Raw genomic sequence first — 144,179 nt, forward strand, 5'->3', positions numbered from 1 at the left:
ATCCTAAGAAATGGGTACCTTTTTTGTAAAATACTGGACTTTAATGCGCACCCAAAAAACTTTTGGGTGTTCTTCAGATCTTTGTATTGGAAACTTGCTCATGGGTTTTCTTCATTTTTGAAGGTTGAGAAGCAAAAAAGAATTAAAATTTAGAAATCTTGAAGAGAAAAAAGCTTTTGGGTGTTCTTCATTTCTTTGAAGGTGATTTCATACGTTCTATAGATTTATTTTTTTTAAAATTTTATATGTTTGTTTGAAGGCTTATACAATCTCAAGTCTACAAGAAGTGCTTATGATCATTTCTCTTCAATTTACTTTGTTCTGTTCTTTTGAGTTCGATTAAAATGGTTTGCAAACTTGGGCAAATAGGAAAGATTGCTACTGTTTTGAAGATTATGACTGTATGGTAAAGAAGAATAAAAAATATAGGGTTTTTGTGGTAAGATCATACCCTTTTTCAGAATCAAGTAGAAACTGTTTTGGAAGTGAATTGTTCTAAGATCAATGGATATTGATGTTGGGGGTTCGGTTATTTCAATCATGGATGGATTAGGTCGAGCACTCAAACTATGTGGTCTTTAATTCTTATATGAAATTATTCCTATTAAAAATTTATGCTCTAATCCTGAAATTACTATCTTCTGCGATTTTTTTCTAGACGAATTACAGTTGAATTTGTCCATGTTAAAGTATAAAAGATAAATACTGCCTTTCTCTAACAGCTTAAGCTTTTAGAGAAGTTGGTAAGTTAACATGGTATCAGAGCCAAAGGTCTCAAGTTCAAACCTCCCGGATAGCAAAAATCCACATGCAATGGTCGGCCCAAAGTGGGACCACATGTGCCACGTGTTTGCCAAGTGGGCCACACGTGCGGGGGAGTGTTAAAGTATAAAAGATAAATACTGCCTTTCTCTAACAGCTTAAGCTTTTAGAGAAGTTGGTAAGTTAACAGTCCACTCTTTCTATCTCTCTGTGAGTTCATACGAGTAATCTGATAAGGAAATAATTTGATAATTTCATGTTGGGATGCTATTGGGCCTAACTTTTTTTTGGATTGATATTTTTTGGTTTCTTTCACCCTTTCTTTTATTTTGATTTTTTTGCATTGGTTTAGGATAAGATAGAATGGAAGAAAATGATCCATGTAGATGAACCCAACTAGTGTCAGGATTAGACTTAGTCAATTTGAGCCGGGTAGATCCTTTCACCTTCTGCATGAAAATTTTTTAAAGGATTCATTATCCGCCCCCAACTAGTTTGGGACAAAGGCTTAGTTGAGTTGAGTTGAGTTGCACTGGTGAGAGACATGTGAACAATGAGTTGTTTCAAGCAGACAAAAAGATTCAGTATAAAAGGAGGAGTGGAAGTTAGTGAAACAAGTGGGTGACTATGCTACTCTCTTTCATGTTTTATTTTTTTTATTGACTAATTGTGGATATTCATGTTGTTGCCATTGATCTTTTCTTGCATTTTCTTTGTGATTTGCTCCATTTATTGATTTCATTAGCAAGTGAAAATGAAATTGTGACTTGTCTTGCATTTGTTCTCCTCCAAAGTCAGAGAATCAAAGTGTTGTTCATGGATATGAAGAAATGCATTAGAAACCCAGCTATTTTTTTTAATGTTTGTTTCAGTTTCTCATTTTTTTATCACATGAAAGCGACTATCTGTTATTGTTTATTTTTTGAGTACAAAATGAAGATAAATTATGTTTGAAAACACACTAAGTACAAGAATCAGTTAGTTCTGATGGAATGAAAGTACAGGTTGTCTGCTCCCTCTTTATGTTTTTAATCTGTCTTTTCATTCTAAGCGTGTTTAAAAGTTCTTAACTAAACCTGGGCTTGATTAGGTCAAGTGAGAGTTGACCTGGGTACTGAATTGAGTTCTTCAAGTCTAGAAAGCTTGCATGATCTGTTTTCTGAGTTCTCGAAGGATTTGATCAAATTTTCCAAGGACGGAATTGTGTTTTTCTGGGTTTTAAGAAGAAAAAAAATGAGAAATGCTAGACTCGTAGGAGCCCTTGCAAAAAAGGGAGAAAGGGCTAGGGGGGCTCCTTTGAGTCTAGCATTCCCCAAAAAACATTATTGCTCCGCTCACTCGATGCACATTCCCAGTTTTGATGGGTTGAGTGGAGTCGATCTGGGGAGTTCTTAAACACTGATTCTAATTGTATCAAAGTTTGTTACCCATTCCAATTTTTGTTGCAGATCTGAGAAGCACCTTCCCTTTTTAAGAGCTTTCTAATTGATGCTGATCTAACACTGTAAATCTGATCCAGACAAATTTAATGTGTAGCAGAGATGGAAACTATGGAAATGGCTAGACGCACCTGAGATTAAGATCTTTATCTTTTCTTGTATAACTCTCCATTGGAGCTCACTTTTACTTTATTTTTGTTATAATACAAAAACGTGACTACTGTCAAAAATTAACTGTAGCCTTTTGAGCTTGCTGTTTATGTCTAGGTGCCAATTCATTTGTGGTGAAGAGCCAAAGATAACAATGGTGTCTGAATTAAAGCATCATTGGCGATTATGTTATTCTAACAACTCTTGGGAAGCTTCTAGAAAAAGATAATATACTTAGGAATTTTAACCATATTAAACCCATGTATGTATTATGTTACATTATCTCTTTTTTGATTGGAGATCCTCATCCTTGTTTCTAGGACCTGATACTGAAGTTTCATTAGTGCTGGAAATATCTTTATGGCATACATCCCTCCACATAAGAGGCATTTAAAAGATGAGGAGAGGCCATCACCCTCTCCAGCTTCGCTTGTTCGTCAAATTAAGAAAAACTTGAATTTGGGGCCGAAGTCTAGTTCCCAGAAAAGGAAAGACCAACATGCTTTGGCAGGTGGAAAATATATTTACGCAAGGGATTCTATTTCTAGATGGTGGATAGTTGGTTTGACAGATGATGGTCAATGCCCCAATTATGTTCAATTGGAGGCAATTTCATGTGAACCTATTGAACAAAGAAGGGGTGAAAAACCTCTGGCTTTAGTTCGTGCCTATCCTTCGGAAGGTTTCTACTTCTGATCCATTAGATATCTCTTATTATCTGGTTGATTTATCTTCCTTTTACTGAGAAGAATGTAATTGGATGATACTTTCTATCTTTCTTTTTGCAGAGGTGAACGAAATCGTGCATGGTTTTGGGAAGAGCCCATGGCTGTCCATAACAGAGAAGATACTCCCAGACCTGCATACTGGTTTTCAAAATGTTTCGAGTGAGATGCAACTCAATAAGTCTGAGAAAGTAAAGGCTTCTTTTGTAGCTCGTTTTGGTAAACTTTTCCTTTTCGGGTAAGAATTCCTATGCGTTTGATTTTCTTTGTTATACTTCTTTTAAATCGGATCATTATTAATGTATAGATTTTGTTTTCTAGGACATTTCTTTGTTTAGTTGCTGGCTAAGTATATCAGACACAAAATGACAATTTTTTTTAATGAGTGAATTGCCTTTGATAGGGATCAGACACCCCTTAGTACACCCCGAAGAACATTCAAAGGATCCTCCTTCAGAGTCTGAACAGTAAGTGACATGGAGATGAAGGAGAATGAACTACACGGGTAAATGGGTGTCAATATCACAAAAGGGTGGTGATGATATCATTTGATGGTGCCATGTTGATAATGTCATTATAATTAATTATTGATCGTATCCGTATTGGTAATAGTGTCATTATAATTATTGACAACAACCCTTTTGACACTCGTGACGAAAGCTGGTCTAATGTGATTTAAGTTGGAAGTCAGGCCCGCTTGAAATTTTTGTTGGCTTTGGTTCATTCAATGAGTTCTAGATTAGGAAACTTACTTGTTTGGTTGTAGTAGGATGTAAATGAGTCCATGTAATGTGAGGATAGATGTTTTATGTAGAAATTTTGAAGAAGTCAAGTGACAAGTCTCACAAGGCTATTGGTAGATATTAGGAATTTTTAATTCAAAGATCTAGTAGTATGAGTCCTAGGTCTAGGATGTTTTACTAGCATGCAACCAAAGCCATTGATTCCCAACCTTCCGTCCATGCCAGCCACCATCACCCCTGCAACCTTCGACTAGCCCCTCACATCTTTCCTTTAATTGCCCATTAAATCCACAAAACCCTTCACCCACGATTGCCCAGAAACTTAAACCTAACCTTTCAGTTTCATCCTTTAAAATCATATGGCCCAGATCCTAAACTTTTAACCTTGCGAATTGCCCTCTCATCCTATATTATATCATTTTCCTAACGGATCAATTCTTAGCCTTGTACCCTTGCATAACCGACCATTCCTGTACCTTAAACCTAATCTGTTTCTGTTTACCTAAACCTGTAAACCCTAATACCTGTCCCTACTATAATCTGTTTTACCTTAAACCTACTACTACCTTTTATCTACTATTACAGATCTAATACTGCCTTAAATTCCAACTGCTACAGCTATAAATACACCCCTGATCTCACAGATTACCTTTCTGTTAATATTCTTTAACTGTTACAGATTTTTTTTCCAGATCTCGCATATGTCTGTTACAAGAATTCTGTTCAGATTACAGATACACCACAGTTCACCTACAGATTTATTTAGGTCTGTTCAGTTCTTTAGAGAATTATGTTTAGTTTGTTTCAGTTCTATTATTCTTTACATGTTTATTACAGATCATTACCTAGCCTATATCTATCTTGAAATTTCAGACCTTTATAACGTTAGCCTATTGCCTTAACAACCCTGTCCTGAACCTGTTAAACCTTTTTGTTAAGCTGTAGATTAAGTTATTGTTTCCGAATGTAAGCTTGAATAAAAGTAATAACTAATAACCAAAATGCTTCTTTTTTGAAGTTTAGACATCACTTCACGAGGGTCCATGACTCTGTTTGGAAAGGATGTTATTACCAGTTGCATTCAAATTTTTTTTTTTTGGAATGAGTCTTTCCATTTATTTTTCCCTGTTGATGATCAAGCTGGAGAGAGCTACAGCATTCTTGAAATATTCAATTTCAGTCGGAATGCTTGAGGTTGGAAGTACATGAATCCAACCTTTGGATTCTCACAGTCATAGGCCAAAAAACCTCTTTTTAAGAGCAAAAATATATGGAAATATTTGGAATCAGGTGATAAAGTTATCTTTAATTAAATATATTCAGTATGTTTTGCAACTTTTAAGGTTAAGGCCAACCTAAATTGGACAAGAGATGCATTCATCGAAGCAAAACTCAGAAGATTCAGTCAGAAATTTGAATAAAATGTAGCACTAGAGGGGTGCTCCTTTTATGGTTAAGGCCAACCCAAATTGTACATTGTTGTGTTTATTGTGAAAAAACCTAAAAAATTCAATCATAACTAACTTGAATAAAACGTTGCAATAGAGGGGTGTGACAAATAAGTAGTCCATGGAACTTGGAAGGAAAGTTGTGATTTGAGGCAAGACGTCAGGATCAAAGAACAAGGATCTACGCTTTCTCATGTTGCTCTGATTCTGTAAAAGCTGGAGGACTTGAATTGAGGAAAACCTACAAAGTGATTAAATTATATTCTTAATACTTTTAATTGGCATCATAACAAATTTACCAAATAACAAATAAATAAGCAAGGAGGGCAAGGTTAGAAGATGCTAATGCTGATAGAAGTGAATTGACTTTCAGCATAGCTTTTAAATTCTTCAATATAGTGGTTGTTGTGAAGTGAGCATCCATTTATTGTGAAACACCTTGTATTACAGAAATGCAAAGTACTTGTTTATGGCTTACAGTGTCACTGTTCGATGGGAGAATAATGGAAGTTATATTGTAACTTCTGGATTAAGAATAGATTAAATACCATAATTGAAAATGGAATAGTAGCCAATCATCTATTGCGCTTCTAATTTAAGTTTCATTTTCTGTGATGCAGAGGGCCTTCTATTAGTGTAGATACTATCTGCAGGAGTGCGGCTTCTGAATCCACTTACATGAATCAAGTGAAGAGATCATTCTACACAAATGTTCCCGAAGCATTTGTTCAAGATGTTCAACGTGTCATTGTCCCGAATATCGAACTTAGTTTTGAGGCAGAGAGGGAGCATTATCTTGTGAAGGTATAATATTTGCTTTCTACCTCTATGATCTTTGTTACTTTTTTTTTGAACAAGTAGATTTTATTAATCTAAGAAAGAAGCAAAGTACAAAGGCTGGAAAAAGCCATTAGAACAGGGAAAAGAATCCCTTGCAAAGTGGGTCGAAACCCTCAAAACTGAACAAGAGCCATTTAATTGTTGAAGGAAAAGGGAAGAGAGAATAGGGTGTAAAACAAACGAATGGGAGTTCAAATCTTGCCTCACGACTTGTATTTCACATTGAGTTCCAGAGGTGTATCGACAATCTTATCATCGGTAAGGTGGGCAAGTGATATCAGGTCTTTGGTACACAGTCTGGCTGACCATGATACCTCGATCTGATCATAATATCTCTATGCCCATAAAATAAGTCAACGGTCCCAAGTTCTTCATCCTGAAGGTATACTGAAGGAATCATTTTAGTTTATCAATACCTCACACCTGCCACATCATCTCTTGAAATGATAATGCCTCCCATGTGGTTAAGAATTATAGTGATGCCCTCCTGTCTACATAGAGAAAAGGAGTAATATGAAGCACCTTTGCCAACTAACATTGTTCTGAATTTCTCAAACCACACTCTAGGCACTTTCTTTGGACCATAACGAGACTTCCACTACTTACATACTACTGGTTGATGAGAAGGAAGAGAGAGACAAGGAGGTGTCATGTATACGTCTTCAATAGATCCCATGCAAGAATTAATTCTTAACACCCAACTGAAAAAAGAGGCCACCGTTGTGTAGGAGCATGGCAATGAGGGCATGAACATGGTTTTAAATTTCCACTGAAACATACTCGAAATGACCGAAATGTTTTCGTTTAATGACTGATATGCGTAAACCAAAATCTAAGTGTAATAGTGGTATACTACATTAGTACGTATTGCATAATTATATTTATATGAAAAAAATATAGCGTGTGATTTATGTATAAATATTTATACGGATTGCATGTGAAATTTGGTATGGAGGGCAAGCCTTGGCGCAACGGTAAGGTTGCTCCATTGTGACCTGGTGGTCACGGGTACGAGTCACGAAAACAGCCTCCCTGCAAAGTAGGGGTAAGGCTACGTACATCTAGCCCTCCCTAGACGCCTCAATCGTGGGAGCCTTGTGCATTGGGCCGCCTTTTTTTACATGTGAAATTTGGTATGTACTAAATTATCAGACATGTGTGACAATTCATGTCATTAGGTGTTTATTGTTTTTAAACCATTATGGATGATTGTGCCTACATGATGGTTTCTAAGTATGTATTTGTTCTTATTCTAGCATTTCTTGAAGTTTCATCTTTACATTTTGTCATTTACATCTCTTTGAATTCTACATTTACATATGTTTCCTTGATTTTACTGGATTTCTATCAAAATTGCCAACTGAAACCGAAATGTTTCTTTTTTGGTGTTTCCATGGCAACCGAAAGCAATACTGAAATCGAAATTTAAAACCTTAGGTAGTCGTCTTCACCACATGGCCAAAGGACTCATCATAACTGATCCCATACTCCTGTTTGTACCCTTGTGCCACGAAATGAGCCTTGTATCTATCAATGCTACCATCAGATTTTAGCTTAATGGAATAGACTCACTTGCTCCCAATCATTGAGGCATGCAAAGGACACGGAACCTGATTCCATGTATTGCTTTCATGGATAACTTAAAGCTCCTCCCCCATTGCCTTTCTCCAACCCTCCGGCTTAACAACTTGTAGAAGGAATAGTTTGAGCATCAGAGGGAAAACCAAAATGTTTTGGTGGGTTAGAAAGATGCTTAAAACAATGTAAGGAGCACAGATTATTAGGATCAAAGTCTAAAGAGTAAGTAGTAGCATTGGGCAAGACTTATTCTTTCTCTTTCTTTGATCAGTGTTCAAATGCTTTTGAAGAGAAGCAACAACAAAATTAATGTCATGAAATGAAGGCAAGTAAGAAAGAGTAGGAGGATAGAAAGGGTACAAAAACAAATATTTTCCAAGAAAACAACTTGAAGCAATACATGCTTATGCTCTTTTCTAGGATCATAACATATAAAACCCTTTTGTACATCGCCATAATCAACAAAGACGCACTTAGCGGAATCGAGCAACGAGTTTATCTCTTTCATGGCGAGGAAGGTGAATAAAACAAACAGAACAAAAAAATGTGATATAAAGAATAATCCGGAGCTTTCCCAAATAAACGATGATATTTACAAAATAGTGGCTTTCGCCACTATTTTCTTGATTAGGAACTTTCCCATGCCCGGACGATCGACTATGGAAGCTATCTTCTTGATTAGGCGGTTGATTGAGAGATTTAGAGAAAATAAAAATGACCTTCATATGGTTTTCATTTACTTGGAGAAAGCGTATGCTAGGGTTCCCAGGAGTGTTATGTGGTGGGTCCTTGAAAGGAAAAAAGTACCTACTAAATATGTTGATATGATTAAGGATATGTACGATGGAGCAGTAACTAGTGTCAGAACTATGGATGGCACGTCTAGTGAGTTTCCAATTACAATAGGATTGCACCAAGGAACCATTCAAAAAAAAAAAAAAAAGGACTGCACCAAGGATCAACTCTAAGCCCTTATCTCTTTACTCTAGTTATGGATGAACTTAGGGAGGGTATCCAGGACGAGGTGCCATGGTGGATGTTATTTGCAGATGACATAGTATTAATTGACGAAACCAAAGCAGGATGCTAAGTTAGAGTTATGGAGAACTACTTTGGAATCCAAAGGTTTTAGACTGAGCAGGACTAAGACAGAGTATATGGAGTGCAACTTTAGTAATGTAAGGAGGCAGGGCGAGGATGTAGTAAATATGACTGGACAGGAGGTATCTTAGAGGGATATCTTTCGCTATCTTGGTTGAATCCTACAGAAGGAATGAGAGATTGAAGAGGATTTTAACTGCTCTTGGTTGAAGTGGAAGCATGCTTCAAGAGTTCTATGCGATCAGAAAATACCTATCAAGTTGAAGGGAAAGTTTTATAAGACAATTGTTAGGCCAGCCATGTTGTACGGCTCAGAATGTTGGGCCACCAAGAAGCAACATGTGCATAAGATGAGTGTAGCGGAGATGCGAATGCTTAGATGGATGTGCGGCCACTCAAGGTTAGATCGAATTAAAATAAAGTCATCCGTAAAAAGGTGGGGATGGCACCAATTGAGGACAAGATGAGAGAGCACCGCTTTAGATGGTTTGGACATATCCAGCGTAGGCCTTTGGATGCTCCAGTGAGAAGAAATGACACGTGCCAAGTTGATGGAGTAAAAAGAGGTTGGGGCAGACCGAAAACAACTAGGGTAGGAACAATGAGGAAACACTTGATGGCTAGGAATATAACAGAGAACATGACCTTGGATAGGATGGAGTGGAAGAAAATGATCCATGTAGACGAACCCAACTAGTGTCAGGATTAGACTTAGTCAATTTGAGCCGGGTGGATCCTTTCACCTTCTTCATGAAAATTTTCTAAAGGATTCATTAGCCGACGCCAACTAGTTTGGGACAAAGGCTTAGTTGAGTTGAGTTGACTTGTTGGGTTTCGCCACTTGGGTTTGCATATGCAAACAATACCTACCATTAGCATCCATAATAGTACCCCCAAGCCCAAAATTCTGGGACTCAACAGTGTTCGTTAGAGCGATCTTGCAGATTACGAACCAATCAGTCACTATTTCTACAAAGAAACACTGACAAAATGACCAGTTTTAGTATTTCTTTCAGATACCTCAATGATAATTGTTTTAATTATTAGCACTAAACTATGACTATTTTTAGGGACCACATTTTGCTGCAATATCTGAGACAAAAACTTTATTTTCTTTACTAGATATCATGGCATCAGACTGAGACGGGCATTACCAACCTCCCTTGAGGGGGAAGGATCCCTTTGCTGATTAACTCAAGTGGAGAAATACTTCTCAAACTTTTTCTTATTCCATGCAGGTACAGGACAAATCCCGGCCAGATTCGACTATTTCATGCAGATGTGCTATAATAAAAGATGGTGGGAAACTTAAAATTCATAAGGTAGGTGTCATGCCTCTCGGTACTTAATAGTTGTGTGTGTGCGCCTGTTTATCTATCTATCCTATAATCATGGCAACAATCTGTGCTATAATATCACTACAATTAGTTTGAGATTGCATCCAGTTTTGAGCTTCTAGTTCCATTCTTTAAAGGCTCTTTTGGAACAATAATAAGGTTCCAACATAGTATGTTCACTCTCTGCCTTTTCTGTGTAAGAGACAAAGTAATTACAATTGGAATCACAGCTTTAGGAATCAGTTTGAGATTGTATTCAGTTTTGAGCTTTTAATTCCATTCTTTAAAGGCTCTTTTGGAACAACAGTAAGGTTCCAACATAGTCTGTTCACTCTCAGTCTTTTCTGTGCAAGAGAAACTAATTAACAATTGGAATCACAGCTTAAAAAATCATGAGAATGAGACACAGTCCAGTTCCTTTGAGTAAGCCAAGATTACTGACTGCAACTGAACAACTCAAACTCAGCAATTTCTTGGAAAATGTCAGTGAGGAATTTGAAAGGAGATCCACACAGGTTGGATGTACTAATTGCAACCGCAACACCTGCTGATGAAATGATCTCTTAAGCATCACAAAACAAGATTCAATGCCAGTTTTGAACACAAATCGTGATGATGAAACTGTTTCAAACAACAGCCGTTTTACTTGTGTGAATTTAACATTCAAAGCTGGATGTCTTTGGGCGATCTAGCTCGAAACAGAAGTAACATTATCCGGACAATTTGAAGATTCAGTTTCACACCCAGATCTGGAAGAAAGGACTAGAAAAGTTCTAGTTCTGGCTCTTTTGATCAGCAATAGAGCAGAAGTTCTCAATTTCTGTTAATGGCATGGATCTGCCTTAGGAGTTTCTAGTTGATCAAAACTATAAAATTCAACAAGCATCTGGACGAGAATTCATCCCTTGCAAAAATCCTGGTAAAGGGCTCCTCCATTGGTCAAAATCCATTAGGATGGCACGGAAAATTACAATCATAACTGCCATGAAGGGGAAACTGTTCGTGAGCTTGAGCTCATATTAGCTTATATGAGCTAGAGTGGCCAAACACATGGGTCCCACATTTTTTGTGGTGATCCGAACCATTCATTTGCAAGGCCACGTCATAGATAGGGTGTGTACGAAAAATCAAGTTCATTGGATCATCCTAACCCCTCCAAAAGTGGAGGGCAAAATAGGCAGATTTGTCGACTAACAGTGTCTGTCCATTTTCCCCTCCACTTTTGGATGGGTTAGGATGATCCTATGGACCCGATTTTTGGTACACACTCTATCTATATAAAGTCCTTCCAAATAAACGCTATGGATCACCCCAAAAAATGTGGGACCTATGTTTTTGTGGCACTCTAGCTCATATAAGCTATATGAGCTCAAGCTCACGAACAGTTTTCCCAACAGGGGGGTACATATAACATTGTTTAATTTTATAAATAAAGATGTTGCCCATACTGAGCCACACTGTTCCTCTCTATTCTCTAGTTTTGTGAATTGTTTACCATATAGATAGAATCAAAAGAATAAAATATAAATATTACAGTAGCTTCCAGCCAGTCAATATTGTTCTATGAAAATGCCAGTATACACTTTATCTCTCTCCCTCTCTCTCTCTCTCTGCAACTTCTTTCCTGTATACATATGTGAACCTACACATGTATATGGGATATTGCCTAGAAATGGATCAACTGTTCGTACGATGGTTGGTTTTAGATAATTATTAGATGTTGTGATGAAATAAATCGTATCTTTCACGAACTGCTATCCTTAGTCTGGGTGCTCATCTCCTTTACCACCCACATGTTGTCTTTCATAGGATCTGAAAAAAGAGAAAACAAATAAATTTTTTTTTTGGAAGTTTTCATTGAAACATTTTCTTTTTATATTTAATAGATCGAATTAAACCAAGTGCGGCACTTAGTAGCAGACATATCATGTATCAGTAAAGATCTGGACCTGAGGCTGATGCTGTCGACAAAGAGAATCTTGACGGAACTGACGGTGAGTTCTCTCCTACAATATAAAGCAAGGAGGACTTCATAATTGAGAATTTCATTGATTATATCATATAGTTTCCTTCTGTGAACCGGTTTTATGTGTTGCTTTTAGGATGAGGAGGAGCACGGCATGACAGAACTAATTAAGTCTGCAGTTATAGATCCAGATGTGAAGGGGGGGCTGAGGTGGCCTCGCGGAAAGGATTTTTTTGGAGATAGGTTCTGCGTAGTTGGAATTTGGCACACCAAATATAAAGCTTTTAAAGGTCCCAATATGAAGCTTAAGATAAGACATGCGGATCGATTTGATTTCGGAACTTCAAAAGGGGAAGTTACAAGGGAAGTAACTATGAAGATGACAGGACTAGTGAAGCAATTGAGGGTGAGGTTTTTATTTTTTCAGACATCATGATAAAATCACATATTCACCTTATTCTTGTGGAACTACATAAAAATCTGATTGTCACTGTTCCATGATATTTTGATCGTTCTAATGGTGTTTCCATCAGCTTTTGAAAGTCAGGGTGTTATCTGTCAATTTTCCTGATAGCTTCTTGTAGTTTGCCTCTTTTTTTTTCCAAGGTTAAATGATGGGACCTTCTCCCTAGCTACCACACAACTAACAATTACCACCCTGAATTCAAAATGTAGGGTTGCTTTCTTGTATCAGAAGCAATCTTGTAATTCTGGAGCTTTCTAAGCTTCCTTGAATAATTTCAAGGTTATTTTTGTCATGTAAGGGCCCCTCTATCAATGTTTGAAATTTAGGGTGGTTTGTGGCACTAGCTAGACCTGGGAGATTTCTTAAATTCACTCTTGTTTATTTCATGCTTGATGCTTGATGACAGAAAAGTTATAAAGTTCTGAATTTTTTGTTTTGCAACAGATGAATTAAGGATTCCCTAAGTGTGTAATAAATACCTCACTCCCTTGGGGTTTGTGCAGAAAATTGCTTTATATTGGGACAGAGGGATTTGTCTTGTTTGTTGCAAGCATCTGCTGTTTTTTCTCAAATGTGTATAACTATTGCAAATTATGCATTGAAGGTCTGGATATGCCTTTTTTTTTTTGAAATGTAGAACCACCATTCATGTGGGTGGGCTACTCCAGCCAGTTTTGAAGAATTCATCCACCCATCCATAGGAGATACCACTTGACCTTCTGTGCCAAAATAGCCATGAAGTTACTCCCCATTCTATGTACATTGTTTAACCCTTTGAAAAAAATGTCTTTTTCGTTGAATGGTATAAGTTTTGATGTGCCATGAAGAACATGGAGGTTAGTTCAGTGAAATCTTCCTCTTATCTAGTAATATCTGACATTGATGTATCAGCTCTTGCTTATTTCTGTGTTCTCTTTATAATTGTTAAAATACTCATCTTTGAAAGTATTTAGCATTTTCCTAATAATCTATGTGTTTTTTTGTAAACGAGTTGTGAATCTTCAGGATGGAATTGTTGAAACTGGGCCTATTACTGAAATGCTTCAGGAAGAGTTGGAATTGATCTGGAACAACTTCTTAAGCTGCAAATGTTCGTTTACTTGAATTCTCGCTGTGAGTTTCATCTTCTCTTTTGTTTCTCTGTTATAAATTTGCTGAAACTGTGTATGAAAAGGCGGCAGTGCAAGAAACATGATATGTGCCCACCAATGTCCCAACTGTGGAATTATATTTTTTCTTAAGCTCATATTATAGTGTGCATGAAAAGGTGGCAGTGCAAGAAATATGAGATGTGGTTGTAGACTTGTAGTAGTAGCCTACCAATGTCCCAATTGTGAAATTCTATTTTTTCTTAAGCTCAAATGAAGGAAGGATCAGTTTTTTTCTGATATGATTTTATTTCGAAAGAGGAAGAGGGAGAAAATTGAGTGGAAGGAAGTGGAGATGGCATTGAAAATCCCTAAAAAGGAATGAAAAGATATCTATTTAAAATTGGTTTTTTGTTTTCCTTGCTTTTAGGATCTTTTCATGCTCCCACCCTCTCTCTCTCTCTCTCTCTCTCTCTCTCTCGGCCCCACAAATATTCCATGGAATATTTTTTCCTGGTGACCAAACATGGCCTTAATGGAAAAAATTCCAAGGGAAAAGTATAGGGCCACAATATCTTACCCATTTCCTTGGGAAAGATATCATGGAAGAATTTGTTTACGGTAAGTCCAAACAATCATTTAAATTTCCATGAAAAATTGCACCTAATTAGCAAATAATTTAGAAATGCAGGCTATGAATTCGGTGATTTTTTTAAAAAAATTTAACACTAATTTTGCAATTATGGGTGCTATCTGATATCTCGAATAGGTCAAAGCGGTATTTGATAGATGATCCTAACCATCCAATCAATCTATTTCAGCCGTTGAATGTAGATTGTTATCTCTATATATAGTTCTTTCCGCCATCCTTCTATAGAAATGGCTCTTGATCACAGAGGTGCATGTTTGGCAACCGTGAAAAATTATTCCATGGAATATTTGTGGGCCCAACTGTAAAAGATGAGCTGATGAGGAGAGCTAAGAGAATTGAGAAAGCACAAGTGTTGGTGGATAGAGAATGGAGCCACCATAAGAAATCCCTAAAACACTGAAAAAAAAAATATGCTTCTTCAAATTGTGTATTTTTTTTTCAACGTTTTTTTAGGGGCCAGCATTTCAGCTGCCTATAATATTTCCTGCCCGTCCGTCTGCAGAATCTTAATCTAACAGTCTAGATTTTACAATAATACCCCCAATTATGGGCCCCATCAGAATTTCGGCCCAGATACTAAAGATGACCCTATTTTTTATAGACGCAGTTGTAATGATCACACATAAGTACATAACTGTATCATTCATCCCTTACCTTTTCGGCTTTTCCTCCCTTTCTTTAACACACGTGTTCTTCGAACCCCCAATCTTCCGGTTGAAATTATGAAAATGCCACTCTCTCTCTCTCTCTCTCTCTCTCTCTCTCTCTCTCTCATCTCTACAAATTCCCCTTTCCTCACCTCAAATCTCTCCCCCAAATTCCGTTCTTCTCATCCAAACAGACAAAACCCACTTCATTTTTCCCTATGCTATGTTTGGTTGGCTATTTTTAAGGAGATTGAGGGGAGAACATCTTCTTGAGATTGTTTGGTTGCCTTTTAAGGTCTTTGACCATTAGCACTGTCGGGTGACGGTCGGGTGATGTGGCGCGCTCAAGATCTTCTCTTCAAATTTCTTCAAATCAAAGAAGTTTGTGGAGAAGATCTTGAGGAGATCTTTTTGCCCTTATCCCAAACCCCTCCAATATTTGCAAGACAAACCAAACAATGTTTCTTTCTTCCATCCTTAATCTCCCCGTTGACTGATCTGCTTTAGATCTCCCCTTTGACCGCTGGGATATAGATCTCCCAAAGAATTAATGGCATCCAAACATAGCACTAGGGTTTCTTAGATTTTCCACTTCTGATCAAAAATTTTCCCGAGGAATTCTTAGGTCAACTCGTTTGATTGGATTCTGCTTGAAAGAAACGGCAAAACAATCAGATTCAGAGTCAACGAATCGAGACTCGGAAGCTGACGTGGCAGGATGTTACATGCCTAATCGGCCGTAACACAAATAAACAAAATAAAAAGGAGGAAAAGGAAAGATGATGGTTGATTCGAGGCAACCGGGACCTCCTAACGGCTCGGTTTGAGATGAGCCATTACTCTCCTAGAAACATAGTCTCTATTTTACTGTAAATTCTCCTCCTTTATTAATGATAAACATGCCATTTAAATACACCACCTTCACCCAGACGTGAGAATATTTGCATAACTAAAAGATAAGAAGCAATGAGAGAAATAAGGAACTAACATATAAATAAAATAATTAGAATCCTAAAAATTAGAGATCATTCGAACTCCGCCTTCAAAATCTGATGTGATCCATGTTGGAAAGATATATCTTGCACTTTTCTCGGACCTGAACATCAATTTTTTCAAGATTCTGCTTTTCTTCATCTTTGTGTATTTCCTCGATTAGCTCGCTGATTTTGTCCAAGCTTTCTTCAAAACGCCGTTGCTCTTCCATCCTTCTCAAAAAAGACGCCTTGATTTTTGAAAAAGACTCCTTGGGCTTCTGAAAATCATCGTGCAAGGAATACAAAATCTCCAAGGATGTATTAATGGAGCAGGACCGACTGCTTTGATATCACTTGTTACGTGCCTAATCGGCCGTAACACAAATAAACAAAATAAAAAGGAAGAATAGGAAAGATGATGGTTGATTCGAGGCAACCGGGACCTCCTAACGGCTCGGTTCGAGAGGAGCCATTATGCTCCTAGAAACATAGTCTCTATTTTACTGTAAAATCTCTTCTCCTTCATTAATGATAAACATGCCATTTAAATACATCACCTTCACCCATACGTGGGAATATTTGCATAACTAAAAATAAGAAGCAATGAGCGAAGTAAGGAACTAACAAATAAATAAAATAATTAGAATCCTAAAAAATAGGGATTTATTTGTGCAAGCATCACAGGAGGGTTTTGCTATGAAGAGGGGGGAGTTGCTAGATTGAATGTGGAGATTGGGAACCCTAGAATTCCAGTGTATTTTCAAGCATCGAAAATGAGCTTGGGTGATAAAGCGTTCTTTCTATTGGCTTTTATTGCATGCATAGTATGATTATTTTTCTTTTCCTCAATTTTTATTTTGTTTTGGATGCGAATAAAATTGTTATTACTTATTATGATCTCAAATTAGCACAATTTAGTGTCAATTTTCACTTATCCGTTTCTTTCGCGTAAAATGGGTGAAAAAAATAATTTTGGTATCAAATAAAATATTATTTTTTAATTGTGTACCCGATTTATGCTGAAAATTTGAAATTTTGGCCAAAATCTCAGTTTCGGTGAGGGCCGAAACACATATCGAAACCGAAATTTAAAACCATGACATCAAAACTAGCACAATTCAATGTTCATTCAAAATTCCAATTGCTTAGGTCAATTTTCATTGCATAGGCCTTTGGATGCGATTGTACAATATGTACCAAGTTGAAGGGAAAGTTTTATAAGACAGCTGTGAGGCCAGCCATGCTGTATGGCTTAGAATGTTAGGCCACCAAGAAGCAGCATGTGCATAAGATGAGTATAGCGGAGATGCGAATGCTTAGATGGATGTGAGACCACATAAGTAATTTGGACTAGTTAACTTATTTTCATCTAGGATCTTAACTAATATGTTGAATGAAGTCATGGTATCTATGCACAAAGGAAAGAGGCATAATTAGCAAAACTACTATTTTAGTTAATTTCATGACAACTCCATCGGATCTGAAGTTTTGATTTACAATGGAACCACCCACTGCACGTCTCATTCACGGCCCCTCAACCACGTGAATCAAGAGAAATGTAATTTCTCCAATGGGCATCAGAAACTTTTTCAACAACTTTGAATAAGTGGATTCATCTAATCCTATGAGATCCAATTTATGTTCGGCTTCCAAGCATTGCAGTATGTATATCCTTTGGGCGTCAATATTCTTTGCTTGGTTAAGTTATACCAACCGCCTGAGAAAATTATGCAATCTACAATGGCTTCTGCTTTGGCATGTGACCAATGTATCATGCACATTCTTCTTAACATAGTAGGAATCTAAGGGTTTACTCTAGTCAAGAAACAAGATCGGCTTCTGCTTTGGCATTTGACCGTCTTATTTCCTAGATTAGCTAACGGTTAGATGGCTATGAAAGGCCACAAGGTCTTGCCCTTTCAAATTAACCCAGTTTATCAACTTAATATTAGTAAGAGGGTTATTTAATGTGGGAGTAATAATATCATTGTGTATGTTTGATTTGGCATCCATTGCATAAAAGAAAAACATACATAGCAAACCAAAGCATGCCATCCATCACATGAAAAGCAAACAAACAAACCATGAAAAAAAAAAAAAACACACCACCATACAAGTAATAAAACCTAGACGGTTGGGCAGTTCTCAACAGTTCCTTTTTTGTTGTACTTATTTCTAAGCCCAATCGGTCAATTGAGACTGAGTTGCCAAGAAGCTATTCGATTGGAACAGGTCAGAGAAGTGACATTATAACTGCCAATAGTTGGGAGGTGGAAGATAACCACTTGAAAGAATGGAGGGCATGCAAATAAGGGAGCCTGAATTGGTAGTTACCAAAATGTTCCCTCCCAAGAGAACGTGGAGTAATGTGCAGAGGTTACGCGAGTAAAGCTATATAAAGAGTCATTTGTCTACAAGAAAGAGGTTCTACAACCAAATCCAAAATGTACCTTTTGCTTTTCGTAGCTGTAGCATTTATTCGGATTAAGAAAGCAATGAATTTATCTTTCCAGTTGAGACTTTCTCTTTAATTCAACTATCCATCACAAACGTGCTTGTCTGTGTCGTTTAGTTAGAATCAAACTGTCTGTCAATCCTGAGAGTCGTTTAAATTTTGCGTGCATCAACGACGTTGTTTGCGTTTTGTGCACATTGATGTTCCATGACCAACCATGGGTCGTTCACATTTTGCGCGTGTTGACCTGCCGTTCATATTATGCGTTTATCGACAATCCCACATTTGGCGTCGCGTCTGTGCTGAAAAATTCCTTTCCATCTGTGTAAAGGGAGAGGAGCCCAAGAAATAGTGTCGTTCTCCTCTTCTTCTCAATCGCCAGAAATTCAATCTCAGGAGATAGAAATGTTTCGATCGTCAGACCCATCGAATTGAGTTTCCGATTTCTTACCTCCAAGGAGGCTGTCACGTCCGCGCATCACTCGTACACCCACCCACACACACGGTGCATTCACGACTGCACCGGGGCATTTTAGACCCAACAAGTTCTAACCAGATAAAAGTAGGCCCAACTAGTTGAAGGATTGGGTGACCAATAAAGCGTGTGACTTTATAGCTAAACGGAGAAGAGAATCTGGTCAAAAATTACAAGCTCTGGGAAGCTCTAGGAGCTTTCAAATGTGGGTGACAGGTGGTAGAGTAGACCGGCGACTTTTTAACAACAGTTGACCGGTCGTCGATCTGGCGTAAGTGGTGAAAGAAAAAGAAATCCACCCTCCAAATATAAAAATTGTGGGCCCCGCTCCTGATCCTCTCCTACTTCCCCCGTCGCCAGAAACAACTGAAAAAATTTCCCAATCCCCAACCTTCCCCCCAAATTCCCCTTCATCTCAGATAAATACCCCCGTCGCCTTCTCTCTCTCTCTCTCTCTCTCTCTCTCTCTCTCATGATGTCTCCTCGCGATCTGGGTTCACATGTACGTACGGAATTCTCTTGTCTGTTGATTATGTTTCCTCTATCTTTGTTCTGGTTTTTGTGTTGTTAATTAGGGCTTATACATCGCTGTTATATACTTCTTTGCTGGAACGGGAATTATGCATTCTGAATTGACGCTTTTCGCAATTTTGAGCATGTTCGATCGTAATTAAAGCATTTTATCGATATGATTCATGACATTTCCAGTTGAAATTGCAATTGAAAATAGTTGTTTGATATGTTAATACGTCAAACACTGAATAATGTGTTGAATTTTATGAAATTGTCATAGATAAATTGTCAACAATGAATACTGCGTTGAATTTTTGGATATTGTCGTCATAAATTGACTAGTTAATACACACATTGCTACGGTCAAGAACTTTGAGAAATTGTTTTTTTAATGTTTTTGCTGTGGATTCTTGATCTATAACTTAGTGTTTGGATAGTTGATGAATCAGTGGACTATGTACGGTTCAAACAATTCGATACGTGGGTTTGTTGGGTTGCCACGAATGCAGGGAGTTATGCAAGACGTGTAGTAGTTGTAGTTATGGTAGTAGTTGTTCTCTGTTATCTTTTGTTGAGTCCTAGTCATTTAGGATAGTGAGTAGTTATATTGAGCAGTTTATCTTTTACTGTTGGAATCATGTATTTAATTTTCTTGGACAACAAATGAAAGAGAGCACTCTCATCTTTTCCAATTCTGTTTCTGTGTTATCTTTTTTGTATTTCCTTCTTGTGAACCTCTTTGAGCAGTGTTTCAAAGAACACCATAGCTCGGGGCGGCAAGAAAAAGACGGACCAACGATCCGATCTAAGAGATTTGATTTCAGAACATACCACAATTTGCCAATTCAAGTGGACAAGAACACCTTAAACTTCAACTGTTCTAATAATAATATGATAAGAAGAAACGTAAAGAAATATAAAAGACAATTTTAGTTCAACCATGGAATCAAATTGAATTATTAAGACAATTTCAGTTCAACCATGGAATTAAATTGAATTATTATATGGAATAGAGATATCTCAACCAGAATATTGCTTGCATTTCAATTACTGCTTTGCATGCCATCTTGTGTACAAGTGACTCAGACCACCTTTTGTGCAGACAGAGTCCTAATCCTAGGCCCAATTAATATTAATAGAAGTGTTTCCAATCTTAAGTTTCACTTTCATAGTACAAAATCCCTAAAAACCCTTTCATAAAGGAGAGATGCACTGAATGTACCCACCATTACAACTAACGCTTAGAATTAGGAACTGCTGTAAAAACTGATGTGTCATAGGATTGAAGTTTATGCAATTGATGAGTTGCATAATTATTTTAAAAACTGATGTGTCATACTTATAGGATTGAAGTTTATATAATTGATGAGTAGTATAATTATTTTAAAAACTGATGGGTCATACTTTTATGATTGAAGTTTATCTACCATTGATGAGTTGCATAATTATTTTTGTTAGTATCATGCCCTTTTCTCACCAAAGCTTTTTCATGAAAGTAGGTGTCTTCTGGAAATGGGAATTCCACTGTAACATGCACGCAGCCAGAGGAGAATGGTTTTGCGGATTCACCCTATTCCTTGGATTCAGAAAGTGTAGTGCAGAAATTCCTTGAAGAGCCACCTATCAAAGCAGTTGATGATCATCTTGTTGAGTTCTCAGAGGCTTTGAGAAGTAAGATGGTATCTTATTCGTTCTTGCCTTTCCTGAACATTTAAGCTACTAAAGATGACTCCTTACTTAAAAAAATGTGTGGATTAGGGAAGTATGATAGGCTCAAAGCACAACCATTTAAACTTTTCCTTCATTTTCTGTTATTGAATAATACTGGATCAGTTCTAAAAGTAACTTCACGTGAAATGATTTTGGACTTGTTAATTATAACCTGAGTTTGATTGTTCTGCATCTTTAGCTTCTACGTTGATTTATGATAATATTGAGCTCGAATCTTTACTTTTCATTGAGTTTTATGTCATTGTATTTGACAAGACTGTCTGTTCGGCCGAAGTTGGGTTCCGTTACCAACAGGATCACTATGTGGATTTATAAGAAAGTAAACTTCCCCACAGATATCACTTTTGTTAACATTTAGGTGTTCTTTCACAAATATTGATGTATATTCGCTCTTAACCTCTAGGTGTTTTTACACACATATTGATGTATATTCTGTCTAGACATTATGCTCTGATTTAGTTCTTGAAACTTGGGGTTCCATAGAATTCAATAGCCAAGAAAGTACTATTCGAAGCCGAGTCACTGTACTTGGGGTCTTCCAACTGTGGCTCCTCGATAGACCCAATGATATAACCCAATATCTATTTTCCACTGATGGAGTGATGGACACTCCATCGTCCGTGACCACTACAGAAGATTTATTCCATTCAACTGCATAGTGGTGATTTGGAGTATGGAATTTCAAAGATGATTAGAGTTTGAGATTCCCACGTCTTCAACCCACATTTGAGGATTGTTTTTCTGCAATTATAGTTTGAGTTCAAACCCAGACCCCACTAACAATGAAACACACACGAGCTTATTGGAATAATGCTGTAGCTCTTACCCTCAAATAAGATTCAAACTTCATGGAATCAGATCTCTTTGATTCCTAAACATGAAATGATTATACTGGGGAAGATTATATTCAATACTTCACGTCGAGGAGGCGTAGATCGAAAATTAGATTGATACTGTTTATTTTTTAAATAAAAACATGAGATCTACCAATCAATTCCTCAAACAGTAAGATCTATCCAATCAGATAATATTTTTAGAGAATCCCTCAAGGGCTGGTAGCATTTGACTGAGATAATCAGGCGTACAACCATACATGCACAAGGAGCAGGTTCTCTATCAGTTTATATCAGAGTTAACCCTACGACTCTCATAAAAGACTTTATTTATAGATAGAAAAGATGCAAATATTACAAGTATGCCACTTCTAATGTAAGATAGGCCCCATCCCAATTTCATGAAAAGTAAAAGAGTACACACCATATCTAGCACATAATGCCATTGAGATGCACATACTCAAACACGTTCATCCCTTATGTATCATCTCCACCCAGGATGTCATCGTCAACCTACACAATCAACATTGTAGTCCCTTCTGGTCTTCTCTTAATAAATAGTTAGACGAAGCGGTGTAATTACATAACCGATTAGGCGTATTTTAGACATTGTACATGAACCCTAGTTACCCATATATAATACGTGTTATGAGAGGGAGAGACATTTTACACTCTCCTCTTTCTCTATCTCTTCTCTTTTCTCTCTTCTTCTTCTTTGCTTGACTGAAGAATTGAGAGAAGAGAAAAGTGAAATAGGGCTGTCTCCCCCTCACTAGTTTATTTATATACTGAAGAGAATAGTACAATTACTGAAATACCCATAGGCTTATTCTAACACTCCCCCCTCAAGCTGGAATGTATAAGTTATACATTCCTAGCTTGTTACAAATGTCACTCAACTTTGCTTTACTCAATGGTTTTGTGAACAAATCGGCTAACTGTTCTGCGGAACGAGTGAATACAGTACATATCTCCCCTTTCTGAATTCTCTGACGAATGAAATGGCAGTCGACCTCGATATGTTTTGTCCGCTCATGAAAGGCTGGATTTGTCGCAATATAGATGGCAGCCATGTTATCACAACACAACTGTGAAGGCGAAGGGAACCTAATACCGATCTCAGATAGGAGTGATTTCAACCAAATGATCTCTGTACTAGTATGAGCCATTGCTCTGTATTTTGCCTCAACACTTGACTTTGCAATGACGTCCTGCTTTTTACTTTTCTATGAGACTAGATTGCCTCCTACGAAGGTACAATACCCGGTAATTGATCTCCTATCAACAGGAGATCCAGCCCAATCAGCATCAGAGAACCCCTCAATGCGCATATGACCATGCCGTTTGAATAGTAAACCCTTTTCTGGTGTACCATTCAGATACTTGAGGATTTGAACTACTGCACTCCAATATGAAGTACGAGGAGAGGTCATGTACTGACTAACCACTTCAACAGCGTAGGATATATCAGGACGAGTAACAGTAAGGTATATGAGCTTACTTACCAGCTTCCTATGGCTACCAGGATCCTGCAACAATTCACCCTCGTTTGAGACGTCCCAAGTCTTTTGTAGTGAACTCTCTTTGTAAGAATGTCTTTAGCTTCTGAATCCCTCTTGAGTTACTACCCGTAATGATGATGTCATCGACATATACAATCAACATAATGCATCCTCCTGAGGACTGATGGCTGAATACGGAATGATCCACGGCACACTATTTGAGACCAAACCTCATGATCGCCTCACTGAATCTGCCAAACCATGCACGTGGAGATTGTTTCAACCCATATAACGATTTCCTGAGGTGACAGACAGAAGAGGACAACTCCCCCTGAGCAACATATCCTGGAGGTTGCTCCATATACACCTCTTCAAGGAGGTTGCCATGTAGAAATGCATTCTTCACATCTAACTGGTGAAGATGCCAGCCATTATTGACGGCCAGGGACAACAGAACCCTCCCTGAAGGTATCTTCGCAGCTGGGGAAAAAGTCTCATTGTAGTCAATGCCGAAAGTCTTAGTGTAGCCCTTTGCCACTAGACGAGCCCTAAGTCGCTCAACAGTGCCATAAGGTTGATATTTAATGGAGAAAACCCAGCGGCAACCAACAGGTCGAGCCCCAGCAGGTAGAGAAACTAGATCCCACGTCTGATTAGAATGTAGAGCACCCATCTTAAGGTCCGTGGTAGCTCGCCATCCTGGGTGATTAAGAGCCTCATCCAAAGACTGTGGTAACACAACAGAAGACATAGAGAGCACAAAGCTTTTGAAAGTAGGAGTTAGACGATCATAACAAACAAAATTAGAGATATGATGAACAGTAGTATGAGAACGAGTCCGTGAAGCAATAGGTGGCTCAGATACAACGACACAAGAGAGGAGGTTACCTGATTAGAGGGTAAGGGAATCTCTGACTGTGACGACGATCTCTTGGAGTGAGGGTGCTGTGCTTGCCTACCTTGCTGTTGACGACGTTGATACTGAAACTTAATAGGTGGATGAACGACGTTGGGAATAAATGATTCGACCTGACCAGGAGGGCAAGCAGAAAAAGATGGTAAAGGAATAGAAGAACTGTCTTGAAGGTCAGGAAGAGAAATGGACACCTCAGATTCCAAACTGGAGGTTGTATAAATAGTTCGTACTTGTCTTTTTGTTAAAAACAGCCCCTAACATGATTTTTGCCCAAGTACATATATATATATATATATATATATATTATATGATGCAAATAATCAAGAATCTAATCAGTATATGAATTACACATAGGTATTAATACCCATGAGTGTATCTTTTGGATGTATGACACTGAAATATTTGGGAATAGAATTTAAAGAACAAAACCTAAAAAGTTATGACTCTCCAAGTATCCTAAGGTCAAAGTTAAAGTATAATTTAACGGGAAACTTAGTGTGTGTACATGATTTTTGTTTCAGATTTAGTAGCACATTCGACTCTGACATTAAGGATTTCTCACTCTCTCACTCCACAAGTACTTAAGGTAGGTGACGGTTCCCTAAACTTGAACTCTTAAGCAATGATTGATTTATATGCATGCAAATGAAAATTCTTAGTAGACATAGAATTGTTCATGCTAATGATGTAGTTAAGATGATTGTTTTTTTATTAATATGCATCTCGCTCTCGTGCTTGGTCATATTAGTAGCATGCAGCAAATAATGGAAAATGATACTATGCCAGTAGCTTACAAAAGATGAATGCTATGATTCCTTATTAAAGGAAAAAGAAAAATGTGGGAAGCAAGAAAATCGCTAAGAATATCTTTAAGATATTGAAAAAAAAAATATGGATGATATGCCAGAAAAACAGGTAAGAAACAAAGGCATTGAGAAAATAATTTGGTGGATTGGGCGGAGGTATGAGTCGTCCAGGAATAATGAAATTCCAAGCCGGCCTTGGGTTTTAGCGCACCCCTTTGGCGGTAAATGCATCCTCTTAGACCATGATGTCAAGAGACGGAGTGGCTATTAAGCACGTCGTAAAAAGTCCTTCATGCCCACGACCTGTAGACGAGGGTAGTGGAACGTATTGGAGGCAAGGTAACAAGCTATGAGGGGCTGGACTGCCTTTGGGAGTCGTCTCATGCATTAAATTAATAATAAATATAAACCTCTTAAAGGTAAAATGTTATATGTTTTATGAGATCAGTAGATTCACATTTAATGGATATTATGGCGTGTTATTTTATTAATATTTTATGTTTCAATTTGAAATAATTGTTATCACATGTTCACTATTGAATTAATTTGTATGCTTTTAAATTCAAGAGTTGTTTAATTGTATTTGTTTAGGTACCGAATGAATCTACATAGTTCTTTGAACTAACACCAAAAATCCCTCACAGGTTTTGATACAATTGATGACATTGAGACAAATGCTAATGAAGAAATCGAGAATAAAAAGGGGTGTGCAAGAGGGATGATAGAGTAATTGGTGTGGCCGTTTGGCCTTGGCTGCTATTCGTCTTATTCTTAGTTTGTTTCTGTCTTTGGTAATTATGTCAAATACTCTTTAGTAAGCTTTTAAATGAGTTTTCAAATTTGTAAAAAAAAAAATTGTTGTCTTTTGTTAACGGTCTGGGTTTAGAATTCTCTAAAAATCCGGGTCGTTACAGGTAGGGACTGAGCCAGAACCAAAGAAGGCTTCAGATTCAAAGAACATAACATCGGCTGATACAAACCATCGGCGAAGACGGGGTCTGTAGCAGCGATAGCCTTTCTTGGTACAAGAGTATCCCAGAAAGATACATCGTTCTGAATGAGGATCTAGTTTATCCCGACCAGGATCCAGATGGTGAACAAAGCACACACAGCTAAAGACACGAGGCGTAAGTAGAAATGGGTCCTGTCGTGGGTATAACGTGTGATATGGAGAATCACCATTCAGCACAGAAGACGGAAGATGATTGCCAGAAAACAAGCAGTGAGAATGGTGTCAGACCAATAGGTTTTAGGAACTTGCATCTGAAAGAGTAGGGTACGAGCCACCTTAAGAGGTAGTGCAGTTTCCTTTCAGCGACACCATTCTGTTGCGAGGTGTATGCACAGGATGATTGATGTGTAATGCCATGAGAGGAAATGTAGTCCTGAGAACCATCAGTAGAAGAGAAAAATTCACGAGCATTATCAATGCGAAGCATTTAAGACTGCAACCAAATTGATTCCTTATTTCAGCGTGGAAATTTTTGAAAGCAGAGAAGACTTGAGATCGGTCTTTCAGTAAATATACCCATGTCAAACGTGAATAATCATCAATAAAGACTATAAAATATTTGAATCCATTATTTGACACGACCCTCGAAGGTCCTCATACATCGGAATGAACTAGCTGAAATGGACTATCAACTCGACTAACGACTCGGGAAGGGAAAGACACTCTGTGATGCTTCCGGAGTTCACAAGACTAACACTGAAAAGCAGAAACGGAAGCAGGAACTAAAGATGTCTGCCGGAGGCGCTGAAGTGATAGGTGACCAAGTCGACAGTGCCACTAAAAGACATCCACTGAACTATGTAAAGCTGTAGAAGAAGGGCTGCAGTCAAGGCGGTAAAGGCCATCCACCTCACGTTCCGATCCAGTCGTTCTCCCAGTCGAAAGATCCTGAAAAACACAGTAAGAAGGATAAAATGAGATAGAGCAAGCAAGGTTCTTCGTAAGTTGACTTACAGACAATAAACTAAAGGGCGACTTAGGGACACACAGGACAGATGATAGTGTAAGGTGAGGTGAATGACAAGTGGTGCCGATACCAGTAATGGGTGTAGTGGAACCATTAGCTAAAGTAATGGACTGAAAATCAGATGGAAATGATTGAAAAGAGGAGAGCTGAGACGAGTTACCAGTTATATGATTTAAGGCTCCTGAGTCAATGATCCAGGATCCTGAGCTAGAGAGTAAGGTCGTAGGTGAACTACCCGGCTGGGCGAAGCTTGTAGTGGCCTGGGAGGCACTCTGTCGAAGACCCTGTAATTCCTCATAATCCGCCCTTGTAAAGGTGAATGGATCATCAGCAGAAGTAGTGCCAGGAGCAGGAGGCACTGTGTCAGACTGGCCAGCAGTTGGGAGATGAGTTGAACGGGGCTGTCGAAGCTCTGGATGTAGTGTGTACCAAGTCTCAATCATGTGGCCATCACGTTGGTAGTGGGTACAATAAGGATGGCCACATCCACTCCCAACACGACCACCGCCATGGCCACCACGACCACAGCCTCGCGAAAAGGAGCCACCTCCCCTGGGAGGACGAGGACCACCACCACTATCATATGCCGTAAGGGCAGAACTGTCAGAGGGAAGTCTGGAGGGAGTCTCTCCAAGACACTACTGAGCGCGAGAGTAGGCCTCGCGCAACGACGGGATGTTGCCAGACCCGAGAATCTGATGACGCAGGTGACTAAACTCAGGGCCAAGGCTCTCAAGGTATTGCACAACGCGAACTTGTTCTCGTTGACGGTGGAGAACATTAACATCAGAAGTAAGGGGCAAGAAAACGTCAAGCTGCTGACATAAAGGAATGAACTGCCCATAGTGAGCCTCAAGAGACATGCCCCCACGACGCAGGCGCATCCACTCAGAGTCAGTGGAGCAGATACGGGTGAGGTTCTTAACTCCAGAGTAAGTCAAGGCAGTGTGGTCCCAGATCTCCTTCGTAGTCGGGAGGAGTATCATGATAGAGTAAATGACAGGTGCCATACTTTGCCATAGAAGACTCCGAATCAACGCATCTTCCTGTTCCCAGCGAGTATACGTAGGGTCCTTTGGTGAAGGGGGATCTTGACGAAGAAAACTGACTTTACCCCGTCCAAGGAGGTATGTCTCAACTGCAACTTTCCAGGGTAAATAGTTGGTGCCATCGAACTTGGCAATGTTCAACTGTGGATAAGAACTCTCCACAGTTGCCAAAGGAGAATTAGAAGAGGAAGAGGTAGCCGAGGGTGGTGGAGTCACACCGGCATCTGTGGTAATGCCAAGCGAAGGATCGACAATGACAAGGGGTTCCATAAGGACTACAAGAGACTGGAAAAATGAAATACCAACAACCAACGGCTTCAACGAGAGGAAGAAGAGATGGACGGACCACCAACTAATCAAGGAGAGGGCTCATATCACGGCCTCACGAGCTAAGGGCAAAGATGGGCCATAGAGAAGATGAGAAGAGACCGCGAACCGGGAAATGAAGAACAAAGAAGCTAATTTAGCACATGAAAGGAAAATGAAAAATAGGGTTAGGGTTTAAGTTGTTTTGTAAAAAAAACATGCGAGGGGGGGGGGGAATCCAAGCTAAGATTGGGGGATTATAGGGGGAAATGGCTGGACGGAAAGGTGGGACGGGGGGGGGGGTGTTGGGGAAGATGGGGCTGGGGAGGCGAGGTATCTGGACGGAGGTCGTGGGTGGTGTCGGGGAAGGGGGGGAAAGAGGGGCAGGGGGGGGGGGGGTCTGGACGGAGATGGGGAGCTGGTGTACGATAGAGGCGGGGGTGTTGGGGAAGATAGCCCATCTTTTCTTAGGGTATAACCTAGTCGCACATAGGATGTAGGGCCCACCTGCATTAGTCCAGGATCGAAATTGCATTTAGTTAAGGCATATAGGGTGTCCTAAAACTTACAATTAGCTTCAACTTAACTAAATATCTTCAATAAGCTTTAATCAGAAGTCAAGTCAAGTCTAGTTGGTCAAGTCTAGTTTAGTGGTTCTAGGCACAATAGGCATCATAGCTTAGAATAGCGCCACCGAACTACGTTGATCTTGATTCTAAAAAGAGGCTTGGATATGTAGGCAGCTTGGACGACCATCCAGGTCCAGATCACCCGTGACACATTTTTTTAAAGTTTTTAGGGTTTTAAGGCGTGTGGTCTGTTACTTGTTATGACTTCTTATATAGGGGCATGCTAGTGTGTTTTCTTCCTTTGTCTTGAGTGTTTATTCTCTTCAGATATATCTCTTGTGTAGTTTTACTAGTCCATTCACATGCTTAGCTGTAGTATTTACATGCCTATCTTATCTTGTTTACTTGCTTGTTCACATGCTTAGCTGTAGCATATACTTCATTGTCTTGGTTATCTGCTTAGATGTAGCTCTTAATCGTTTATCTGTCTATCTTATCTCGTTATTTGCTTATATTTGTCATTATCTGTTCAACTATAGTTCTTTACTGCTTATTTGTTGATTATTTCTTGCTTATCTGTTTAGGATATCTGCTAGTTTTATCTTATCTTATCTCATTATATCTGATTATCTGCTTAGCTGTAGCTGTGCATGTGGTTGTTTACTGCTTTCGTAGATGTGATGAGTTAGGATATAGTGGAGACATGTATCAAGGTTATCTAATATTGGATTGTCTTCTTCGCCTCCCTGAGAGATGTTGGATTCTAGTGTTCTTTCTAATGTCAAGTGATACTGATATCAACCCTCTGTAGGACATGGATGTTTTTCTTTTCTTTGCCCATCCCCGGGTCATGCATACTTAGATAGGTCGTCTTTTCTCGGGGATGCTTGTTCCCATTTCACATGATTTTTGCCCAAAATTCTTCGAAAATAATAAAAATGGCATAAGTGACCGAGTTCGCTCGGGCGAGCGGAGTACCTAACACCTTGCCCACTCGTAACCAGGCACGAACCTTTTTCATCTCTGGTTATCAGTTGCAACAGAGCACTTTATGGGTTCCAGGTAGGGGTGGCAATCCAACCGAAACCAAACCGATACCGAACCAAAAATTCGGTTTCGGTTTGGTAAAACCAAACCGATTCAAATTTTGGTTTGGTTTCGATTTGGTAGAACCAAACCGATTCAAATTTCAAACCGAACCGAAACCGAACCGTTGCCCCCGATTTCCAATGATTATGAGTAAGGGGTGGCAAAATTGGCCGAACCGAATCGAAAATTCAAATTTCGGTTCGGTTTCGGTTCGGTAGAACCAAACCGATTCAAATTTCTGTTTGGTTCGGTTTGGAGGTCAAACCGAACCGTTGCCACCCCTAGTTCCAGGGCGTGGATGACGACTTTTCTTTTCATTTAGGTACGTCTTGGTTCCGAGTTTTACTCTGAATCAAGAGGTATCGCACACGTCATGACTCATGCTGTGAGGGCCCTATATTTGAGAGAGCCACATCGGAGCTCTCCTTCTCATGTGGAGATCGAGGATGGGGGGATTTATCCCCGCATTCGAGATCGCGGGTCCACAACAAGACAGAGATCCTCCTGTCTATATCCTGGTTGAGCACTGTACTTACCAGTCAAAGTAACACGAGCAAGAAACATATGAATAACTCTATGTTGTCCAGAAAATTCAGTTCTTTTATGAGTATGAGTACATAATCAAGATTATACAATGCGAAGTGTGATACAATGAAATGGATGCAAATCCCCATTTGGTGCGATGTTTAAGAAATGGAATACCTTCTGTTGGGAAAGTTGCCTTATTTCCCAAGGCACATGTGGGAAAGCAAGAAGGAAAAATGGGAAAGTATCTTATTTTCCTTGTTTTGTTCTTTTTTGGTTGATATGCCAAAATTACAAGTGTTACTTTTAGGTTTCTTAGAAAACCTAAGTGTAAAAGTGAAGACGTGAGTGTCTCTTGTGTGGCTAGAGAACGAGAGTGAAAAAGAGAGAAAGAGAGAGGAAAAGAGGAAGAGTGGAGAGAGAAAAAGAATCTCAAAAGTGGACTTTTTTTTTGGGTTTTTCTTTTGGGGTTTTATTCTTGGGTTTTTCTCTTGGGATTTTCTCTTGGGTTTTCTCTTGTACGGTCTTGGTTTGAGAAGCAAGGAAAGGGTTGTGGGTTTGTGATTAATCCAATGTAATCCTTGTATTTTGTTTTTCTCATAGTGGAAGATCGTGTTTCTCGCCCGTGGAGTAGGCTTGGCCGAACCACATAAAATCTTGGTGTTCATCTTGTGGCTTAATTTGTTTATTTTACTTTTCCGTTTAATTTGTGCACGATCGAGTTGTTTTGCCCGGCGGATTTTCTCAACAAGTGGTATCAGAGCCGTGGTCGGAGCGATCATCGAGGCCAGGCGGAATGATCGTGGCTGTTGTGGTTGGATCGCCGCTAGTGTGATCTTTAGGAGTACAAAGATTGTCCAAGAAAGAATCTTGTTCGAGGTGGAGCGCTACACCGTGAAGTGCGGAGTAATATGAGATGGTGGTAAAATCAAGTTCTACTCAGTTCAACATCGACAGATTTGACGGAAAGGGTGGTTTCACCCTAAGGACATCCTAATTCAATAGGGCTTGGCTAAGGCGTTGAAGGGAAAGGATGGGAAGTCGGAGAAGATGACGGGTGCCGAGTGGGAAGGCATAGAGTCGAAGGCGATCATTCGACAATGTCTGGCAGATAGCGTTATGTTTAACGTTATGGAAGAAGAAGATGCGCCTAAATTATGGGAGAAGTTGGAAAAGCTTTACAAGTCAAAAAGCTTGGCCGACCGGTTGCGTCTGAAGTGGCAATTGTACGGGCAGAAGATCCAGGAAGGCGGGGATCTTCTTGAACACATTACAGTATTCAACGGGCTTGTGGATCAACTCCACAAAGTTGACGAAAAGTTGAAGGACGAAGACAATGCCGTTTTACTTCTTACTTCGCTTCCTGATTCGTACGACAACTCGGTGACGACTTTATTGTATGGTAAGGATACAATAAAGTTGGAGGAAGTCACGGCGTCACTCTTATCGAATGAGATGAGAAAGAAATCTGTTCTTGGTGGAAGTGAAGAGCACGGGTTGGTTATTCATGGTGGGAATCAAAGAGGAATGTCGTCTGACCGGGGACCTGGAAAAGGGAGGTCAAGATCCAGGGTCGGCGGAAAAGGCATTCAATGTTACCATTGCAAGGAATATGGCCACATTAAATGGGATTGTCCGAAGCGAGCTGACTAGGCAGACAATGGTTCTATGAATACTGTGGTGGCGGTAATGGATGAACAAAGTGAAGAGTTTGGAGATGTTCTCACAGTCTCTACAGATAATCACACTTCTCCTCATGATGAGTGGATTTTGATTCAGGGTATTCTGTTTATGTGTGCTCCAGGAGGGAGTATTTTGATACGTTCCAAGAGACAAGGGGGTGGGGTGTAGTGTCCTTGGGTGATGAGTCTAATTGTGACGTCGCAGGAGTTGGAACGGTAAGGATCAAAATGTTTGATGGAGTGGTCCGTACTTTGGGTGGGGTGGCATATGTCCCAAAGCTACGGAAGAATCTAGTATCTATTGGCCGGTTAGACACAGGGGTTGCAGGCTTTCATCTGCAGGTGGAGCCATGAAAATCGCACGCGGCTGTATGGTTCTGATGAAAGGAGAAGAGTGGGGTGGATTATATCGTCTGGTCAGGGACACGATGACTAGTGTTCCTAAGATCTCGATGGCTAGTTTGAAACAGGGTAATTATGTGCGCACATGTAAGGTCTCTTTCACAGTTGGTGCAGAGACATGTTTCCAAGTTGCAGACAATTGTGAGAGGGTGACAGTACCTGCGCTAGGGAGGATGGATCGAGATCCCTCTCCAAGGTTGACTAGGTGAGTCAACAGGTTGGCAGCTACACATGTGCATTCGCGGTGTTGATCGAATTGGAAGGTGTCAAAACCAAGGTGATTCGAGGGTGTGTTGCTGGTTCTTCAGAAGGCAAATGGCGGTTTGCGGTGATAGCGGATTGGTGGCGATATCAATGGAAAATCTTCAAGTGGCTTGGAAATAAGCCAAGGTGGAGATTGTTGGGAAAGTTGCCTTATTTCCCAAGGCGCATGTAAGGTCTCTTTCACAGTTGGTGCAGAGACAGGTTTCCAGGTTGCAGACAATTGTGAGAGGGTGACAGTACCTGCGCTGGGGAGGATTGATCGAGATCCTTCTCCAAGGTTGACTAGGTGAGTCAACGGGTTGGCAGCTACACATGTGCATTGGCCGTGTTGATCGAATCGGGAGGTGTCAGAACCAAGGTGATTCGATGGTGTGTAGCTGGTTCTTCAGAAGGCCAATGGCGGTTTGCGGTGATAGCGGACCGGTGGCGATATCAACGAAAAATCTTCAAGTGGCTTGGAAATAAGCCAAGGTGGAGATTTTTGGGAAAATTGCTTTATTTCTTAAGGCACATGTGGGAAAGCAAGAAGGCAAAATGGGAAAGTATCTTATTTCCCTTGTTTTGTTCCTTTTTGGTTGATATGCCAAACTTGCAAGTGTTATTACTTTTAGGGTTCTTAGAAAACCTAAGTATAAAAGTGAAGACGTGAGTGTCTCTTGTGTGGCTAGAGAAAGAGAGTGAAAAAGAGAGAAAGAGAGTGAAAAAGAGAAAGAGAAGAGAGAGAAAAAGAAGAGAGTGGACTTTTCTTCTTGGGTTTTTCTCTTGGGGTTTTCTTCTCTTGGGGTTTTCTATTAGGCTTTCTCTTGTACGGTCTTGGTTTGAGAAGCAAGGAAAGGGTTGCGGGTTTGTGGGTTTGTGATTAATCCATTGTAATCCTTGTATTTTGTTTTTCTCATAGTGGAAGATCGTGTTTCTCGCCCGTGGAGTAGGCTTGGCCAAACCACGTAAAATCTTGGTGTTCATCTTGTGGCTTGATTTGTTTATTTTACTTTTCCGTTTAATTTGTGCATGATCTGATTGTTTTGCCTGTCGGATTTTCTCAACACCTTCCAAGTAGGCCAACTATACATGGAAACTCAATTCAATTCGAACAAGTTGATTGAAAAATTATAATATTGCTATTGTTTTCCAATGAGCACACAAAAAGAAAGATTTTTTTTTTGAATGGTTTGCTCAGAATAACGATGTAAACCCTACCAATTCTCATTCTTTCTTAATTTGTGTTCAATTCAACATTAATATTATACATTCTTTTTTGTATTACTGTCTTTTGCAGTTATTTGGGTGCAAGCAATCTGCTAGGAAGTAGGAACAACCTAAACTAAAACTTGCTAGATAATTTCAGTCACACAGCCTACAATTGAATTGTGCAAAATAGAACTAGAGATAGGAAATACGGCTGAATTCAGGCCAAAGAACAAGAAATTTCCAGAGCTTCAAAATAAAGTATTTGTTATTCACTAACTTGTCCAAAGGTCCACCTGTGAAAAACCTACATATGCATTAGCCCAACACCTAGAAAAGCCCTAGTAGACCTAAGTGTTAGCAGAGGATCAATTTCATCCCTTAAAATCAACTTAAATTGTAATTAAACAACCAAAAATAAAATAGAATGACAATTACATGTTGTCCCAGCATAATCGACTTCCATATCTCTATTTATAAATATTTTTGAAGCTGCTAAAATCTTAAAATTAACTTTCTAATTTTTCCGAAACATAATTAAAAATAGAAAGATATATGAGCTATGTGTTAATTCAAGTAGGAACCTGATGTATAAGGGGGAAAAAAATTCACAGAAAGGACTATTATACCTCCAAACAAAGATTTTATACTTGCCTACAAAAAATTTATATATTACTATGCACATTAAACATCATTAGATGGTAACAGAAATAAAGATTTGAGAAAGTTCTCTTCTTTGACATGAAAATTGGGAAAAGGTGGTGGATTTGGTAGCTGTGATAGACTGAGCTTTTGTGTTTCTGAGTTTTGGTACGCTATTCTTTGGGAAGTTTTCGGGAAGTTCCAATGTTTTACTTTTACTGTTGTTATTACAGTTACTAAGCTTTTGACATTGCAAACGGAATTAAAAATTACCCTTTATCAATTTTTACATTCCCAATTTGGTGATATGGTATATTTATCTTTTCTTAGTTTGTGTGTTCTAAACTGTAGCTGGAAACCTGTTTTGACATTTGATTTAATGGTTCCTTCTTTCTCTAATTGTTAGCTGTCGCAAAGGCATTGAGACGAGTAGCAGAAGGGAAGGCATCTGCTCAAGCAGAGGCAGCTGAATGGAAGCGTAAATATGAACTAGAGAGGGCACACAATCTTCGTAAGTATAAAGGTTAGCTAATGGTTTAAAGAAATGGATTCCTGAATAACATTACTAATTTTTATAGGCACCACAATATTTAAATAATATTTATGTTTTTATTAAAATAATATTTATGTGCTTGAGTTTGTGCTAGCTTTCTGAACTTCATTTATTTTTCTTAGAAAATGAGGGAGAATTTTATCAGATGCTTAAATAAATTAGTGGACAGCACGTCAGTGTAGACTGGGGTGGCAAACGTCACAAAGATGCCTCATATGCTAACATGTCTCTCCAAGCATCTTAAAATAACCGGGAAATGTGTCTATGCATAATCTTATCTGCCTATCTGTCTATATGTGTATGTATAATGCGTCTATGTACAATCGTATCTGCCTAATTTGCGATTATTATTTTACTGGAGTTAAACGTTTCTACATCGTATATGCAATTAAATGTGTGTGACATATATTGTAGTCTACCATCCAATATTAATAACAATTAAAATCAAGTCCTACTCTCACCCATCTATAATTGAATGTAAAATTAAAAACGATAACAATGTTGTCTTGTAATTCAAAATACTCACACTACTAAAAGTAAAATAAAAATTCCTCAATTCTGATAAGCCAAAAGTTCCAAAACTCCCGCCACAGGCCTCCACGAGAGTCAATTCTCAGTATCTGAAATTTTGTTAACCACATATGACCGAAAGCCTAGAAAGTAATAAAGCAAACTGCAATTAAGCAGGCCAAGAAATGAAAGTAAGCAAATGACTGTAAAACTGATATTTCAAAGTTTGATACCATTCACACTTCTGAAAAGAGATTCTATATTCAAGGGGGACTTTTTCCGAAGACGGCAAAGGTCAAAATTCGAAGGTTTTAGTACACAGGTCGATCGATCAATAATTCCAATGGTCACATGCACAAGTCACAAATCAATAGCTTTAGGAGAATGGAAACTAAGTTCACATAGTCACAATCTGACGGAGTTCAAAGAGGATCATTCACGGATCACATATCGAATATCGAAATTTACACAATTACAAGTTGATGGGATTCAAAATGAGTCATTTCACATTCCCATTCCGAAGGGTTCAAAGAGGGTCACATATCTCATTCATAATCTGAATAATTCAAAGAGTCTCAAATCGCATTATCGAGCTGAAGGATTCAAAGAGAGTCACATATCACATTCTCGAGCTGAAGGATTCAAAGAGAGCCACATATCACATTCATATGTCAATAATTTTATGAGAATAAAGACCAAGTCCACAGTTCACTTAGGGTCACAAGGTCCTGCAGAACTCTGAGGTTCACATAGACACACTGCATTAGTAGCCAGTAGCCAGTAGCCAGTGGCTCCACATAATTCTTGTCGACAAGGCCAACATTTATCCCCCATTGGCACGTTCACATAAATAGTCTCATCTCCATTTCAAAGTTCTGAAGTTCACATGTTGAAAAGTATAGAAGGATATGAACAATGATGGAGGTGTCAAATGCACTTGCCAATACATTCACAAACAGAATTTCTCAATCAGATGAGGTAATTCAATAGAGTGTGAAATCACAGGGGTCACAATATCCATAGGTATACAATATGTGAAGATATTAAATTAAAAAACGTTACTGAATTCAATCGGGATCACATGATACGATAGTCAAGTAGATCACAAAACAGAAACTCATCTCGCAGGTTCAATGCTGATACAAATAAAGTACAAGTGAAGGAAACCAAGTAATGCAATATTACTTACCTAAGAAATGCAAACTCCAAATTTCTTCGAAATTCAGACCCAATCACCTGGCATCAATAAATCATTCAAATAATCCATCAATAAATCATTCAAATAATCGTAAGAGTAGCTAAAATTAGTATACAGGGTATCGTAGAGGCACGAAGCACTCATTTGTGGCCGATTAGGAAGAATACGACATACTTTCCGGGGCTTTCCAGGGGTCCCACATACTAATATACAATTAATATAATTTGGAAGGGCTCAAATATATTTGAAACTATTTTATTTGAAAAGTACGTGCCTTAAGCTTTCCGGAATTTGAATTGCATATCTTATTTGATTCTTGCTGGAATTGTGCGTGGTTGGGCTTGTTGGAAAGATCGCGACATGAGGTTTCCAAAGAGCCCAATATTCGCACCCACAATCTTGCCGGAGATCTGCCGAAAAAATTAAAGGACAAAACCCCTTTTTTTAAAACCCTACTCAAATTAGAACTGAAGGAAATCAATATCAAATCACGTTTCTTACCTTGGATTTGTTTCTTGGTGTTTGGAATGATTCCCGGTGATCGGATCTCCCACGACCAACAACTTTTCCTTCTCTTTTCCCTCTTTCTTTCTTCTCTTTTCCCTCTTTCTTCTCTTTCTCTGGACGAAAATATGGAGTTTTATGACTACAATGTAAAATTGTTTTACATTGTGGTATCACTATAATTTCTCCAGAACTCTCTCTCTCTCTCTCTCTCTCTCTCACTTTAACGAATTTGAGAGGGAAATAAAATCTCTCCAATCCCATAAATCCTCCAAGTATATCTTGAATCAATAATAAATTTGTTAAATTTCCAACCCAAAACGTCAAACCCAAAACATTTTGGAGTACTTTCTATTTTAGAAACACTAAAAGGCAATCCCTCTCATATAGGAACTCTTCTCCCATTGGATAATATTCAAAGGGGAAAATTTATTTCCACCCTATTCAATCTTGCAAAACCGTACAACATCAACTTTAAAAAATTTATTATTATTTATTTATTTTCATTACCTTTAAATCTTCCCAATGTTAGAGGGAAACTTCCTAAAACAAGGCCCACCCATCCAAACTTCCTAAAACCGTTTGGATGAGGATCTCCTCCTACAAATGTTTAGATGGAGATCTCCTAAAATTCCTCCATCTCACAATTCGTTTTACCCAAAGCCATATCGATATTCAATAGAAAATGCTAATTTGGAGGAAATTTCTCAAAGCTTAAATCCATCCTCTAGATACTCTTTTTTCCATTGGTTGAATTTCAAAAGAAAGAATATCCAATTTAGGCTAATAAACCTCTGGAGCCATTTTAATAACAACAGCCCTTCCAAGTTTTCTAAACAAAACTCAAAATCAGTTTTGATGATGGCACACCATACAAGTTTTAATTAAATACTTGTTTTCATTTTTGATATAGACACCCCTTTCACAAATTCTCATGGTGGGGCCAGGTATTACATTATGGTTGAATGAAAAGTGAAGCCATCACATAAGCAAAAAAGGCCACTCATAATGGTTTAACAACAATGAATACCTAGTGACATGTGTTGTCACATATGCCTGATAGTTCAGTACATAACAGATTTCACATGTAATTCATATAGTTCATTACATAACAGATTTCACATGTAATTCATATAAATATTTATATATAATAGTACAACACATTGCATATGTAATTCTTATAAATATGATTATGTACTATGTATTGTTATAATATATCTCTAATGCTTTTTTGGTTTCGATATGCATTTTGGTTTCAGTATGAGTTTCAGCGGGGATGGAAACGGAAACATTCGGTCATTTCTGGTCGTTTCATATCGATTTCATTGGAAATTTAAAACTATGCACTGTCATTTCCCTCTTATCTTTCGCCAATGCCCCATCAAGCATCAAACAACTAATCCCATTTATCTTTCTCAGGTACGGCTTGCCGAGCTTGGTTCCCAAACGACATTATAGCACTACCAGTAACGGCAATTGAGCCAAATAGTACCGAAATTGCTAAGCAACTATTTCCTGACAACTTCATCGATTGTGTAGAAGGCGTACAAAGCCTAGAGGGAACAACCGTGTTGGCCCATTTATGGGAAAAGTAGTGTTTTATCTCCTTTTAACCAAAGTGCTCTTTATTTTGCCTCCAACATGTCCTTCATTCTCAGATTGATCTTATATACTCTTTTGATTTCCACTTTTCTTTTCCTCTCCGTCGTTAATTCTATTTTCTTCCTTCATATCTGTTTCTTCCTAAGTTGTTGATTCCGTTTAGTTCGCTGCTTTATTTTGGTCAGTGGAACGGAATGTTTCAGTGTTTTGGCTGGTTTGACGTTTTGTTCCGGAAAAAACGCTACGAACGGAGAAATTTTTTTAATAGTTAGAAATTTATAAAAATCTCAAAAATACAAAATTGCTAGAACAATATAGGTGGTAGAAGTGAAAAAAGAGGGCTTATATGGGTTTTTTATATAAGGTTTTTTCTTGTCCGGGGAGGAAAAAGGACGGAAAATAGCTTTCAAATGGCTATACAATGGTCAAAATGACTAAAAAAATAAGAGGAATAGTTAAAAGTAGAAATATAGCTGTTACAGGGCATTTCTCTAATTTTTTTTAAAAAAAAAGTGTTTCGGCCGAAATAGGGTCCTGTTTCAACCGGAGCATACCGGAATGCACTGAAACTGACCGGAATGACCGAAATGGAATGAAATCCTAGACGAAACGGTACATGGGTGATTCTGTTATGTTTTTCGGGTCAACGAAACGTTTCGGTCATTCCATCCGAAACGGAACGGAATCAACATCTTAGGTTTCTTCTAACCCCTTCAGTAAGTTATCTTTTTCAGCCGACCAGGCCCAAAATTGTCCTTTCTTCCACACATTAGTTTTCTTCAATTCCTTCCACCATTCCTCCAATTTCTTGTTACATCCTAAATACTTTGACCTCATGGTCATCTTCATCCTCAATTTAGGGATTAGGATTATGAAAAAACCTCAGATGTGGCTTTTGGTGGGGGTGGGGGGTATGGATTTTATTCCTGTAGCATCACATTTTGGTTGGTTTCAGAAAAAAATTGAAAAACCCTTTTCCGGTTGGATTTTCCAATTTTTTTGTAATTCCAAATGGATTTTTTTTGGGAAATCTGATTCCGATTCCTTTGTAGACTGTATTTTCCTGCAAATTCTGTCTGGAACGAAACACATTGACAATGAAGTACTGACTCTGAACCACATAATTGATGAATGATCAGTTGTTGTTGTAGGCAATGCTCTCTAGCTATTTTTTATATATTTTTCTTTAGTCACACGACACAAAAAATCTGTCCAAGCGAGCCATTATTGTATATTCCTATTTATTAGACTAAGTGAATCTTGCTTCTCCCACATTCGATTAACTCATTCTATTTTGTAAAACCAAACCATCGAATTTCCACATACTTGCCGTATGCTTCTTTGGCTATTTTTCTCGTGTAAATCTTATGGTATTCAAGTCCCCTCGAATGCACCTCTGTAGATTCCCTATTCCTTCATCTGTCCATTTCTTTCCAAAGATCCCTTCTATTCATATTTTTATACAGTACAATTTTAAGACCATTTGAAGGTGTCTTCCACTAAATAATCTTCAATAACAATGTATAACAGTCATACTTTAATCTAGTGTCTTCGACAGCCGCATTCCCCCCTCTTGCTAGAATAACACCTAATTGCAGACCTTTTTGAAAAATCTTCCAGCTTAGATTCTTGTAGAAGAATAATCTCAGGCTTTGAGAAGAATAATCTCAGGCTTTGTTTTTGCAATTAACTCCTTTACAACACTTTTCTTCTCCGCTGCTCCCAACCAGCTTACATTCCATGATATTATTGTAATTGACACCATTTGTACCCTTGTCACTCCCTCCCCCCAATCTTTATATTCCCCTTATCATAGTTTATTGATGAACTCAAGCTCTACATTCTCTTTCTCAACCCTTTTTTCTTTCCAGATCCCAGATCTCCCCCCTTTTTTCATCTTTCTTCCCTCCCTTCCTTAGAAAAAACTTTGTTTGCTTCCTCTACCTTCTCATCAGTAGCATCCAAAACGAGAATACTATTTATGTGAATTAAATTTGGAGAAAATTCTTCACTTTTGCATGAATGTGATTGTTGAAACAAGGATAAAAAAAGGATTGAATTGCTTTAATAATGCCAAACATTGAAAATAAATCTCGAATTTGAGTTATTTAGACAATAATTCATGCACTCAAGTGTCTTGCATAGATCTTTTATGTGAGCTTTTCTATGTGCATCTTTCACACCTCTTCCTTTGTGAGCTTTTTTACATAAGGGTGCAACTTGGGTCGGGTTGAAGCCGAAAAGAAGTTGGGTTGGGTATCTTTCGGGTCAGGTCCGGATTGAGTTTTACTAACCTGGGTAGAGCTTGGGTTCGGGTTCGGGTTGAGGGCTTGGGCAACCCGACCCGAGTGAAACCCAACATTTTTTTATCATTTTGTTTTAGTTTTTAGTTTGTTCATTTAAATTTTAAAAAACCTGGGTTGGGGGGTTGGAACTCGGGTCAGGTTGGGTTCGGGTTGAGTAAATGGTTCCTCGGGTTGGGTCGGGTTTGCCTCAACCCGACCCAACCCGACCTGAGTTGCACTCCTATTTCTACGTGCACTCAATTCTTTTTGTTATCTGTGGATAATGATGGGATCTTGTTAACAAAGAGATACGATGGCTTGTATTGCAGAGCTGTTGCATGAAGGTGATTATCCTGACTCCAAAGTTGAATGTTTAAAGATGTTATCCAATAAATCTGTGCTAGATGACGCAAATAGTGAGAAAAATGAGAGGTGTTGTGGCAAGCATGGAATTTGTTCGCATGAGGTTCTTCGGGATAAAGCAACAAATTCTGATTCCAAAGTGGTTGGCTGTTCGGGTATGGGAAAGGTAAGCATTTTGTCATATCTGTGGCCCTTCCTCTTTATGTTTACTATTCTATTGTAATTACTTTTTGTAGCCCAAGTGCTATTTCCTCTATTTGCTAGTTGTTTGTTTAATCACTTAAATCAATCTGAACAATGGCGTTTCACTTATATAAAATCATCTCTATATGTTCCTTGTTTTATTTGTTGTATACATTTTCATATTATGCCATGATCCACATAGACTAGCAATTTTTTCGATGATAAAAGCATTTTTTAGGTCTTTCAATGTTCTACAAATGGGACGATGGGTGCATATTTTTTCATGTGAAGCCTTGATGTTAAAGAGTATTCTATTCTTTCTTTCATGTAGATGTCACTGACTAGTATAAGGTATGTAAACTGTGTTAAGTGTCTTTGTTGTAACTGGGTTGTCAAAGAAGATGTTAAAGTATAAAAGATTAAATAACGCCTTCTCCAACAGCTTAAGCTTTTGGAGTTCATGGTCGTTTGACATGGTATTAGAGCAAAAGGTCCTGAGATCAAATCTCCTTGAGAGTAAAAATCCACATGCAATGGCCAACCCAAAAGTGGGGCCACATGTGCCAAGTGTAGGCCAACCCAAAAAAAAGAGGGGCCACGCGTGAAGAGGAAGGGGGGAAGGTGGGGGTGTTAAACTATAAAAGATTAAATAATGGCTTCTCCAACAGCTAAAGCTTTTGGAGTTACTTGTCATTTCACAGAAGAGAATACCACCATAGGGAAAAACGTCTGCTTCCACATTGGGATCTCGAAAGATACCGGTATTCTAGAGATTTGAGACAGATGGCCGAGTGGTCAAACACCAACCATTATTTTAGGATCCACTCCCATCATTGGTGACATATGATATCAAGAGATAATAGGTCTTCATCAACCATTACCTGTGCTGTCTAAGAATAAAGAAAGTCTTTATATGTGTATCAAGAGATAATAGGTCGTCATCAAACCTTACCTGGTGCTGTCTAAGAAAGAAAGTCTGTATGTGTTACTGTAATCAAGAAATACACTAGGGGTTCTCCGAACATAGAGAAATAAAATTTCATATAACGGTGATACTTTCTCTTCTAGGTTATTCCATTGATTTTTTTTTTTTTTGGCGAGAGGGGGGGGGGGGGGGTCTGATGTTGATTGTGATTTAGATCTAAATAAACATTATCTTCCAGTCTTAATCATCATCAACAATTATTTTTGACCAAGGCGCCGCAGTTTTTGTAGAGGACGTAAAGGCATTTCAAAACAACAATAGTTGGCAATGGGTTGTAATAGAGTGCTTCAGATTACTCTTTATGCTATGAAGAAAGACATGCATCACTATCTTTTTTATCTACACACAGATGATATTATTATTTTAGGAGATGATATGGAAGGAATTGATGACCTGAAATCATTCCTTCAGTCTACCTTCAAGATGGACTTAGAACCATTAACATATTTTCTGGGCATAGAGGGATTACGATCTGATCGGGGTATCTTGGTTAGCCAGACTAAATAGGCCAAAACTTTTGCTATCTCTTGCACCCCTTACAGATGATAATACTTGATATACCTCTAGGTCATGTGAAATGCAGGTAGTCTAATGGTTCATGTATCGAGGATCCCACAACATCTCAATGACTCGTGGGGAGTCTGATCTACTTGATGATGCCGAGACCAAATATTTCTTATGCTGTCCAGCTTGTGAGGCAGTTTCTTTAATCTCCTTATGCATCACATCTTGCATCAGTAAATATTTACACGGGATGATTGGCAGAGGTCTCTCTCCATCGTCAACATCATTGGATTTGGCTACATATGTAGATGCTGATTGAGTAGGGTGTCTGGCACTTGGTGCTCTACTTTGGGATGGTGCATGTCTCTTGGAGTATTTTTCTTGATTTGTAAGTCAAATTGGGTAGGGTTCCTTGATTTTCTTGAATTCAAGAAATGAGATGGGGTCTCTGAGTCATCTTCTAACGTAGAGTATTAGTCTGTGTTTTCATCCTCTAGTATGGTCATGTGGATTTAGGATCTCCTTTTAGATTATTGCATAATTGCTTTTCCATCCATCCCAGTTTATGATCCAGGAGCTAGGGCTAATGAGAAGACAGGTAGAGGAACTACCTAGCTGGGCAAAACCCGCACTAAGAGGGTGACTGCTCAAGCGTAATCGCTGAAACTCCTCATAGTCTGCTCGAGAGAGATAGAAACCATCAGAAGGAGTTGCGGGGCTGACGATGGAAGCAAACGTCGATGCATCAGGGGGCAGGAACAAAAAGATGTGTCGAGTGGCCTGAACGAGGCTCCGGAGGAGGACAAAGCTCGGGATTTAGAGCATAGCAAGTGTCAACATGATGACCGTCTCTCCGACAATGAGTGCAATAGGGTTGGGGACGCCCACCAGAGCCACACTCTCCACCAAAATTGTGGCCACATCCGCGAGTGCCACGTCCCCGACCACGGCCAAAGGTACCGCCACTGTGGATAGAACGATCAAAAGGCTCATAAGTAGCAAAGCAGAGCCATCACTAGAAACATGCTAAGTAGAATCACCGGCTAGGCACTGCTAGGTGCGCGAGTATACCTCCATGAGAGAGGGCAGGAGCCGAAGATCTGCCGGCGGAGATGCAGAAAGTCAGGGTCTAATCCCTCTACGAAGTGAATAGCTCGAAGCTGGTCGCTATGTGTTAGACATGAGGGGCATAAAAACGTCAAGCTGCTGACTGAGGGAGACAAACTGGCTGTAATATGCAGAGAGAGAGAGAGAGAGAGAGAGAGAGAGAGAGAGAGAGAGAGAGAGAGAGGTGTCACTACGCCGGATGTGCATCCACTGTGAATAGGAGGTACATATGCGGGAGAGGATTTCAACCCCAGAATAGAGGATAGCTGTGTGGTTCCAGACCTGCTTGGATGTCGGAAGGCACATTATTGTGCGAGCAATATGAGGGGCCATGCTCTACCACAATAGGGTGTGACTCAGAGCATCATCCTGCTGCCATCTCTCATAATTGGATCAGTGGAGGGAGGATCTCGACGAATGAAACTGACCTTACGCCTAGCGAGGAGGTAGATCTCCACGACCATCTTCCAATTTAGGTAATTGGAACCGTCTAGCTTAACTGTAGTCATCGGTGAGAACAAACCCTCCATCGATGGAGAATGGGTATATTAAGGAGCCGAAGGTGATCGAGTGTCACAGACCTCAGGAGTCGGGCCCAGAGAGGGATCCTCAATAATGGGAGGATCCATGGAGATAAGGTGAGAAAAAGACTCTCAATCACAATAAGGACGAGAGAAATAGGAGGAAAGAACCACTAGGCGAGCCCAAAGACGAAACCGTATCCCCAAAGAAGACTTGCTGTAAGAAGAGACATAATAGGGCTCCCAAGAGGGTACCATCAAGAGGAATGGAGCCGCGGGAGGACTAAGGGAGACAAAAGAAAAGAAATTTAGGTCATTTGGGAGAGGGGTATGGACTAGGGTTTAAGGAAGGAGAGAGATGATGGGGATTTAGAAGGGATTTGAAGGGGTGTTAAGGAGAAATGGAAGGGAGAGGGGTCGGACAGATTTGCAGGGAGGGGAGGGGTGGGAGGGAGGGGAGGAGTGGGAGCACTGCTGGATGTTAGGTGGGGGGTGTGGGGTTTTGCCGGAAGAGGGAAGAGGGTGACGGAGGTGAGGCCGGGGGCGTGGGGTCTTGCCGGAAGAGGGAAAGGGGCTGCCGGGGGTGAGGTGGGGGCGCAGGGGGTTGCCGTTAGGGGAAAGGTGGCTGCGGAAGTGGGGAGGTGAGGGGGGGGGACACGGGGGGTGAAAAAGAGAGGTGGGAGGGGACGCGGGTGTCTCGGGAGGCATGCAGGTGGGCTAGGAGAAGGATAAGAAGAAGAAGAAGAAGGAGAAGAAGAAGGAGGAGGAGAAGAAGAGGGTGGTCCCTAGGGCACCACAACCCTATGGCTCTGATACCATGTTGTAGGGAAGAGAGAGGAGAAGAGAATAGAAGAAAAGAGTAAGTTAGGGTGTTCAGCCCCTCACTTATGTATTTATATAAAAGAGAAGAGTACATGGACAAAAGTACCATTAGGCACATATACACCTTCTAACAATAGTACAAGTGGTAAAGACAATATTAAATAATAAAACAATTGACATTGAACAAAAATGCGTCCACATGCCCACGTTAAGTCTGCCACCTCTAGCAGTACATTTAAAAGTGTCGATATGTGTGGATAGGCATGTCGTGTCAGTCACGACACGTGTGCCAACAATAAATTTGAAGTGTTGGCTAAATCATAGAAATCTTCATATCTAACGTTTTCGGCAATTTCTTTTATATGTACTCCTATAACGTTGTGTTAGATATTATGGTGATCTTAAATCAATTTTGTAGGATTTGTAGATGCATGTGTTGGACATTCACATTTTCACCTTTTGGATAGTGTTTCAAAATTAGTAATTAGTATCTTAAATATAGTAGGGGACTGTTATTGGCGCAACCATGTTTTGATAATGGGGCGAACTCGCATTGTTTTACATATTTTAACCAGCTGTAAAAGGCTCTTACAATTCCCAAAAAGCTCTTAGCTGCCAATCACAGAAGTGTAAAGCAAATTGAGTGATCCCGTTATCAAAACATGGCCATGCTGATATTAGTAGCCTATTATTATTATCATTATTACTATTACTTTCATTTTATTATTATTATTTTTTTACGAAAATTTAAATGCAAATTTCATAATAGCTTGCAAGAAATCGCTGGTTCAGTCTCTCAGTTTGATCAATTTTTTTTGAGGCAGGCATCTTTCAAACTCTCATGGGGTTGTAATGGCGAAAAAAGTGGCCAGCACAAGCATGATATTGTCTCTTTTGAAAGAGGCAACATTACAACTGCAGAGCGCAGCAGTAAGCAGGTAATACTACTTAATGACAGCATGGAGCTTTGGTTCTCTTTACAACTTACATGATATCATTTTTAACACCCTAAAGTTATTGTTTCTTGTTTGTGAATTTTTTGCACTCCAGTTAATGTGGGAAGGATTGTTATTTTCAGATTTCATTGCGATGGGAATCACACCCACAGACTGTACTTATTTTGACCAAGCCAAATTCAATTTCTGTTCGTGTCTTATGTGCAGAAATGGTCAGGTATGCTTGTTAAAGTAGGCACACTTACCACATTTTGCATTTCCCACAGCTTGACTCTGATTTGTTTTCATGCTAAGGATAGGTTCTGGCAGAGGTTTACATAATAATAATCATTTAAAGCTTCCGATTTTAACTTTTTTAAGGCACTTCCTACTTCATAGCTGTACTAAGCATATACCGTTTCTGTTATTTTAACTATTCAACATGACAATTCAATGCAAATATGTGAATAACAGTGGTCTTGTGGTTTGTTAACAATGGTAATCATGACGAATAAATATAATGCTGCTATGATGGTAAACTCAATTCTCGAGCACTAAGTGACAGGAGTCATAGGACAAGTTCCTGTAAAGGTTTATTTTTTATTTTGAACTTTGTCACACTGTTATCATTTACCCCTGCGCCCTGATATAATTGTACATATAACTTGGGGCATTTTTTTTTTTTGAATGGTAACTTGGGGCATTCTTTTTGTATCAAATTTAGTAATTAGTGATATATTATTTCAATACTATTTAAATAAGTTTGTGAGAGAATCCTTTAGAATTTGTCATGGTGTCAGAGCACGGGATGTGTAAAAGTTACCATGTATCTTCCTCAAATATCCATCTCTCTCTCTCTCTCTCTCTCTCTCTCTATCTATATATATATATATATATATATATATATATATATATATATATATATATATATATATATATATATATATATATCTCATCATGCGTTTTGGATTAAGTCAGTTTCCCTATTCTCTCTCTTCAATCACCCCTTCTCCCTCTCTAACTCTGGGGAAGCATGTATCCCTCCCTCTACCTTTTCAACATTTGTCGCATATCAATGTTCCGAGTTACTCAGTGGCATTATTGCTCTTGCCATCTAGTGGTTTCAAGTTACCAGCCTACAGATCACACTATGCCTTTTTTTTATACAGGAGACTGTTGAAAATGTCTACTTCTTGTATATATACCAAATATGTATTTAATTTATGTAAATCTGCCGAAAATCGTAACAGACCCACTTTTTAGAAGGACAAGAGAAAGCAAAGAGGGTACCTACTTGTATATGGTTGAAAATTTTCCGAGAGACGCTCAACGAGACCAAAAACAAGTTGTACACGAGATTTCTTCTTCCCTTTCTTCCTCTTTTCCCTTCTTTTCTATTTCTTTTTTTCTATTTTTGGTTCTCCTCCACTCTCTCTCTCTCTCTCTCTCTCTCAGTTCACGATTTGGGCGTTAATGGGTGGAGTTCACGCTACTTTTTATTTTATTTTTCCTTGCTTTCTATTTGGTAATTAATGTGAGTCACAAAAGGGATATGGTAAGTTGCCAAAATCTTAGAACTTCTTGATCCTATCTATAAAACAAGGTTGCTATTAAATAGGGATTTAAATTTCAAACAAAACTAAGTGGGCCCACCAAAAAGAGGTGCGCATGACTCAAATTTTGAGTTGTGCGCAAGATCTCCCCCATTAGTGGAGATCGTATATCCTCCCCCTAATTTATCTGGTTTTGATTGTTTCTTTAAATATCTAGATATTTTTAGTAAGTTTCAATTCACACCTTTTATTAAATACAAGGCAACCATATATGTGTGTGTGTGTGTGTGTCTATAATGATGAGGGTGGGCCCACACTGCACGTTTTCTCATGAGAGGGAAAACGTGGATATCTCCACTAAATAAGATATTTTCCCTTTATTTAATAATAATTTTTCAATGATTTATCTTTCTGCGGAAAACTTAATCCCCAAGCTACTAGAGTAATTAATTAGATTAAACAAGGGCCATTGATTCTTAGACCGATTGATCTAAGTTAATGAAGGACGAATAAGAGATGCAAATTCGGGATCAAGAATTGATCTAAAGTGGATCGATGATCTCGATCATCGAATTACGATCCAATGGTCTAAAATTTATAATTCCCACCAATGAATGAAGGGATAAAAAAAGGGTGGTCGTTACACTTCGGCTCCATTTGCCACTCCCTCTTCTTATTGATTCTGGTAACTATGTTTGGACTGTGCCTGCAAATTCAAGGCAATTTGTATGTTTTTGTTGTAAAGGTTGGAATGCATAGGAAATGTAGAAGTACTTTCAGACAAGTCCAGCTCAAATTGGATTTTCTTGTTTTCTGTAAATGTTAATGGAGACTAATTTCTTTTTTATACTTGTATTTCCACAGATGGTTGATAGACCATAAGAAAATAGATGTTTTTGTCGAACCCAGAGTCAGAACTGAACTTCTAACTGAAAGTTCTTATTTCAACTTTGTACAAACTTGGGAAGATGGTGAGCACTAAAATTTTTATTTTATTCTTGTCATACCATTATTTCCTTGGGCAATGTTGTTGTATTTTATTGAATCTTTATTTCTGTGTACACCTAACTTTATTTCTTGTTTTCTTTATGCAAAATTGCAAACTAATTGTGTATGCTCTACTATATGTTTCTCTTAATGTTGCGTATCTTCTTTTGTTCTTTTTTTTTTAAATTTTTGTGCTGGTGTCTTTCTTTGAAAAGTAGTGGCATAATATTCTTCTTATTTCATTCTTGGTAACGTCTGTTGGATAAGATTTGTATGCAGGAAATCATTCCTTACAACTGGAAATAATTATGTCTATCGAATTATTAAAAATGTGGTAGAACTGAAATAGTTATTCTGAAAATCAAAATATAGTGCATTGCTGTCATGTCTGTCTCAGTGCTCATTTATCGCGCTATAGGATACATTAATAACAAAGAATACCTGTTTAGAGCCCTAACCTTTGAGGAATGGGCCCATCACACTGTGCAGGGGTGTGGCAGGCAAATTTCCTCTTACACTTAAAAACAGTTTTTCTGTGCAAAAAGTTTTCATTCAGTGTGGTGTTGGGTATCAGACCTTTCATGTTAGCAATTACAATATGTAGTGGGTGCTCCTGTTTCTCGCCATGTGGGGCATATAGAAAAAAAGAGCGACAAAGTCTTGTGGGTTGAGGTAGGGTCATAACTGAATTGTGGAACAAGCCAAAGTGTTCATATTCCTTTGGGCATTAGTGAGGAGGGAATTCTGGGTATTGATGGTAAAACTACGAACAAGATCATCACGTCTTTAACTTTAACGATCATCACGTCTTTAACTTTAACTGAAGTTCAAGAGAAAATCCATGGTTGTCTTGAACTTTTGCTGTCTATGAAATGACAGATTAGACGTTATATGGGCATATTAGGGTTCCATTGGGGCTAAAGATTCAGTTGAAGTGGATGCAAGAACCATTTGCAAAAAGATCTCCCCAAGTTGGGAACGATTATGGAATGGGTTCTCTATGAAGTCATCCAACTCAGAAACTTCTTCATGATTTAGGTTCTCCAGTTGTGCCAAACGTTCGTTTGATAAAAAAAACTCAGATTGCCTCCTCATCTTCTCCATCTCATCTCTTTTGTCAGGTGTAGGATCAATTGATGTTGGTGCTGCCCGGTATCCCCTTTGTCTAGGAGGCATGGCCACAAAGTCACGAACTAAATAAAAAACCTAATTGAACTTGCTCTGATACCATCCTGGTGTTGGCTATTGGAGAGATGCTTGATCTTGAATTCTATCAATCAGATCTCTAAACACTTAAATTTGAATGTTGTATAATAAATAAATGAAATTAAACAAAGGCGATGAGATGGGTCTTGTTCAACGGTCGTGGAGTAATTATGAAAATGGTGATGCACCAAATTATAAACCCCAATGCCCTATGTTAAATTTCACATTGAAGATGAAGAAGATGAAGAAGAAAATGAGAAGGGAAAAGTTAGTTACTTTATTAAGTACACAATGGTGTATTTATATACACAAAGATGTGGACCCCACCTATGGTGGGTGGTCAGCCATTGTAGACTTTGAGTGGGGTTGTTAGCCACCACTCTTGACTTTGGTAGTCACCAAGGATGACCAGCCACCATTGTTGACTACTAACAACTAAAGTGCCCTGTGGGATCAGCGCCTATATCAGCATGACATCCTCGTACCCGTAGATAGGGGTGTGTGCACAGTATTCAACACTCCCCCTCAACCTGGAGTATTTATATCTTACATTCCCAGCTTGCTACGCAAATCGTTCAATGTAGCTCTACTCAGAGGTTTAGTAAACATGTCCGCTATTTGATCATTTGACCTCGTAAACACGGTGCTAATCTCGCCGTTTTGAGTTTGATGACGGATGAAGTGCCAGTCCACGTCTATATGTTTTGTCCTCTCGTGAAAGACTGGATTCATGGCTATATGAATGGCAGACTTGTTGTCACAGTGAAGTGACGTTGGTGACGAATAGGGCAGTCCAAGCTCCGACATGAACGACCTCAACCAGATAAGCTCACAACCTGTATATGCCATGGCTCTGTACTCAGCTTCTGCACTCGACCCTTATACAACTTCCTGTTTCTTACTTTTCCAAGATACTAAGTTCCCTCCAATAAAGGTACAATAGCCATTTGTAGATCTTCTGTCGGTCTGCAGAAGATCCTGCCCAATCTGCATCTGAATGTCCCTCAATCCTCATGTGCTTATGTTTTCTGAAGATAAGTTCTTTACCAGGAGCTTTCTTCAGATATTCCACTATCTGGATAATTGCTGACCAATGTGATGTCCGTGGTGTACTCATATACTGACTAACTACACCAACTGCGTAAGCGATATCCGGACGAGTGACAGTGAGATAGGTCAACCTCCCAACTAACCGTTGGTATTTGCCTAGGTCCTTTAGTAGCTCCCTTGATCAAGTGAAAGTTTGACATTTGGGTCCATGGGAATCTCTGCAGGGTTTGCTCCTAGAAGACCGGTCTCTTCCAATATATCTAGAGCATACTTCCTCTGTGATAGAGATAGTCCTCTTCGTGAATATGCTACCTCTATTCCTAAGAAGTATCTTAGGTGACCAAGATCTTTAGTACAGAATTCTTTATGAAGAAATACTTTTAACCTCTGTATACCTGCACTATCACTGCCCGTAATAACAATATCATCAACACAGACGATAAGGAAGATCATACCATCTTTGACTTGGGAGCTAAAACACTGAATGATCTACAACACACTGTTTCATTCCAAACCGTATTACAACCTCACTGAATCTTCCAAACCAAACACGAGGTGACTGCTTAAGGCCGTATATCGCCTTCCGCAACTTGCATACTGCACTCTTCTTCTCCCCCTAAGCAAGGAGGTTGCTCCATGTATACCTCCTCCTCCAAGTCACCATGTAGGAAGGCATTCTTGACATCCAACTGATAAAGAGGACATGTCATGTTAACCGCTAATGAAATGAACACGTGGATGGATTGAATCCTAGCCACTAGAGAAAAAGTCTGTGTAATCAATACCATATGTCTGTGTATAACCTTTTGCAACCAGCCGAACCTTCAACCTTTCGACTGTGCCATCTGGTACATATTTCACTATGAATACCCACTTACAACCAACCACCTGAGCCCCTTGTGGAAGAGGGACAAACTGCCATGTTCGATTCTCCTTCATAGCCCCCATCTCTGCCTCCATGGCTGTTCGCCAACCTGAATCAGCCAAAGCCTCGACATTAGAGTGAGGGATAGAAATAGACGATAAAGAGGATACGAAAGCACTGTAAGAGGATGATAAGCGAACATAGGAGACCACATCCAAGACAAGATGATGTGTCGTACGAGATCGGGTACGGGTCGCAATAGGAGCATCAACAGGAGGATCAATAGGAGCATCACTTACCTCAGAGTGTGTGGATGGACCATCGAGCTGGGAGGGGACTGGGAGGCATGAGATAGTATTTGGACACGCAGTCTGCTGGCAATGGCGAGAATAAACCTGCAGTGGTTGGGGTGTTGGGACGGGTGATGAAATAGGAACAATAATAGGCAATGGCATGGCAGGCCCAGGTGTAGGAACCTGGGTCGGAGAAGGATAAGCAAAATAGGGCGTATCCTCAAAGAATGAGACATCTGCACAGACATAGGTACGACGAAGCTGAGGATTGTAACATTTGTAGCCCTTTTGGGCGCGAGAGTAACCAAGAAATACACACTTGACCGCTCTAGGATCCCATTTAGACCTGAGGCGAGGTTCTGAACAAAGCACATGCAACCAAATACTCGAGGAGGTAATGAAAACGGATTCCCTTAAGGATGTAAAACCGAGAAAGGTGATCATTTGTCGAGAACCGACGAGGGAAGTCGATTCGCCAGAAAACAAGAAGTGAGCATGGCTTCAGCCCAATACGTTTTGGGAACATGCATCTGATAAAGAAGAGTTCTAGCAATGTCTACCTTTATGGGCAAGCTGCTCCCGACCGAATCGACGGGAGCAAGCAAGATCACGGGAGTGAGAGGAGATGGTCGTTTAGGCATTCCTATTACTATATTTGTAGCCTTCATTAGCAGATTTATTTTCAGTGGTTTCCCTGATCAAACTAGAGGTTACCAAGGAACCATGCATAGCACTAAATAGGGAGCCGCCGAATACACCAGCTACTCCTTACATGTGAAATGGATGCATAAGGATGCAATGTCTACAAGGTATCTGATTTTCCTCTAGGCAACACCATTATGTTGAGAGGTGTGGGCACAAGACGACTAATGAATAATGCCACGCCTAGAGAGAAACTTCTGAAAACCATGGGATATAGAAAAATATTCACGGGCATTATCAGTGCGTAAATATTTGAGGGAATATGAGTACTGATTAGAGATGTTAGCATAAAAGGAACAAAATGTGTAAAAATTTCAGAACGATCTTTTATTATATAGAGCGAAGTCATTTTGGAATAATCATCCACAAAAATAATAAAGTACCAACCACCAAATATAGATGGAGTCCGACAAGGACCCCACACATCAGAATGTACTAGCACAAAAGGACTGAGAACACGACTGACTGAATGAGACTTGTAGGAAACAAAATGGTGTTTTCCATACTGACAGGACTCACAATGAAACTGACTAACTCGACTAGACACAACTGAAGAATGCTTCATGCGATCAACTGATGGGTGACCAAGGCGGCAGTGCCCCATGAAAGAATCTGTTGAAGTACTCAGTGCCGTAGGTGAAACATCGCCATCAAGGTAATAGAGCCCATTTGTCTTATGACCCGAACCAATCCTCCTGCCAGTCACAAGGTCCTGAAAAGAACAATAAGACGGAAAAGATGTTACTGAACAGTTAAGGCGACGGGTAAGTTGACTAACAAAAAGAAGGTTACAATGGAAGCTAGGTACACATAACACAGATGATAGAGATAACTGAGAACTAGTAGAGATATCCTCTGTACCAGAAATGGAGCACTTTGCCCCATTGGCCAAAGTAACTAATTTAGAAGGATGGATAAGCTTAAAAGAACTGAGGATGCTATTGTTACCAGTCATATGATGGGTGGCTCCAGAACCAATGAGCCATGAACTGGTGTGGCTGAGGGAGCAGGATGGGGTGCTACCTTCTGTCGCAAGAGTGGCAGCTGGCTGTTTCCCTTTCTCTTGAAGGCGAAGAAGGAACTCACACTCAGTGTGCGAGACTAACAGTGTACCGGACGGAGTAGTGGAGGCGGTTGTGGGAGTCTCAGACACATAATGCGCAGCTCGAGTAGGGCACAACTCGGGATGTAGATAATAACAGAAATCAATAGTGTGACCCTTCATATCACAATGAGAGCAGTAATGGGCGCCACGACCACCGATGCTACGTCCTCCCCTTGAATCTCGGCCAGAACCACGACCCTGGCCTCTGTGACCACGACCATGATCACGGCTTCGTGTGCCTCGACTATATCCAGATTGAACAGCTAGGGCAGACTGCTCACCAACAGTGTCAACAGGAATATCGACATGCAATGCTCGCTGAACCCGAGAGAACACTTCAACCAACTCTGGTAATGTGCCCAGGCCTAAGATCTATTGACGAATAGGTAAAAACTCACAGCTCTGGCCATCCAAAAAATGAGTAACTCAAAGCTCATTCCTTTGTCATGCTAATATTGTCAGATCGGTGGATGGAGGATGATAGATATCTAGCTGCTCACAAAGGCCAACAAAATCGGAGTAGTATTCAGAATCTGACTTCTCGCCTCGTTTCACACCGAAGAAATTATTGTAAACGTCACAAATCCTAGTGAGATTGTTAGTCCCAGAATAAAGAGTCTCGGCACGCAACCATACGTCATGAGAGGTATCCAGGAATAACATGTGACTAGCAATCTTGGGATCCATACTCTGACATAGAAGAGATTGGAGTGGGGCATCCTCATGACTCCACTTGTCATAACCGTCATCCTTCGGATTAGGGGGATCCAACGTAATGAACTTCAACTTGCCTTGCCTTGCCTTTGGAGGTAAAGTTGAATAGATCGACTTCGCACCATCAAGCTTGATGGATGTCATAGACGTTACAGGGAACGGACCAGATATAGCAGAAGATGTAGAAGGCAGGGCCATAGCTATCTCTAAAGTGAATCACAATATGCTGAATCTGCGAGGAAGCGCACACACACAACCACAACTACGAATAATAATCAACACATAACCATCAATCCACAGAAACAACAAACTACTCACGGAAAACGCAATCACTGATTAGCAGACAACTACGATAAAGTCACCAACAACACAAGCATCGACAACCACTGCCATAGATAAGTAAGACAAGATAACTCTAATATTTGAAAAAAGACAAAAAACAATCATCTGGAACCATCCACTACATGAAAAAAAAGTTCGAAAATAAGGATTTAGATCATGAGAGAAAGGATAAAATAAAGGTTTTAGGGCTGATTTGTTCGAACTTAAAGGGATTAGGGTTAGGGTTAGGGAAGATTGGAGAAAGTGGTTCTTGCTCTTATTGATCTGAAGAAAGCTCTGATACCATGTTAAGTTTCATTCTAAAGATGAAGAAGAAAATGAGAAGGGAAATTTTTTGTTACTATATTAAGTACACAATCGTGTGGACCCCAACTATGGTAGATGGGCAGCCATTGTAGACTTTGAGTGGGGTTGTTAGACACCACTCTTGACTTTGTTAGCCACCAAGGATGACCAGCCACCATTGTTGACTACTAACAACTAAAGTGCCCTGTGACATTATCACCTATATCAGCATGACATCCTCGTACCCCTAGATAGGGGTGTATGTATACTCCAGATGCAAACTCCCTCAAATCTTAATAGGGTAGGTGGGTGTTCGAACCTTCCCTCCTTCCACCTTACCCTCCTCCCCTTGTTGTCCCTCTTCATAGCCCTATAGTAGTTTGACTAAGCTATGTGAGGTGAAAAGTTAATAAGAAAAATATCTGTAAGCCCAATGGTTCCCACCTTGGCATTCCCTTCTTGTTTTGATGATTCCATACACAAGTGATTTTGTATCACTAATGTGTTTTTGGTTGTCTAAGTTGTAGATCTCATTAGTGTGCAATCAAGGAAGCTTGGATCAAGGCATTGAATCTAACTTGGAGTGATTTTGGTGTGCCACAAAGCTAGGAGATCGAAGAAGCATGGTGGACTTGAAGTCTTGAAGATAAAGTGAAGATCAAGTAGTGTTCAAGTCAAAATTAGATTGTAATTGTCCATTCTTATTTGATGTTGTTTGAGGCACTAAACATAGATAAACTAAGTGGGACAAGACCTAGAGAACACACCCATAGATTGAAGATCATTTAGCTTGAGATGTGCAAAATTGGCAGGGCTAGCCGACTCAACCCCTCCAGCCGACTATCGATAGGATATGTTCGAAAAACAGAATGTGGCCCAGGTTTGGGCCAGTCGACTGGACCCCCCAGTCGACTATAGCGGCTAGTATAAATTTTTTATATAAAGCCACCAGACCCTTTGGCTAGCCAACTGATCGAGCCCATTCGACTGCCACGGTCAAAAAAATCTATCCGTTGGAGTTGTAACGGCTAGTTTTGGGAACTTCGCTGGAATTACCGTTTTGCCCCTAAAACGGCTAGTTTTGGGTTTACAATATATATATGTGTTTCCCCTTCATTCCAAATGACCTAAGACACTCTAAGAATTATTTGGAACATCTTAAGGAGTGATTAAACCTTGATTAGTGCCTCACATATCTTGACCAAAGAATTGGGCATAGGCTTGATTTGTACATCTTTCCCACATTGTAACCCTCTTTGAAGGATTTGTTTTCTTCATTTGAGAGCATTGTATTTGGCGAGTGTGTTGGAGACGCAATAGTCGTCTCCACAGGGCGAGTGTGAAGAGATGAGTGTAGCCATCTAAAGAGCAAGTGTTGGAGACACGTAGCTTTCTCTGGGTTGGCGAGTCTTGCGAGGCGGAGCCACACCTTTGTAATTGGGTTGATTCCCCTCCATTAAGGGTCCGTTCACTTGTTTTCTTGGGAAAGGAAAGGAAAAGAAAGGAAAGGAATCTGACGTGGCAAAAAGGAAAGGAAAGGAAAGGAAAAGAAATTGTGCTGGAAAAGGAATCCTGCGGCTGTTCACTTGCGCAGGAAAACCTAAGAAATCCATAGAAAAAGTTTCTTGCGCCTGTTCACAGCATAAATAAAGAGGCATATAAATGTACACCTAGATTGGCAAAATCTCCATATAAATCCCAGGAAATAAATCTCAGAACATAGATCCATGAATATTGCTTATAAAAAAAATAAACCAGATCTCAAACCCTAATGTAAGAAAAAAAAACTAAAATAAACCCAACATCAGTAGCAGATTCGATAGACCTAGCTTGGCAAAATCTCCATACAAATCCCAGGAAATAAATCTCAGAACATAGATCCATGAATGTTACTTATAAAAATAAAATAAAACTAGATCTCAAACCCTATTGTAAGAAAAAAAAAACTACAAAAAACCCAACAAAGTGACCTAAAATCCAAATATCAGTAGCAGAAGAGAGCTAAAACCCAAATATCAGCAGCATATTCTTCACTATTTTGCAAATAGCAGAATGGGAGATAAAATGGTGATAAAAAACAGAGCCATAAAAATCTGACCCAGAAGATCTAAGATTATTTCTCGGAAACCCATTTATGAAACCCATATCTCAAACCATTTCTGCAAACCCATTTCTCAAACCCTTTTCTGCAAACCCATTTCCGAAGATGGAGACCCGTTTCTTAAACCCCATTAGAAGATGGAGTGACTAGAAACCCAAAAATCAGAAGATGGAGACCCATTTCCGAAACCCCATGTTGTAGAAAACAAACAAAAAATGATGAAAATCCAACATCCAGAGTGAGAGAGAGAGAGAGAGAGAGAGAGAGAGAGAGAGAGAGAGAGAGAGAGAGAGGTACCTCGCTTGGCGTAGTGTCGTCGTCGGAGTATTCTCGCCGGAGAAGACAAATTGTTGGCGGAGAAGATGAAGATCCAGGCAGTGAGAGAGGCTAGGGTTTTGTCTTTGCGTGGGTGAAGAAAAAAAGAAGCCCGACTTTTTTTCCCGTCCCGAGAGAAAAGAAACGAAATCTCACCTATTCCGTAGGAAATGAAATCCCTCGTTTGCGAGAAAGTATGACTTTCCACGTCATTTTTTAAATTTCCACGTCTGATATTTTGGGTTTCAAGTGAAACCAAGCGAACATCGCAAAATCGCTTTCTCGGGAAAAAAAACGGCATTTTCCTTTCTTTTCACGCGCCGAGAAAGCGATTGAACACAGCCTAAGGGAATCTGTAGTGAAATCACCAAGATGCCTTGGTGGCGTGGAGTAGGTCCTTGGTCGTGACCAAACCACTATAAATCTCGGGTGCACTCTTTCTATCTCTCTCTATCTCTTTTGTGCATTTGTCGTTTGTTTTCATTTGTGCTTTTAAAGTTTATTTTGCCAAATAGTTTTAATTCCGCAATATTTTTGGTAAAGTTTTTGGACCCAATTCACCCTCCCTCTTGGGTTGCCATACATACTTGGGATCACAATTGGTATCAGAGTAAGGCTCTTAATTAGAGATTTTTGAAAATGTTATTTTATTTGAAAATTTATTAGAGTAAAAGATCATGGCAACCTCATCCGGTCATGCCGAAGGCCAATCCGTAACTAGACCTCCATTTTCAATGAATCTAATTACGGTTATTGGAAAACCTGGATGACTTTCTTTCTTCAATCTCATGATTATGAGATGTGGGAGCTAATGGAAGATGGACATACTCCTCCCACAAAAGAAAGAAGTGAGTGGTCGGCGGCCGAAAAGAAAATGACCGCTTTGAATTCCAAAGGAGTAAACACACTTTTTTGTGCTCTTTCTCCTGAAGAATTCAATCGAAGAATTCAATCGGGTTTCTACTTGTAAGACCGCTAGGGATATTTGGACTACCCTAGAGACTTCTCATGAGGGAACTTCATAAGTCAAGAAATCAAAAGTTAGTCTTCTTGTTAATGATCTTGAAGCTTTTAAAATTGATGAAAATGAATCTATTTCCGAAATGTATTCGCGTTTTACTAATATTGTGAATGAGCTTGAAGGTCTAGGTAAAACCTATCCAAATTTGGAATTGGTAACAAGGCTTCTCCGGTGTCTTCCATTTAGTTGGGACCCCAAGGTCACGCCGATTGAAGAATCCAAAAATCTTGACAATGTGAAGCTAGATGAGCTTGTTGGATCTCTGATCACACATGAGATGAAGATGAAGAGAAGAGAAGTCTAATAAACCCAAGCTTTGAAGACTAAAGAGAAAGACAAAGGAAAATCTGTCGCCTTCAAAGCCAAAGCGTCTTCATCGTCTTCTTCATTTAGCTCCGAGTGCGATGAAATGGAAGCCTTTAAAAGCTTCAAGAAAATGTGAAAGAAAAAGAAAGGAGGAAAGAATAAGAAGAAGAAGGAAGAAAAGGAGGAAAAGGAGGAAGATCCTATAAAGTGCTATCACTATGGCAAGACCGGACACATAAGGCCCGATTGCCCCCTCCGCAAACACAAGAAGAAGTATGGGAACAAGCATAGAGCTCACATGGTAAATTGGAATGGTCTAAGTGTTAGTGGAAGTAGCTCGTCATCAAGTGAGAGCTCAAGCCAAGGAGAAGAAGCAAACATTTGCATCTCGGCCTTATTCGATCCGAGCTTATGTCTTATGGCCAACATCGAAGAAAATGAGGTATGCTCTCATCCCTCTTCTAGTTCAAGTTCTAGTGATAATGATTTGTTTTATATTGAAGTATGTCAAACCTTGGACTTGCAAATGTTTAAATAATATTTTAAAGAAAAATCTTTCTCATATTAAAAAAGTACTTGAATCTTTAAATCTAGAATTTTCTTCTAGGTTTCAAGCCCAAGCCAAAATGGAAAATGATTTAAAGCTTGAAAATGAGACCCTTAATGGTCGCTTGACTGAACTTGGGACTCAAATTTTGAGCTTTTAAAACTTGGCAAGTTCATCCAAGTCTTTTGAAGATGAAAGATTTGAGTTTTCAAACTATTTAAACCATCTTCAAAATGAAAATGAGAGGCTAAGGATGTGTCTTGACTTTTGATGGCTTTATGAATGGAGATAAGATCATAGACATAATCCTTAAGAAGGCTAGTGTAAGATCTAGGAGTGCTTATGAAATACAAGTGTGACAACCCAAGAGGAGGAGGAGGGGGGGGGGGGTGAATTGGTTAATTAAATTTTTTGGCTTAATTAGTTGGAAGATTCAAATCAATTTGGCAATTTTAAGTTGATTATATCATACCCTTGTACAAATAACAAGATAATAAAATTAGCGTTTAAATATTGCTTATCATTTAAATTTACTAACCCTAGTTCAATAAATCATAAACACTAGTGAGGGTTAGAGTTTACCAATCACCAAGTAGAAGAAGAAGGGAGAAGAGGCAATCCACAAGGAGCACACGATTTTTATAGTGGTTCGGTCTATCAACAAGACATACTCCACTCTTCCAAGTTTTCCTCCGTGGGTACTCCAGTAAAATGAGATATTACAATCTCCAAAGGTACAAGCACCTTCTTCAACTCCAAGGGAACAAATCCTTTTTCGCACGAAGCCTTTGGCGAGGATACACCCTCATACGCCGGATTCACCTTTGTTAACTGGCCGAATCAGAGACCCTCAAGAACAATGAAGAACTAAAAAATAGAACTCTCTCAGCCTCTTGATAGGCTTGATACAAAAGTTTAAGATCGCACACTCTCCAAATAAAATACAAATGTAAAAGCTCTATGGAGATCCTCTTGATAGATGAAAATGCAAGTTTATGGCATAGAAGAGGAGAAACCCTTTGATGTGAAAATTTAGGTTCAAGTAGATGTGAAAAATAATGCCAAAAAGGTTGTTTAGAAAGGTTTAGATAGTGTATATATAGCTCACTTGAAAATATGACCGTTTGGGGGCAATATTGTAATTTCTAGATCAAGAAAAGTAAATTGCGCAAAGCCCCAACGGCTAGTTTTCCAGACCAAGGTGGTTGACCGAGGTACGGCGGTCGCTCGCCCTTATCGGGCGCTTCTTTTCAATTTCAAATTTCAAACCGCCGTGGTCAACCAGGGCATCCGCGGTCGCCCACCGAGGGTAATCTGTCCGATAAAAAATTTGGCTCAAAAACTATCCGCGGTCGACCGGCCCCATGGCAGTCGCCCTCCCAAGCCATGCTGGAAATGTTTCTGCTTGACAGAAACCTTTCCGCGGTCGCCCGGCACTACCCGGTCGACCGACCCGCTTTCGAAATGCAAGTGCTGGATTTCCAGCATTACTTCCGCGGTCGCCCGGGACATCCCGGTCGACCGGCCCTGTTTGAAAATTCATTTTAACATATAAAATTCAAGGGTCTTTGGCCATGGTCTATAGGCTTTAGTCCTAGATTTTCAAACACATTTTTGGGTGTGTGTATGGTTTCCAAAGATGTAAAAATTGTTTTAAGAAAACCATTTGAAAACCTTTAAAAGTGCATCAACATAAAATCAAGAGGACTAAAAATACAATATAAAAATGTAAACCTTGAGTCTTCTTGGATTGCTTGGCTCCTTCGCACTTCCATGGACTTCTTCGACTTGCGAGTGAACATCTTGAACTTCACATGGTTTTTGTGACTTCCTCCAATCTGCAAGATATGTTGAGAGGTGCATGAGGTGTCACAATTGTTGGTTCATCTCCAAGCTTCTACTTGACACTTGGCTAGGCAACTTGTGGGATCTTCATCTTGAGCTTCTTGACTTGAACATTTTCCAATGATGATGTCTTCAATGTAGGTGCAAGCTCTTAGTTCCTTTGCATCTTGATCCGCAAGCTATGTGTTGAGAAGAGTTGTGTAATGACGATATGACATGTGAAATTCCTGTATAGAATACAATACCTCAAAGCAACACATTAGTCCATAAATGCTAATCAATTTGGGTTTGCTAGCATCAAAACAACAAGGAAAGGTGAATGATTGAACCTTTGGGTTTACATTCTCCCCCTTTTTTTTATGATGATGGCAAACAAATTGATTAGGGAGGCAAGAGATAACTAGAAATAACAGTAGAGCAATGCTCCCCCTCACTATATGCACAAATATAATATATGAGTGTAAAACATATGGTGCATATAAAATGTGGACTGCCTAATCAATTCCAAACTTCTCCGCCTTTTGGCAACAACAAAAAGGAAGGGATATAACTGTGAAAGTACAATTGGATTGTTAAAGTGAATAATAGCTTATGTGAGCTATTTATATGTATATGATATGACATTTAAGCTCATAGAATGCTGATCAGAAGATTTGAAAGAAGAAAAACAAAGTAAGATGCATGATAAGCCATTTTTTTAAAAAATTTTGTTCTAAAGATTTACAAGATTAAGCACAACAATGATCTATATAAACATAAATATGATACCATTGGGCTCTCCCCCTAGCTGTTTGTCATTGGCCTTAGGTGAAACCTAGAAAATAAGGCATGACAAGGCAAGATGATTGAAAAAGGTGATTGATTTGAACTCTTGGGCTACATTCATATAGAGGTTTTCTTGACGAAATGTAGACAAGTCTCTTCCAGAGCATGAATATGCTCTGAACTATAATATAACTTTCGAGTTTGCAAATCGCTTGCCCCTTAGAGTTAGACACTTGATGGTCCTGAGTTTACATTTTGAAGGTGATGTTATGAAATGTAAGACCTCCCCCTGACTATGTGCATATTCTCTAACTATGACATTTTAAAGCACATAGGACCATAGATTTGAATTTTGACACCTTGAACCACTCAAATTTGCTCCGTTCAAATGAAGACTACAGTTTGAATATGAATGGATGATTATTAGACAAATGATTATGAACTTGAAGTAAATACAGTCTAATAAACACATGGATAAGAGAATGAAAAGAAAGGAGTACACATCCATGGCAGACAAAAGGTCATGTATATATAGATAGATAAGAAGGAATAAAGCTCCATATACATGAACCATGATGGAAGAGACAGTCCCTCTTCTCATCATTTCAACCATCAGAGTTTCAAAGATGGGTGTGAGAGCCTGGTGCTACTCATCACCTCTACAACAGATAGGAATATACAAACTCTGAACATGATCAACCAAAAATAAAACATAAACCCCCTATGGGCAACATCTAATACATCCATAATCATGCCACATATGGCATATCCATCCACAACTTCATGAAAATAAAAGCCCCTACTGGGCATCAGCATCCATCAACAAGACATAAAGCCCACACTGGGCACGATCCACCACATGTCATAAAGCCCATACAGGGCATACACATCAAGACATAAAGCCCATACTGGGCATGATCAACATCCATGAAGAAGAAGAAATAACATAGTCCAAGACCCCGTACAGGGCATGAAGAAGAAAATATAAAACATCTAGAGTCAAAAGCCCATACTGGGCAACAAGAAGCTGAGTAAAGCTGAAGTCACTGAGGAGGACCCTGGTCACGATGTGGAGACCTGGAATAGTATCTGAAGCCCTGGCTCCTCTGATAGGCCTGTAGCATCTCAGCATGTTGCTCATCTCTGGCTCTCCTATCTGCCATCAGAAACTCAATCATCTCAGAGTGATCGGTAGCTCTCTGACTCTCAACAGTGGCAAAGCTAGTATTCAGGTCGTCGAGACCTGTCCTCAGGAAACCTATATCACGCACAAGCTACTCATATGATCCAGTTGTGGGAGCCTGGCGCTGCTACTCCTGTGTTCGACCCTCTGCTTGCATCCTGACCACTTCTTCAGCTTCTCTCACGGTTTCATCTACCTCATCACCTGCCACCCCACTGGGACCACTGCTCCCTGCTCCTGGAGTAGGGATTCTCATCTGAGTAATGGTCGTGTGGTTGAGAATAGGATCCGGGTTCTTGGCAAATGCATCTGACAGGTTAATCTTTTTGTGCCTCGTAAGCTTAGTGATGAGCATCCCACATGGCAGACCTCCCTGACCTCTTTTGATAGCCTCATCCATATAACCTAGAATAATGAATCCTAGGTTCAACTTAATCTTTTGCATAATGCAATGAATCAAGAGGGCTTCAAAAGGCTTCAGTGCATCAAAATTTCCAGCTCTAGGGGTGATGTTATAGGCTACCACTTTGTGAATGACTCGGGCCGTAGGGTTCATCGAGTTGGCATTGATATTCAGTTTATCTTCTGGAGGAGGGACGGTTCCTAAGGTTTCATACACATCCTTGTAAATGTTCTTCAATTTTATCCTTTACCCAAAAGAAGATCATTCTGCTATCATCAGGCACATTAATCCAACTACCAAAATCTTTTAAATTTAGGCCAAATTCCCTTTGAATGTAGGTGTTCATCACAACTCCACCATGGGCAATGTCAAAGTTTGCATAAAAATATCTAACTAATTCGGGATAAACCACAACGCTATACTCAAGAAAGAAAGTCCAACTTGAAATCCGAAGAACGATGTGAGATCGTACTTTTGGAAGTCTTTGAAGACGACTTTCTGTCCGGAGATGATTGCTCGGCTGATGAATACCTTGTAGCGATCCTTTGCTCGCTTGTTAAAGAAGTGTTCAGTGGGGAACACCTCTTCCTTGGGTTTCTAAGAGAGATAAGGAAAACAAGAAGAAATTGGGGGTTTTGGTGAGAGATGATGAAGAATGGATAGACAAGATGGAGAACAAGAGAAATCAAGATATTTATGGGAGAAATGAGGAGATATGTGAAGAAGACGAACTATGGGATGATTTAATGAAGGAAACAAGAAATGGAAGATGGAAAATGAGAAATCAAGAGAGGGAGATGGATGAAACTCACCTAAACACCCTAATCTGGAAGCTTTTCAACCAAAAATAGCTTTGGGGACGAAGAGGAGCAAAAGCCCTAGGAGAAGAAAGAACGGCGGAAGGTAAAGAAATGAATTGCGGAAGGACTTCAAGAAGCAGTTTTCAACACCCTCCCTCTTGGGTTGCCTTACTTTGGATCTTAATATTTACGACACTTCTGTTGTGACATGTGAGGCCTATGCTCCGAGCAAAAATTGTTCTTCCATATATGACACTTAAGTCACAAATATCATCAAGAGAATTTCTGAGCAAGCAAAAATACCGGGATAAATTTTTTATTTTATTTTTTGGGTTTATATCAGGAAAATAACTCAACTCAACTCAACTCAACAAAGCCTTTGTCCCAAACTAGTTGGGGTTGGCTAAATGAATCCTTTAGAAAAAAATTCATGGAGGTAAAAGGAATCTTCCCAACTCTAATCCTGGTTGTAGTTGGGTTCTTCTATGTGGATCATTTTCTTCCATTCTATCCTATCCAAGGTCATGTTCTCTGTTATGTTCCTAGCTTCAAGTCTTTCCTTACCGTTTTTACCCAAGTTGTTTTCGGTCTACCCCTACCTCTTTTAACTCTATCAATTTGACACGAGTCGCCTCTTCTCACTGGAGCATCCAAAGGCCTACGTTGGATATGTCAAAACCATCTTAAGCGGTGCTCTCTCATCTTCTCCTCAATTGGTGCCGCTCCCACCTTTTTACGAATGTCTTCATTTTTAATTCTATCTAATCTTGTGTGGCCACACATCCATCTAAGCATTCGCATCTCCGCTACACTCATCTTATGCACATGCTGCTTCTTGGTGGCCCAACATTCTGAGCCATACAGCATGGCTGGCCTCACAGCTGTCTTATAAAACTTTCCCTTCAACTTGGTAGGGGTTTTACGGTCGCATAGAACTCCTGAGGCAAGCTTCCACTTCAACCAACCTGCTCTTATTCTATGGTTAACATCCTCTTCAATCTCTCCTTATGTAGAATTGAACCAAGATAGCGAAAGATATCCCTCTTAAGTACCTCCTGTCCAGTCATATTTACTATGTTCTCGTCCTGCCTCCTTACATTACTAAAGTTGCATTCCATATATTCTGTCTTAGTCCTACTCAGTCCAAAGCCCCTTTAGATTTCAAAGTAGTTCTCCATAACTCTAATTTAGCCTTTACTCCTGCTTTGGTTTCGTCGATTAATACTGTCATCTACAAATAACATACACCACGGCACCTCATCCTGGACACCCTCCGTAAGAAATAATAAAAATAAAAATAAAATTATTTAAGAAATTATAAAATAAAAATTATCGAGGTAAATGATTAAAATAAAAAATCACTATATTTTTGAAATCTAAGGATTTTTTCGGGATTTTTTCCTTTTATCAAAATGTCGTGATTAAATCGTGATACTTTGAAAATGTTGGAGATATTTGTGACATAGGTATGCCTCAAAAGCATTTTTTGAGCATATTACTCATGTCATGAAGGATGCTCCTCCGCCTTACGAACACCTTGAGGTTTACACCTGTCGGACCTGTCGAAATGACAATATATAGCTGGGAAGGAACCATTGGGGGCACAATGCCTTGCCTTTCACGTGAAATGCCTTTCTGCCAAATTCCCTAGCAAATCCCCTTTTTTTTTATGGCAAAAGATCATAATGAGTGCATTTGACATATTATATATAGGGCACTGGAAATTTTCATATATCTTGGGCACTGGAAAATTTCAGAATGTCATAGGAAACATTTTTATTTTGTTGGATTAAATTCAAATGATTGGTTTCATATATATAATTGCAAGAAATTAATTGTATTTATATGGGTAGATTTCCAGGGAGTCCTCTGCCAATTAGTTTAGTATTAACCTTCTCATACTATATAATTGCAAGAAATTAATTGTATTTAAATGGGTAGTTTTCCCTGGTGTCCTCGACCAATTAGTTTAGTATTTTAGAGATAACCTTGTTGGTGAAGTCATAACAATTTTGGAAAGAGATGTAATAATCTTTGATGGAAAGCTTTTATGGATCATTGCTTCTTACTTACAAGTTCTGTGGTACTTTTTTGGATCTTCTACTGACATGTATCCTTCTTATTATAGATGCGGATATTTTACTCCTGCACACAAAAGTTGATCTTGTTGTTACTCTTGGTGGCGATGGAACTGTTCTTTGGGTATGCAATTTCTATTCTTCCTGATTTTGATATAATGCCTGTCTTTTCAGCTGAGAGTTTTTCAGAGCATTACAACATTAGGATTATAGTTGGAAGAGAAAAGTGTTCTACCCTTATATGTGACTCCTTTGAGTACTTGGACAAATCATCTTTTGATGATTTGCATCTAATTATATCTATTGACCTATTTGGCTTTGTACTTTTATTGGATGGGTTTTTTGAGTTGACTATTACAAGGAATGTGAAGTGGTGGATACGTGCAACTTTCACACATCCCTAGTGACATTTTGACACCCAGTCTAGTAGCACAAATTCAACATGATTTGTATTCGAAGTTTTTTAAGTGAACTCATTCAAAAAATTTGAAGCAGTGGATATTTCCACCTCCTTTCTCCTAGTTTATTGTGACCCTTATTCACAACGTATCAGTCTCTTCTATAAACTTGACCCTAGCATATGTTTCTAATGCCAAGAGTATGAAGAAGTTAAAATATCTGCAGCCATCTCTTTGGCAGTCTCAACTACAATAATCCGGAAGTTAAATAAAATTCTTATTTTATGTTTAAAGCATGGAAATAGAAAATAATTTATCGAATAATGTTTCTGCAATTTCAGTATGCAAAAATAAATAAATGTGCTAGAGCTTAAAACACAACTGCTGTAGCCATAAATGGTTTGACATTCTGTGGATTTCTCTCTGCAGTGTGATCTATAGAAAATCCTTCGATCATCTCAATGTGGGAGCTGTACTATCTGACATCGTCAGAACTAGTGACGAGCCATAAGGCTATTGGGGATACCCATATGGCTATGGAGCCACATAGATGGTCCTTTTGATTCAGCCAAATAGATATTGTTCTCAACTCGGGAGAAAAAATAGCAAGATCCACTATTCATTTAGGACTTCACCTACTCCAGTTATCATGTAAATTTCTTTGGATAAAAGAGTGAAAGAGATGAATGGAGGAAAATAAGAAAGCTTAGGGAAAGATAGTCCTCTCCTGGATTTATTAAGTTGACTAGTGTACTTCGAAACTCTTACAAGAGTGATACTTTGGGAATACCATAACTATCCTGCAAACAACAAATACCCTTCTACCCCCTCAGAAAATTAACAGAGTATTGCTCGAGAGAATTTCAGTTTTTGAAACCCCTTAGGAAGGTAAATTCCACTCGATTCCTGAAAATTGAAGAAAAAATTATAAAATTCTAGATTCATCACGATTTCAGGTGGTACCACTTTCATCCTGATTTGATGAGATCAGCCCTACAGCTGAGATGTAACCAAAGTTGTCCTCAACATTCAATTTGTAGAGCTATTATTATGGTTCATATAATTCTCATTTGTCTAAAACTATTATTTCTTATTCCATGCTAAATATTCCAACATTTGAAGCCACTATTATAATTAGTGTGCTAAGCCTGTGTTGACTTCTGCAGATACATTTATCATTGGCGATGAGCTGTTTCCTCACTATATTGTAGCAGTTATTACTCATCTGTGTTATTTATCTTTGTAATTTATGTTAGAATATTTGTACTTAAAATTTCATTTTTATTCTTCTGTACAGGCGGCATCAATGTTTAAAGGACCCGTTCCTCCTGTTGTCCCTTTCTCCCTAGGGTCTCTGGGCTTCATGACTCCTTTTCGTATCCTCCAACTTTGATAAGATTAGCTTTCTTGGATCAAAATAACTGCATTTCTCAAACGTCCATGCCTTGTAAAATTAATGGATCTATATCCTGTATCAACTTTATGTGCGTTAAGCTTCTATAGTTTTCTCTGTCCATTTAAATACAAATTCTTTACTCCATCAATGCATATCTTGACTATCATGGATCATTTTATAGATGTTATAAATTGGAGACTAAGATGCGTGCCATTATTTCTTGGGAGTCCTTATTCTCATTGATTTGTTTTTCTTTCATTGAGTTTGAAAGGGCCAAACCAGAAATAGCTGTTTAACTTCTATAATTCTATTGCTTTCGACAATTAAACTTCAGATAACAGTTGCTCTGTGATATCCCTGCTCTTCTTCCGATGATTTCATTATTTTCCGTATACATAATCACTTCAAGATTGTTATGTCGGTATGGCCAATAATCGGTTGGGGCCCTCACCATCGGTTATCACAATCTGAAACGGACAGGGCCTAAATGTTTTGACTTTTTTGAAACATGAAGAAGATGGTTTGAGATACCAAACATATTCATAAAAAACTATCGAAGATTTTTAATTTTCTAAACGGCTCTAAAACACACTGTACACAGACAAACATCCATATGGAGGCACCTTTATATTCAATACAAGTTACTTTACTAATTCATACCGAGTAAAAAATAAAGGTCAATCACGAGTTCTCTGCCTACCTGCCGGTTCAAGATAATCAGTATTGAACTATGTCCACCATGCAACTGCAATTTTAAATGTGACTCCGACAGCAATGCCTCATTAAATTTTAAATCAAATCAAAGAATAAAAAATATAATAGACTCATTAAAATTTAAATCATATCAAATCAAAGAATAAAAAATTAAAATTAACAATACAATGTTCTTTTGCGAATTGTCATAGCCATAACAACTATGATCCTGTTTGAGCCCACTTTCACAGCCCCCTTCCTCTTCTTTGTTCTGATGTGGTAAAAATGGTCCTTGGGGACTGATGGCCCTACATTTGTGTGAACCTTCAACAGTGATATTACTGAACTGATTTTTTATGAAGAGGCATTGCTTGTTGGGTGTTAGATGACTACATGGTGGAAGAGAAAAAGAGAGATGATGATGAGAGAAAGAGAAACGGTGAAAGCGTGAGAGAGAAAGATGGAGAAGAGAATGCATGAGAGTTAGTGTTCTCTCCACACGAGAAATATATATATGTGCGTGTGTGTGTGTGTGTGTGTGTGTGAGAGAGAGAGAGAGAGAGAGAGAGAGAGAGAGAGAGAGAGAATGGCCCAAGTATCCTTAATGAGTGTAATGTGTCTAACAGTGTAGTGCGTCTAACAACGAATACATCCAACACTCCACTCCCCCTCAAATTGGAATGTACATATCATGCATTCCTATCTTGTTACAAGCATCTCTTAACATAGCAGGCCCTAATGGTTTAGTGAACACATCTACAAGCTGGTCTGCTGATCGATTGAACATGGTGCATATTTCTCCTCTCTGAATTCTCTGATGAATAAAATGGTAGTCCACTTCAACGTGTTTTGTTTGCTCACGGAAGACTCGGTTGTTGGCTATATGAATTGCAGATCTGTTATCACAATACAGTCATGTTGGACCTGAAGGTGGAAAACCAATTTCTGATAGGAAAGAACGTAACTAAAGCAACTCTCCAATCGTGTATGACATAGCTCTGTATTTTGCTTCTGCATTGGATTTAGATATAATATCCTGCCTTTTACTTCTCCAGGACACAATATTAACTCCAACAAATGTACAATAGGCAGTTGTGGACCTCCGGTCTGTTGGAGACCCCGCCCAATCTGCATCAATAAATCCCTCTACTCTCTCATGACCGTGTTTCCTAGAACATAAGCTTTTTCCTGGTGTGTGCTTCAAGTATCGGACAATCTGAATCACTGCTGCCCAATGAGAGGTGTGAGGAGAGCTCATAAACTGACTGACCACTCCTATGGCATATGACATATCATGACGAGTGACTGTCAAATAAATTAGCTTCCCAATTAATCTCCTGTATTGACTTGGATCATCTAACAAGTCGCCTTGATCTGGAAAGAGTTTTACAGTCGGATCCATAGGCATAGATGTTGGTTTTATCTCCATGGAACCAGTCTCCTCTGGAATATTTAACGTATACTTCCTCTGTGATAGAGAAAGACCATAATGAGAGTGTGCTACCTCAATGCCAAGGAAATATCTGAGAAGGCCCAAGTATTTTGTTGAGAATTCTCCCTGGAGGAAAGTCTTCAATCTATTTATTTCACCTTTGTCATTTCTAGTGATCACAATATCATCCACATATACAACCAAGAATATATAACCAGCGGTGGTGGACTGGTAGTTGAAAACAAAATGATCAATAGCACACTGCTTCATACCAAAGTGCAAGACCACATCACTGAACCAGCCAAACCATGCCCTTGGAGACTGCTTCGGTCCATAAATTGCTTTCCTAAGGCGACAAACTGACAAACCCATCTCCCCCTGAGCAACATATACAGGATGTTGCTCCATATTTACCTCCTCAGTGAGGTCTCCATGAAGGAATGCATTTTTAACATCCAACTGATAAAGTGGCCACCCACATTCGCAACAATGGAGATCAGAATCTGGACAGAAGGTATGTTGGCCACAGGTGAGAATGTCTCCTGATAGTCCACTCCAAATGTTTGAGTCTAACCTTTGGATACAAGACGCGCTTTGAGACGCTCAACGGTCCCGTTAGGTAGGTACTTAATAGTAAATACCCATCGACACCCACCAGAATGTGCTCCAGAGGGAAGAGGAACAAGTTGCCACGTGTTATTAGATTCCATCCAAAACTAGCCCGCGCTTGGGTCTACGAAGTTTATAAAATCTGTTTTCATATGATTCGCAGCTTCATCTTCGCGTGCTGGCCATGACCGTGGTCGTGGTTCAGGGGTAGGTCATGGTCGTGGGTCTCGATATTGTACTCGTTGTCGTATGGATGGCTACAGTATTAACTACTGTTATACTTTATATCGAGAGCTTCGCCTCTACCGCCCTACTACTGCTCGTGTTTCTCCTACTATATTTGCCTCTCCATACTCAATACTTGTCAATTGTGCTGAATATGAGGAACTTGTGCGCCTACGTGATAGAGGCAACTCATCCTTTGCCACAATTATCCAGCCAGTTAGCATGTCTTGTTTTCTTTCTGGATCTGCTTCTGGATCATGGCTCATTGATTCAGGAGCATCTCATCACATGACTGGTAATTTAATCTCCTTCTTTCTAGTCCGCATCTCCTAGGGCACCTCATACTGTTACATTAGCAGATGTAACTACATCACATGTTTCTGGGGTTGTTGTAGTCTCCATCTCTAATGGCCTTTGTTTATCTTCAGTTCTTTATGTTCCTTCATTTCCTGTTAGTCTATTGCTTATGCGTCAATTGACAGAAACTCTAAACTCTTCTGTTTCTTTCTTTCCTTCTTATTGTACCTTTCAGGATCTGAAGACTAGGACGAGGATTGGTTTGTGCCGTGAGATTGGTGGCCTATATTATCTTGATTCAAGACTTGCTAGTGCTGCTCTTCGTACTTCCGTTGATGCTTATCAGCGGCACTGTCGTTTGGGCCACGCTCTTACCGAGAAGCTTCACAAATCTCCATTTATTACTAGTTCTATTGAGTCGTTTTCTTGTGAGTCTTGTCAGTTGGGCAAGCACCATCGAGTGTCTTTCTTCTCGTGGTGTTCGTTGTTCTTCAAGTCTTTTTGAACTTATTAATTCAGACGTCTCGGGACGTTCACGTACTGCCTCTTTATATGGTTTTCGATACTTTGTTATATTTGTGGATGATTTCTCACGTGCTACATGGTTGTTTCTACTTAAAGATCGTTCTGAAGATTTTAATGCATTTCGTTGCTTTTACTTTGAAATTACGAATCAATTTAAATGCTCTATTACTTGCTTGCACACTGATAATGCCAAAGAGTATTTCTCTACCCGTAATGGTTTTCAGCAATTTCTTGAATCCCGTGGCATCATCCATGAGTCCTAATGTGCTTATACTTCACAACAGAATGGTGTCGCTGAGAGGAAGATGAGATACTTATTGGATATGACTCATACTATCAATGTTCCAGATGCGAGTACCCAAAGTTCATTGGGGTGATGTAGCCCTCACGGCTTGCTTCTTAGGGAATCGTCTCCTTTCTTTTATTCTGTCTGGACAGACACCGTTTTCTGTCCTATATCCATTAGGTGATCCCTTTCCCTTGATCCCCGTGTCTTTGGAATCACTGTTTTGTTTATAAATTAGAACTTGGCCTTGACAAACTAGATCCTCAAGTTGAGAAATGTATCTTTTTGGGTTACTCTCGTACTAAAAAAGGATACAAGTGTTATAGTCCTAGGCTACGGAAAATCTTTGTTTATGTAAATGTCACTTTTTTCGAGGATACTCCCTATTCTTCTGATCCTCCTACAACTCTTGCTGAGCTGCCCAGTCTGCTGCTTCCGCTCCAGTCTAGTCCTCTAGAGACAGCTCAGGACATTATTCCCATGACAACTACTACAGAGACCACATCAGGGCCCCCTATCTCTGAGCCGAAAGTTAATAACCGTGGAACACGTCAGGTTGTTCTTCCCACTGCCAGGCCATCACCTCCACCCGCTACTCTTCTTCCTCAGTCGGATGATTCTCCATCAGGTAGTTCTCCTATTACTTTTCGCACTCGCTCTCGCACTACTGCACATCCTATTTCTCAGTTTGTTTCATATGAGCATCTTTCACCTCATTTCGCTCTTTTGTATCTAGAGTGTCTACTTTTCGGTGCCTAAGATAGTTTCCGAGGCTCTTGCTCATCCCGGGTGGCCGGCTGCCATGGAGGCTTGAGATGGCCGCCCTTAAGTACAAATATGAGGCAGAGAAGGGGTTGACCGATCCTCACACCAAAGGAAGGTGTGCTAGCTATTTGCTTTTCGCATGCAAGTATTTTTGTTACACGGAGATGAAGCGATTGGATCCATCACAACAACGAACAACAGTCGGCAACCACAACAATAATGCCGGAACAACTAACAACAAGCCACCTCCAACACACTGGAGGGGAACCTATCAACCCAAACCATCAAGAACAATGAAGGCCAATCACCAACCAGTGAAGACCAACACCACCACCAACGAAGCAGCATAAAAATAAATAGGGTAAATCCAAGTCGCAAAGAACATCAAGTACAAGACAAATGACAACCAATGAGCCGTCAACAGAGACAGAAAACACCACCTCCAACAAGCACCAACGATAGTCACCACCAACCAACAACCAATCAAGTGCCAATAACTATACCACCAACAGTTAGCACCACCAACCAACAAGCACCAAAAACCAACAATCAACACTGACCGTCAGCAATAAAAAGAAGCACTAAAAAGTCCACCATCGACAACACCAATCAACAATCATCAACCTCCAAGAAGACACCAACAAGACAGCCAACACTACTAGCAAACCATGAACAACGAGGCAACCGACAACGCAACGAACCATCCAGCAGTCGAACAACTGCTAACACCACGAATAGCCTAAAACTACAAAAGGTAACCAACAACCTGTAAACAACAATGCACCAAGAACTACCTCCAACAAGTTAACCAACAACCACCACGACACGAACAGGGGACAGATAGTCATCGCTAACCAACAACCAACAATCATCAAAAAACTCCACCACCACTCAACACCAACTAACAATCACCACCGACCAACATCACCACCGGCAATCATCAACAAATCCACAATCACCATCACCACCAAGAATAACCACCAAGTGCCACTAACAACCAAGTGTAGAAGCAACCAACCAACTAAGCGTAGAAGCAACGGAACACCAACGAACCACCAAGTCTAACTACAAACCAATCACCACCAACAACACAAGTGACGAGGCACGACCGATCACTACTAAAGCCAACAAAAATTCTCTCAGACATTTCATCAAACAGTTGGCATGCACTTATATCCAATAAATCCACCACGAATAATCACCAATAACTCCTCTAACAATACTTGCGCGAAGACATCAACATCTGGTTTCGGGACTAAGAAGAATGCACCAACACCACGCAAACATATATAGAAACAAGAAGGGACGACTAATCAACGTTCTAGAACCAATCAAAAGATAAACGGGCAAGGAGAAACTAGTTTAGATCACAAATAAGAGACGATTAGGGACTGATTTGTACTAGATCTTGAGTTGAGGATATGATTTTAACACAAATCTAGGTTGGAGGGGTAGGGATTAATTGGTCCAGGGTTAGGGGTGTATGAAAAATTCACATATAGAGGTTAAGGATTGTGAAACCCTTAAAAAAAGAGGTTTGAGGGGTGCGAATGGTCTGTGGAAAAAAAAGTTACGGTTGGGGTATGGAAGGAGGGGGACGACAATAGTATGGAGGGATGATATACGGTTAGGGTTTTAGGTGTTTGTGGGTTAGGATTCTTGATGTGATTTCTTCAATGAGGAAAAAGCTTGATGTTCAACCTCGTGCTATGATACCATCTTAGATGACTACATGGTGGAAGAGAAAAAGAGAGATGATCATGAGAGGAAGAGGAACAAAGAAAGCGTGAGAGAGAGAGAAAGATGGAGAAGAGAATGCGAGAGAGAGTTAGTGTTTTCTCCACAGGAGAAATATACAGAAATGTGTGTGTGATACAATGACCAAAGTACCCTTAATGAGTGTAATGTGTCTAATGGTGCGTCTAACAACGAATACATACAACATTGCGATTTGCTACGGTCCATCGCAAAAGGCATTTCGCAGAGCGTCTGTTGCATGAGAGAGCAGCCACATCGTGAATAATGACAAAATATGTTGGAAAGTGAGCCTATGTGTAGAGACCTGGCTTCACTGCCTCAGGTCGCTACGGAACAAGACAATTAAAACCACAATTTTTTTTTTAAAACCATTAGCGATGAATAAGCGGAAATGATATTTGAAATTTGACAATTAAAACCACAATTTTTTTTTAAAACCATTAGCGATGGATAAGCGGAAACGATATTATAAATTTGACAAATTAAAACCTTGCCATCATTTGCATCATAACAAAAATAATATCCATTCCAAGTTTGTTAATAAAAACCACCATCCTAGATTACCAATTTAAACCAGGTTACTTAGAGTCTGAAAAACCCAAAACTAATAAATCTATTCCAACTAAAACTATGACTTTGGATGTGACAATCATGTCAATCCGCAACTCTTGACTCCCGAACTCTCATTTTCCGCATTGGTTCTTCATATATTTTCGTTGGCAAAGGCTCCTTCCTCGTCACCTACATTTCCTATAGGGTAGGTGAGTTAGAGCGAAGTAAAGGAAAGGCTCGCACAATAATAATAACCAAATAATATGATTTTATCACACTAATTCTTACAACAATGAAATAATTGGAAAGGAATTGAAATTTCCAACATTCATGGCGACAATTTAAGATATGAAACAGCTTAAATAAAATACAATGCATGGCAACAGACAGAATGCAGCTCTCCTCCCCAGTGATCATGCGGCAATCCCAAAGTTCTTCTCTTGTTTTCAACGGTGGCTTTATAGCCTAGCCGAAGATCACTGACCATCAAGGACCCTTTATTCCTTATTGGAATGTGATCCCCTTTAGGATTTCTGTCGGGTCACCTTAAAAGTTCCACCCATTAATGCATTGCCAACCGATGTCATACGCTCTCGGTCTAGTTGGCTTTTGGTGTTTCGCCCAAGGTAGTATCCAAGGGTTCTCCTTAGTCCTCTCTCCTTTCCCAATCCTAAGGTATGGCACACAATTACACTATAACAAAAAAAATTCCCTTTTCTTACAGATCCTAACAATTTTACCATCACATTACTTACAACCATTAATATTCAATTCTTTCCTCATTGAGTTTAAACTTATATAGAACAGATAACCAACAATAAATCTCTAATTAACAATTTAACAATCCATAAATAAAATGCATCATTGTAGTAACTAGAGTAATAATAATCATGTATCTTTGTCATCATTATAAACAAGTATAACAAATACTTGCCTTGCCGTTCCGAGTTCAAGGAAAGCTGTAGTCTCTAAGCAAGAAGCAAAAGAGTTCAACCTGACATAATAGCATACATATAGAGTCATATAGATCTCCTAAAATCCAATACTCACTCTCAGTTAGTTCATACCTTCGTTATATTTCCTTATTTTATTTCTACCCTTTCTAAACAAAATTTTCGTTACTTTCTACCCGCTAGCTTCTTTATCAAATTCTATTTGTTTTTAACTCTTAAAGATTGGTTTACTATATTTTTTTCCAACGTTTTTATTGCTGATTTCATATTTTTTCTTTCAAATTTCAGAAAAGACGAAACCCGTTTATGCGGTTATCAAAAATAATTTTGACTATAATTCACATATTTTCTCAGATTTGAGCATAGTTAACCCCTCCTTACACTTTTATAGAAAACTATTATAACAGATTTAAATTTTTTTCCAAATAAGACGACACTTTTTTGTGCCGTTATCAAAAACAAGTTTATCAAAAACTCTGATATTTAATCTGATTTCTAGCAAGTATTCACGTATATATATAACTCTTAAAAAGATTTTTATCAAATTTCTTGTTGTTTTTAGATAAGACGGAGGCACTCTGTGCTGTTATCAAAAAATGAAACTTTTTCAATTTCTATTATTTTCTAAGTTTTCCAGCAAGAATAAACATGTTTATAATATTTTATATAAAGTTTTAGTGTTAAAACTAATTAATTGCAGATCGAACGAGCCCATCTAGTGCCATTATGAAATTCGTATTCTTAGCCTAAGTCAGTGAATTCTTACGTTTTCATTAGGAATAATCATATCTTAATTACTTTCTACAAGTTTTTGTCGTAATTCAAATAAATTTCAGATAGGACGAACCTATCGTGTGCGGTTATCAAAAACATTTTTAAGGCTTACGGAAGAGAAACTGATTCTAGATCTTAGAAATTTCATTATTATCTTCAAAAACATGATTTATGAACTACCCTACTCCATCCGTAGTGAAAAGTACACAAAAGGGGGTGTTTCAACACTTACCCAGAAAAGTACAATTCTGGGTGAGAGTTGTGAGCAATAAGTATCGCGCTAAGTTAGGGCAATGGGAGTCGGATGATCTGTTTAATTTGAAGGGGGTTTCTGTGTGGCGTGACATATTGAAAATTAAGCATTTGTTTAGCAAGTGAATCCGGTTCAAGGTTTATTCGGGGGATCGAATCAGATTCTAGAAGGATTCTTGGTGTTCCACTGAGCCCCTTAGCCTTTTGTTTCATGAGTTGTTTCTTGTCGCATCTTCCAAGGATGTGTTGGTCAAAGATTGTTTTGTTTGAGAGCATGGGAGGGTGGTGTGGATGCCGGCCTTCAGGAGGAAATTCTTCAATAGTGAATTGGAAGCTTTAGCTCACTTTTTTGAACTGATTGAATCATGCTACATCAAATTGTCCTGGCCAGATAAGAGAGTGTGGATTTGGGATTCTTCGGGGTTTTTCTCTGTGAAATCTTTCTATTCTCATCTCTCCCCATGCGTCACCCCTTCCATTCTTGCAAAGGTGTGGAAGTCTCACTGTCCCCCGAGGGTGTGCTTTTTCGGGTGAGCGGCTTGTAGAGATAGGATTTAAACTGTTAACCTTCTCCGAAAAAGGGGTATGTTTTTGGTGGATCACTGTCCTCTTTGCTTGGAAGATGGTGAGTCGGCTAATCATCTTTTCTTGCATTGTAAATTTGCTAGAAAGGTTTGGGGTTTAATCCTGAAAAGATTTGGGATTTGTTGGGTGTTTCCTTGCTCTATTTTGGAGGTTTTGTCGTGCTGGGAGTTGGTGCCTTGGAAGAAGAAAGGTAAGATGGAATTTTTGCCTCTTTACATCTTTCTGGGCGATTTGGAAGGAGAGGAATGACAGGGTCTTTGAGGGGGTGCACAAACTTGCTCATAGAGTTTATATTAATATTATTGCCTTTGTTATAGCTTGGGCTAGGTGCTTGCCCTCGTTTCAGTTTGTTTCTGCCTTCGATTTATGGGAAGGTTGGCGAGTTTTGTGTTTGGAAGGGGAAGTCAGATCTAAGGTGGTGCAAAAATGGAACCCTCCTTCTCCTGGTTGGTTAAAGCTCAAACTTTGATGGCTTGAGTTTTGGCAATCCCGGGCCGGGGGGAATTGGTGGGTTGTTTCGAAATTCCAGTAGGGAGTCTCTATGGGCCTTCTCTTGTCCGCTGGGTGTGTGCGATTCCAGTGAAGCGAAGGTTAGAGCTGTTTTTGAGGGTATTAAAAAAATTGCTAGGGAGGTTTTGGATAATACAATGTGGAAGGTGATTCTATGAATGTGGTTAGATGGCTCCGGGGGTCCGCGGTGCCACCTTGGAGATTCTGGTCATTCTTTGATGAGATCCATGATATTGTTGGGGGCTTAGCTATCGCTTTTGCTCATGTTCGTAGATTGGCAAATGGCGAGGCGGACTCATTAGCTAGAGATGGTGTTATCAGTGCGGGATTGGAGTTTTTTTACTATCTGCCCCCTTGAGGCTTTTTTATTTTTGTGTTTTTTGTTTTCTTTGTTGTTTTTTCTCTGGGTGACCTCCTTGGTCTTCCCGTTTCTCTATTAATATATTGCTACCTTTTCAAGAAAAATGGTTTATAGATCCAAGTAGCTTAAATACCATTCAAAAAAAAAAATAAAATCCAAACAGCTTAGTAAAAAATTAGGAAGTTTCTTTTTCCTAAAAATTTTAAGAGATTGCGTTAGTTAGTGGGCCCACTTTTTATTCATAGCCGTGTTGTAACATCCGAAAAACTTTGATTAATTTTATGTAAAAACCTTGTTATTAACACCCCAAAAGTTATGAAAATTGTATGTCTAATCTAACCCTAATTGTTATATTACTTAAAGAGAGACTTAAGGGGTATTTTCGGGACTTGTAAAAAATTAGCGAGAATGTAACTTATGTTAAAACCTCCAAATATTACCCGTATACCCCAAACCCCTAAAGATTTGCCGTATTCCCAATCCTCCCAAAAAATAGCCGCCCACTCCAATTTTAGAGTGGGTACGGCAAGTTTCTCTCTGCCATTCTCGCCCAATAAGTAGGCCCATCTTGGGTAGGTGATATCATTTAAGAATATTAGAAAGAAAAGAAATCTAGTAACCCAAAAGATTTGGTAAGGTCACTTTAAGATAGATTACATCTCTAAAAATTAGGAAGATTATAACTTAAGTAATCTAATTATATTAGAGGAGGAATAATAGGAGAAGAATAAGGAAGTTTATGCAAAAAAAAAAAATATTAGGAAAATTCTAATCATGCGCAACTCCCAAAAAGGGAGGCGTGCGCAAGATTTTCCCCTCCATTCCTCCTTTGGGTGTCAACTTGTGGGCTCCATTGGATTAAGTAAAAATTTATTGTTTAAATATATATATATATATATAACGATAAAAGAAAGGAGTAGGTATGCTTAAAGGCCAAGCAACCGTAAAGATTAGAATGAGAGAGGGATATTAGGGGTTGTAAGTTAACAAGATTCGGAAACCCAAATAAAAATATATCTATATATACATATATACATATATCTATATACTATATAGCAGAAGAGAAAAGGAGAGAATTATTTGAATTTCTCCCAAAATTCTAACAGAATTACACATCACTTTTTTTGACTTTTTTTAACAAAGGCACTCATTCAACCCACATATTTTCAATCATACCCCCTCCTTTATGCTTTTTAACAAAGGCACCCATTAAAGCCACATAATTTCAATCCTACCCCCTTCCTTTATGCTTTTTTAATTATGGAAACCTCTATAGATTGGAGGGCTAGGATCAGCCTATGGAAATGATTTTACGAGCACAACCTATTGATGCTGTGTTCCATCACATGGACGGTTTGGATCAACCTATGATGTGGTCCGTACAGTTCTTTGTAGGCCCGTGCATCGCATGGGTTTTTTTTACTAGTGTATATATATATATATATATATATATATATATATATATATATATATATATATATGTGTGTGTGTGTGTGTGGGACTCTCTCTCCCACGTTCAAATGTTTGGATGCCCGAGAGAGAGAGAGAGAGAGAGAGAGAGAAGAAAATAGAGGAAAAGAAAAATCTTGTTCAAGGCATTCATAATTGTCATTCATCTTCGGAAATCGTACCCTCAGGTTTGTACATTTATTATCTCTAAAAATCTTAATGTCTTCTGATTTTCAGTTTTTCCGACGTAATAAATAAATAAAATGATCTTTTCCGTATATAGATCTATATAAATGGTGAACTAATATAAATGTTTTGTACATGTATGTATTTCCAACGGATTTATAAAATTAAATAGATAACGTGATTCTTTTTACATAAGTATAAAGTTCTAACAGATCTGAGTAGATAGATAAACAAAATTAATTTTTTTTATACGAAATTGGGTCCTGTCGGATTTATACACATAAAATAAATGAGTTGATATTCGTATACGTATTCTGATGTATATGTGTATATATATATATATATATATATATATATATACACACATATACAAAATTTATGTTTCATATGTATACTCTATTTCATCAGATCCGGTTACATAAATTAAATAAAAATGATATCTTTATCAGTCTATGAATAAATTTAAGTAGAGTGATTTTATTACTTAAGTCTTGTCCAACAGTTTTATGTCAATATGTCAAATAAAATGATTCTTTTTATTTCCAAACAATATCTATATATAGGATAACTACTAGAATTCTTTATATATAGGCCTTGATTTCCAACAGATATATGTACCTATAGTAAATAAGAACAACCTTTCACATGTGTATATTTTGTTCAAATAGTTCTAATGATATGTACAGTAGATAAAATGATCCTTAGCATATGAGCCTCTTTCCAACAGTACTATGAACATAAATTAAATAAAGGGCTTCCTTATCATACATACATGTATATGTTGTATTCCAGTTCCATTTATATATATATATATGAGAAAACGGTTCCTACACATATGTGTAGAGAGTTCTCTACACACTAGCTTAAAATACAGTGGGGGCCCACATTGTTTGGGTGATCCAAGCCATCCATTTTAAAGGCCCTCACATAGATAGGGTGTCTACAAAAAATCAGATCCATAGGATCATCCCAACCCTACGATTTGTGGAGGTAAAATGGATGTCTTTAAACCTTCACAAATTAGTCCAATTTTTGCCGCCACAGTTCGAATGGTTAGGATGATCCTCTGGATCTGATTTTTTGTGGACACCCTATCTATGTGAGGGCCTTAAAAATGAATGGTTTGGATCACCCAAATAATGGGGCCCCCACTGTATTTTAAGCTAGTGTGTAGATAACTTATCTACACATGTGTGTAGGAACCGTTTTCTCTCTCTCTCTCTCTCTCTCTCTATATATATATATATATATATATATATATATATATATATATATACATATAAATTTGATAAAATGATTTTGTGTATGCCCAATGAATTTACCAACAGTTGTATTTAAGATGGATTGAATGGCTTTCTTTCAAATTCCTTATAAATAGTTTCGTACAGATTATATATCAAATGATTTTTCGTAGAGGCCCAAATAGATTTTACATGAAATTTCCTTAAAACATTACAATATACTAATTAGTATATGCACCTAAGGTTTAAATTATGACTGGGTCTAATCCACCTCAAATAAAATTGTTAAGTTTATGAGAAACATAGCGATTGTGTGACCTCGTTTACAGGATTGGTCAACCCTCATTTCTGCGTAGAGATCCTTTAATTTTCTTCACATCTTCAGTTGGAAAAGGCAGGTGATAGCTAAACTTGTTTTGTATAGACATTCAATTCTTGCAATAGGGATGGAGAGGTGTTCTAGTTGTATTTTCTTACTAAGTTGTATTCCTGTTTAATAATTGTAGTTTTGTACGTTATATGTTTTGGAACGTAACTTGAATGTAAATTGATAAGTGCCAAATTGTTTGCTCTTTCAATAACACGAAAAGATTTGAAAAAAAAAGGGAGATAGAAAATTATTTAAAGAGGAAATAGGGAAGGGTGATGGGAGACCATTGCGTCATCTCCGAAATTAAGGAACAAAAAATTTAAGTATATACAACTTGGGAGAACCGCGCAACCCCTCGTTGATGACGGAATCCTATGGAGACTACGAGTCCCTAGGCGGTATGATCTATCGGAATAAGACCACGCCGAACCGACCGTGTCGGCAAAGGCAACAAGCTAGTTGGGAGCCGGAGTGCCTTTGGTTAAGAATTCGTAATGATTAAGAGTTGAATTGATTAACACTCACTCGTATTGTCTTTTTCTTTTTATGCCAGTTATATCTGTATCTTGTTTTATTTGAATCGGTTTCTCTTATTTCTTTTGTAGAACTTTATATATATCATTTGTTAGGGTAAAATCATGATTGTTCAACTCATTCTATTTTTCAATTTGTTAAATATTGATCTTGAACTGTTGTTTGGCATTGAAATTTTATACTTGCCTCGTTTTCTATCGACCTGCTGTTTTGACCCACATTTTTCCCCAGGATTAAAAGACTTGAACATAGGAGCGTTAGCAAAGGAGGATGTCTAGAGGCGTAGGAGAAGTCATGGAGCGAATAAATAGAGGAGACGATGCTTTTCGTCGATTCTTTTGGTTATTTTAAGTTTTCTTGAGTTGGTTATGATTAATTATTTTGGGACATTGAGCAGATAGGTTATTTGGGATTTTTAGTTAAATAATTGTAGTAGAACTATTTATGTGATTGGAATAAGAATTATAATATATTTAGTATTCAAGTAATGGTTTCAAAAAAAAGAAAAATTTCTCTTGTGGTTTTAATAGGTTCTTTGTTTGTAGCGACTCAGTTACGGAATTGGGTCGTTACACGTGTGCAGTCCCTTTTAGGGGGCGTACGACTACTTTATGGGGGATAGTCAATTTTCCCCTTATTTTATATAATTTTATAAAATTGTTATATATATACCCACTAGATTTTATCTCTCATTAATTTGTTTCCTATTTTACCCCTAATGCTTTATATATTCACTTATGTGCCATTTGGGGTGTAATTTATTAAATATTACTCCAAATTTAAATTCAATTAAGGGGAAAAAGGAATGGCGTTACACTGTGTGGCTGCTCTCTCATGCAACAGACGTTCCACGAAATGCCTTTTGTGATGGACCCTAGCAAATCCCTTGTTTCATTTAGGATGGGGGTATAACTCATTTGTTGACTGAAATGGAAGACCTGCCCTTCCTGTTTGTTGCAAGAAAAATTGCTGAAAATGTTTACTTTCCTATTGTAGTTTATTGATATTGTTATGGATTTTTCATCACATTTTGTAGATCTGAGTTGTTATCCGTGACACATTTAATATACTAAATAAAGTTAAGGTGTTGTAGATTTACTCTATTCAGTTATGTTATTGTGATGTAGTTGTTTTTTATATACTGGTCCACACAGTATCCCAAAGTGGTCTTTAACATCCTTTAGAAACGGAACGCTACAGAGACTACCTCAATGCAGTTCTTAAGGGTCCAATTAGTATTACATTACGCCATCGCCTGCAGTGCCATGTTATCCGAGATGCAGCAAAAAATGAACTGGAGACTGAAGAACCTATTCTAGTCCTGAATGAGGTTACAATTGATCGTGGAATGTCATCCTTTCTCACATACCTGGAGTGCTATTGCGACAATTCCTTTGTAACATGTGTGCAAGGTGATGGCTTGATCTTATCAACAACATCTGGAAGCACCGCATATTCATTGGCAGCTGGAGGATCTATGGTCCATCCACAGGTATGTTTGACCCTTCATCTGCTTTTTATTATTGTCTGTTGTTGTGAAGAAAATTATCGAGCTTGTGAAACTACCAATTACTCCAAAAGCTTAAGCTATTGGAGATGGTGTTATTCAATCTTTTATTCTTTGACACTTCTCCTCACATGTGGCCCCTCTTATTTTGTGTTGGCCATTACATGGGGATTTTTAATATTAAGAAGTTTGAACTCAGGACCTTTGCTCCGATACCATGTGAAACTACAAATTACTCCAAAAGCTTAAGCTGTTGGGGATGGTGTTATTTAATCTTTTATACTTTAACAGAGCTGAAGTATCAAGAGTAATTGCTTTTGTTTATATCAATGATCTGATATAACCTTATCCAGTTTGGTCTTGAATTATGGCCATACAATTTTATGACAAATGATAGGAAAGCATTTTGAAATTGGCTTGAGGAACTCGTTTTTTGACATTTGAAATCATGAGGCATGCTCCTTACTGTTCTTTGATGATTCCATCATGTTAAAGTGATTGCAACTAGGATATTTGAACCTTTAATCCCCTTTTAATTCATGAGGCTAATTTTGTGCACAGTTGCAAGATTCGTGCATGTTCAATTGAAAATTACAATAGCCAATTCATTTCTTCAGTTTCTCCGGTTGTTTGTACTCCCACTTCTGTGTTGCATTATAATCTTCTATTTGTTAATGTAGCTAACATTCTTAAGTTCAAGAAATATTTGGGTGGAACTACATTGCTTCCAGAAACTTTTAGATAGAACCATGAAATACTTGCCGATGGATCCTAAACAAATTTCATGATTGTTCCAGAAATTGTTGGATAGAATCGTGAATTATTCCACTAGTGATTCTTTTTTTTTCCTCATTTTAGAACTGTTAAAAATGCAGTTAGGGTTAGAGAGAGGAAGGAGAAGAGGAATGGAGGGATGGTGAGACTACACTTGAGAGCTCATGTAAATGATGTATATATAGCCCCAAATAGGGCAATATGTGTACAAAGACTCCAATACCCTCTACACTACATATAATACCTAAACTACCCGTACATGTTCAATACTCTCCCTCAAGATGGAGTGTATCTACTATGGAACTCCAGCTTGCTAGAAAGAAATTACAACAAATAACTAAAAATAACCATACAACAAAAAATATAATAATATCAGACAAACAACCAGCTTGTTACAACACTCCCCCTCAAGCTGGTGTTGTGAATACATTATGAAAAGCATAACAAATAAGCCACCATGAGAGCACAATCTCCGAGATCAACGGCCACAAAAAAAGAGTAGCTCCCCCTGAATTAACATGACGACGAGAGAGATCAGAACAGGGTCTCCCCTGAATTTGAACCCTGCTAATAAATCTGCAGACCACGAAGGATTGAACGGAGATACCTCGGTAGGGAAATAGCATCGATCTAACGAGCAAAATAGGCACACCACAAGCAGAGACATCAGCTAAGCAGCACAACGCCAATAAAAGTGTTCGAAGTTAGGATAAGGTTAGAAGAGAGGAAAAAGAAGAGGAGCAGTGAAGATGGGAAGTCTCCACTAGAGAGCTCCTCATGTAAATGATGTATATATAGGCCCATCTAAGGCAACATGAGTACAAAGACTACAATAACCTCACTACTACAAGTAATACCTAGACTACCCTTACATACTCTTCAACACTCCCCCTCAAGCTGGAGAGTATATACTATGGAACTTGAGCTTGGTACTAAGAAAACTACGATATCCATACAAACAACTATAAAAAAAAATATAACAAAAAGATAATCATCTCATACACACATCCAGCTTGGTACAACACTCCTCAGGCTAGTGTGGTGAATACATAATGAGGAACATAATAAAAGATAGCAGTGGCCAAAAGAGTACACCAGCGAGATCAATGGCCATAAAAAAGAACAGCTCCCCTTGAAGCAGCACTACGGCGATAGCGATCACAGCAGGGCCTTCCCCTGAGTCAGAACACGGCGAAAAAACATGCATGCCAACAACGATCAAACAGAAGCACCTCAACATGGACAACAACGAGCCTCGAACAAAATGAGTGAACAACGGCGAGGGAGCATTGGCTGGTGGATACATCAGCTGAGTAGCACAACCCCAAGAGAAGAAGAACTCCCACCACCAGAAGGGTAAGAAGAATTGAACAACGACGGGGTATACCATCGTTCAGAGAGACAAGGTCGGCGGCAGGACATCATTGGCTAGAGAAGAAGAACAACCATCGGATTGGAACCAACCAACGAAGGGGGCCTCCGTTGTCAGGAGAGGTAAGGTCGATGACAAGACACTGTCGCATGAAGATAACCAGCCAACGATGAGGACACCATCGTCTAGAGACAAGGTCGACGGCAGGACATTGTCGCCTGAAGAGGACCATCCAAAGATGGGGACACTATCGTCTGGAGACAAGGTCAACGGAGGATATAATCGCCTGAAGATAACCAACCAATGATGGGGACATCATCATCTGGAGACAAGGTCGACGGCAAGACATCGTCGCTTAAAGAGAACCAACCAATGATGGGGACACCATCGTCTGGAGACAAGGTCGACGTGGGACACCGTCGCCTGAAGATAATCAACCAACGATGGGGACACCATCGTCTGGTGACAAGGTCGACGACATGACATCGTAGTTTGAAGAGAACCAACGAACGATGGGGACACCATCGTCTAGAGACAAGGTCAATGGGGGACACCGTCGCTTGAAGAAAACACCGACCAACGACGGCGGAAAGCACGTCGCCCGGGTTAGATAACCAACCAACGATGGGGGACACCATCGCTTGGAGATAACACCGACCAACGACGGGGAACACCGTCGTCGGGGGCAGATAAGGCTGAAAGCAACGTTAATGGTCGGGCATATAGCCGGACAATAGTAGGTAAAAACTATGTCAGGAACATGAAAAAGGAACCGACCATAGAAGGGACGAATTACATAACAAGAAGGGCAAAGAACATAAAGGATTCACCAACAACACTCCACCTCGGGCGAGACTACATGAGCTCGGATAAAAGACTGCTAGAAAGACAACGCCAAGGAAAAGACATGACAACACTAAGAACTACATGACAACGACACTCCAACAAGAGGGTGATACTACATCAACCCGGAGATGATGACAAGATAACAAGAAGACAATAGCAAGATAACAACAATACAACACTAAACAACAATAGAGTGAATCAAGACAACAAGACAACAAGAGAACATACTCCATCCATGGAACTACATGGAGTGCTTCAACACTCCCCCTCAATTTGACGCTAAAGGCCTCTTACTTACAATGAAAAGAAGACACTCAAAGCACAACACCTCTCTTGGAAATTTGGTCAAACACGTGGTTTGCACCATGGAAATGAAAACAAAGGCCATGGAAGACAACGAAGATAAACAAGGAAAATAAGGATTAGGATGGAGTGGATGGGGGGATGAGGGTTTCAAAACATGAAGGAGAGAGAACGGATTTAAACCATAAAGAAAGAGATTATGGAATGAAAAAGAACCCAACAAGGGTATGGGTTTAGAAAAGAAATGAGATTTCGGGATTTAGAATGAAAAAGAAAGGGATTTTTGGAGTTAGAACAATAAAAAGAACAAGAAAGAGACAAGGAAGAAGAATAAGAATGGATGTAAGAGAAGAAAGAACAAGAAGGGATGGTATTAATGAAGAAAAGAGGGAAAATAATATACAATAGTGGATCTTTCTTGGTTTTCTTGTGTTTTGAAAGATGGATGGATCTACAAATGGTATTTACATGAAGGATTTATGGTTTAGGAACCCAAAAGAAAGGATATACGGTTTTGATGGATGATTTTAGGATTTTGAATGGAGATTTAGGGTTTTGGGGATGCCAAAAAGGGATTTGGGAAGAAGTTTTCTTCACAAATGGGATGGTAGTGAGAAAGTATGGAGATATGGGGATATGGATGGAGAGGATGTATTCAAAAGAGAAAGAAAGGGAGGATTTAGGGATTTGGATTTGAGATTTTGGGCTAGGGTGGAGATTTAGGGATTTTTGGATGGAGGGAATAAAAGTAGAAAGATACACCAATAAAAGGTTGTGGATGGAGATTTCATCCAATGGGATGAGGGTGGCGTTGTAGGGAATAGGATTTGGAGAGGGTTTGGGATTTTTTTGGATGGAGATTTGGATTTGAGAATAGAGTTGGGTTTACGGTAGGGCAAAAGGGGTTTTACATAAAGGTTAAGGGAGGGATTGAGGGTTTTAGGGGTTACAACAAGGATATGGAAGAGAGGGTGAGGAGGCATGAGAGGGGTGTATGGTGTGGGAGCTCGCAAATAGCTCAAAGGGAGGGGACAATGTAGAGAGATAGAGGGTGCGAGATAGAGAGAGAAGATTACGGAATGAAAGAGAAAAAGATTAGGAAGAGGAAAAAAGGAATGTCTAAATGCGCAAGGGATGGGAGAGAGATAATATATGGAGAGATTTGAGAGAGATTTTAGGAGATCTGGGAGGTAGAAAGATTGCGAGGGAGAGGGGTGCATGAGAGAGGCATCAAGAGAGAAAGAGAAGTGTGAGAGAGAGATGGGAGGGATGGAACTAGGGTTTGGTGACTCTTCTTTATTCTTTCCCTTAATGATCTTGCTCTGATACCATGTTAGAAGTTAGGCTAGGGTTAGAAGAGAGGAAGAAGAAGAGGAGTACAGAAGATGGGAAGTATTCACTAGGGAGCTCCTCTTGTAATGATGTATATATAGGCCCATCCATGGTTTTAAATTTCGGTCGAAATATTTCGGTTTCGGCCACGACCGAAACGAAATTTACATGAAGTCGTTTCTTTACAAGATTTCGGCCCGAAATTCCGAAATTCCGCCGAAATGTCACCGAAATTTCGGTTGAAATTTCGTTTTTGGCCTTTTTTACAAAATTTCCACTGAAATTTATGACATATTCACCGAAATAGCCAAAATTTCCACTGAAATCGCCGAAATTTACACCGAAATTTTAGACATTTCGGTTGAAATTAAAAAAAACAAATCATAATCATATTTTTACATGATTTTGGCCGAAATTTCTCCTGAAATTGAAACGTTTCGGTTTCGGTGTTGACCGAAACCACCACTGAAACCGAAATTTAAAACCTTGGGCCCATCTAGGGAAACATGAGTACAAAGACTATAATACCCTCACTACTACAAGTAATACCTAGACTACCCTTACATACTATTCAACAAGAAGAATAAGAACCACTGGAAAGGTGGTCGGAACAAACCAACGACGGGGGTCACTGTTGTCTGGAGATACAAGGTCGACGGGGGACACCGTGTCCTGGAGATAACCAACCAACGATAGGGACACCATCGTTTGGAGACAAGTTCGATGGGGAAAATCGTCACTACAAATCATACGTATAGGTTAAAACATCTAAAAACTACCTCTCCAATACATTATATTATAATCCCTAATAGTTTACATAAGAACCATAGGGTTTTCCACCTTAAAAATCCTAAAAGAGTCAAAAACCCTTTTCTTTGTTCAAAAGAAATCAAGATAAATCAAGAAACACATCTAAAGCCCTAATTTGAAAAATCAAGAACACTAAAGGCGAAAACACATAAATTTTCCACCCAAAAATTCAAAAGTGGGTTTTCGGGCACTTACTCGAAGACGAAAACTGAAATGACGAAGAACCCTAATTCTTCTTCTCCTTTTCTTGCCTTCTCTTCTTTTTTTTCCACGGTTTTTGGCGTGCGCAAGTGGGCATGAATTGATGAGAGTTCACGCAATTTTTTTTTTCTTTTACTTTGAGTTTCCTTGTTTATTTCTAACTTATAATAGCTTTCGTTTCTCACTAATAGCAATAGTCCAACTTGATTATAACACTTTAAGGGTTGTATTTATCAAATAGCTTTCCTAATGTAAGTTTCTCACTAATAGCAAGAGTCCAACTTATAACACTTTAAGGGTTGTATTTATCAAATTTAGAAACTAACTAAATCTTTTAAGAGTTTTAAAATTAATAAATGGCCTAATAGGACAAATCCCGTCATAAGGCCCCACCTTAACGGAAAAAGGCCCATAACGTCGCCAGATCGTGTAATCTTTGGCCCGATGGATAGATAATCAAGTCCAAAATCAAGTCAAATGGACAAGATTTGACACCCTAAAACAAAGCTATAAATAAAATGACGGGAATACACTACGAGCCGTCGATTTTCCAAAATTTCTTGATTTCTTAAAGTTCAAGGGGGATCGATACTCAAATGACATGATATGTTATCCATTCGAGCTTATCGAAGGTCCGAGGGATCCGATAATCGATCCAACGATCCGAAAGGCTTCAATTCACAAATTTAGACCGTTAATCTTTGATCGAAGGATCGATGACCAGGATTTAAATAAAGTTATTAATTTTTCGAACCTTGGTGCGGCCGGATCTTTACAAAACCCCTCTTAGGCATTTCATCAAACACTTGAGGTGCACCTCGGATATCAAGAAAAAGGCCATAGAAGCCACAAAAAATATAGAAAAGAGAAAATAAAGGATTTGGGGTGGAGATTGGGAATGGAAAAGGATTTTTGGGGGTTGGTCTACACCAACACAAAGGCCATAGAAGCCAAAAAAAATATAACATTACTCAACTCAACAAAGCCTTTGTCCCAAACTAGTCGGCTAAATGAATCCTTTAGAAAAAAAATATGAAGAATGTGAAAGGAATCTATCCGACTCTAATCCCGGCTCTAGTTGGGTTCTTCTACGTGGATCATTTTCTTCCATTCTATCCTATCCAAGTTCATGTTCTTTGTCATGTTCCTAGCTATCAAACCTTTCCTCACTGTTTCTCTCAAGTTGTTTTCGGTCCGCCCCTACCTCTTTTTACCCCATCAATTTGGCACGAGTCGCCTCTTCTCACCGGAGGATCCAAAGGCCTACGTTGGATGTGTCCAAACCATCTTAAGCGGTGTTCTCTCATCTTCTCCTGAATTGGTGCCACCCCCACCTTTTTACGAATGTTTTCATTTTTAATTCTATTTAACCTTGTGTGGCCGCACATCCATCTAAGCATTCGCATCTCCGCTACACTCATCTTATGCACATGCTACTTCTTGGTGGCCCAACATTCTAAGCCGTACAACATGGCTGGCCTAACAGCTGTCTTATAAAACTCTCCCTTCAACTTGGTAGGGATTTTATGGTCGGACAGAACTCCGAAGGCAAACTTCCACTTCAACCAACCTGCTCTTATTCTATGGTTAACATTCTCTTCAATCTCTCCTTCCTTATGTAGAATTGAACCAAGATAGCGAAAGATATCCCTCTTAAGTACCTCCTGTCCAGTCATATTTACTACATCCTCATCCCGCCTCCTTACATTACTAAAGTTGCATTCCATATATTCTGTCTTAGTCCTGCTAAGTCTAAAACCTTTAGATTCCAAATTAGTTCTCCAGAACTCTAACTTAGCATTTACTCTTGCTTTGGTTTCGTCGATTAATATTATGTCATCTGCAAATAAAGTACACCACGGCACCTCATCCTGGATACCCTCCATAAGCTCAACCATAACTAGCGTAAAAAGATAAGGGCTTAGAGCTAATCCTTGGTGCAGTCCTATCGTAATTGGAAACTCACTAGACGTGCCATTCGTGGTTCTGACACTAGTTATTGCTCCATCGTACATATCCTTAATCACATCAGCATATTTAGTATGAATTTTTTTCCTTTTAAGGACCCAACACAACATTCCTGGGAACCCTATCATACACTTTCTCCAAATCAATGAAAACCATATGAAGGTCCTTTTTATTTTCTCTAAATCTCTCCATTAACCGCCTAATTAAGAAGATGCTTCCAAGTCGATCGTCCGGGCATGAAGCCAAACTGATTCTCTGACACCTTAGTCTCTTTTCTTAGTCTATGCTCAATTATCCTCTCCCAAAGCTTCATGGTGTGACTCATTAGCTTGATTCCCCTGTAATTGGTGCAACTCTGAATATCCCCTTTATTCTTATAAATAGGTACTAATGTACTCTTCCTCCACTCATCAGGCATCTTCTTAGTCTTCAAAATATTGTTAAGTAATCTAGTTAACCAAACCAAACCCACATCACCCAAGGATCTCCAAGTCTCAATAGGAATATCGTCAGGACCCCTATCCTTACATAATTTCATATTTTTCACAGCTACTCTCACCTCTTTGATGTTCAGATTCTACGAACAAACCTCTGGTTTGTATCATCAAAAGCGTTATCAAGTTCTCCCAAATTCTCTACAGGTTCTCCATTAAACAACTTATTGAAGTTAAGTTCTCCACCTCTCTTTAACCTCATTTTCTTTTACTAACAATCTTTGATTCTCGTCTTTGATGCATTTTATATGATTCAAGTACCTGCTCTTCCTTTCTTTCGTCTTAGCAAGCTTGTAGACATGTTTTTCACCCTCTTTCGTCCCTAACCTGTGGTACAAATCCTCATATGCCTTGCCTCTAGCTTCCCTTACTGCCTTCTTAGCTTCTTTTCTAGGCAATTTATACTTCTCAACGTTCTCCTCATTTCTACACTTATGCAAATATTTATAATACTCTCTTTCAGACCTAATCGCCTTTTGGACCTCCTCATTCCACCACCATGTGTCTTTAGAGGGTGGCCCACTTCCCCTAGATTCTCCAAGTACCTCCCTAACCACTTTCCTTATATAACTAGTGTAACGACCCAAAACAATCGAGCCGCTACAAGCAAAAGAAAACCACTGAAAAACACCATGAATTTTTTTTTTCAAGAGATAAGATAAACTATTATAGCATTCTTAAACTTGCCACAACCACAAATCTTATTCCAATTTAAAACCCAAGTAAGAGTCGCAGTCTGAAAAAATAAGACATAAGTCTTACAATTTAAAAGCATTCATAAACTAAAAAAAAAATAAAGACGATGACATAATATGTCATCGGAACTCAAGAACCAAATCTTCACTACACACTCCTCTCTCCTTTTCCTTCTAGGTCTCATCATCAGCAAAGTCAGCATGTCCCATATTTTCATTTCCTGTGGTTTAATCAACGTAAGCAAGATCCTCCAGTAACTAAATTCAAGTACATCAAACAATATTGGTGAGAGGTAATGTAGAATGATCACATGAAGAATATGCTATTAAAAGAAATATGAAGCTACAAAGAAACAATATAAACCATAACCGACAATAATTAAAGGAACATACATCTTTAATGTGTAAACTCTATAAATGACATGCGACGGCTACACCCCGGGCTCATATGTCATTTCCCCCCTTTTTCTTTTCTTTCATTTATTTCCGTCCAGATGCCCTGCCTCACGACTTTCCACTACCCCCGTCTAAAGGTAGTGGCGGTTTTGGACTTTTAATTACGGATGACAGACATCATGCCAAGCCGCCTTAGGGATTATTTTCCTTCGGTAAGATGATCAACACAAGGCTGCGCACTCTGATCGTGTTGACTTTTGACCTTTTTGGTCCAAGGAAGACACAACGACCTCCCTTATACCCCCATCTACATGCTCATGACAAAGCATAAAGTAATCCATTCCTTTTTTTTTAAACTACATCATGCAAATCTATATAGCATTTGAAATCTAAAATCAACGGAATTATCATGTCAATTTAACTAGAATAACAATTTGAGAGAGGAATATAACTAGAACATCAATCTAACATTAACAAGCCCATATTGAGAGATATACAAGAATAGTCCATTGTCAGTTGCCTTATACTTCTGTCGGATGAGAGAACCTACGAAGTCCCTAAACAAGGATAGAGGGTCGATCAACCTGAAAGCGATGCCAACACCCAATCACACTGGATTCTCACCATTTTACTATATCTATCTTACGGTGGTTCGGGGTGTCAATTATCTCTATCAATGATAATTCTCATTATTACGATAATGTATATTCAAGTGGGTTCAATTAGAGTTGAAGTTTCATATTCAAAAGGTGTACATAGAGCTGAAAATTCAGAATTAATAGGTTTAAGATATTGCTGAAATTTCAGATTAAATGTGCTGAAATTTCAGATTTAAAGGGTTCATAACAGTGCTGAAATTTCAGTTTAAAAAGGGTTCATAAAGGTGCAGAAATTTCAGTTTTAAAAGGGTTCATATAAAGTGCTGAAATTTCAGTTTTAAAGGGTTCATAAAGTGCTGAAATTTCAGTTTTAAAAGGTTCATAAAGTGCTGAAATTTCAGTTTTAAAAGGATTCATAAAGGTGCTGAAATTTCAGTTTTAAAGGGTTCATAAAGTGCTGAAATTTCAGTTTTAAAAGGATTCATAAATGTGCTGAAATTTCAGTTTTAAAAGAGTTCATAAGGTGCTGAAATTTCAGGTTTATTATGCTGAAATTTCAGATTAAAAGGGTTTATAAATTGCTGAAATTTGAGATTAAAAGGGTTTATAAAAGTGCTGAAATTCCAGATTAAAGGTTTCATAACAGTGCTGAAATTTCAGTTTTAAAGGATTCATAAAGGTGCTGAAATTTCAGATTAAAGGTTTCATAAAAGTGCTGAAATTTCAGTTTTAAATGATTCATAAAGGTGCTGAAATTTCAGTTTTAAAGGTAATATCTTATTATTTTTCTTCAATAAAACCTATAGTCGTAAGTCTACAACATTCTAGATTTACGAGTACACGAAAAGAAGAAAAACCCTAAAGTTTTAAATCTTGATCAAAGGGTACAACACTATGATCCATTAATTTAAAGTTCTTAGAATTTCTTAGGTTATGAAAATAAGGTACTTACTTGGAGCGGATCGAAGTTGGAACGGTTGGATCGCCCACCTTCTTCACTTCTCCTCCTTCTTTTTCTACCCTCTTTTTCTTTTTACGCAAGGGAGAAAAGATATGGGTGCACGTTTCTCAAGAAAGGAAAAACGTGGCCAAATCAATTGGGTTTTTTATTTTGATAGTTAGTTTCTCTATTAATCTTCCTCTTAGGTGTCATTTCTACATTTGTTGCTAAGTTTAAGTCCATAGGATAGGTAACTTATTTGATTTTTGATTTAAAAAAAAAAAAAAACAAAAGCAAGAGGGCCCACAAAAAGTTGCGCACAACTCTTGGGGAAGAGTTGTGCGCACGTTTTTGTCAAAAAAGAAGGGGGGGGGGAAATCTTATTGGTTTCCTTCCATTTAGTGAAGCTTGGATCCTAATTTATCTCCTTCTATTCTTATCTTTTTTATTTGAATAATATCCTCTCCTTTTTAAGCAATTTAATCCAATAAATAAATCCGTCCTATATTCATTGGAATCTTTGGAAGATTACAATATTTACTAAAATAAATAGGTGGACCCACCAAAATATGGGGAAACGTACTCACGTTTTCCCAACGTGGGTTTCTCCTAATTACAACCATTTTCCAATTTATTTCATTCCAACTAAATAATTTTCATGGAAATAAAATTTTCAAGGAAAGCTTTCTATCATAATATCAATCTAAATACTAGAACAAGGACCCTTGATTCATAGGTCATCCGATCTAAGATATGGGGAAACGTACTCACGTTTTCCCAACGTGGGTTTCTCCTAATTACAACCATTTTCCAATTTATTTCATTCCAACTAAATAATTTTCATGGAAATAAAATTTTCAAGGAAAGCTTTCTATCATAATATCAATCTAAATACTAGAACAAGGACCCTTGATTCATAGGTCATCCGATCTAAGATAATCTAGGGAAAAACAAAGGCCCAAATTTATGATCCGACATCGATCCAAGATGGATCGATGATCTAAGCCATTAATTTGAACAATAAGGACTAAAAATTAGATTTTTACAAAAATCACAAGGGAGATTGAAAATGGTGGTCTTTACAACTAGACATCCCATTCCACATAATATTAGTCCCCTTGTCAAGTCTCCAAGGTCCTTCTTTAAGCAATCAAACATCTTTAGTTTTTCCCTTTTGAGATCCCACCACCTATCGGATGTCTAACATCTCTATCTTTTCTCCTCCAACGTTGGATGTATATATCCAACACCACCAGCCTATGTTATGTGACTAAACACTTCCCGGGTATGACTTTACGATCTTTACATGCAGCTCTGTCCTCTCTCCCAGTGAGGAAAAATCTATCTGGCTACAGTTGGTGCCACTGCTAAAGGTTATCAAGTGTGAATCTCTTTTCTTAACAAAACTATTTGTTAACATCAAATTATATGCCACTGCAAACCCTAAAAATATATTCTCCTGCCTCATTTCTATTGCTAAAACCCAATCCGCCATGAAGCCTCTCAAATCCTCCACTAGTTCTTCCCACATGTCCACTTAAATCTCCTCCTATAAATAACTTCTCTCCATGTGGTATTCCTTGGACTACTTCATTCGTACCTTCCCAAAATTGCCTCTTGACAGGATCATTTAATTATATTTGAGAGGCATACGCACTAACAACATTAATCGTGTATTCACCTAATACTAATTTAATTAGAATAAGTCTATCACCCTTCCTTTTAACATAACTTAACTTGAAACCCGTATTTTCTATCCTGAAAACAAGCTATATTAACTCTTCCTCTACTCGTTGTATCAATTCCCTCAGCATACCTGTTAATGAACCTATGTTCCAAGTGGCTAAACAAATCCTACTCTCTTGGACTAGATTCCTCACCCCCCGTACCCGTCCCGTAGAGTGCGAGGACCCTTGCCCATTTTCCACGACACCCGGGTGCCGATGTGGCGGGTCACTAAGGGAGTGACGACCCAGGACTCGCCTCCTCACCCCTTGCACCCACCCATGAAGGTGCAAGGACCCTTGCTCATTTAATACTACATCTGGGTGCCGATGCAGCGCGTCGCTAAGAGGTTTATGCCCCAACGAATTTTCTATAGGATTCATTTCATAGAAAGAGAAAATTTAGAAAAGAAAATAAGGGAGGAGGTGTGGAGACACCCAAAATGGGTTTTACAATAACAAGGAAATCATTTTTTTTGTGTGTTGGTTTGGGATTTACGGGAACCCAATTTTGGGTTTGCACAAAAGCATAGAGGAGAGAGAGAGATTTCTGAAACAAAAAAAATAGAGTTACGGCAAAGGGGATTTTCTTTTGTTTTTTTCTTTTTTTGTGTGTTGAGAGTTACGGCAAACCCGAACGAGGGTCGAAGGAGGGTTGTCGTAATGCGCAGGGAGAGAGAGAGAGAGAGAGAGAGAGAGAGAGAGAGAGAGAGAGAGAGAGAGAGAGAGAGAGAGAGAGAGAGAGAGAGATTTGAGGGTTAGGAGAGAGAGATTTATGAAAAGATAAAAAAGAAACCCAAAATGGCTTTTACACAAGATCTGAGAGAGAGAGATTTTAGGGAGATTTGAGGAGAGATTTTCAGAAAAATAAACAAAAAGTAAACAAAACCTTGCACGTGCAAGAGATACCGAGAGAGTGGAGAGAAATGAGGAGAGAACATCTCAGGGATGACAAACATGGATCTAGGAAGGTTATGACAAAATCATAAGAAAAGGGAAAAACAAATACGAGGGACTGAGAGAGAATGGAATGAGATGAAATGGACTCTTCTTCTTTCTTTTCCTTCCCTAAGATTTTTGCTCTGATACCAAGCTAGAAATGGAGTTAGGGTTAGAGGAAGTATAAGAGGAAATGGAGGGGAGCTCCTCCTGTAAATGATGTATATATAGGCCTCAAATAGGGCAACATGTGTACAAAGACTACAATACCCTCTACACTACATATAATACCTACACCACCCTTACATGTGATTCAACAAGAACAATAGATGGTTTTAGAAAGGTGGCCTCATGTTAATAATAGAGACAAAGGGAATCATTTCTATCCTCAAGTCAAGTCTGTATTAGATTTTTTGGAGGTTAAGCACAAATCTTTGTTTGATCCTGTAACAAGATACATTCTGTTTTCCATGATGTTGCAATGAAGTCTATGTATTAGATTTTTTGGAGATCTTTGTTTGATCCTGTAACAAGATACATTCTGTTTTCCATGATGTTGTAATTTCATTGCAAAAAATTTGTAGTCTTGGCATAAGTGAATAACAATCACTTTCACTTTCTAAACCAAGCTTGTTGTGTAGAAGTTTGTTTAGTAGTTTCAAAGTAAGATTTGTAGTTCCTTCATGATGAATGTGGCTGAAGGAGCACTCATAGCAATTGGGCTGCCAATCTTTTATATCAAGAAATAAGCTTCTCAGTCTCCAGAGAGAACTTCATGAAGCCATGAAATAGTAAGAAGTGGTGTCACCTATAATCCAAACTTTAGACAAAGCAGGACCTCTCTTCTTTTGAATACTCAACTCAACTCAACAAAGCCTTTGTCCCAAACTAGTTGGGGTCGGCTAAATGAGTCCTTTAGAAAAAAATCATGAAGAAGGTAAAAGGAATCTACCCAGCTCTAATCCTGGTTCTAGTTGGGTTCTTCTACGTTGATCATTTTCTTCCATTCTATCCTATCCAAAGTCAAGTTCTCTGTTAAGTTCCTAGCTATTAAGTCTTTCCTCAATGTTTCTACCCAAGTTGTTTTCGGTCTGCCCCTTCTTCTTTTTACTCTATCAATTTGTCACGACTCACCTCTTCTCACCGGAGCATCCAAAGGCCTACATTGGATATGTCAAAACCATCTTAGGCAGTGCTCTTTCATCTTCTCCTCATTTGGAGGCACCCCCACCTTTTTAGTTTTTACGAAGTCTTCATTTTTAATTCTATCTAGCCTTGTGTGACCGCACATCCATCTAAGCATTCACATCTCCGCTACACTCATCTAATGCACATGCTACTTCTTGGTGGCCCATCATTCTGAGCCGTACAGCATGGCTGGCCTCACAGTTGTCTTATAAAACTTTCCCTTCAACTTGGTAGGGATTTTACGGTCACACAGAACTCCTGAGGCCAGCTTTCACTTCAACCAACCTGCTCTTATTCTATAGTTAACATCCTCTTCAATCTCTCCTTCCTTACGTAGAATTGAACCAAGATAGCGAAAGATATCCCTCTTAGGTACCTCTTGTCCATTCATATTTACTACATCCTCGTCCCGCCTCCTTACATTACTAAAGTTCCATTCCATATATTCTGTCTTAGTCTTACTCAATCTAAAACTTTTAGATTCCAAATTAGTTCTCCATCACTCTAATTTAGCATTTACTCCTGATTTGGTTTCGTTGATTAATACTATGTCATCTATAAATAACATACACCACGACACCTCATCTTGGATATCCTCCGTAAGCTCATCCATAACTAGCGTAAAAAGATAAGGGCTTAGAGCTGATCCTTGGTGCAGTCCTATCGTAATTGGAAACTCACTAGACGTGCCATTCGTGGTTCTGACACTAGTTATTGCTCCATCGTACATATCCTTAATCACATCAGCATATTTAGTATGAATTTTTTTCCTTTTAAGGACCCAACACAACATTCCTGGGAACCCTATCATACACTTTCTCCAAATCAATGAAAACCATATGAAGGTCCTTTTTATTTTCTCTAAATCTCTCCATTAACCGCCTAATTAAGAAGATGCTTCCAAGTCGATCGTCCGGGCATGAAGCCAAACTGATTCTCTGACACCTTAGTCTCTTTTCTTAGTCTATGCTCAATTATCCTCTCCCAAAGCTTCATGGTGTGACTCATTAGCTTGATTCCCCTGTAATTGGTGCAACTCTGAATATCCCCTTTATTCTTATAAATAGGTACTAATGTACTCTTCCTCCACTCATCAGGTATATTCTTAGTCTTCAAAATATTGTTAAATATTCTAGTTAACCAAACCAAACCCACATCACCCAAGCATCTCCAAGTCTCAATAGGAATATCGTCGGGCCCCCTAGCCTTACCTAATTTCGTATTTTTCATTACTATTTCCTTTGATGTTCGGATTCTATGAAGAAACTTCAGATTTGTATCATCAAAAGGGTTATCAAGTTCTCCCAAATTCGCTACAGATTCTCCATTAAACAACTTATCGAAGTAACTTCTCTACCTCTCTTTAACCTCGTTTTCTTTTACTAACAATCTTTTATTCTCGTCATTGATGCATTTTATATGATTCAAGTCCCTGCTCTTCCTTTCTCTCATCTTAGCAAGCTTGTAGACATCTTTTTCACCCTCTTTCGTCCTTAACCTGGGTACAAATCCTCATATGCCTTGCCTCTAGCTTCCCTTACTGCCTTCTTAGCTTCTTTTCTAGCCAATTTATACTTCTCAATGTTCTCCTCTTTTCTACACTTATGCAGACATTTATAACACTCTCTTTTAGACCTAATCGCCTTTTGGACCTCCTCATTCCACCACTATGTGTCTTTAGACGGCGGCCCACTTCCTCTAGATTCTCCAAGTACCTCCCTAGGCACTTTCCTGATATAACTAGACATCCCATTCCACATAATATTAGTCCCCTCATCAGGACTCCAAGGTCCTTCTTTAAGCAGTCTATCCTTAAACATCTTTAGCTTTTCCCCTTTGAGATCCCACTACCTAGTCCTCGGATGTCTAACATCTCTATCTTTTCTCCTCCAACGTTTGATGCATATATCCAACACCACTAGCCTATGTTGTGTGACTAAACACTACTCGGGTATGACTTTACAATCTTTACACGCAGCTCTGTCCTCTCTCGTAGTGAGGATAAAATCTATCTGGCTACAGTTGTTGCCACTGCTAAAGGTTATCAAGTGTAAATCTCTTTTCTTAAAAAAAAAGTATTTGTTAACATCAAATCATATGCCACTGCAAACCCTAAAATATCTTCTACTGCCTCATTCCTATTGCCAAAACCCAACCCTCCGTGAACCCTCTCAAAACCTCCACTAGTTCTTCCCACATGACAATTTAAATCTCCTCCTATAAATGACTTCTCTCCATGTGGTATTCCTTGGACTACTTCATCCATATCGTCCCAAAATTGCCTCGACAGAATCATTTAATCCTATTTGAGGGGCATACGCACTAACAACGTTAATCGTCTCTTCACCTAATACTAATATAATTAGAATATTTCTATCACCCTTCCTTTTATTATCTACAACCTCATCTCCTAGGCTCTTATGTATTATGATCCCTACACCATTTCTATTCCTTTCCTTCCCTGTATACCATAACTTGAAACCCGTATTTTCTATTTCCCTGGCCTTTTCTCCTACCCATTTAGTCTCCTGAAGACAAGCTATATTAACTCTCATTCTACTCAGTGTATCAACTAATTCCCCCAGCTTACCTGTTAGTGAACCTATGTTCCAATTGGTTAAACGAATCCTACTCTCTTGGACTAGCTTCCTCGCCCCTCGCCCCCGTCCAGTAGATTGTGAGGACCCTTTGCCCATTTTCCACCACACCCAGGCGCCGATGTGGCTCGTCACTAAGGGAGTGACGGCCCGGGACTTGCCTCCTCACCCCCCGCAGCCGCCCATGAAGGTGCAAGGACCCTTGCTCATTTAACACTACATCCTGGCGCCGATGCAACGCATCGCTAAGAGGGTTACGCCCCAACGAAATTTCTATAGGATTCATTTCATAGAAGAGTGGCAAGGTTTTTCGGCCGGCTGCCAACCTGACGCCAACCCTCCTCCTTTATCCTGGCTTGGGACAGACTGTGAAAAACACAGGCTTTGAATACGTTGAACAATTTCTTAACGATCCATGGTAGGGCTTTGCATGAACTAGTAATGCTTATGGAGATATCAGGACGTGTAATCCTGAGATAGATAAGCTTTCCAACAAGTGGTCAATATTGATCGTTAATCTCAAACAATATTCCCATGTCCTTTCTTAGTTTAATATAAGGATCTCTAGGGGTGTCGATAGGCTTTTCTCTTAGCGTACTAGACTCACAGTAAAATACTTCCTTTGGGACGAACTGATGCCTCTTTCCGCTTCAATCCCATGAAAGAATCGTAAAACTCCTAAATCTTTGGTTTGTACATGATCTTGAAGGCACCTCTTGATCTAATGTATTTTCCTTTAATTATTCCCAGTAACCACAATTTCATCCATGTATACTACTAGAATCACCATCTTACTATTATGTCATACAGAGTGATTCACTTGAATTCTATGAAAGCCAAACTTGGCGACAATTGAGCTGAATTTCTTGAACCATGCATGAGGAGATTGCATGAGACCATATATTGCCTTTCGAGCTTATAGACCTTGCCCAACTCTCCCTGAGCAACATACGCTGGAAGTTTGTTTCAAATAAACCTCTTGATGAAGATATTCATTAAAAATGACATTCTTAAATCTAGATGCAATAATGACCAATCTTTATTGTAGCAATGAAATAATTACTCGGAATGGATTTAGTTTAGCCACTGGCACATATGTTTTAGAATAGTCAGTACCAAAGGTTTGGGTGCATCCTTAGGCCACAAATTTTGCTTTCAATCGCTCAATTTTCCATCTAGTAGATGCTTATAAACACAATGAAATCCCATTGAACATTTCCCTGTAGGTAATTCAGATAGTACCCACAATTGATTTTGATTTAGGGAACTTATTTCATTGTCCATGGCCTTCCTCGTTCCATCATCCAACATCACACCTTGGTAAGTACTAAGTAGAACAATAGAAGAAAGAGATGATACAAAACTTTTGTATGTGGATCACAAGTGAAGGAAACAAAGGCTGCAATCGGATGCTGAGTGCAGAGCCAATTACTTTTCGAACTACAATAGGAAGATCAGCAGAAGGGTGAATTGCAAAATCCTCAGATAGAAGCAGGGATGGAGGAATAGATTCATCCATAGTTTTTTTTTTTTTTTTGTGGTGTGTAGACCTTCACTGGCTTCAAGGAATAATATTAAACTCAGGTGGTTGGATAGGAGCGGCAGTTGCGCTTGATAGAGGAACATGTGGGTAACAGTGTGTTTGTAAAAGGGAGATCATGTTTGTTAGAAGGGAATCCCAACGAGGCAAAGAAGGGAGCATCCTTAAAGAACGTGACATCCACAATTACAAACTTTTGTCTTGAAAGTAGTTTATTAACAACAATATCCTCTCCGAGTACGCGACTCGCCCAAAAATACTCATTTAACAACTTGCCGATCTAATTTTTCATGACCAAGAGCTAGAGAATGAACAAAGCGGATACAGCCAGACACTTAGGCCGAAAAAGAAAACAAGGGAGTATTTGAAGACGGCGCAGAAATGGGGAATGTTCATCCAAGATGATGACATTCTATTAATGAAGTAGCAAGAAGTTAGGACAACATCACCCTAATACAATTTCACAATGTTCTAATTGAATAACAAAGTGCAAACCACTTCCAAGAGATGATGTTTACGTTCGGCCACACCATTTTGCTATGGAGTATTTGCACAAGAGGTTTGTGAGTTATCCATGATTGAAAAGATATCTTTGAAAGTTTTATGACATATATTCCTTAAGATTATCCAGATATAAAACATGTAAGTTTGTTGAAAATTGATTATAAATCTCCTTATGGAATATTTCAAAGATAGGCAAAATTTCAGATCTTTAAGTAATATGGGCAACCAAGTTATGTGCAAAAAATCATCAATAAACAAAATATCTGCGGCCAGACAAACTAGGAGCCCATTTTGGTCCCAAATGCCCAGATGAACAACAGAAAAAGGACCAGGCTGTATTTTCTCATACCTAAGAGAAAATGTGACCCAGTGATGTTTGCCTAATGGAAATTTTTTAAAATTCACACTGTAAAGTAGTAACATACTCAAAACTAGGAACTAATGGCTTCGAATTCTTTAGAGACGGATGACCAAGGTAGTTGTGCCAAAGATGAGGTGAGACAGTAGAATGTAGAGTAGCACAACAAGATCACGACCCTAGTAATAACAGCCACACAACGTAACCTCTACCAATCATCCTCCTGATCGTTAGATCCTGAAACACACAGGAAGGGCTAAAGGATACAGAATAATATAGTTTCGTAGTAAGTTGACTAACAGATAGTATGATAACAGGAAATTTTGGAACATGCGGAACCGAGGATACTGGAAGAGATTTGATTGGACGCACAGTTCCATGAGAAATCACAGTAGTAAGAGAGCCATCAGAAAAGGTTGCCGTGGGATAAATATTCAAAGGAAATAAACACAGAGGACATGCCTATCATATGATTAGACACATCTAAGTCGACCCAAGGAGTGAGTTTCGCAAGGCAAGAAAAAACAATATTTGTATGAGTGAAGGTATCGGAAGAAGAAGATGGAAGGGCAGTTGAATGCATGGTTTCAAATTTCGGTTTTGGAATGCGTTTCGGTCCTCACCGAAACCGAAATTTCCACTTTCGGACGAAATCCAACAGCGGCTATTTTATCTCCTACAGAGTTTCGACTGAAATTACCAAAAATTTGGCCGAAATTTCGGTATAATATTAAATAATTATCATAAATCGAGATTTTTGGGTGAAATCCCTTAAATTTCGGACGAAATTTCAGGATAAACGAAATTTCGACCTAAATTTTGGCCAAAATAAACTACCATTTCGGGTTTTATGGATTTCGATTTTGGTATCCACCGAAACCCAAAATTTCGGACCGACTTCTGTCGAAATTTAAAACCATGGTTGAAGGTTGTGCAGGTTTAATAAGTTCATCAAATTCCTCGCTTGACAGCACCATTGAATCACGTGCAGAGGAAGTCTATATCAGAGTCCTACTAGAAGCAGTTTGAGGAGTATCATCACAATCATTAGTGACCATAGCTTAATTTGCCCAAGTCTACCAGCCAAATTGACCACAATGTTTTCACAATTGCAGGTACCATGACCTTCACCACTCCTCCATGTGAATCACGGCCTTGGCCATGGCCAGAACCGCCACAGCAAAGACAACCATCTCTATTACCAACAGTAGTAGCCAAAGCAGAAACATGACTGTAAAATGCTCAGACAGGGTAGTTCTGCAGTTTCTAGAATATTTTCTTGTAAAGAATTCTAATCAGGGCCAAGATTAGAAAGAAATTTTGCAACCATAAACTCCTCTTGTTGGCTCTTTCGGGTAGGTTGGTCATTGATCATTTGTTGATAAACATGGAGTTCTTACCAATTACCTTGCAATGGGTTGTAGTAGTCACTTAGAATCTTGTGTCCTTGTTGAAACAAAAAATATGTTTTCTAGCAGGGCATAGATCCTTGAGATATTTGCTTTAGAGAATAACGTTTCTCAGATAGATTTCTAAATGTTATTAGCAGTATTAAGAAACATGACATTGGTTCTTGTGGTTCCAATCATCATACTTTTTATCTGTTTTGGGTATGTTATCTTTATTCAAAAACTTCAATTTACAACATGCACCCAAATCAACTTTTGCTGATTCAGCCCACAAAAAGTAATTGGGCCCATTGATTTTAACTGAAGTCAGATGAAGAGTGGACAGCTCCATGACAGGGGTTTTCTTCCGTGATTATGGGAAGTCGCAGAAAATTAAGGGATACAACACACAAGGCAGTCGTTACAAGGTCCAAGAAAACAGTTCTCAACCAGCACACTAGTCATAACAGCACATGCATAACAGAACAGCAGTCCGCACAAGACCCAATAGGGCTCACCAAGATTTAATTTTACATGTCAGAAACAACAAAACAATTCACAAAGATGGGAAATAACTCTTCTTCTTTTTTAAGATAATGGGAATAACTTTTGGAAGTGCAAAAGTTCCAATTGTCCACAACATTCCATATGGCACACCAGTACACAAGGATTGGGAGGCAACTCTTAGAAGAGTTAAACAGTCCCAATGGCCTACAAGGTGTTCTGATTTGGTCCACAACGGTCTATACGCGTATGTAACACAGTCTATAGGATGTTGCAGTGCATCCACAACAATCCAGTCATTAGGACATCAGCGCAAACATTCCACAAGTTACCAACAGTCAAAAGTCTTTATAATTCCTACTCATGATATCTGACTTAATTCAATGTTCATATATATGGCTCTTTTAAGTGCAGCTCAACCAAGTTTCATGATGCCTTCGAATGGAATAGCAAATAGGAAAGAGAGCGGAGTCTATGAATGAAAGAGAGATGGGTTACAGGTTTTGGAGAGGAGAGTGGAATCTATGAATGAAAGAGAGATGGGTTACGGGTTTTGGAGAGAAGAGAGTGGAATCTATGAATGAAAGAGAGATGGGTTATAGGTTTTGGAGAGCAAGTGGGATCCTAGAATGGAGGGAGAAGGGGTTCGGGTGTTGAGGAGTAGATGGGGTCCACAAAAGGATGGGAGATGGGTTTGGAAGTCTAGATCTAGGATTTGGGAGGGTAGATATAGGGTCTGGAAGGCTAGATCTTTGACATTGAAGGGTAACAACTTATTCATTTATTTCTTTTACGGAGAAAGCTTATTTTAGGTACTATATGAAGCCATACTAGAATTCTTCCTTTTTTATTAAGTCTAGTATTGATAATACCTGAAAATCTTCGTATGGAACTCTGTTACTCTAATCTTTCTGTATTGCGACAGTAACAGATAATAGATTCCACAGTACAAAATGACTTATTATCATTTTCGTGAAATGCAGGTTCCTGGTATTCTCTTTACTCCAATCTGCCCACATTCTCTTTCGTTTAGGCCTCTGATATTGCCTGAGTACGTAACACTGCGGGTGCAAATACCTTTCAACAGCAGGGGACATGCGTGGGCATCTTTCGATGGCAAGGATCGGAAACAGTTGGCAGCTGGGGATGCTCTAATCTGCAGCATGGCACCGTGGCCGGTGCCGACGGCATGCCAAGGTGATTCCACTAGTGATTTCTTGCACAGCATCCATGACGGCCTCCACTGGAATTTAAGGAAGACCCAGTCATTTGATGGTCCCAGAGATTCATAGTGTCTATAGCTTCAGTTTCTTTTTTCAAAGCAATCTCTTAAGGCCTAATGATTTGAACCAGCTAGTTCCAGAATATCATCAACATATATTGATCTATCATTTAGATGAAATTGTGAGGCTGCCATAATATTGAAATCATCGAAGAGAAGCAATGTGAAATGGGTTTTAGTTAAAGTTTGTTACACTGGTGTATAATTTTGGTTAACTGATGAGAACGATCAAGAGAAGAAGATTATGGGTAAGCTTCATACAGTAAAGTTGTTTCCAATTAGCAAGGGTGGCCAGGCCTAATATTGTTGGCTGTTCACTGTTATAGAAATTTGTATAGGGGAAAGTATGCTGACCCTGTTCCCTTGTTATAAATGTAATACGTCTGTTGTAAAAGTAAGTTTATATTGTGGTCCTTAGAAATAACATCTTATTTGCTTTCAATAAGGGCCCGTTTTGATACCTCAAGCATTTGTATTTTGATTTGGATTTGAGTTTTAGATACAAAACACATCAATCATCTTTATGATCATGTTTTAAGAGAGAGAGAGAGAGAGAGAGAGAGAGAGAGAGAGATGTATCGCTGTTGCCGGAGCAACGTCGAGGAGTAGCGATGGTGACGGAAGTTGCCACAAATATTGATTTCCAAATAATGTCTCGCAGAAAAGATTTGAAAATCGGAATTTTTTGCACTGTCGTAGCTGATTTGGAAATGTAAGGATCTGATCTAGTTCAAAATATCAACTAAATCCAAATCTAATCCTTGCTGGCAAACGTGGCCTTATTGTCCAAGCCAAATTAACTTGGAAGATGCTAAAGCGGACACTTTGTCCCGCTTTTGTTTCTTGTATGCGGTCGAATTCGTTGTCCCCACCAATGACCATGTCCAGCCAAATGCCATTGAGAGCACCTTGATTAGATTAGTCCAGGGGTTTTTTTTATAATCATCAAACCTCTTTTAGGGTTCAGCCAACAAAAGCAAAGCAGTTAACTTTTGCAGAACCATTGAACAAGACCGGATCCCATGGAGAAATCCACGGTCACATGTTTTGGAAAGACAAAGTTGCACCCATCTCATACCTACACTTTTGAAAAATAAAGATGGCAGACAACTTGCATCCAAAACTACAGCCATATCATACAAACAATTTTGGAAAATAAGGCCAATATCAATTAATCTTTTGAATGAAAAAATGTTTTCTTTTGGAAAAATTGGTGTTTTCGAAAGAGATGTAAAAAAGGTTTGTGGCAAGCCAAAAAGTTTACTCTCACATTGAAAAGTAAGAAAAGTGGAAAGGGGTTAATAAACATCTCTTTAATCATATAAAATCACGGAAACATATACAAATGATAGAATTTAAAGGTGAAAGTTAAGGATATAGTGGAATAAGCACAAATACACACTTAGAAACTATCACATAAGCAAGACAATCATCCTTAATAGTTTAAAAACATCGAAGACCTAGTGAAATGCACTGTCGCACATGTCTGATAATTTAGTACAAGGAATGCTAGATTGAATGGAGCCCTTGCAAAAATGAGATGAAAGGGCTCCCCCATTGACTGCACCTCACTCTAAAATGTAATAGTCAAACAGTGTTAAATGCACTTTGGTGATGTGCAGCCAATGGAAGAGCCCTTTCATCTCGTTTTTGCAAGGGCTCCCTCCATTCTAGCATTCCTCATTTAGTTCATACCAAATTTCACATTTGTATAAATATTTATACATAATACATATGCACCACATTTTGCATGCAATTCATATAAATATAATTATGTTATACATGCTGATATTATATACCGCAATTACAGTTACGATTTTTGTTTATGCATTTCGGTTGGGGAATGGGAACGGAAATATTTTGGTTGTTTTGTGTCTGCTTCAGTGGAAATTTGAAACCATGGGCTAATAGGTATGAAGTCTTTCACTTCTCTTTCTCCCTCCCTCCTTGAGAATGAGTAGAATGAAGGTGGCCTTTAGGCTGTTTCTCCTAGTTCTACTGTTATAATGAGAAGGTCTTGCACAAAAATAAATGAAGGGATCATGACGATCAGAGATGCACCCAGTAATGCTACATGGACTATGTACTTCGACGGAGCGTCAAACTCAAGGGGCAGAGGAGTTGGCATTGTTCTTGTCTCACATCGGGATGAGCACATAACAATCTCCATCAAATTAGAATTCGACTACACCAACAATATGGCTGAGTACGAAGCTTGCATAGCCGGTATGGAAGTAGCCCTATCATTAGAGGTACAAGACCTCGATGTGTACGGAGAGTCTCTGTTAATCATTTGTCAAACAAATGAAAAATGTCTCACTAAAGAAGATAGGTTGATTCCTTATCACACCTACCTTACGGGTTTGATGAAAAGTTTCCACAATATCAGTTTCACTTACATCTCCAGATTGAGAAATAGATTCGCTGATGCCTTGGCCACTCTTGCATCCATGGTTGATATCCCAGTAGGGGTTAAGCTCTGTCCTTTGGCAATAAAGCGACACGTCATCCCAGCACATGTACACATGGTTCAAATAGCAGCTAGATGTCCAGAAGGGAAACCTTGGTATTTCGATATAAAAAATCTTATATCTGGCACGGGACACCCCCCAAAGGCCTCTTTAAAGGAGAAAAGAGCATTGGAGAAACTGGCATCCAGGTATGTCATTTGTAGAGGAGACCTCTACCGTAGATCATTTGACGGAGTCCAGCTCCTTTGTGTCGATGAAGATAGAGCCGTAGAAATCTTAGAAGATGTTCACTCAGGTGTCTGTGGTCCTCATATGAACGGAAAAATGTTAGCACGGAAGATCCTTTGTCTGGGTTACTTCTGTACTACTCTCGAAGCAGATTGCTTTTCTTTTTTCAAAACATGTCACTTATGTCAGATTCATGCAAAGATTCATTCAAATCTGATACATTTGCCACTATCAGAGCTTCATTCGCTCACATGTCCATAGCCTTTCTCAGTCTGGGGTATTGACATCATTGGCAAGATTTTCACTAAGTCCTCCAGTGGGAACAAATATATACTTGTTGCAATCGATTACTTCACCAAACGGATCGAAGCCCAGTCATATGCTTTGATTTCATCGGCATTAGTTGCCAAGTTTATCAGGGCCAACATCATCTGTAGATATGGTGTCTCGCACGAGTTGATATCAGACAACAGTTCTCACTTCAAGAAAGAGGTAGCCTCGTTGTGTGAGGAATTCAGAATCAAGCGTCATAAGTCGTCTCCGTACCGGCCTCAGACTAATGGCGATGTTGAAGCAGCTAACAAGAATATCAAGACTATTCTTCAAAAAATGACTCGATCCTACCGGGATTGGTCAAGTAAGCTTTCGTTCACACTTCGGGCATACAGAACGTCCGTACGTACATCTATAGTAGCCACTCCTTACTCACATATGGTATGGAGGCTGTCCTATCCATCGAGTTAAAAATCCTGTCGCTCAGAATCCTAATGGAAAGAAGTCTCCTAGAATCTGAATGGGCCCGCATTCATCATCAAGAGTTATGCATGATGGATGAGAAAATGTTCAAAGCAGCGTACCACGTACAAGGCTATCAGCGCAGAATAGAAAGAGCTTTCAATAAGAAGTTCGAATCCGAGAATTCAGAGAAGGGGATATGGTGCTTAGAAAATGCTGAACTTCTGTCTTCGATCCACGGGGAAAGTTTAGAGCTAACTGGTATGACCCCTACATCGTTGATGAAATCCTGTCAAGAAAGACCGTCAGACTTCTTGACCAAAATGGAGATAGAATTTCTGAATCTACTAACCTCGATCACATAAAAAGATATTACTCCTAATTATCGAAGGTCTCCTTGTATCTACCAGAGCCTAAAATGACTCACCAACAAAATTTAAAACCCTTTTGAAAATACTTTCAAGACTCGAACTACGCAGACCTGATCCCAACCTCTTTGTGGTACTTAGGCAGTCTGACAAAACTCAGGTTCGGTCACCCTTTTGGCGAAGCCAACAAAACCTTTCAGGTTACCCCTCTTTCGATCTTTTTTCCCCACAGAAAAGCCTCGAACTACGCAGGCCTGATCCCAATCCTTCTTTGGGGTACGTAGGCAGCCTGATCATTTCAGGTTCGGTCATATTTGGCAAAGCCAAACTGCTCAATTAGTTCCCTCGCAGAAAGCCTCGAACTACACGGACCTAATCCCAGTCCTTCCTTGGGGTACGTAGGCAACCTAATCATCTCAGGCTCATCACCGTTGGCAAAACCAACAAACATTTTTCTCAGAATCTCCAGCAAGTCTTCCTAATGACAAAAACAAAAAGATCTGAAGATCCGCTAAGTCGAAAACCTGAAAGGGCGACTTAGGCAAAAATTAAGGTCATCATACCTGTAGAAACAAATAACCTGAAACATGTTTCTAGCAAAACTTAAGGTACCAATGGTCCATTAAGTTGAAAATCCGTAAAGGAAAACTTAATTGTTGACAAGGCATACCTTTGAAAAGACCAGACGAAGAATTATTTGGTCCAAAACAAAATATATTAATACTTCAAACAATCTAAAGGGTATTTGGACCATGATTGAAAAACTAGGGATAGGGAACACTGCCCGTGAAAAAATACATCCAAACTCATCTCTCTAGGGTTCGACTTACCTAAAATAAATAAAAAAGCGTTTGTTTCAGTAAATCGAGTCTCCTTCCTTTCCCCCCTATACGAGAATCCAGAAAAGAAAAGCTCTTTTCCTCAACTAAGTCATGTGCCCAGCAAAGGTAGTCATACGTTGAAGGAAAACACAGTGGGTTTCTCTTCTGTTTCGAAGAATCAAGATCCAGCTCAGTACTCCGTGTACAGAACAAGAGTCTTCAGAAGAATGTAGTCTTGAAATCGGGAACACACAGAATGTTCTTTCCTTTCAATTGCAACAAAATTGCTACTCTTGTTTTTGTATTGACTTTCTCTTGTCTATGGGAATATATACACTAGGGGTATTTTGTATTATTAGTCATAGAAGTATGACTAATAACACAAAATGCATGATCAAATCATTAAAGAAACTATGCAAGGGGCATTTTGCATTATTATCCTTCACTAAAAATGAAAAATGCTTAAAATCAAATTAGCCTTCGCTAATAATGCAAAATGCTCAAAATCAAGTTAGCCTTCGTTAATAATGCAAAATGCTCAAAATGAAGTTGTTCAAAGAATTAAACTAGCAGCATTTTTGGTATAAATATCCACTTAGAACGGGTGTTTATTTATACAAAAATGTGCTTTATTTCAATACAACGACACAAACAAATGTAGATAAAAGCAAAACAAGTCAAGCTAATCCATATATCAATGTATGTCTGATCAATCAAATAAAAATACATCTCATCCCCAACTGGGGTAACAAAAAAGAAAAACAAATAAATCACTGCTCGGGTGGAGGATTTGTCGGACCCTGCTCCGGAGGATCCCGGACTACCCCTGGGGTGGACGACGGGTCTGCTCTAGGCTGGGAAACTAAAGACTCTCCTGGCTCCCGAGATCCCTCAACAGGAGTCACAAATATGCTGCAAAGTGTGTTTCTTTTCTTAACAGGAGTCACAACTGAAGACTCCCCCAGCTTCCGAGACTCCAATCTATTTGGGTAGAGGTTCAACAAAGTGTGTTTCTTTTCTTGCTCATTATGAAAGAACTGATATTCTATTATGCTGCAGTTTTAACCTATGTCACAAATATCTCCGATATTTTCAAAATATAGCATTTTTATCGCGACATTTTGATAAAATGATAAAATCCCGAGAATTAAAAAAATATAGGGATATTTTCATTTGCCACGATAATATTATGTATCACGATTTTTTTATGATTTTTTTTGTGCATATTTTCTATATTTTTAAATTATTTTATTTTTAGCATTTTTTTCTCGATATAAACTTGAAAAAATAACACAAATTTATTTTATCCCAAGATTTTCCCTTTCCGGGAGATATTTGTGACTTAGGTTTTAACACAATGATTACTACATCTGTCACTAGTACAACCACTATTAATATTATTGAGATTTTGAATATGATATGATTCTTATCTGTGACAAAGCCAAGAGATAGCTGATGGGGTTAGCAAATCAGCACAAGTTGTGCAAGCAACAGAAGTTGGAATCCGAAAGACTGGCACCGTAGCTCGGGAGCAGACCATGTGTATGTTTGCACATATTTGTTTCTCCCTTTGATGGTTCTCTTAGGCCCTGTTTGTTTTGGATTATGAGAACCGATTGCAAGTCCGAAACCGATTATTATACCAAAAAATACGTTTAATTTTGGGTCCAATAATCGGTTTGGTACTTACAATCGGTTCTCATACTCCAAAACAAACAGGGCCTTAGATTTTCATTCTTTAACCAAACTGATTATTTGATCGTATTTATATACAATGATGATACAAGAACGAGCATACTTGCCAATCATTTCTTTGCAACCAGTAGTTTCCGGTGCTGCGAGGAAATCTTCTCATGCTGTAGGCCGGGCCAGGAAGACTTTCATGAATATCATCTCAAGAGGTGAGTCCAATTCAGAGAATGAAGAAAATAAAGACCGGCAGAGTGGATACTTAACCAATTTAGGATCTCTTCAATGAAAGGGCAATGGTTACTTTAAGCTGTTAACCTGTACAGGAGAAATCAGCTCATTCTCATCAACATAGGGGTAATCTTTAGACAATAAGCATGCAACATACAGTTGCAGAGTGTCATCCATGCCTGCATGTGCATGCATATGCAAGCACCTACAAAAGTGTGAAATCTAATTTTGCGTGTATGCCTCTGTGAGATTTGTGGGTGTGTCTGTATCTAAACCTATATAACTCAATGTAATACCCCATGTTTGAATTGAATGAATAGAAATGCATCTCTCTTCTCCCTCGTGTCCTCTATTTTCTCTCTTCTTTCTTCATTGCATTTTTCAGATTTTACGCGGTATCAGAGCCAGTTATTCAAGATCTCACATCGGGACAAAATCTAACCTTCCAACTGGGCTATTTAATCTTCTTCAAATTTATCCCTAATCTCTTATAGTATTTATCTCCATCTTTGGTTTGAATCCCTAGATTTATCATTCCTTTCAAAGCCATTTTTCATCACTCTTTTCTTTTCTTTCATCTAACATCTTGTTTGCATAATGTCCTCTAGTTCATTGCATAATGTACTCTAGTTCATTCGCCCCCTTCCTTCGAATTTTCTATTGGGTATTCTCCTTCTCTTTCCTTTTTAGTTAAATATGTTGCTAATGTCCACCTCTTAAAACCTAAAATACCTTTCACCTTCATTCATGAACCTCTCTTCTTTGTCCTCTTCCATAAAAAATCAGCCCCTCATTCTCTCTCTCTCTCTCTCTCTCTCTCTCTCTCTCTCTCTTATTGACCCTTTTTCCTTCCCATCTTCATATATACATTTTTTTGAATGGTTTCCCATCTTCTTATTTTTCTTACTTGATGTCTTTTAGTGGATTCCCTTCTTTTTTATTTTCCTCCTCTTCGACCATTCCTTCTCTATTCTATTAGATCTCGTTACTTTATGCCCAATATTGATAACTACTTTCTTACTTGATATCACAGATACTGATGCTTTTTAGAAGCTACTCAAGGATTTCTTTGTACACCAATCCTAAGCACACATCATGCAACTTCAAACAGATTCAAGCATGCAGAAAAGACTCTTCCCACTCATAACTAACTTCTGAAAATGTAAAACTTATGTTGGTGGAATATCCTTCTTTAGTCTAGGATATAAGAAAGATGAAGAGAAGCTTCAAGGAGCGTAATCGCTTTCCTTAGGACAATATTCGCCCCCACCAGTTGTGTGCAAAGGGGATCCGCGAATTGCCTCCAAGATACTATGATGCCTTGTAGAACAATTCTACAATTGTTTGATGACACTTTGCACAAGCAGAATCAAACCCAAAACACCTTTCAAGAACTTCAAGCTATATAGAAAGTCACTAAAACTGTTTCTGCAGAAAACAGCTTTTAGAACACTGTTTTATGAACAAAATTAACTTGAAAATACAAGTGAGAGAGATTGTTAGAGAGAGGAAAAACTACAGCAATAACTGCTTTTTCTCATTATTAAAAAACAGGTTTTTGTTCCTTTTATAGAATCCTTGATGTCTATTCACTAAGAGAAACATCTCTTAATAACATCCCTTTGATTGGTTTGAACAATAACCATTTGATCACAACTCTTGGTGATTTAAGTGTCTTGGATCACACACAAAGTGTCATTTGTGTTTGAAAAACATCCATGACTGTTTTCTCCCAACGGATAGTTTTTCAAATCGTCGCAGTCGACTGGGCTACCGCGGTCGCCCGTCAGCATGCACCTGTCCATTTTATTTTTTACGATCCAAAGAATTGAGGTCGACCAGACTTCCGCGGTCGACCTCCAACATCTCCCTGGAAGTCAATTAAGTTTCCAGTAACCAATCCGCGGTCGCCCGGGATACCCCAGTCGACCGACCCTGTCTTAAAATTCTTTTTATATTTAAAATTAAAAAGTTGTAAAATCATTTTAATTTCTAAATATTACTTTGCATTTTGAAAATTCTCTAACAATTCCCCACCATTTTTTGAAATGAAAATAACTTTCTCATAAGGCTTGGAAATTTTATGCATAGATGAAGGTATCATACGATTTGAACCTTTACTTAGTGATATCAAAATTAGCCAGAATTGCATAGTAGACGTATCTTTGAACTAGCTATTCTATATGACTAACCAGACACATCTTCACACATAAGATTTCGTCTTTATAGGAAGTTTATAAAAACCGACACGTGTATAGGCCTTGTCTCTGTATCTCGGTTTCATGAGTGCTCTAGAGACTAGCCAATTCTCATAGGAAGCAGCACCACTTCCACACTCACATAGGTAGACTTAAGAGTGCCTCTGCAAGTAAAGCACCTTAACATCCTGTTACAAGCCTATTAAGAGCCAATTGATCATCATCCTCCGTTACACATTATAGGTACCAAGCACTTTACCTTGGGATGAAAATAACATATATTATAGTGCTTGCAATCACTCCATATGATGTACTTGAGCTCATTGAACTCAAGACTTGATGTCTCTTCAAGCGTTGAGTTGAGTTTCCATCATTGGTGATCATTGGTTATTAGCTTTAGACCTATCGTCATTGATGTCTTAAACACCAAATCTCTTGCAAGACCTTTAGTTAATGGATCAACCAAGTTTTGACTTGATCTCACATAATCTATAGTTACTACTCCATTAGTAAGTAACTGCCTAATAACACTATGCCTAAGTCCAATATGCTTAGACTTACCATTGTACACATGGTTATATGCCCTTGATAGTGTGGCCTGACTATCACAATGTACATATATTGGTGGCATAAGTTTAGGCCAAATAGGAATTTCTATCAACAAATTCCTCAACTACTCAGCTTCTTTACAACAAGAAGCCAATGCAATGAACTCTGTTTCCATTGTGAAAGTTGTTATGCATGTCTGCTTTTTCGAAGCCCAGGAGATAGCTCCCCCATCAAAAGTGAATATACATCCACTTGCTGATGAATGATCAACATGCTCAGTTAACCAACTAGCATCTGTGTATCCTTCTAATACAATTGGATACCCACTATAAGACAACCCATAGTCTATAGTGCCTTTCAGATATTTTAGTATCCTATTTATTGCATTCCAATGTAGATTATTAGGATTAGTAGTGTGTCTACTTAGTTTTCCTACTACAAATGCAATGTCAGGTCTAGTACATGTTATAGCATACATCAAACTTCCTATGACACTAGCATAACTTAATTGAGATATAGATCTACCATTATTAGGATATAATATCACACTTGAATCAAGAGGTATAGATACTGGTGTGCAATCAAAGTGATTAAACTTTCGAAGTACTTTTTCAATGTAATGTGACTGGGAAAGAATAAGGTTACTACATTCCCTTATGATTCTAATACCCAGTATTACATCTGCAACACTCATGTCTTTCATATCAAAGTTTAAAGACAAAAACTCTTTGGTTCTTGTGATACTGTCCATATCACTACCAAAGATCAACATATCATCTACATATAAACATATGATGACACCTTTTCCACCTTTGTACTTGTTATATACACATTTGTCTGATTCATGCATCTTAAAACCATTTGATATTAGAACTTTGTCAAATCTTTCATGCCACTGTTTAGGGGCTTTGTTTAAGCCTATACAATGACTTAATTAATTTACATACTTTATGCTCTTGACCAGTTAGGATAAAACCTTCAGGTTGATCCATATGCACTTCTTTATCAAGTTCATCATTCAAAAATGTTGTTTTAACATTCATTTGGTGAATGTGAAAATTATATATGGATGCAAGAGCAATTAGGACTCTAATAATAGAGATCATAGCAACAGGAGCATATGTATCAAAGTAATCTAATTCAGCTTTTTGTGTAGAACCTTGCCTTAAGCTTTTCTATGGTTCCATCTACTTTCATCTTCTTCTTAAAAATCCATTTACAACCTATGAGTTTTGATCCAGGTGGTAAGTCAACTAATTTTCAAGTTTTATTACCCATGACAGAATCCATTTCATCATTGATGGCCTCTTTCCAAAAAACTGCATCTTGAGATTTAATGGCTTCTTCATAGGTCTTAGGATCAAGTTCTACTTTTAGATCTATCATAGTAGAAGTTTTGATCTTATTTCTTGACCCTTCTACAAGAAATACTACAAAATCAGGACCATAGGATTTTTCTCTTCTTTCTCTTTTACTTCTCCTAATCTCATTAGGTACCTCATTAGTTTCTTCTTGAGGCTCTAATGAAGACTCTCTAGGTGGGTCAGAATCCATTAACCTAGGAATGGAAGAGAACCTGTTTTCAAAGAAAGTTGCATCCCTAGATTCAATAATGGTATTAATTTCTAATAAGTCATTAGGTTCTATAACTAAGAACCTATAGGCTTTACTATGGTTTGCATATCCAAGTAATATGCACTCAATGCCTCTTTTACCTAACTTCCTTTTCATAGCTTTGGGTACTTGAGCTATGGCTCTACAACCCCAAACTCTAAGATAATTCAAGTTAGGCTTTCTCTTTTTCCAAAGTTCATAGGGTGTAACATGAGTTTTCTTATTTGGAATTCTATTAAGGATGTGACAAAGCTATTAGTAAGACTTCACCCCAAAGCCCTTTACTTAAACCAGAATTGACTAACACGGAATTAACCATTTCCATAATAGTCCTATTTTTTCTTTCAGCAACACCATTCTGTTGTGGTGTATAAGGGGCTGAAAACTCATGTATTATTCCCTCATTTTCACAAAATTCAGGGAATTGGTATTCCCCTCCTCTATCAGATCTAATACATTTGATTTTAGATTCACATTGGTTTTCTACTTCTGTCTTATAAGTCTTAAACTTATCTAAGACTTTATCTTTATGTCCTAACAGATATACACAACAGTATTTTGAGAAATCATCAATAAATGTCACAAAATACTTCTTGCCTCCTCTAGTTGGAGTGCCATGTAAGTCACATACATCACTATGTATCATCTGTAATAACGAAGTTGATCTTTCTACACTAGGAAACTGTTTTGTAGTTATCTTAGTCTGCATACATATCTTACATTTATTATCTACCAAGTTTTCATCACATTTAGGTAATAATTCTAACTTTACCATATCATGCATTTTTCTAAGATTTACATGTCCTAATCTATTATGCTATTGTAGACACCCCATTTTGACCGTACCCTAATCCCTCCCTGTTTGAGCACAACTCTATCAAATCATTAAATTGGAACCCCAAATTCTACCTTAGAGCAGGTTAGGGTCCCATCAGGGTTCCTGTAAAATTTCGTCAGGATCCGAGCACGTTTGCCTAGCAAATGAGCTAAGACAATGTCGTGGTGTAAGTTTATAAGGGTGGCGATTTAGCCAGAAATAGGGGTGCGCTTGAACCTAGAAAATCAGTTCAAATTTTCCGTAATGGGCTGTCCGGGGAGATACGGGGGTATACGGATTAGAGTGTAACAAAATTAGTTAGGGGAGAATCTTAGGAAGCTTCCTAGGTGGTTAGTCTTCTTTTGATCCCAGCCATTGAATATAAGAGAAAATTTGAAGGGTGAAGATCAAATGAAGAGAAGATATTTTTCATAAAAAATTTCCCTTTTCTTTTAACTTGCCCCCCCCTACTAGCATAAAAATCATTGTAAATACACTTGCAGGTGGCTGTCCTAGAAGAAAAGGGGGTGAAATTTATCACCTAGCTTATTAAAACCCAAGCGAGTTAGGGCTTGAGGGGATCGGCATTTTTGGAAGAAATTGACAGAAAAGAGAAAGGGAGGAAGGGAGAGGAGAAGCAGAGGAAGAGGGAAGGATTCCTAGCTTCATTACCTCCAGCCATCAGCCGAGCCATCCACCTTCTTCTTCTTCTTCTTCTTCACTTCATCTCCTCAATCTACATGGGCACCACCATCTCCAAGTCAAAACCCTTTCTTTCAAAACCAACCCATCAAACCTCCGACCATCATCTCCAGCCGCCACCATTAAACCCGACCCAAAGCCTTTCAAACCCTTGAAACCCATTGCCGACACCTCTCACCTCTTTCACCCTCAAATCTTTGCTATCTTGATCCCCATGGAAACCCCTCTATTAATCTCCATCCAAACCCATTCAATCTCTGATTTTTTTGCAAATCCGCCATTTTCTTCACCATCTCCGGTCGTCTTCCCCGGCCATCATCACCGAAATCCGGCCTTCTCCGACCCAAATCTGATTGCCGCCATCTCCTCCACCTTCTTCTTCTTCCAACCACCACCCACCGCCATTAAACCCGACCCAAACCCTTTCAAACCCTGGAAACCCATCTTAACCACCACAATCTTCCCCTAAACCCTCCCCCATTAATTCCGGTAACCTCCATCATCCACCACCATCCCACCTCCCTTTCCCCCATTCTCTTAATCCCACCATTTTTACCTCAAACCCATTTTGTTTAACCCCAAACCATCTTCATTTACCCCCACCATCGTCTCCACCATTTTCTCAGACCCCTCAATCGGCCACTCCTCCATTCATCTAAAACCCAACTCGAAACTGCATTTCCCTCAATAGATTTGGTGATTCTCATCAATAGATGCAATTTCCGGGCAGCCACCATCAATTTTCTGGCTATTTTCTCCTCCGCTGACAAACCTTGTCAATTCCAGCAAGTTGGCCGGCACTCCCTGCCGAATCATCATTTGAAGAAGAAGGGTGCCATTTCAAGTTTCGGAGAAGAGTTTCTACATCATCCTGTGAGGAGCCGAAGAGCCAGTTTTCTTAAGAAGAGAAAGTCATATAGATGGTAAGCTCTGATCTATTCTGTTCATCTAATTGTTTTCCATGGTTTGATGTTCGTTTCTGGGGTTGATTCATTCATATCTTCTTTGCTCAATGGGATGATTTGCCAAGCTCTTCCTGGGTTCCCCTGTTGCTGTGCATTTAGGCATGAGACTAGCATACCTTCATATAACTGCTAACTAGAAAACTGGTTTGAGGATCCTACTTCGTATCTGTGTTTGGTCCATGATTTTTTCCATCATTGGATCGCATTTATACTCAAAGCTGTTATGAAATCTGCTCAATTCTACTTCAGCATATTTGATGGACTCCATTAGCAGTTGATTGGTCTAACCTCGTTTTTATCAAAATCTAATTGATCTCTGACTTGAATTCTTAGAATCTCTATATATGCAGTCAGAAATATATGATTGATTGTCCGACTTTGAGTAGTTTGTTTCATGAATCTTGTTTAGTTGTGATGATAACATTTAATCTGTAGGGTTGCCTTGTGGATGTCATTTGGATCAAATTCTTTCCAACTAGTTTGAGAATTTAAAGCACTGTTGGGATCATTTAGAAAGTTGATTTTCGTGAAGTCATTTTTGGTAATAATTATAGGTGTTGCAGTTCTTTGTGTTTGCATTGGAATGGTTTAAATTTTCTTTGAGGCATATTGTGTCTAATTTCGTAAATTCAGATATGAGAAATCCAAGAATGCATGTATCATCTTTTATCTATCTTGATTTCCTTTTTGTTACAAGTAGATTACACTATCTTGGTCGGCTCTTGTGTAGAAATTGAGAGAGAGCTATGCTGTTTTGTTAATGGCTCTGAAAGCTAAATGATGAGGTGAGCTCGTGGCAGCTATTTAAATGGTCTCATACTTTTGCAAGGGTTCATTGACCTTGGTATTGATTTAAACCTATATGTCATTGGCCTCCCTTTCTTGTCAGAGCCCCCCCTCTTCCTATTAGAGTTTATTGGTAGAAGTTGTAATAAACAGGGCAGCATTTTGATGGTCATGAAACTTTGGTGATAGTCTTGAGTTCAATCGGATTTTGGGATGAAGATTGGAGGGTCAGCGAGTCAATTGTTGGATCATCAAGTAACATGTAGGATCTTCGCTTAACAAAATAATAAGCCTATTATGCTTTAATCTTTAGGCGGTGTGGACCCATTGCTTCAGGATCACTGAAAAGTGCAACCCTGCCGAGCGTATATAACAAGTTTAGATCATCGAAAATTGTACCCTTCGCTCATGGAATGACCCAGCGAACCTTAGTGAAATAGTCGATTGAAGATAGTGTTTAGACTCCTACTTTTGGTTTGGGCAGTTCAAGTGACATCTTGTTGACTTTATTGATTCTGCTTGGACTATCTTCTGCATTTATCCTTTGGTGTTACTTACAATTGGGAGTGATTTCAGCAGATTCCGCTAGAGAAGGAGGCAGGTTAGAGTCATTCATGTTGGAATATGGTTATGAGAACCTCATTAACCTGCATTAAGGAATTTTTTAAATCACTTAGATTTTATATCATTTGATAAGTTGAAGTCCATCACATTCGGGATGTCGTATATTTTGTTCCTTTAGAGGTTATCTGATCATTCTTAGAGGAAGTATGAGCTTGTTCGGTTTTGTATAGTTGAGAGGCAAGAGGGAGAAGGATGTTGATTTTCTTTCTTCTTCCAGAGGAATTCTTATATCATTTTTTAGAAGGCTTGTTGAATCCTTGGAGTGTCTTTTTCCTCTTATGGCTAAGAGGGCGATGAAGGCGATAGCCCAGGCCCATCTTTAGGGGACTCGCTCAATCCAAGTAGCGTTCCCCTCTTTTGTTTAGTAGGCCTACCCAACCTTTTGGATTTCTTTTAACCATTTTTTTAAAAGAACCCTTCTCTGGGCAATGATAAGGTTACTTGGAGCCCGTCTTTGTATTTTGTGGCTCACCGTTTTTTGCACTTGAATCTGCACAAGTTGATACCCCCTGTCATGCACCAAAATTTATAAAAATCAGAAATATCATTGCATGCATTTGTATAATTTGTTGAAAATTTAAGATTCTTCTTTTATGTTAAGTTTTGAGTTAGGTTCTGAAGATGAATGGACTGTTCAGGTGAGACTATCTTGAAAGCTTATCATACTTATTTTTTATTTAAATAAATTATTTAATTGAAGAAGGAAATCAGATGACTACACTATTCGATGTTATCGACATGAGTACTGTCTGATTTCAAGGCGGTTTGTAGAAATATTATACGTGTAGGTGATGCTGAATGCCAGACGACATAGGGTGCCGCCACGACAATTTAAATGCTGATCTCATATACGCATACGCCCCGATCAGTTCTAATTCAAAAGGGTGTCGAGTTTGTTAGATGATTACTTTGGCATCATCTGATTTCATTGGAGTCCCCGTATTGGGGTTTGTGGTTGGCTTTGAAGTGTTTGATATTGTTTTTACTTCATTAGGCTACCTAGCGGCTGTCCGGCCCGGCCCGGCTGAGTGTTTTACCTCTGCCAAATGTGCACAAATTCTTTTTCCTTTTTACTTGTGAGCTTCTCCTTATCCGATAGTCCTTTCGCATAGGAGTCAGCCCTTGATTAGAGAGTCTTTGACTCATTCATCCTTTAGATGGTGTTATTAGAGAGTCTTTGACTCATTCGCCTTTTAGGTGGTGCTATAGGAGAGTCTTTGACTCATTTGCCTTTTCGGTGGTGTTATAGGAGAGTCTTTGACTCATTTGTCTTTCGGGTGGTGTTCTTAAAGAGTTTTTGACTCAATCTTTCTCTTATTGGTTTTTCTAGAGAGTCTTTGACTCATTTATCTTTCAGTTGGTGATAGTGGAGTCTTTGACTCATGTTCATTTTCTTTTAGGGAGTCTCTGACTCATTTATCCTTTAGTTGGTGTTAGTGGAGTCTTTGACTCGTGTTTCCTTTTCTTTTAGAGAGTCTTTGACTCGTTTATCCTTCAGTTGGTGTTAGTGGAGTCTTTGACTCGTGTTTCCTTTTCTTTTAGAGAGTCTTTGACTCATCTATCTTTTAGTTGGTGTTAGTGGAGTCTTTGACTCGTGTTTCCTTCTCTTTTAGAGAGTCTTTGACTCATCTATCCTTTAGTTGGTATTATTGGAGTCTTTGACTCATGTTTCCATTTCTTTTAGAGAGTCTTTGACTCGTCTATTCTTTAGTTGGTGTTAGTGGAGTCTTTGACTCGTGTTTCCTTTTCTTTTAGAGAGTCTTTGACTCACTTATCCTTTAGTTGGTGTTATTGGAGTCTTTGACTCATGTTTCCATTTCTTTTAGAGAGTCTTTGACTCGTCTATTCTTTAGTTGGTGTTATTGGAGTCTTTGACTCGTGTTTCCATTTCTTTTAGAGAGTCCTTGACTCATTTATCCTTTTAGTTGGTATTGTTAGAGTCTTTAACTCATATTCCTTTTCTTTCAGAGAGTCTTTGACTCACTTGTCCTTTGCGGTGTTATTAGAGAGTCTTTGACTCATTTGCTCTTATAATGGTATTATTAGAGCCTAGTTTCCCCTTTTAGCCCTAGGATTTGGCCATAGGGTGTTGTTTTTGTATTTTCCCTCCGGTCTTTGACCAAAAGGGTGAAAACATCAGAAACCTATAATCCAAAAATATCGAAACATTTGAATTGTTTTAAAATGTTCTGAGTGTAGTTAGAGAGTTCGTTTCGAACTACGTTGGCTTGATCCTCTTCCACGAGGTACGTAGTGCAGCTTGGGATCTTTATCCCAAGTCCAGCCAAACTTTGTAAATAAATCTTTTAACCCTTTTAAAAATATAAAAATCTTCCAAAATATTGTTTTCAACCAGATCTTCTTCTAGAGTTAGGAGTTTGTCCTAGATAGAGAGTTTTAGAGTTAGGACTTTGTCCTAGATAGAGAGTTTTAGAGTTAGGAGTTTGTCTTTCGTTGTGTGCTTGTTGTGTGTTTGTATTAGAGTTAGGAGTTTGTCCTAGCTAGGAGCGCCTCCGTCCGGTCAGTTGGCGATTCACATCGCCGACTGATGACTAGGTCTAAGACGCGTTAGTGATCCCATTGTTTTTCTTAGGACGCACAGCCTAGTTACACATAGGTTGTAGGAACCACTTGCATTAGCTTAGGGCTAACCTGCATTTAGTTAGGGCATATAGGGTGTCCTAAAATTCACAATTCACTGGAATTTAAATAATCGTACAATAAACTTTAATAATTGGTCCGGTCTTTTAGATCGAGTTTAGGATAGAGGTCTAAGTGTCTCAGGCATCCTAGTTTAGAATAAGCGCGAAGAACTACGTTGCCTTGATTCTCGTGGAGGCGGGGATACGTAGGCTTCTTTGGATGAATATCAGACCATCCGAGGACTCGGGCTAAATCGTTAGAGTCTTAGGATTTGTTGTGTTGTTATATTGTATACTTTGTTGTGTTTTCTTACTTTCTTGTTCAGACCTTATACCTGTAGTTGTAGCATGCATGTGTTCGTCCACCAGAACTTAGACACCAGTTAGGTATGTCACTCATAACCTAGCAATCATTAGGCGACACATCTTTTATTTTATTTTGTGTGCTTATTATTTGTATTCTCAGGAAATGCATGCTTAGGTAGACGACTCCTGAGGATTGTTCCCACTTCACATGATTTTCGCCTAAAACTCTTCAAGGTTAATAATAAATGGCATAAGAGACCAAGTGTTCGCACTCGGGCGAATTGGGGGCGCTCTTCGGACCTTCTCCATTCGTCATCAGGCACGGACCTTTCGTATCTCTTGTTATCCATTGCAAACAGAGCATTTGTTTTGGTTCCATGGCGTGTCCATGGATGGCGACTTTGAGTTATTTTTAGATATATCTTGGTTTCGAGCCCTGGCTCCGGATCAGGATGTATCTCTTTCTTTTTATATCGCCACTCATGCTATGCTGTGAGGGTGGCAACAGTTTCGAGAGTTCCCTGGTAGAGCTCTCCTTCACGTTGTGGAGATCTTAGAGGATTGCAGGAGGGATCTCGCGTCCCACGGCACCGTCCTCGGATCGGGTTCCACAGCTATAAAGAAATAGACTCAAGTATGTAAATAGAAACATTAATTTTAATGATATTCATCTTGAACATGCCCTCATACATATAACCCTTCCCTACAAATGACCCACTCTTGGAAAGTACAAACTTGTCAAATACAAGTTCAAAGCCATTCTTATTAAGAAGGCTACCAGAAACAAGATTTTTTCTAACATCTGGTACATGGTATACATCAGTAAGAGTAAGGATCTTTCCAAAAGTGAATTCAAGTTCCACTTTGCCTTTTTCTTTGACTTGTGCTGTTGAAGAGTTCCCCATATAGAGAACATTTTCATCTTCTACTGGTGCATAAGTCAAAAATGTCTTTGCAAACATGTTTTGTAGCGCCCAAATCGATCCACCAAGCATCTTCTCCTTCAAGGTAATTGACCTCGGATATTATACCAACAAATTTTTCATTGTTTCCTTGAGTGTTTGACTTTTTAGAACGACACTCCCTCTTGTAGTGGCCCATTTTGCCACATTGGAAACAAGCACCTTTGCGCTTCTTGTTCTTATCAGGACCCTTGCCATTTTGATGCTTCATCTTCTTATTACCTTTCCAAAGTTGATTAGGTGGTTTTGTATCAGTCATATTGACATTTCCACCACATGAACTTTAGAAGATAATGGTTCAATATCTTCTCTTTTATCTCGAAGCCTTGATTCTTCCTCAACTTGGAGGGTTTGAATCAAATCTTCAAGAGACATCTCCTCCTTTTTGTGTTTAAGACTTTTTCCTAAAGTCTTTCCAAGACGGTAACAATTTGTTAATAATAGAGGGTATGATTACGGTATCATCAAGATTTACCCTTTGTTGATGAACTTGACTAATGATATGTTGGATCTCATGGATTTGATCCACTACCAACTTATCATTAGTCATCTTAAAATTTAAAAAATGACTTACTACAAACTTTTTGGCTCCGGCGTTTTTCGATAGATACTTTGTTTATAAAGCCGTCCAAAGTGCTCCCGCCGACTCCATGTTATTGTAGATGTCAAACAGTTCATCGGTCATGGCATTAAGGATGTGGCCCTTGCACATGTAGTCATCTTGATCCCACTTCCTTCTTTTACGGACTTCAGCAGTCATCTCATCTTCAACAATCTCTGGTTTTGGTGTAGTAAGTACATACACCACTTTTAGAGTAGTGAGTATAAAATGAACCTTCTTTTGCCATCTTTTGAAGTTACCTTTGTTGAAACGTTCCAACTTCACAAAATCTTGTGTCATTTGCTTCATTGATTGCGCCATGAAGATCTTCAGAATATTGTCTTAAGATTGTTGATGGAATATCCTTCTTTAGTCTAGGATATAAGAAAGAAGAAGAGAAGCTTCAAGGCGCGTAATCGCTTTCCTTAAGACAATATTCGCCCCCACCAGTTGTGTGCAAAGGGGATCCGCGAATTGCCTCCAAGATACAATGGAGCCTTGTAGAACAATTCTACAATTGTTTGATGACGCTTTGCACAAGCGGAATCAAACCCAAAACACCTTTCAAGAACTTCAAGCCTTAAAGAAAGTCACTAAAACTGTTTCTATAGAAAACAGATTTTAGCACACTGTTTTATAAACAAAATTAACTTGAAAATACAAGTGAGAGAGATTGCTAGAGAGAGAGGAAAAACTACAGCAATAACTGCTTTTTCTCATTATTAAAAGACAGGTTTTTGTTCCTTTTATAGAATCCTTGATGTCTATTCACTAAGAGAAACATCTCTTAATAACATCCCTTTGATTGGTTTGAACAATGACTATTTGATCACAACTCTTGGTGATTTAAGTGTCTTGGATCACACACAAAGTGTCCTTTGTGTTTGAAAAACATCCATGACTCTTGGGAAAGAAAAGACATGAAGAAAGGATGAAAACCGGAAGTGAAAAGCCATGTCTGTTTTCTCCTAACGGATAGTTTTTCGAATCCTCGCGGTCGATCGGGCTACCGCGGTCGTCCGCCGGTATCCGCTTGTCCATTTTATTTTTTACGATCCGAAGAACCGCGTTCGACCGGACTTCCGCGGTCGGCCTCCGACACCTCCCTGGAACTCAATTAAGTTTCCAGTAACCAATCCGCGGTCGACCGGCCCTATCTTAAAATTCTTTTTATATTTAAAATTAAAAACTTGTAAAATCGTTTTAATTTCTAAATATTACTTTGCATTTTGAAAATTCTCTAACAACTTATTTGATCAATTTGATGCAATCAAACCACCTCTTGCTCAATAGCTTGTTATACGTCGAGTGGACTAGGAATTGACTGACATATCTCCAGCACATCCATGTTGACTCGGTCAGAGTTTCCAATTTTTTCTGACCTGCGAGTATTGCTTCCTTCAATATGATGGACTCCTTGGCTATTCCAAGACATATGCTATGTAGTTTGCTTCTCAGACCAGGAAACCTTTGAGGCTCTATATTCCATTGGTTCATCCACCTTTCGTGCTTATAGGAGAGGTCATGGTTGTGGTCGTGGATAGCCCAATTAACAATAGGGGTTTGTCCATCCTCAACTTGGACAATATACTACTCCTACATATGGTAGGCCTTAGTGTGCTCTTTTACCCACCCCGTCTGCCCACTAAAATGGCCAGTTTCCTCTAGGCACTTGGATCCATTAATTAATATCTTATGAACATCATCTTCTATGAGTTATCAAATTTGTGGACATAGGAACCGCAAAGCTGCAACTTTGAGTTTGTTCTTGTGAAGGATCTGCATTTGGGAAGCTCCTTGCAAATAGTATTTAATGTGAAAGCCTATACATTTTGGGCAATTTTGATTTTAGACCCTCTTGACTCTTGGGGGTTCCAAGCAAAAGCAAAAGATCTCACACCAGAAACATTAATAGATGTGGATTTGCTTATAAGGCTCGGGCACCCTCCCCGTAACGGGTAGCTTTTAAGGGTGAGTTCTACCTGGGTCCCGACAAGTGGTATCAAAGCCACCAGTCAGGGGCTGGTGCATGTAGTCGATCGAAGGTTGATCAAGCCTCCAGGGATGAGATCCGACACGTTTGTGCTTAGGGATCAGACGTACGTAGAAGTTGTAGATTCGGAATCCATCTTTAAGTTGTCACTCGTCAAAAGCTTTGATTAAGTAGATGGATTTCGCCAATTTGGTCAACGGGATTGAGAAGCTGAATAACATAAATTATCAATATTGGAAATCTTACATAGAATTGTATCTCCAAGGGCAGGGTTTATGGGAGATAATGAATGGTTCAGAAACCACTTCTCCTAGCAGTGGTGCATATACCACGGAGATTTTGAGGAAGTGGAAGATCAAAGCCGGTAAAACCATGTTCGCGTTGAAGGATTTTCTCGATTATATTCGGGAGCATGTGATGTCTTTGCAACTTTGTTTTAAAAAACAAACGATGCAAGACTAACTATCCACGATCAAGTTACCATGTAGGTGGAGATTGAGGTGTACTAAACAATTTGGCAGTTTAAGAGAATGTCCGGCAATCATATAAGAAAAATCCATTAAAAATCTGTTAACCAAACGGTGGAAATTTCCAAGGTATTTTTTTGAGATCCAGATCTAACATCCCTAGGTTGAAAATTTCCATGAAATTTATCTTTTCCCATAAATAATTTAATGTATCTTTTGATGAAAAGAAAAAAAAAATAGCAAAAGCATTGGTTTTCTTTCTTTCTTTCATTTTTTTTTTTTGCGGTTTTTTGTTGAAATTTATTATCAGAAGAAACTTCTCATTAGAAATGGGCCAGCAAATGTCGAAAAAAATTAATTTCTATGAAGGAAAACTCATCTCTACCAATTTCCTTTTATCTCACTTTATTTTATTTTCTATTGAAAATGGAAAATCATATAAAATACATGCACATCTATTGCATACATTGGACCTCATTGTAAATTAACCAATTATGCTGTAATTTCGCACAAATTGCACCCACAAATCACACAGGTTTGTGTGAAAAATACACAATAATTGGTTAATACTCTTCCTCAGAGAGATTGTCAGGGCATTGACTCTTTTTAATACTAATTTGTAAGAGTGCTTGTAAGAGGACTCTTTTCATGGAAGTTCCCCCATGTGACCAACATTTATACTAGTGATATTTTTTTCATGACAAGAATACCCTTCTATTTTTTTGATAAAATGATAAAGACACCATGTATGAAAATTTTAAGACAAGTATAGAAGAAGCATGTCTTGATCATGGTTTAAAAAAAGTTTTGAAGGGCAGACGTATTTAAAACAATTTATACAAACAAAATTACATTTTGAAGGAAACATTAAAAATACATTCTTGACATATTAAACGGATCTAATAGACTGACTTTCTGACTTTGCCTTTGGTCTGATGAGTGTCCACATGAGTTCCTTGAGGTGTCTACAGACCTCTCCTCTTTTATATTCTCTCAAGAGTGCAGATTGCTCCACCTAGGTAGAACGAAAAGCAGAGATTAGAATTTGAAAGGGCAGAGCCGCGCCATTGTTTTACTATAAATTAGAACAAAATGGATGTTTAGCTATTTCATGCATTGTAAATGGCCTTATTATAAACAGCCCATGTGTACGAATCTACTGCAAACATCGGACCTCATTGTAAAATTAGATCAATTATTGTGCGTTTTTCGCACAAATCGCGCCCACAAATCACACATGAATGCCCTAAATTGGTCATGTATAGTTTATACATTCTCTCTACATGTGGTGCATTGACCTTTTCTAGTACTAATTCGTAAAAGAGAGCTCATCCATGAAAAGGATGCTTCCCCATTTGACCAACATATATTAGTGATAATATTGTCATGACAAGAATACCTTTGTGTTTATTTAATAAAGTGATAAAGACACCCCTTACTTAGATACATTAAGATATTTTGGGAAGACTATAGAACATATAAAATACGTAGATGCGTCGTCGTGTATAAACTCCTACCATATAAGATATATTCACAAGTATAAAAGAGATTAGAGGGTCATCTTTGACACTTTGACGTGCTCTAGTTCCTAACCATTGCAGGTGGTGAATTTTCCAAATTCAAGACTTTTTTTTTTATGAAGTTGCAATTTGAGTCCACATCAACCCCATCCAAAAATACCCCGGGCCGGGTTCAGAAATCACGGGTCTTGGGCTGGGTCGGTATTTAGATTGAAAAACCAGACCCAATCTCAGGCTAGGTCGGGTTTAAAGAAAACAAACTCGAAACTCGACCCTATTAATTATCTATTGAATAACATGGCAAATTATTTTTCCTTATATTGATTCAATTGCTTTAATTGAGGTAGTTAGATTTGCTCTGTGAAAAAGTAGTTCGCTTCTTAAATTTATACACTTGATGACTTTAAGTTTAGAAATTTTTTATTTAAAGATTTGTTGTTTTCTACAATCTTTGAAATTAATCACTCCAAAGTTAAATATTAAATACTCGACTCAATCCGAGAAACTATCTCATGTAGGGTTGAGAAACTATCTCATGTAGGGTTAGATGTATGGATCTTGTTTTCCCATAAAAAATTCGAACCGGGGTAACTTCTCAAGCAGCGTAGGGTTCTAGAAAACCCGACCCATCTGACCCGAGCTGTAATCCTATTTTTGTATTGTTTGATTTTTCTAAAAGGAAGGTAAAGAACTAGAAATCTATTTCCCTTTTCTTCTATTTCTATATTGCATATATGAGAAATTATATGGTGTATGACATGCAGCCCAAATATACAATGGGTCCCACATTGTATGGGTGACTCAAACCATTCATTTGTTGGGCCTGATGTAGATAGGGTGTGCCCAAAAAATCTTCTGCAGGGGATGATCCTAGTCTTCTCCATGCGTCCATTTAAACCTCCACGAATTGAAGGGTTAGGATCATCCTACAGAGAAAATTTTCTAAGCACATCCTATCTACGTCAGGATCAACAAATGAATGGTATGGGTCACCCATACAATGTGGGCCCATTGAATTCTTGGGCTGCACATGCATGCACGGCCGTCCACTGTATAAATTCTCTACAAATACGTCTTAAAACTTAGAAGCAAAGGAAAACAAATTCTCATTTCTTTACTTTCCTTCACATGAATAGTAAATGACAACCAAACAATGCTATAAAAAAAAAGGAAACAAGTTCCGTTACTTTGATTTTCGCATAAAAATAGGATTTTTGGCGGACCAAACTGACGCTATTCTTCTTGCACAGCATTAGTAGTTATGGTGGGGCCCATCATTTGTTTAAGCTATAGGCTTACTTCCACGGGTACACGCGTACATCCCTCTTGTCCTCCTTGTGGATTGTGGGTCCCACTCTTTGCCACTAATGTGAGTGCACCACTAGTTCATTAGAAGAGAGAGAGAGAGAGAGAGAGCGGAAAATGAAGGGAAGTGAAATATTTGCCCTCATTTTCTTCCCTGGCCCACCCCCACTAGTGTATTTATGAGTTATGACTACTTTTTTTTTAGAGGGAGGGAGAAAGAAAGCATAGAAAATGAAGTAATATATTTGTCCCGTTTTCTTCCCTGGGCCAGCCCCACCATTGTATTTATGACTACCCTCTTACCCTACAAGCAGGTGGCCAAAGTAAGAAAAGGGGACGAATATATCATTCCCAAAATGAATTTATGATATTAATAAGGGGTGAGAGGGTCGATGCCCTCAGCCCCAAACTTGGGAAATCGATTTTATTCACCCGTTAGGAGAGTGATATTTTTGTCCATTCTTTTTACTTGGGACACCCCCCTCTTGTGAATTTATGACCATGGTTTTAAATTTCGGCCGGACTTCGGTTATGACTGAAACCGAAACGTTCCGAAACTGAAATTGCAGAAATTTGCAAAATTTCGGTAGAAATTTCCGATAAAATATTAATTTTTTATTTCTTTACAGAATTTCGGCAAATTGACATTTCAAGGGCTTCTACCGAATTTCAGCCGAAATTTCGGTTTCGGTGTGGACTGAAATTATACCTGAAACCACCGAAATTTAAAACTTACTCTTTTACACTAGAGTGGGCTGTCCAAGTGCTAATACATCATTTCCCTTTAATTATTGTGGAAACCTCAACCTCCCCACTTACTAGACTTTGGAATTTGGAACCCATTTGACTAGAATTTCGGGATTGCCACTATGTTTTTGCCCGAAATGACAAAAACAGCCTCATTCTTGTGTTTTTCATTGACTAAAATACCTCTCTTTATTTTGATATTACAGTCGTAGGCTAGATCAAGCGTGGGTTCCACCATTTCTCACAGTCACAATTTTTTAAAGGGAAATAATATTTCCCCCCCTCTACAGATAAAATACCCCCCTTAACGTTATTTGTCAAGTTTTAAAGGCAAAGGAATACGCTAAAGGGGGTGAATTTATTCTCAAGCAATGAACCATCCTCATAAAAACCGTTAGGGGATGTCTATTTGCCGTGCTGCCCACCCAAACTAGGGGAAGTTATAGATGCTATAACGAAACTTCGTAAGAAAGTATCTCGAGAAAAATCTATGAAGATCTAAAGGGATTTTAGGGGGGAAGTATCATCTCCCTTGGAAAAAAACACATGTAATTGAGGTAGTTAGATTTGCTCTGTGAAAAAGTAGTTCACTTCTTAGATTGAAAAACCAGACCCAATCTCAGGCTAGGTCGGGTTTAAAGAAAACAAACTCGAAACTCGACCCTATTAATTATCTATTGAATAACATGGTAAATTATTTTTCCTTATATTGATTCAATTGCTTTAATTGAGGTAGTTAGATTTGCTCTGTGAAAAAGTAGTTCACTTCTTAAATTTATACACTTGATGACTTTAAGTTTAGAAATTTTTTATTTAAAGATTTGTTGTTTTCTACAATCTTTGAAATTAATCACTCCAAAGTTAAATATTAAATACTCGACTCAATCCGAGAAACTATCTCATGTAGGGTTGAGAAACTATCTCATGTAGGGTTAGATGTATGGATCTTGTTTTCCCATAAAAAATTCGAACCGGGGTAACTTCTCAAGCAGCGTAGGGTTCTAGAAAACCCGACCCATCTGACCCGAGCTGTAATCCTATTTTTGTATTGTTTGATTTTTCTAAAAGGAAGGTAAAGAACTAGAAATCTATTTCCCTTTTCTTCTATTTCTATATTGCATATATGAGAAATTATATGGTGTATGACATGCAGCCCAAATATACAATGGGTCCCACATTGTATGGGTGACTCAAACCATTCATTTGTTGGGCCTGATGTAGATAGGGTGTGCCCAAAAAATCTTCTGCAGGGGATGATCCTAGTCTTCTCCATGCGTCCATTTAAACCTCCACGAATTGAAGGGTTAGGATCATCCTACAGAGAAAATTTTCTAAGCACATCCTATCTACGTCAGGATCAACAAATGAATGGTATGGGTCACCCATACAATGTGGGCCCATTGAATTCTTGGGCTGCACATGCATGCACGGCCGTCCACTGTATAAATTCTCTACAAATACGTCTTAAAACTTAGAAGCAAAGGAAAACAAATTCTCATTTCTTTACTTTCCTTCACATGAATAGTAAATGACAACCAAACAATGCTTTAAATAAAAAAGAAAAAAGGAAACATGTTCCGTTACTTTGATTTTCGCATAAAAATAGGATTTTTGGCGGACCAAACTGACGCCATTCTTCTTGCACAGCATTAGTAGTTATGGTGGGGCCCATCATTTGTTTAAGCTATAGGCTTACTTCCACGGGTACACGCGTACATCCCTCTTGTCCTCCTTGTGGATTGTGGGTCCCACTCTTTGCCACTAATGTGAGTGCACCACTAGTTCATTAGAAGAGAGAGAGAGAGAGCGGAAAATGAAGGGAAGTGAAATATTTGCCCTCATTTTCTTCCCTGGCCCACCCCCACTAGTGTATTTATGAGTTATGACTACTTTTTTTTTAGAGGGAGGGAGAAAGAAAGCATAGAAAATGAAGTAATATATTTGTCCCGTTTTCTTCCCTGGGCCAGCCCCACCATTGTATTTATGACTACCCTCTTACCCTACAAGCAGGTGGCCAAAGTAAGAAAAGGGGACGAATATATCATTCCCAAAATGAATTTATGATATTAATAAGGGGTGAGAGGGTCGATGCCCTCAGCCCCAAACTTGGGAAATCGATTTTATTCACCCGTTAGGAGAGTGATATTTTTGTCCATTCTTTTTACTTGGGACAGCCCCCTCTTGTGAATTTATGACCATGGTTTTAAATTCTTTATTTAAGACCATGAAAAATGTTTACAATATCCAGCCAACTGTTCATCTCTGCATTAAATACTTTCAATAGTATTATTACACATCTACTCATCGAAATTTTCTTGACTACACCCTAGATATCGATGGAGCTTGTTTTGGCACCACATTTCCTCGCCTGTTTCTGATGACTTATGGACACCTCAAACCACAGAAGGTGTCGTAGAGCTATGTTCCGAGAATATTTAGCTTCAAGATGCAAAAGTAATTATATTTTTTCCAACTGAATTTCTGGTCTTGTCAAAAAAAATTATGACTCACGAGTCATAAAATTAAGAAATCGAGTCACGGGTTAACAAGTATGGAAACGCGTGTTAGAAGATCGGCCAACAGTGTTGCGGATAACTTAGCAAGGACGGGGTTCATTGGGACGCCCTGGAGCAATATGATTTTCTTCCTCCTTGACCTCTTTTATGTCTCTTTGTCTTTAGGAGAGTAATATTTTTGTCCATTCTTTTTACTTGGGACAGCCCCCTTTTGTGAATTTATGACCATGGTTTTAAATTTCGGCTGGACTTCGGTTATGACCGAAACCGAAACGTTTCGAAACTGAAATTGCAGAAATTTACAAAATTTCGTCAATTTCTGCGAAATTTCTGATAAAATATTAATCTTTTATTTCTTTACAGAATTTCGGCAAAACTGACATTTCAAGGGCTTCTACCGAATTTCAGCCGAAATTTCGGTTTCGGTGTGGACCAAAATTATACCTGAAACCACCGAAATTTAAAACTTACTCTTTTACACTAGAGTGGGCTGTCCAAGTGCTAATACATCATTTCCCTTTAATTATTGTGGAAACCTCAACCTCCCCACTTACTAGACTTAGGAATTTGGAACCCATTTGACTAGAATTTTGGGATTGCCACTATGTTTTTGCCCGAAATGACAAAAACAGCCTCATTCTTGTGTTTTTCATTGACTAAAATACCTCTCTTTATTTTGATATTACAGTCGTAGGCGAGATCAAGCGTGGGTTCCGCCATTTCTCACAGTCACAATTTTTTTAAAGGGAAATGATATTTCCCCCCCTTAACGTTATTTGTCAAGTTTTAAAGGCAAAGGAATACGCTAAAGGGGGTGAATTTATTCTCAAGCAATGAACCATCCTCATAAAAACCGTTAGGGGATGTCTATTTGCCGTGCTGCCCACCCAAATTAGGGGAAGTTATAGATGCTATAACGAAACTTCGTAAGAAAGTATCTCGAGAAAAATCTATGAAGATCTAAAGGGATTTTAGGGGGGAAGTATCATCTCCCTCGGAAAAAAAACATGTAATAAATTGAGGGGTGCCATTATAAAAAAAGGAAATTGTGGATATATTAAAAGGGTATTTCCGTCACTAAGGAGCACTTACGTCAATAGCTTCAAACAGAAGAGTACAACTATTAGTATTACAGGGGGTATTTCGGGAAAGAAAACAGAAAAAAAAGAAGAACATGGACCAGCTAAATTCTTTGTTATTGATTAGAATACGTTACACAAAAAGAATAAAGAGCAGCTAAATTCACTCCCCCACGAATTTACCGACACGAAACGGTTTTCCTTCCTAATTAAACCGGGACTCCAACCGGTCTCCATTCCTATTAAATAAGAGACATAATTTTTTCACCCCCTAGTAGGATGATGCACCCCCCTTTTAAGCTGAATTGTGGGCAGACTTTAAAGCTTTTTTACGTCAAATCACTTTAAAAGGGAGAACGTATGAACACGAAAATAAACTACCTCAATCTTCGTGACTTTCTTATTTCTTTTAGTTTTATCTAAGAACTATCTAATCCTCTGTTTTCAACTTCAGCTCTGTTTGTTTGGGATTATGAGAATTGATTGTGAGTCCAAAACTGATTATTTGACTCAAAATTCGGTTTTCGGTTTCTTGTATGATCTTTTGAACATCCTTTTTGGTATAGATATTCTTTGGCATATTCAACTATTCTGTTTTTCTTTGTTTTTGTTCTTTGATGTTTATACTGATTTTGTTGTGACAGAGAGTTGTTTTTTTGTTTGTTGTTCTTCAGATGTTTTGAAAGTTCATGGAGGATGAAGATAACGAACTGGGTAAGTTTTTTTTTTTTTTTTTCACTTTTCTCTTTGCATGAAGGAATGAATCATGTATAAAAAATAAAAAAAAAACCACCCATAAGTTGTGGAAGTTTATTTTAATCAAATTCCGAATACATAATTTTGCTTTTTTTTTCTTCTTTCTTTGCTTTGTTTTGAAATGGAAATTTACAAGTTAATGGGCTTTGTCAATGTTTTTATTTGTGAATAAGGATGATTTTAAGTCCTTCATAGTAATCAGAAATTTTATTTTATACATGCCCATGAATTTATCTTAAAAAGAATCTATTTAATCCTTGTTTGTTTTCCCTGCATGTATGTTTCATCTTACTCTTCTTTTGGATGGGAGAGCGCTCTTTCTTAGCTTTATTCCTATTATTATTTTGCAAAGGTGTATATTGGGATATTTTAAATTTTTTGTTAATTTTGTGTTCATATTGAGAAACAAACTAGAAAAATATAATGTTTAAAATATATAAAAATATAAATTTTATAAAAATCAGGGCAACAAAGAATATCGTGAATTTATCGCTATATTTTCGTGATATTTTTGCAGTAAACAAATTAAATATGAAGATATCTCAATAATTTTTCAGGATCTCGGCAAAATTTTAGGATTTTGGCATTTTATAAAAAAAATTGCAAAATATCGCGAAGTTTTTCTAAATATCAGAGTTATCTTCATATTTTATGGCCTGCGCGCATGTATATGATTTTTCGGATATTCATTTCATATACATGTAAGGCCTATATGTACCTGTTGATCATCATGTTTGATGTTGAATTCATCAGTGTTTGACATTGTTTTTCTGTTTCTGTTATTCTCTTGTAATTCACGCCCGCATTTAAGTTTAGCTGCTTCAAACATACTGACTTATTATATATTTTCAAACAAATTATGATTACAGATATTTATAAGTGTAATGGCATCTAAGAGATAATTCTATGTCTATAGAGTCTTCTCTTACTTTCTACTCTGTCCCTTCGCAGGTGCTCGCAGACTCAACAAAGAGTAGATGTTCTATCTGCAAAATTCTCCCCAGTGCTGCTTTACTCTTTTTATTCTTTTTCATTGGGAGTGCTTTCATTGTCACTGATTACAAGGAAGTAAGTATTTTCTTCATGGTTATAATCACTATTAGATTTTTTGGGGAGTATTTCTTTTATCTTTATCCAATTCACTTTCAATTTTAAAAAGATTTTACCAACTGACTTGTTCTATTTTCTTGTTTCAGTTAGGCCCTGTTCGTATCAGATTGTGCCCACCGATTATTAGGCCATAACAGATTATTGGACGCAAAATTAACATAATTTTGCGTCCAATAATCTGTTATGGCCTAATAATCGGTGGGCACAATCTGATACGAACAGGGCCTAACTTGTTTCTATTCCATTCCTGTGACAGGATTAATATTGGTGACCTTAACAATTTGGCAGTAAGGCTTTTGAATAAAATTATGTTTAGTCAATATTTTTTTCGTTTTAATCTGGAGAGCAGTATGAGTCAAATATTTATTTAGGGAGTGGTGTTCTTCTTTCATGTTCTTACTGTTAGATTTTTTGAAGTGCTTCTGAAATCTGATGCTCTAATAAACAGTTTCTCGTAGTTCGACTTCTAGGAGACCTGAATTTGTCTTCAGAAATATTTATCTCATTGGCTTATCTGACCATTGTAAATCTATGATTTAAGTATTTAGTGGCACTTGTGGGGAGTAATCTTTAATGTCCTTCTTGCAGAGAATATCAAGATGGGGGTTTACTGGTCCTACGCAGATTATGAAGTCTAATGGATGCAAGGTTCCTTTCTTTTATCCTTCTTCATTGAAGCATTTCTCTATGCTCATGTTTGTGCAATCTCAGTTCGTTGATATTCTGGTCTTTGAAGTCCATTTTAAACATTTAAAAAAAAATTTCTATCATGACTTTGATTCTTCTGTTGTTCTAGGATCAATGCAAGCCTCATGGGAGTGAAGCATTACCTAAAGGTATAATTAGTGGAACTTCTAACTTGGAACTGCGGCCGTTATGGGGTTCCCCAAAGATAAAGGTGTGTGAAATAAGCTCTAATAGCAGCTCAACTTAGTAGATATCTGGTATGCTGTATAAAAGATTATGTCCTAATTTTTTTTTTGTTGTGTAGATAGCGGAAGTAATTTTTAGTAGTCAATGCTAGCTCCATCGTTACCACATAAATTTTCAATTAGCTTTATTATATGCAGGGAGTGAGTGTAGGGTGTAGGACTATTCTTTTTTCATGGTCTTAGTGCGTTGGCAAAGGCTTTCATACTTACAATTGATGATTGGTTGCAGTTTTGCTTGCTAGGGCGCCTTGTGCTCCTTTGGCAACGTTCCAATGGCGAGTTCATATAAGTTTACATTTTATATACGTGAAGACATGTTCCTATATTTTGATCTTCATTTGCATGGGTGTGTTTCTCTTGACACATGAGAACTATTGACCTATGGAGGGAATTTCTGGGGCGCATGCATAGATAGGACATGATAAAAAATGGAAGAGGAAGAAGGAGTAGAGAAAAGGTGACAGAGTATAAATAAGAGAAATCTTCCTCTACTCTTTGCCTCCCCTTCTCCCCATCCCCAATTTTTGTGAGAAAAATATTTCCTCTAAAATGCAAAAATCTTGAGTGAGAAAGATCTCTCTGTCCTTCCTCTAAGTCTCATCAATGAATCAGCTTACAGAGTTCATCTAGTCCAATATTTGGAAAGGAAATCTGCTTCTCTGAAATAAGGCAAGGATCACTTCTATCGAGTTTGCTAGCACCTAGGCTACTCTTGTATAAATACTAATATTTGCTTCAACTCTTGAGCTTTTATCCATACACGAGTCTTGGGTATATGGGTAAGGGTGAATAAGCAGAGACATTGCCTTCATTTTTCTTAGGATGTGCAAGTTGTAGCCTCATTCTTCTAAAATAAAAATAGTAAAGTTGAAATTTCACTTCATGGTTCTAGTGAAACCATCACTTTGTATTAATATTATGCAGGACTGATAGTACATACATGTTACACATAGTGCAAGCTACTACATATACTGAAGACTAATCGAAAATTCGTAGTTTCTATCTTGCTAATGCGACATTGTAAACATATGTAGATGCAAGAGACTCAACGTGGAAACTAGAAACTACAACAAAGGGATTTACTCACACTTGAGATTTATTTGGTCAAAGACAGTAGAGACAGTAGTCCAGCACTCCTAATTTTAGTGACAAGCTTAGAGATTCTTGGTTTTCTAGAGTTACAAAGTTGAGTTTTAGTAGGAGTATACGTTTAGAAGTTTTTCAGCCTATTTGAGGAACTATTTCCTTTTAATTTTATCAGTTTTTTGTATTCAACGAGTTTTCTTGTTTAGGTTTGTATCTCGGGTACAGAAGTCAGTGTTTTTTCTTTTTGATGCTTATTCTTGTGAAGTACTTGCATGACTGGTTTGAACCTCTATTTTCCTCTTCTTCATTAATGCAGAAAATATGATCCTTATATTCTGGTTTGTTGGTGTTATCCCATTTGTTTCCCATATTTCATCTTGATATTTTCTGCATTATTTTGGAACCAGGAGTCAAAGAGCTTATTGGCCATGGCAGTTGGAATCAAGCAAAAAAAAGTTGTTGACCAGATAGTTAAAAAGGTATGTGTCAAATTATTAGTACCATTGAGTGCCTCCTTTATACATTTTATATCCAACTTTCTTTGTAGTTATGATAATTGTTTCTAATTATTAGTCTTATGCCAAACTGCAGTTTTCATCTGGTAATTTCACTGTCATGCTTTTTCATTATGATGGTGCTGTGGATAAATGGAGAGATCTTGAATGGAGTGGTAGTGCCTTACACGTTTCTGCAATCAGTCAGACTAAATGGTTAACAGTTTTCCCCAAGCATTAGTTTAATTCTAATTCTTCTACTTATGTCTAATCTAATTACCTTGATACATTATTGTGTTTGATATAGGTGGTTTGCCAAGCGCTTCTTACATCCAGACATAGTTGCTGAATACAATTATATTTTTCTCTGGGATGAAGATCTTGGAGTTGAAAATTTTCATCCTGGACGGTATGCAATTCTGTGGATCTCTTTTCCTTACCATTGGTAGTTTCACACATAACAAGCATTTTGCATAACTGTGCCTGGAATTTACTGAGACAGACATACTTGTACATAATAATTCAAAAGTTCAGTATTCACATGATAGGTAAAAAATAATGCGGCAGTAATTATTTTGTAATTTGGTGTGATTAAAGCCCTTTCTCTTTTATGTTGATGACATTTCCCTGATATGAAATAATGCCGGGCATGTCAGCATCCTGATCTGTACTTGGAGCCCACTTGTAACCAAAAGTGCCAGGGTGTGACTTTGCTTGGCATTTCTCTACTTTGACTAGTTGAATATTTGCATGTGATGTACTTTGTGGTTCCAGATTTTTTTTTACATTTTGATATTGAATTGTTCCTGAATTTAATGTTCTGTAAATTGTTGATAAAAATTGTTGTAATGATAGACTATTAATATGTTCACAAGTGGGTTTTCAATACTTTTACTGGCTAAGAATCACCACACATCCTCTTCTGCGACTCCCTGGTTTTGGCCATGTATCATTTTCTTGTGAAACTGGGGAACTATACCAATGTTTCCACCAGTTGGCTAGTTCATGCTATTCAATATTCTAATTATGCTTATGTTTATGAAGTCATTCAATCTTATGATGAAACTTCCCTTATTTTCGGTAGAAAACTAAGGGCGAAAATAAGAAATTTGATTTACTTTTGTTTACTTGGAGCATAACCAATCAGAAATCAAACACCTTATATATTTGTTACATTGATTTTGCGTTTCTTTGTTTATTTAGAGAGTTGTATATTATTACTAACGCAGATTATTATCTATTAGCTTCAAGAATCAGAATGCTCACACACGTTATGGGTGTGTTCGGCAAGGTTTCTCATTCTTAGCGGAATAACCAAGAGAGAAACAGATTGATGAGATCTGGGAAGCGATTCCGAGTTGCTCCTCAGAATCCCATCTTTTTAGGGTGTAAAACGCGCGAAAGTGAAATTTTTTAGAAACGGGCTTGTCGTGGGACGGTGAGCCGAACAAGATTTTTGGGATTTCCCTATTTTCTCCCATTCTTGCGCCTACAAAATAGGAGGAAACAAATTTTATAATGGTTGCCGAGCGCTCTCTATATATTTGTTGTATGTATTTTGCAGCTATTTGTTTATTTGGAGTTGGGTGTGTATGTTGCTAACTGGGGTTATTATCTAATAGCTTGATTTTCCCTTTTGGTGAATCTTTCTGATGACTTACTTTATAAATGTTTGATGGACTATCCCTCTTTAGGTCTTTATCCGTTGCCTAATCATGACTTGTTATATTCTCCTTAATGATACTGATTTTCTTTTCTTTTCTACTTCCGTTCACACTCCCCTAATCTAGCCTCTCAATCCTATGCAAACTTAACTTTGTCACATAAAAATTAAACATCAATTCAAAGTCCTAAAACTGGAAATAACATTACAAAAATAGACCTTGAAATCCGTCTATACTAGCTCTTGAAATAAAAAAAATGACCATAAATATTCAAAAATGAAAACAAGGAATACTAAGTTCGCTGAAAATGCCTAAGTTGTCATCTACAAAAGAAACTTACTTCGTCTAAATTTAAACATGGAAACCATTTGCAAATGAGGAGCATTATGGAGTTAAATTTGGTTCCAAATGAAAATCATCTAATATACCTTTCTGAAGCTGTGATTTGTATAGGGAAATTAAGTTTTTAAACTTGATCTTCCACGATCACTTTGAAACGCGTGCAGGTATTTAGCAATTGTTGAAGAGGAAGGGCTAGAGATATCACAGCCAGCATTGGACCCTAAATCACACGTGAATCATCAAATCACTGCACGTCAGGCGTGGTCAAGAGTGCACAGGTTACATTCTCTTAAAATCTTTCCTTGACACTGGCTTTATTCGTGCTTATATTAAATACAGTTGAACATTAAATTAGATATGGCCATACAATAGTTGCCAAATTTTAGGCAGATTATTAATAATGCAAGGTCTATTGAATTGACAGAAGAATTTACAAGTTCAAAGGCAGTGGGGGGTGTTATGAGAATAGTACAGATCCTCCATGCACCGGGTAAGATTCAGTCTATTCCCAGTACACTATTATGTCTGATTAAATCTGTCTGTTCTTACTGTCACATTTAGTTCTCATTATTTCTATATTTTATTTTCTTTGTTTTGATCTGATACGTACATATTATAATTTGGTCTTTTATAGTGTCTTGATTCTCGATAGAGACTTCGCTTCTCTTTCTGTTTGTTTAATGTCCTTGAACTTCTCAGCTCATGGGCATGGCATACCTGTTGCCTTCTCAAATCAGTTTTTTTTTATTAATTGGTATTGAGTTATTATTGTGTTTGATGGAATTTAGTTATGTGGGTTATAAACAGTTGTATTATTGGCGGTGAACAAACTATCTTACCATACTTTCAAAAAAAAAAAAACTACCTTACCTTGGGCGGAGAGAAGTGTTTTTAACTTCATAACCTAAATTTTTTTTTGGTGCAGATGGGTAGAAATGATGGCTCCTGTGTTCTCAAGAGCAGCATGGCGTTGTGCATGGTATATGATCCAGGTGGGGCAACTGTACAATATGATATTTGGGTTACAACAAGATCGAGTCTGACTTTTATTCAAGGGGTTGCTTTATTTT

The 144,179-nt window shown here is 38.5% G+C and overlaps 4 protein-coding genes across 6 annotated transcripts in view; all 4 read left to right on the forward strand.

The window, feature by feature from the left end:
* The first annotated feature begins 42 nt into the window (after positions 1-42).
* On the forward strand, positions 43-13,869 carry LOC143889820 (uncharacterized). The gene is made up of 8 exons (XM_077394182.1): positions 43-201; positions 2,672-3,033; positions 3,140-3,314; positions 5,888-6,071; positions 10,025-10,108; positions 12,010-12,117; positions 12,226-12,495; positions 13,561-13,869. The coding sequence occupies exons 2-8, from the start codon at positions 2,712-2,714 to the stop codon at positions 13,657-13,659; spliced, it is 1,242 nt and encodes a 413-aa protein (XP_077250297.1). The 5' UTR covers positions 43-201; positions 2,672-2,711; the 3' UTR covers positions 13,660-13,869.
* Positions 13,870-18,981: 5,112 nt separating this feature from the next.
* NADK1 (NAD kinase 1) lies at positions 18,982-108,316 on the forward strand. Of its 2 annotated transcripts, none has more exons than XM_077394183.1 (11): positions 18,982-19,348; positions 20,859-21,030; positions 35,246-35,362; positions 41,821-42,020; positions 46,801-46,914; positions 47,055-47,149; positions 49,329-49,435; positions 67,428-67,501; positions 69,073-69,151; positions 84,713-85,020; positions 107,491-108,316. In XM_077394183.1, the coding sequence occupies exons 1-11, from the start codon at positions 19,319-19,321 to the stop codon at positions 107,797-107,799; spliced, it is 1,605 nt and encodes a 534-aa protein (XP_077250298.1). In that variant the 5' UTR covers positions 18,982-19,318; the 3' UTR covers positions 107,800-108,316. The 2 variants fall into 2 exon arrangements, with proteins under 2 accessions (XP_077250298.1, XP_077250299.1); XM_077394184.1 differs by having other exon boundaries at positions 18,984-19,348; positions 35,246-35,350.
* Positions 108,317-109,831: 1,515 nt separating this feature from the next.
* Positions 109,832-115,382, forward strand: LOC143890978 (uncharacterized). The gene is made up of 3 exons (XM_077395642.1): positions 109,832-110,621; positions 110,760-111,125; positions 115,366-115,382. The coding sequence occupies exons 1-3, from the start codon at positions 109,832-109,834 to the stop codon at positions 115,380-115,382; spliced, it is 1,173 nt and encodes a 390-aa protein (XP_077251757.1).
* A 21,699-nt stretch (positions 115,383-137,081) lies between these two features.
* The window catches only part of LOC143889822 (uncharacterized), a 12,551-nt gene continuing 5,453 nt past the window's right edge, over positions 137,082-144,179 (forward strand). Inside the window, exons 1-11 of one of the 2 annotated variants that reach the window (XM_077394185.1) lie at positions 137,082-137,210; positions 137,400-137,439; positions 138,433-138,549; positions 139,180-139,239; positions 139,388-139,489; positions 141,017-141,088; positions 141,201-141,319; positions 141,411-141,512; positions 143,274-143,387; positions 143,534-143,599; positions 144,035-144,101. In XM_077394185.1, coding sequence (XP_077250300.1) covers positions 137,422-137,439; positions 138,433-138,549; positions 139,180-139,239; positions 139,388-139,489; positions 141,017-141,088; positions 141,201-141,319; positions 141,411-141,512; positions 143,274-143,387; positions 143,534-143,599; positions 144,035-144,101 — 837 coding nt within the window. In that variant the 5' untranslated portion in view covers positions 137,082-137,210; positions 137,400-137,421. Of the gene's footprint in view, positions 137,286-137,399; positions 137,440-138,432; positions 138,550-139,179; positions 139,240-139,387; positions 139,490-141,016; positions 141,089-141,200; positions 141,320-141,410; positions 141,513-143,273; positions 143,388-143,533; positions 143,600-144,034; positions 144,102-144,179 lie in introns of both variants that reach the window. The other variant, XM_077394186.1, reaches the window with a different exon arrangement.

Source organism: Tasmannia lanceolata, unplaced genomic scaffold (genome assembly GCF_043159265.1).
Source record: "Tasmannia lanceolata isolate RefF3 unplaced genomic scaffold, GAP_Taslan_0.1 ptg000013l, whole genome shotgun sequence".
Taxonomy (NCBI): domain Eukaryota; kingdom Viridiplantae; phylum Streptophyta; class Magnoliopsida; order Canellales; family Winteraceae; genus Tasmannia; species Tasmannia lanceolata.

Excerpts from the sequence above, each read along its gene's own strand:
- LOC143889820 (XM_077394182.1), top strand. The coding sequence starts at position 2,712 with ATGGCATACATCCCTCCACATAAGAGGCATTTAAAAGATGAGGAGAGG. Across the intron at positions 3,315-5,887 it reads GGTAAACTTTTCCTTTTCGG|AGGGCCTTCTATTAGTGTAG; the intron begins GTAAGAATTCCT and ends TCTGTGATGCAG. Across the intron at positions 6,072-10,024 it reads GGGAGCATTATCTTGTGAAG|GTACAGGACAAATCCCGGCC; the intron begins GTATAATATTTG and ends TATTCCATGCAG.
- NADK1 (XM_077394183.1), top strand. The coding sequence starts at position 19,319 with ATGATGTCTCCTCGCGATCTGGGTTCACAT. Across the intron at positions 49,436-67,427 it reads TGTACAAACTTGGGAAGATG|ATGCGGATATTTTACTCCTG; the intron begins GTGAGCACTAAA and ends TTCTTATTATAG. Across the intron at positions 69,152-84,712 it reads GGGCTTCATGACTCCTTTTC|AAACGGAACGCTACAGAGAC; the intron begins GTATCCTCCAAC and ends AACATCCTTTAG.
- LOC143890978 (XM_077395642.1), top strand. The coding sequence starts at position 109,832 with ATGACGATCAGAGATGCACCCAGTAATGCTACATGGACTATGTACTTC. Across the intron at positions 110,622-110,759 it reads CCTTTGTCTGGGTTACTTCT|TCTGGGGTATTGACATCATT; the intron begins GTACTACTCTCG and ends AGCCTTTCTCAG.